Raw genomic sequence first — 144,179 nt, forward strand, 5'->3', positions numbered from 1 at the left:
GTTTTGTTCACAAGTGACAGGAAGAGGGATCGTGAGATCAGCCGCAGTGGGACAGGCAGCAGCAGTATCTGTTTACTGGTCAATCTACATCCCGACCCTCACCTATGGTCATGAGCTGTGGGTAATGACTGAAAGAACGAGATCGCGAATACAAGTGGCAGGAAATTAGCTTTCTTCGTTGGGTGGCCGGCTACACGTTATTTGATAGAGTGAGGAGCTCAGTCATCCAGGAGGAGCTCAGAGTAGAGCCGCTACTCCTCCGCATTGAGAGGAGCCAGCTGAGGTGGTTCGGGCATCTGATCTGGATGCCCCCAGGACGCCTCCCGGTGGGGGTGTTCCAGGCATGGCCTACCGGGACAAGACCCCAGGGTCGTCCTAGGACCCGCTGGAGGATTTATATATCCAAGTTGGAATGGGTTGGCTTGGGGTCCCCGGAAATGAGCTGGAGGATATTGTGGGGGACAGGGTCATCTGGGATTCTCTGCTCTCTCAACCGCCACCACGACCCTATCTGGACTAGCGGTCAACGATGATGATGATTTTATATGTATATATATAAAATCATCATCATCGTTGATGATGTATACAATGTTTATATATATATATATATATATATATAAACATTGTATACATTTTGTTTATTCAAATATTAACACTTTTCTCAGCAAATAAACACAAACTACACAAATAAATTGATTTTGAAAATGTGTCTTGGGTGCCTAAGACTTTCACACAGTACTGTATGTGACATCACAAAAAAAATTTCAACATTTTGCACACTTTACACTACACAATAAAAATTCTGATCCAAATTCAGATTCTGAGGCGTCAACATTTGGGGCAGGTGAATCGGTTCACAAAGGAAGGAGTGATTCAAAAGAACCGACTCTGAGCCGCTGAGACACTCGGAGCTCCGCTTTCCGTTTTCCGCTCGGCTCCCGCCCCGCTCCGCCATCACACCCACAAAAAATCGGACTGAATAGAGAGAGAGAAAAGAAATGGAGATGCTGGTGTTGGACAGAAGCGAGTCAAACGAATGACACCAACGTAATGAGCAGAAGTGCTGAGGATGGGAGCTGGAGCGGAGGGAAGCCGGGCGCTCTGAAGCGGTTCAGCCGTTTTTCATTGAGGATCAGCTGATGGTGTCTCCTTAGCTACGGCCAGCGCCGCTTTTAGTCCGAAAAAACACCCATATATCCAGCTGCCAGTCTCTATTCGGGCCAAGAACAGCATCAAATGACGAAAATCCATGGCTCTCCCTTCAAAAGTGGCTAGTTGGTGTTGAGAGAAGACGGAGAAAAGGAAGAAAGGACCGGATTTTTGCTCGCCAGGCCGAAGCGTTAGCTAGCACTAGCTAGCTACGGTGGAGCCTGTAAACCACGGTGAGAAAAAGACGCTAAAATACAAACGCACATCGCCTCTTAAACGATAAACCCAGCCAGATAACCATTTAAACATCTTAACGTCTTAACGCCACGGTTCATTTTCCTGGGGTCTGAGAAGCTGCGGTGTAAGTGTTCCGATTCAATGTCCAACGATTTTCCGAGGCTGAAGTTAGCTTCCTATTCTAATTTCCCGTTCCACCTTAAACGGTGCAGCAGTTCCATTCTGGCGCTTCAGGCGCCAGAATGGAACTGCTGCACCGTTTAAGGTGGAACGGGAAATTAGACTAGCAAGCTAACTCGTTTGTTGTGTTTTTGCGAGACGTCGGTTTAGCTATCTTAGTTGGAAATTTTCACATAATAATCTGACAGAAAGCCAGTTTATAGCCTCTTTGGTGACATATAACGATTTCTAGGTGAAATTTATCCGTCTTTAGTTGCAAATTTACCGTTAATATTGAGTGAAATTATGATAGCTTAGCAAGCAGCTGGCCTCGTTTTTATTATGCGAGTGAGACCGCTGACAGAAACCCAAACGATTGCTGCATATTATCTCGATTTAACACATGTTGTTGGCTAAACTGTGTGTAATACGAGATTTTGGTTGCATTTCGGGTTTAAAACCATTTTTATGTGCTGGCGTTGTGTTGTTTTTCGCTTCCCTTTTCTTTCTCAACACTGTCAGCATCCATCCACGCATCACTGGACTTCGTCGTTTTCTGTTGTTGTCTTGTTTTTAGTGATAGTCCAGTCCAAAAACCCTGCAATTATGCTTATTTATTAGATATAAGAACAGGGACTACATCTAAGATTAAATCACGTTCGCAGTTTTATAAATTTACCTCAGCATCTGGTAACGTGACTGCAACAGTCATAATTTTTATCCAGAGTTTTATTCTTTAAATTGCTTTGTTTGCACTCTTTCTTGTACAGTGCTTGGTTACAATGGGCAAAACCATCCAATGCAAGTTTAGCTTTCTTTAGCTTGTTCTTGATTTATATTTATTACAGGGGAATTCCACCAGATTTCCAAAATTTCTGAATAATTCAGTCCTGGAGATGTAAAGTCATCCACAGTGGTTCGGTGTGCTTTCTTTACAGTGGTGGTGATAGGAACCGGGAGGCATCGTTTCTGCAACACGAATATAGCTGTTTTATTTATCCAGAACCAGCAGTGAACCTACACGTGTCTTCTGAGGTTCATTTGGAGTGTTGATGAGTGGAAAATCTGAAGAAATATGTTTCTTTGGGTGCTGTTTTGCTTTATGAAGTCCAGTATGTGCCCCTTCCCAATGAATCGAGTAAAATAAATGGGTTATAATAAATTTTAAGCCACAACTTTGGCAAAAAAACAATGTTTTAGAGATGTCAGGCAGTGAATTCATAACCATGTCGTGTTAGTAGCTTTCTGTGAGGGAACTTTTAGAGGTTGACATCTGGTTCCTATCTGTGTATCTAGAACGGAGCATTTCACACCAAATCAAACCACCCTGAAAGACTGTTTTCATCTTGACCACTTCATTATGTTAAATGAAAACCTACAGTGGACTTGATATTCTGTTATGGTTAAATGTTTTGATGTGCAGTACATAGAGTTCTGGTCCAATGAGATCTATCGGACTTGTTTTGCCCCTTTTTTGAATCTGTTTAATGGACAGCCGCACTGTGAGGCCACCAGATCTCCCCAGCATCACTTCGATTGTGCAATCTCTCGTGCCGGACGCTGAGTTCGATGTGGGGCACGTGCCACCCTCCTCATGTGTATTTGGCAGTGTCTTGTTTGATGTGGATGACTGGAGTTTCTATTATTGGTTGTAGGAATCAATTATTCATAATTTGTTGTAGGAATATAGGTCCCTTTTTTCCCTATTAGCACGGCACATGTGAAAGCGGTGCTACATCCTAGATTCTCCAGCGGGCTAGAGGATCGCAAGCTAGTTCTCCAGGAAAATAATACATTTAAATGAGCACATGTGGCATTAAATTTTTCATACTGTCTGTCATTCCTTGACTAAGAATTGGAACAGTCGTTCAGGTTGGTTTGATGCGAGATGCTCTGTTTTAGGGAAACTGACAGACTCTACCACTGTGGTGGTGACAGGAGCCAGATGTCTGATGCATTTAAAGCCTCAGTTTTAGTGTATAATGCATTTTTCTAAAGCCATTAATTGTGGAGAGGTACATAGTCCCAAATAACCCCCAAAGGCTCAGAAGAGACGTGTAGATGCTGGATAGTAAATAAAATGTCTATATTTGCGTTGTGGTCATGTCAGTACCCTGGTTCCTATCACCACCATTGTGAAGACATCCCTACAATGGCCTGTAGTTCTGTAAAATAATTTCTACAAAGATCCCCTTCACACCAGAATGCTCTAAATGACTTTGTTTACATCGCTCCGACTGAATAGTGCAGATGTTTTGGGAAAATTGGTGGAATTCGCCTTTAAGGGAACAGTTTGTTCTCTCAACAAGTGTTACTGTAATTAGGCGTGAGAGAGGTTTTATATGGCTGTCGTCCTGAGCTGTCTACTTATGTGGTTATGCATGGCTGTCTAACAATAGTGCTTTGCTTTTAAGCGTTTTCATCATGCATCTCTCTCTCTCTCTCTCTCTCGCTCTCTCGCTCTCTTTCTTTGTGTGTGTGTGTGTGTGTGAGAAAAGGCGCTGGCCATGCCGTCGAGTGTGCGGGCAGGGAGTTTGAAGGACCCGGAGGTGGCTGAGCTCTTCTACAGGGAGGACCCGGAAAAACTCTTCACTGACCTGCGTGAGATCGGCCATGGCAGCTTCGGAGCCGTCTACTTTGTAAGTGCAGCTGATGGGGCAGCATAGGCCCCACCCACATGTATCATGGATGTTTGGATGTCGAAAAAAATTTTTTTAGTCATTTAGGTCACTAAAAATGCAGCTTTTGGAAAACTTTCTGCAGAAGAGCCCCACAATTATTACGTAATCACCTGATTGCAGTTATTTGACCTGACCAGTTATTCAACACAGTCGTAAGCTTTAATAATCATATTGCAGTTGTCGGAAGAAAACGCCTCTCCATTTTGGACGTTTTTGTCGTTTTTGACGTAATTATAAAATCTCTGTTGGCCTTTACGCTGTATGTGGTTTTAATGATGGATGGATTAAAGAAACGACCAAAAATTACTTGGAAAGACGTCTGGTTCCATTGACTTGCATTAACAGTAAGGTTAATGCAAGGTTTCCATTTTGGTGATGCGAGGTTTTCTTCCAACAACAGCGATATGTTTATGTTGCAGCAATCAGTCTGAATTGGGTGCATTTTCATTCTTTAGACAAATTCATTTAAATAAACACAGAAATGCGAGCCTTGGGTACTACTGAAACAACGAAGGTAGTAATTTGGGGATGGTGCAGTAGCGCTCCTAGAGGGCGAAAGATGAGTAATGTTTTTTGTGTTTGAGCATGAGCTATTTTTTCTCTTGTCGGCTGTCAACAGAAAATTTAGCTGATTTTGGCTTGTGCTCTACCAACTGCATACAAATGAAACAAATTGCAATTATTCATCAGCTCAAATTTCATCATCGTGACGGTCCTTCTGCAGAGTTGACCATTTAAAATCTCCATTTTAAAGTGTGTTTTCCTGAGGAAAAGACATATATTGTTTTTGGAATCACTGACCTCATGGCCACCGCTCTGTGCATGCATCACTTTGCACATCTCCGTAAATGATGACCGGACAGTTTCTGAGTGGACAGTAATCTCGAAATTTTTTTTTTTTTTTTTTTTTTTTTACAGAAATTTAGCTTTTTATTATACGATTATGTATGTGTGTAGGAGTATTCTTTTAAAGGGCCCATATTTTATTTTAATTTTATTTCCCATTTTGCAACCTCTCTGGTCTCTCACTCTTTTCTTATTGGCCTTGTTTTTTGCATCACTCAAAAGGCAGTCCAGCTTGAATCACAACTTCAGTGTGAGGCGGGTTCTGCTGATCGACTGCATGTAAACGGGTTGTATTCTCTGACGGTGCTGCAACTAACGATTATTGTCATTGTCGGTTAATCTGTCGGTTAATTCTTCGATTAACCAATTAGTCGTTTGTTCTGTAAACTGTCAGGAAAATGCTGATCAATGCCCAAGATGATTTTCTTTTCTTGTCCAAATCCCAAAGTTATTCAGTTTGGTGTCACAGAGGAGTAAAGAAACCAGACAATATTAAAGCGTAAGAAGCTAGAATAAGGGAATTTTATTTATTCATTTATTTATTTTTAAATTATTCGAACTGATTTATCAATTACCAAAATAGTTGGCAATTACTTTAATAGTCGACGACTAATCGATTAATTGTTGCAACTGTATTCTGTGACTTCTCAAACAGTGAATTCTGACCTGTTTTTCAGTTTAGGAGGGTGAGTGGTACATTTGGAAACATTTAAGACTTTTTATACATTGCATTAACTCTTACTTCCAAAAGGCATGTGCGCCCCTTAATAGTTTAAGACATGGTCATGGCATCGTGTCCAGTAGGGATCACAAACGTCTTTTTGTTTGACATATAATGGTAGTGCACTTCACGGGGAGTAGGGAGCCCTCTGGGATTTGGGATTGAGCCATTCTTCATAAAATGCTCCATGTGTTGCACAACAAATTCTCGTAGAACTATTCTTGAGACATTTGATGTCATATTTTATCGCCACCTACGGGGCTGGCATACTTGCAAGAGCTTTCTTAACCCTCTACTGCACACGTTATGAGAGCAATTTAAAAAATAGATCTGATTCACTGTTCTTGCATAAAATTGACCTGTTTATTCAAATAATTTTAAGTAGTAATTTGTGCAGGGGACCTTTTGGAGTATGTTGCCTTAAGGCGACACTGTGCGAAAATGGGGCGAAATAGATCCGTGTTCACTGAAGTGGTGGGATCTGGCTTGTGATTGGCTAAATCTATACCACTGTCGCATAGTGTTGCATCTAGGCAACAAACATATTTCTGCAAATTCACAAAACTGAAAAATGATACTGAATGTTAAAAGGAGGTTTGAAAGTGCCCACAAAGAGAGAGAATAACCAACTAGATGTGCATTTCCTGAAGGAACTGCAAGAGAGCTTGAAAAGAGCTGTGTGTTTCTGTGTAGGTGTGTACTGCAGTAACACTGACGTGGTGGTGTGTTAGTGTGTGTTGTGCTGGTGTGAATGGATCAGACACAGCATAGCTGCTGGAGTTTTTAAACACTGTGTCCACTCACTGTCCACTCTATTAGACGCAGCTTCGTTGTTGATCCACCCTGTAGATGTAAAGTCAGAGCTCATTGTCTTGCTGTTACAGTATGAGCTAATCATCCTATTCTCAGTCCAGCAGCAACACTGAGGTGTTTAAAAACTCCAGCAGCACTGCTGTGTCCGATCCACTCAGACCAGCACAACACACACTAACACACCACCACCACGTCAGTGTTACTGCAGTGCTGAGAATGACCCACCACCCAAATAGTACCTGCTCTGTGAGGGTCCATGGTGGTCCTGACCACTGAAGAACAGGGTAACAAAGTATCAGAGAAACAGATGGACTATGGATACAGTCTAACTGTAGAACTACAAAGTGCACCTATACAGTAAGTGGAGCTGATAAAATGGACAATGAGCATAGAAACAAGGAGGTGGTCATGATGTCGTGTCTGATTGGTGTATACAATATTATTGTAAAGTGAGGTGAATGTTTGTTGCCTTGAGGCAACGTCTTGCAGGAGAGGGTTAAATTATTTTCTGCCTTCTTGTGTGGAAGTAGAGTTCTCCAAAAACTCTGCTGTGCAGGCAAGAACATATTTTTGAAATCAAATGCAATTCAGAAATATCTGTGTATATGTGGGCGAGGCCTGAGAGAAGGAAAATACAGCGAATAGAAATAAAGCAAATAAAACTGTTCTCTTGTTCTCTTTGCAGGCCCATGACATCCGCACCAATGAGGTGGTGGCCATTAAGAAGATGTCCTACAGTGGCAAGCAATCTAACGAGGTGAAAAATTGAGAGGCGTTTAAATGCGCCGTGTCGGTGCAGTTAGGCGTGCTTGCAGAAAGAGCAAAGTAGTGAAGTGAATGCTGGGCCCTTCAGGCCCTTGAGCATGCCAAGAGCTTGGTGCTGGATAGACACGTGACTCGTTTGCATTGTTCTCTTATTCCTGCTGCAGAAGTGGCAGGATATTATCAAAGAGGTGAAGTTCCTCCAGAAGCTGCGGCACCCCAACACTGTGGAGTACAGAGGCTGCTACTTGAAAGAGCACACAGCATGGGTGAGTGAGTGAGTTTGTGTGGGAGAGGCAGAGATTGTGCTGTTCTGAGCGAAGAATGTACTGACCTGGTAGCACCGTTTCCTTTTTATTACAGTATCTCTTCTGCGCTGTCCTCCGCTTGTTGACACACACAAAGCATTTCTCCCCATTGTTCCTAAGGGTGTACTGATAGGAAAATTCTATTGGCTTAAGTTTACCATGACTGATACTGCTGTTTCATTTCTCACACTTAAGTACGATTGTGGATCGTTATGGAAATGAAAGAGCCTCACAGGCTCTTTGTCTCTTTTAACTCGAATCAGTTAACTTCAGCACATCTAAAGATCAGGGCTGGGCAATATGACAGTATTTTAGCTTTATCGTAGTAAATTATGTCACAGTATGCTTTTCTGAGCATATTGTGGTTATCGTCATCATCTGTGCTTATGGTACACTAACTACGTTTCGTTCTATCGTAAGCAAGTGTTTAATTGGATTTAGTGCAGTTTGTAAAACATTGAATAAATTTCACTTGTTACACTCTCACCTGATTATTAACATTATTAACAAACGTTACTCGCCGACGCCCTCTAAAGGCATTAACGTTGCTCACTGCCGCCCTCTAAAGGCAGCAACGTTGCTCGCCGCCGCCCTCTAAAGGCATTAATGTTACTCACGGCTGCCCTCTAAAGATGTTATTAAAGCATTAAATCAACAGATGTCTGCATCCCTAATTCTATTTAACCCCTGTCTTTTTCAGCTGGTGATGGAGTATTGTTTGGGTTCAGCCTCAGATCTGCTAGAAGGTGAGTGAATGAGCTTTTCAGAGCTTTTCTTGAAATAACAAAAAATATGTTGTGGTCATCTGTTCCACTGCCACTGTAGGAGTCAGCTATACTCCAAAACCAGCCAGCTTTCAGATTTCATTTCATTTTTGCAGTTTTTTGCAAATGAAAGATTCGCTTATTTATTTATTTATTTATTTATTTATTTATTTATTTATTTTTGGTAGTAGTGAATTAACTAGTCAGTTTTTCATCGTTGTTCCTGTGTGTGTATATCCACTAGTTTTTCTCCAACTTGCAAGTCTCTGATGAACATGTTAAGCTTCCCTCACCTTTTGAAATGCATGGATAATTGCAAAAATTTGCACTAAAAGATTTACTAGCTAATTTACAGCCATACGGTAACCTATTCTGGCGGATTACAAGATCGTCAGTGAAATGCTAAGCAGCATATTCCCGGTAGCTTTAAAAGGACAATTTTAAGCCTAATTTTAAACGTGTTAGTCTTTGTTAGTCATACAGTCATTTCATGTACATCTTACATCTCTTTACATCTTAACTATTGTGTTGTGCAGAAATTTGGAGAAATCAGAAGAATTTCTCTTTAACACAAGACAGAAGCTTAAAAAACAAATGTCAGTCGTGAGATTTGCAGTGATCTAGATGACGGATTTTGTTGTCCACCTTGTTAGGGATGCTCAGCGAGCGTGTGCAGTGACTTACAGTTGAAATCCTATGATAGTAATACTAGATTGTGTGTTCTTGCATTATACTGAATGTTATGCATTACAGCCGGATTCTATCTGTATGAGTTTCTCACATTGATGTAGGAATGCTGTTACTGTGAGAACCTTCTAAAAATGGGAACTTCTTTTTTTTTTTTTTTTTTTTTTCCCTCTCTTCCTCTTTTCCCTCAGTGCACAAGAAGCCACTGCAGGAAGTGGAAATTGCTGCGATCATCCATGGTGCACTGCAGGGCCTGGTGTACCTCCACTCTCACAACATGATTCACAGGTAGAGACTCAGTCCCTCCAGCTCGTGTTGGTGATGGAGACTAGATTTTTTTCTATTGTAATGTTAGAGGGTCTAATCACCCAGTATAATTTAACACATCATCTTTTTTATCATAACATCATCTTTATTTTTGTTCGGAGGTCCACTTATGATCTTTCATTTTTTATTTATCCCTTATAACTAAACAGGAACATTTTATGAATGTACTGTTAAGACTCATGTATGTAAAACTGATTGGTTGTCCTGTATTGTGCCTTTATTATGCTTGTGGGTATATTTGTTTTTCCATCTGAATTTACATGCAAGTCAAATTATTCAGTAACTGCATGAATTTTTTTTTTGCCCCTCAAATGAATAGAACATGAGTCTTATGATCTATACATATTACTATATGCTTACAATTTATTGCTGAAAGCCAAAAATCTCAGATGCTCTTTGTGTTATTTTATAAAAGTAATGTTACAGAGCAGATCACTGAATAGACGCCATCTGTTTATAGTTTATAGCCCAGATTTGGGGAAAAATGGATCGACTTTCAGTAGAAAAACAAACTGAGTTCAGCTTTTTTATTATAAGGGTTTAAAATGACATCACCATGAATCAGGGGCGGCGCTTCCCAGAATTTGTCAGTCCCTGTTAATTGGTCGTACTAATGACTGTTGTCTATAGTATAAAACAAGCCACTAAATCTTGGTGAGATTTTTGCCAGTACAGAGTTGAAAGGGGTGGTTATTTATCAGCTTACATGATCAACCCAAGAATACATTGTTTATAGTTTTGGCAATAAATAATGTATTTCTTTATTCACGCATCGTTTGTTCTTGAGAAAGATCCTAAGAAAAAGTCAACGTCAGATTCATGACGTGTTCTTAAAGCGCATAACTGTTCTCACCTTTGTGCTCTAGAGTGTGTGTAGATTCTTTTCTTCCCAAGAGCAAATCCCGAATAAGAAAACGCTGGTGAATGTCAGAATCTTCATGAAAATCGTGTGAGTGGGTTTTAGGAAGAAATTTCATTTTAAGAGGAGTTGAGTGAGAGCGAATGTTTTCTTAAACTGTATATGTCAGTTTGGAACCATCACTGATGGCGCTTTCTGTGTAACGTGTCCTCACAGGGACGTGAAGGCTGGAAATATCTTGCTGACGGAGCCGGGCCAGGTCAAACTGGGAGACTTTGGCTCTGCTTCCATCGTCGCCCCCGCCAACTCGTTTGTAGGCACACCCTACTGGTAAGGCACTCAAGATTGTGAGCCATAAACCGCAATAAGACACACATCTTAGTGAATTGTAATGAAGCTTTATAACAAATGCTGCACATCACAACAGCCAAGATGAATTGGCATTAAGAAGTGTACCCCCCAGTGTAACATTGAGAGCGGGTAATAAGTGGTTACATTTACTCAGTTCCATGTATTTTTGATAGATCTGTACTTTCATTCACTTCAAATAAGACTTTTGCTTCTACTCAGGTGCATTACTGAGTAAAGTATTCAGCATTGTATTCAGTTCCGTTTTAGATAACAGATAAGTTAACATTCAGTTCCTATTTCTGTTTTCTGTTTAATTTCATTCTGTTGCTTGTTCTGCTTCACTCATCTCACCTTGGAGCTTTAGCACTTTATTTTAGTACAAAAGGATCCAAAAATAGATTAGACCAGTAACACATCAGGTCCTCTACTGATAAATGCTGGATGTACTAAAGTTCCACTGCAATTCTATAAGTTATTCAGTACCAAAGTAGTTTTGAGCTTTTGTACTTCTACTCAATTTGTTTTTTTGTTTTTTTTTTTGCAAGATACTTGTAGTACGTTCATTATTTCCCTGAAGTAATAATACAGTTACTCGAGTATAGGCTTACTGCACTCTACACACCTATGGTTTGAGACTTTTGAGACTAAAGTAAATTACAGGGTTATGGCTGCAGTGATAAGGGACTACATACAAGACTTTAGCACAATCTCTTTTCTCATTTTTACCCCACCCCTTGTTCTTGAGTGTCACCTTGCCCCCTTTGAAACTGAGTTACAAGGAGTAGACGTTGAAATCTTCCTCTATGAAATGGGAGCCTCAAATAAAGAGCATCTCTTCATTAACAGCTACTAGCGCTGCTCTGTAGGGCGACCCAGCCTGTCTGCAGTGATGGGAGAGGAGGATAATGTTCAGCTCCTCACTGCTGGGCTTTAGTTACATTTAGGGATCATATGCCTTCAAAGAGGGGGGCAATTATTTATTATCACCCACCCCTAATTCTTCAGTGATATGAAGCTGAAGTCAGATGTTCACCAGATTCTTGTTCAAATTTTCTTGTTCCACCTTAAATGGTGCAGTAGTTCTGATGACGCCAGAATGTAACTGCTACACCATTTAAGGTGCAATGGGAAATGTAACTAGCTACGGAGACATTTGTGAACTATTAGGAATTTTTAATGCTTTTTATGAAGAAAAGGTCCATAATGCACTGAAATACCATTAAACTAAGACAATACGATGGTTATTGTAATTCTTCAACATAAAGTTTCTCTTTTTTTGTCATCTCTCTGTTTGGAGTCTCTGAGAAACCTCAGTTTGGAGGGTCATGTAGTCCCAACACTTCACCCCACCCCTCTAGCTCAACAACGAGACACCCCAACCACCCACTTGAACGTGCAAAATGGAGGGTTAAGGCTAAGTGGTAGGGGCGAGGGATGAAATGGGATTGGGCCTTACTTGGCTGAAACAACAGAACCAAGGGTTAACATGTTCTCCATTGTGGGTACAGTAAGACAAACATGAGGTTGTCCCTAATAACATCTTATGTATGTTGTATGTAAATTATATCACATCGTAAAGAATTGTTGACACACATGCTGTCTGAGATAATGTCAGAATGAGCACAGCTATGCATGTTCTTGGTAAACTGCAGACTAATGTAGCCAACAAATCACCCAGTCTGTACAGCGTGACACTGGCGACCTTATTCAGGCAGTCTGTTAACATAATTAATGTACCTGGTGTAGGATGGCTCCAGAGGTGATCTTGGCTATGGATGAGGGCCAATACGACGGGAAAGTGGACGTGTGGTCACTCGGCATCACCTGTATAGAGCTGGGTGAGTAACTAAGTATTTACCTAAGAGTAGACCCATATTGGTTATTATATTGGTTGAACCTTCTCCAGCAAAAAAATGAAGAAATTGTGAAAGTGATGAAGATTAAAATTGATTCATAATTGTTTTGTTTTTTATTTTCTCCACTTTGTTTTGCAATATGTGTTATTAACAGCATTACCATGAATATGTCAAGCCCTAACACTCCTGCTCTCTTGGCAAAAGGGGTTGTATATAGGACCAAAAAATGGTTCTTTGGTTTGTAACACAATGGAACCCTTTTGGTGCTTTATAGAACCCTTTTTAAAAAAGGTTTTCATAGGTTACTTCATGAGATGTTGAGGAAAAGTCCTTTTAGGACACGATCAGATTGATAGGAGACTCTGTAGGTAGAGAAAGCCTGGAGAAGAGCTCCAGCCAGACTGCGCTAAGGTTACTGTAAAGCACAGATGGAGAAATGCTGGTGTTTTTGACTGTCCTTCTTACAGTTGTTACTGTACTGTTGTTTTCAAACGGAAGAGACTGATCCCAGCTTTCTAGACGCTGTGTGGGCAGAACAGACCACATCAGTCTTGTGATTGGTGAGGGTACTGCTTATGTCCACACTACAGGAAATCAGGATCACCCAGTTTGCATCAAAAGATGAGAATTTCGGCAAAATTGGCCGTTTAGTGAGCATCATAAAGTTATTCACAGGACGTGTTTTGTTTGCCTACAAGAGCAACATTAACCTAATTAGAAAGAAAGCGTGGACTTGGGTTTATATATTGTACAGCTATCCAAATACCTTATGGGGGCACTTATAAGAAGACTGTGTAGGTTTTTGGTGTTATGTCCATATTTGTGCTGCCCCAGCAGAGACTGCTTTATGAATGACTGTGTACCCATTTCACCTTTTTTGTGCACATTTGAAGTAAATGAGTGAATCCCCGAAGGAGGATGAGAGCAAGTTGCTGACAAACAACTGTTCAAACGATGTGCAAGAATAAGGCAAAGTGAAAACAATGAGGTTAAGTTGATTCTGCACAAAAAATGTAATCTCTCTCTCTCTCTCTCTCTCTCTCTCTCTCTCTCTCTCTCTCTCTCTCTCTCTCTCTCTCTCTCTCTCTCTCTCTCTCTCTCTCTCTCTCTCTCTCTCTCTCTCTCTCTCTCTCAGCGGAAAGAAAGCCTCCCTTGTTTAACATGAATGCTATGAGTGCCTTATACCACATCGCCCAGAACGAAAGCCCAGTCCTGCAGTCTAATCACTGGTGAGACATCAGCTCCTCCAGCTATCACTTATTCATTATTCCCATATCTGTTCTAGTGCTGGGAGATACTGATAAAGCATACAATCGTGGTAATTCCAGTAACTGTCTCAGTATTAGAAATAACAGAGCTAATGAGCCGTGCTTCCTTAGTTGTGCTAGTTGAGTACTATGTTGTGCTAAAAGAACGTCTCACAAACCTGGCGGAGCTTGTTTTGATTATATAAATGAAGTTATAACTTGTTCTGCTTCTGTTCCATGTTTTTGTAAGTGACTCTGTATCAGGAATTGCCAGAAAACAAATGTGTTGTCTTATAAACAGTATGAAATAATGTACAACGCTTAATATGACCAAACACATGAAGTAATACATTTACTTTTTTTCTACTTTTGGTCCTAAAAAACTGTTCACATTATTGTGAATGTAAACTGGACAGATTTCCAGAAAGAAAACATAATGTTTATTTAAAGGACCCATAGAAAACCCTCTTATGTTCCAGTGCAAGTTAATGTAAAGACACTTTATTCCAAGTGATTTTAGAGCATTTCTATTGGTCCATTCATCATGAAATAACATCGTAAAGGACAGCTGGTGTGTTGAACTGATGTAGGAATAAAAAGAAATCATAGTTTTCATTGGACAGCCATGATATGAGTGTTTCAGCTCTGGATGGTTTTTGAATGAGGCACAATACAGGATAGCCAATCAGGACAGAGGTCATTTACATATCAGGCTTAAAGGCACAGTAACATAAATAGCGTGTTTAACAGATGGAGAGGTAGGAACATTGAGATGTAAAAATCAGTTATAACTGTTTTGGTACATAAAGCAGCACAAATGTAAGTTTACCTCAAGGGGAAAAAAGTTAAACACTATAGATGTGAATTAGGATCCATCGAATCTGTAGAAGCAAAGTTTTTTTTTGATGCCAAATGTGGGCCTTTTAATTTGCATGCATTTTGTTTTCCCTCTTTTCCCAGTTAGACCACTTTCTACCTGTTTCTCTCTCTCTCTGGTCCCTGTTCACACCTGATTACCTCACATACGGGCCCTCCAGGTTTTAGCACCTTCCTCTTGCTGTAATGCTCACCAGGCTGTCCTGTGTTTTTCAGGTCAGATTATTTCCGTAACTTTGTGGACTCCTGTCTGCAGAAGATTGCCCAGGACAGACCTACCTCTGACGTGCTGCTGAAGGTGAATTTCATAACTGCATCAAAGCTCTTGTTCCTCTGCGCTTCGCTTTATTGTTCGGCTTCATCAGAATTAGCTACGTTTGTACTTAGCTGTTGACTTCAAGTGAATAACTGAAATATTGCAGACAATTATTAGAATTAGGATCCATCAACTGTGGAAGAGCGAGTTTACAGAGAAATAGTAGGAGGACACAGAAACAGATATGCCTGATCAGTCATACCCACATCAGCCACTTCATTAAGTCAAACCTACGCAGGCTGTCCATTTAGTCAGCCCCACTCACCATATAGTGCCACTTTGTAGTTCTACAGTTACAGACTGTAGTCCATCTGTTTCTCTGATACTTTGTTACCCTGTTCTTCAGTGGTCAGGACCCCAGTGGACCCTCACAGAGCAGGTCCTATTTGGGTGGTGGATCATTCTCAGCACTGCAGTAACACTGACGTGGAGGTGCTAAGATTGTGTGTGTTGTGCTGGTCTGAGTGGATCAGACAATTCAGTGCTGCTAGAGATTTTAACCACCTCAGTATTGCTGCTGGACTGAGAATAGTCCACCAGCCAAAAATATCCAGCCAACAGCATCCTGTGGGCAGCGTCCTGTGACCACTGATGAAGGACTAGTGGATGACCAACACAAACTGTGCAGACTTTATTCTATTTGCACTTAACCTGCTGGACAAATAAATAAATTATCACATTTTTTTTCATACTAGCCTAAGCATATTTCGGTTATATAATCCAATATTTTCTGTTTCTTTTGAGAATTAACACATTCTCTACTTTAAAGCCTGTTAAATTACTTCTACGTTTCAGTTCTTCCTTTTTGTTTTTATGATTGTTGTCCCCTTTAGACGTGGCATCGGTAGCACTTCAGCTACGGTGCTGAAAATACACCATTCAGGATGCATTAAGGGCCAGTGGGTGCAGTGGGCAGTGTTTAAACGTTTCAGCTTTGAGATGTTTAAGAGGGAATTATAATGGGATTAGTTTAAAGATGATGGTCACGTAATTGATGTTGTTTGTAATATTATCAATAGTTTTTCATTTTCAGTTACAAAATCCCAGTGCTTTACACTGGAATATCAGTGAGATGTTAGAAAATAGTAAATAGATAGTAAACATGTGCTGAATGAAAATAGCAGCACAGTTATAAACCACAGTTGATAATGAACCTGAGCAAATATGAATTGAAAAAGCATCTGTTGAGTTTGAGTTTTAATATCAGACACAAAGCTATTGCAGATGCTGTATAAGAAAGTTAACTTCCACCAGCTGAACTGTAAGAGGTTGTAAGCATTTGCAATAAGCCTGAATCAGCCTCTTTGTTGTCTTAAATCAAGTGTCTGGCTATTAGTCTTGTCATTTTTTTTACCTTATAAACTTAATTTCTGTTTAAATTTCATTGTTCAGTAGTTTTCTTAAATGTTTTTTGTTATAACATGCTAATGCTGAAGGTGAAGTTTGATATCTATATAGCAGTTCAATTTGATATATTTTCCAAGTGACCTGAGCAGTCATACAGCCATACTATGAGCAGAACGGTACATCGACGGGTTCTAGGAGTAATCAGCTGTATGCTACAGATGCAGTGGAAAAAGTTCAGGTTTTAAGTAAAACTTTATCATTATATCTTTGTACCAAACGTTTTTGAAAGTACTTGATGAATAAATTTGGCATTCAGAGTAAATGGATTTCTTAGGGCGTTCTGTTCTGGCATTTAAGCAGATTTCTGTAGAGGTCCTGAGTAAAGTATCCTTTCTGCTGTTATTCTGAATCTCTTTCTCCCTCTCTCTGTATGTCTGTCTCTGTCGCCCTCTCTGTCTCTCTGTCTGTCTCTCACTCTCGCTCGGTCTCGCTCTCTCTCCCTCTCCGTCGCTCTCTCGCGCTCTCTCTCTCCCCCTCCGTGTCTATCTCCCTCCGTCTCTTTGTCTAGCATCATTTCCTGTGTCGGGAGCGTCCACTGACTGTGGTGATGGACCTGATCGCACGCACTAAAGACGCCGTGCGAGAGCTGGACAACCTTCAGTACCGCAAAATGAAGAAGATCCTCTTCCAGGAAACACACAATGGCCCTGCTGCCGAGGGCGTGGAGGAAGAGGAGGTAGGTGGGACTACTGAGAAGAACAACCTCCAATAACTAGCAGTTTTTGTCCACAGTTTTAAATGATTGTTGATGGTGCAGGTCTCACACGGAGGACTTGTTAATTAGTGGATTACTTGAGCAGGGGAGTCGGGAGCCACTGGTTTAGTTCAGCTTAGTTTTACAAAACTTAAACATTTTTTTGATACATTTTAAATATACATTAATATTTAATTTGGTTTAATATGATGGGACAGATAGAAAAACTGAGTACAATTCAGCTGCTCTGCACTAAATCCAATTAAATGGGGCAAGTTATGATTACTCTTTTTGGCACAATGAGTGTGTTTACACATTGCAGGTAATTTGATAACTGCGGAAAATCAGATTGTGTCAGTAATCCGATCAACACATTTACATGCACTGTGGTTAATCAGATAATGGGGAAACTCTGAATCTACATGAGTCAGTCAGTCATCGGGTTTCTGCTTTACATCCAGTCAGTAAACTCGCAGAAAGAGACTTGACAAACTCAGTGTAGAACTTGAACTTCATGCTGCCGCTTTTTTTTAAAGACATTGCTCCACTTTACCTGAAAATATGAACATGCATCATCAACTTAAATTCGAAAGAAATCAGAGTAAGAGTTCACAGCAAGGAGAAATCTGGTTACTGAGCTGAAATCTAGCCTCTTCGGATTGCTTAATTAGATTTCTAGGCCTTACTCTGATCTAAGAAATCGGAGTGTGCTGTTTACACTACAATTTGAATAATTAGATAAATGCAGAAATCTGATTATGATCGGATTATTGAGTGCATGTAAACACACTGTGCCGTATTGCCCATCTGTTTTGCTAAACAGCAGAGAAAATTATTTCAGTAGTTGAATTGGTTGAGCTTGCAAAGAAACTAGACCAAATTAGGACTGTGAAAATTGATAGATTGTCTCTTACAATACGAAATCACCTGATGAATGTGCTCTTTTATGTGTATCACAATGTGTATTTTCATTGTTTTCACAATTCATCTTTTTAAAACTCAATTAAAAGGCATAATAATTGGTAGACTGCTGATGTATTATGAGCATTACGGTACTCCAGAGTGTATGCCTTGACAATGATTTATGCATAGTGACTAATTTAAAGAGTTTGCCATTAATGTTCTTGTTGTTTGGTCGCAAGTAATTGTTCTAATTATGCGCTCAGCCATATGATGCTGAGCGTACTTATTACCCATTGTTGAGCTGAAGTTTATAAGATTTAGTACTTGACTCTCTCTTATTTTTCGCACCATCCTGCATTTGATTGGTTATTTGACATTCTTGTTAGTATATTTGACACTTTATGCTGCTACATTTGTTGAAATTGCAGTAAACTGTGTGCTTAAGCCTAAATGTAGCATCTCTCTGAGCTGCAGAAGTGATCACTTGTGAATGCATTGTTATTTCACACTATTATGGTCCACCTAGTTTGCTTAGTGGGTGATGTTGGGCTTTATTAATTCCCCTCTTTGTTTAACTCTTGACCCGCAGGACGTGGAGCAGTACATGCTGCGGACAGGGACAGTGAACAGCATGGAAAGCTCCCATTCTCTGCCCTCCATGTCCATCAGCGCCAGCTCCCAGAGCTCCTCTGTGAACAGCCTGGCCGACGGATCAGATGACAGCGGGGAGATGGCCATGATGCAGGAGGGCGAACACACGGTCACCTCCAACAGCTCCGTACTGCACAAACCCCTGGTCAGTACCCTAAGGTGTCAAAGAGAGAGAGAAAGGTTACTGGAAGTGTCATTGTAAACATGAACAAGTGCTGACCAGTCCAGTTGACCCTCTAGTCCATATAGTCGGGTCCAAAAGTCTGAGATCACTGGTGAAAATGCCTCTGTTAAATATTTCCTCTTTGTTTTACTTCTCATAACTCTTCTTTGTTTTAGATTTCTCAAAATCCAAAAACTTTTAAATTCCAGGGTTAAATGAAAAAGGAAGTCTCAGAATTTCACTGTGGTTTCAGACCTTTGGATCCCACTGTATATGCAAACTACACTGTGGTAACACCGCATTTTGGGTTCATCATGTGTGAATGAATCCAAAACAGGCTGTCTGGTCATTATTGATCAGAAGCTTTTATGAATCCCATTCTAAATCCATAGGCATTAATATGGAGTTGGTCCCCTTTGCAGCTCTTAACAGTTTTCACTCTTCTGGGAAGCTTCCTACAAATTTTTGGAGAGTGTTTGTGGGGAATTTCTGCTCATTCATCTAGAAGAGCATTTGTGAGGTCAGACACTGATGTTGGACGAGAGGGCCTGGCTCTCAATATCCGTTCTAGTTCATATCAAAGGTGTCTGATGGGGTTGAGGTCAGGGCCTCTGTGAGGGTCAGTCAAGCTCTTCCACACCACACTCACCCAGCCAGGCCTTTTTGGAGCTTCTTTGGTCACTGGGGCTCAGTCATGCTGGAACGTGAGAGGTTCTTCCCCAAACTGTTCCCACAAAGTTAGAAGTGTACAACTGCCCAAAATGTCTTGTTCTGCTGTGTCATTAAGATTTCCCTTTACTGGAACTAAGGGTTCTAGGCCAATCCCAGAAAAACAACCCCACATCTGGCTGATTCATCACTCACAGAATACATTTCCACTGAGTCCAGTGGCGCTGCTTTACACCCCTCCATCCGATGCTTGGCATTGTGCATTTTTACCCTAGGCTTGTGTGCAGCTGCTCAGCTGTGGAAACCCATTTTGTGACTCTCCTAACATGCAGTTCTTTTGCTGATGTTGCTTCCAGAGGCAGTTTGGAACTCTTTAGTCAGTAATTGAACAGATGATGGACACTGTGCTCTTCAGCGCTCTGTGGTCTGCTGCTTTGTGGCTGAGCTGTTGTTGCTGCTAGATGCTTCCATTTCATTATAATAGCACTTATGGTTGTCTAGGGCAGAAATTTCACAAACTGACTTGTGACACAGGCGTCCTATGACAGTGCCATGTTTAAAGTCACTGAGCTCTATAGTGTGACCCTCTACTGCCAATGTTTTGTCTATCGTGCCTGCAAGACTATGAGCTTAATTTTATCCACCTGTTGGCAGTGCATGTGGCTGAAAAGCCTGAATTCAATCATTAGGAGGGTTGTCCCAATATGTTTGTCCATATAGTGTATTAGACTTAATGCAGAAGGATTAAGAGAAGCTGGAAGATGTTAAAGAATCACTGCTGTTTATGCCGAACATACACTTTGAGAGGGATAAAGTAAATTTAGAAAGAAAACTGTTGACTATAAGCCCTTTAACTGTTCATGCTGTCAGTTCCATATGGGAGAAAAGGACTGCATGTTAGATTTCACAGCTTTGTGTGAAATACCCTCAGCATGCTGTATACAGTGCTCCAACACACACGACTCAGCTCTTCAAGAGTTGCGTAACTGCCAGACGAGTTGAATTAGGTGTGTTAGAGCAGAAACACGATTTTGTACATTGTGTACCAAAAAAAAACACATTCCTGTCGCTGGCATTGCCTTACTCTGCAGCTTTCACTTCTCTACTGTTCTAGGCTTGTGTGATTCTGTGCAGTTCACCTTTGTCTGAGTGTGCCCACTACCCATAGCCGATTGATAACAATATACAGGGGAACGTGGTTCGTGGTGGGAGGTGAGCGAGAGCCCTTTTACCAAAAAAAGAAGCTTGTCTGAGCTGGTTTCCAGCGCGGATGAGAGAAAGGTGGTAGAAATATTGTTGAGAGGCCACCGTTAAGATTTACAGCACTTTTTGTCCAGTAAACCGTATCAGCATGGCAAGTAATGTAACACTGCACACTCTCAAATGATGGTTCTTCAAGGGTTCTTTAGTAAAGAAAATGGGTCGGTCCATCATGAAGTGGTCCTTCAGATTGATGGAGAATGTGTTGTAGATGATTCTGAATAGGACCTTTTTGAAAAGGGTTCTATGTAGGACCAAAAAGGGTTCTTGTATTTTTACAAGCTTGACGTCATAATAAAAAACTATTTGGGTCCTATATAGAACCCTTTTCAGAAAAAAAGGCTCCATTTAGAACCTTTTTCAAAAACATTCTATATGGCACCAAAAAGGGTTATTCATGTTCACAGAGAATAAATGGCTCTATACAGAAAGTTTTTTTCCCAAGGGTTCCGCATAGCACCCAAAAGGGTTCTTTTATTGTTAGGATGTCAAGCTTGTAACAATAGAAGAACCCTTTTGGATGCAATGTAGAACCTTTAAAAAAGGTTCTGTGTAGAGCCATCTATAGCACATTCTCCATCAGCATAAAGAACCGTTTTGGTGCTATATAGAACCCTATCAAAAAGATTCTACTCAGGCTGGGATTTATTACATTTTCTTTTAGTTTTGCACAACTTTGAACCATACCGCCTATCAGTTTCATGCTTCACAAGGAAAGTTTTATCAGTTTAGCAAGCATGACTACAGCCCAAAACGAGGTGCTGGTTAGCCCAGCTGTAGAATGTGTGGAACAGTGTATCAGGACTGATGTAGGACATGGACCACACATTAAACGGAAAGATTACGAGATGTATACACCCTTCATTTGGGCACTAAAAGCTGCAGGTGTTTTGTTGTCTGACATTTAAATTGTCCATCTCAATAGCTGACAGCCGTTATGATTGGTACAGTCTGTCCTGATACTGCTATCGTTTGACTCAAGCCTGTCCTGCTTTTTTTTTCCGTTGTCCAGAGCCATGACAACATCTACGATGACCCCTACCAGCCGGAGGTGGACTCTCAGCAACAGGGCCCGTCCAGCGGAGGCGGTGGCCGCCGGCGCCGCGGCAGAGACCACTTTGCCACCATCCGGACAGCCTCGCTGGTGACGCGTCAGATCCAGGAGCATGAGCAGGGCTCAGCGCTGCGGGAGCAGATGTCTGGCTACAAGCGCATGAGGCGGCAGCACCAGAAGCAGTTGATGGCGCTGGAGAACAAGCTGAAGGCCGAGATGGATGAACACCAGCTGCGGTTGGACAAGGAGCTGGAGACGCAGAGGAACAACTTCGCCAGCGAGAGCGACAAGCTCGGAAAGAAGCACCAGGCTATACTGGAGAAAGAGGTGAGGAAGCAGAGGGGAAGGAGGGACAGAGGGAGAAGATTATCTAGGGTTCGGCAACATGCAGCTCCACAGCAAAACTAGATTTTTAGGTAAAAATAATAGTCCTATTTTGTGGTAAAATAAAGTTCTGCTGATCATTCAAAACAGTTTAACAGTAAATAACTCCAGTGTTTAAGACCAATGTAGAACTGCTGATTCACCCTTTAACCCTGAAGGTTGGCACGCAGACTGCTGGTCACCATAGCGACACAGACAAGTCATACCGAGCTAGCAGCTAATGACAAGGCAAAGAGAGAGATTTAAGACGTAAATAATAATTTGATACAAATGGACTAAATTGCTTTTATAATGACTCCAGCTGGCTTCCTGATTTGTTTAATCTGCAAAGAGAACCTGACAAACACTAAAAAGCCATGAAGCTGAAGTCTGTTTCTCATTCGCCAGTTTCTTGTTCAGATGGTCCCATTCCATCTCCATTTAAGGTGGAACGGGAAAATTCAAGCAAGAAGCTGGCGAATGAGAAACAAACTTTAGCCTCATAAAAAGTAGAATGTTGAGACATTTTACAAGAACTCTACTTTGGTGGGAAAGTTTCCTGCTGGAGATGCGAGAAAAGCAGTTAAAGATGAACCAAAGCTTAAAGCAGAGCAAAGTAAACTTGCGTTATCTTTTAGTTTAGATTTTTTTGGCCATTTATTTTATATTTTTTGAGACATATTTACAGTCGAGATGGTAAAATGGACATAAAATGTTAGGGCTCCCAAGGTGGATCGTTTTTTTTGTTCAAAGGACAAAATGGCTCATCTTATCTATTCGGTTGTTGACCACTGCCCTAAATAAAGTAGAATGATCACTGAATCATGTAACAGTATAATAGTATAACAATTGAAATGAATGAAGTGATTCTGTAAATGGTTTCGAAGCAGCCGATCAGTTGAACAACATGCAAATTCAGCCTTCAGTCTGACCGTCACAGCTGCCCAACAACACACCGAAAATAATCCCTCTGTGGTTTAACTCCTGCTTTGTGGTTACAGGGAATAAATACCGTTTGGTGAAGTTACTTCACATTATGCATTTATGATTAGACTATATCAGATACTGGATGTTGACCAAAAATTTACTTTTTATCTCAGCAAATTATCATAATACCTGTTTTCATCTGTCACTTAGACTTGTACGTGAACACAAAAGCTAGTTCCCCCATCTTGAGGTCTTTTTTGTTCTACGATCATTCAGTTTTTACTCTCTCGCCAACTCTAGACCAAGGGTGCTTCAACAGAGGAGAAGAAGTTTCAGCAGCACATCTTGGCCCAGCAGAAGAAGGAGCTTACGACCCTGCTAGACTCTCAGAAGCGTCAGTATAGGCAGCGCAAAGAGCAGCTGAAGGAGGTATTCATCTTACAAACCACTTACTGTGTGTATTGTACCGTAAGCTCTCTCTTAAATGTGTGAGCTTTTCACATCCTCTGTTGATGGTGTTGTACTTGTTAAGAGAACTGTCTGACATTAGTGAACCGATGTAAAGTGTGGTGCTCGTTGTTTTAGATTGACAGAAATTATAGAAATGTGATCTCTCTACATCAGGGGTGTCAAACTCAATTGCACAGGGGGCCAAAATTCAAAACACACTTTAGTTTGCGGGCCGAACAGAATAAACATTTATTGAACACACTAAAACTAAATGTTTTTTGAACCTAAATATGAATAAAAATAGACAGGAATGTTATTCTGGAATAAAAAAAATTAACTTTAAATAACAAATTTCTTGCTCTCCATAAAAATATATCCACTTAAAATTATACAAGTTAGAAATATGAACATGCTACAAAACAAAACCTGGAAATATAAATCAGTTTTGTGCTTTTTTTTTTGTGCTTGTTTTCTTTGCTCTTATGCCATTTTATCAGAGCTGGATGCTTGGCATCTTTTTTTGGCAACAAGTTCGTTTATGTTTGGCGTGAGGTCCAGTTTTGTGGAGACTCTCAGGATGGACTGCAGGTGTGCTCATCAGTGAGATGACTCCTGTGTGCCATTTTGTTTGTCTTCATCACTGAGAACAGCTTCTCACACAGATATGGGCTACCAAACATGCACAAGGTTCAAGCCGCATGGAGACAGAGCTGGGGCATTGCTGCGGGAATGGAGTGAATAAACTGTGGGCCCTGCAGTGTCGTACTTTGCCTTTAGTGTCTCATTACACTGCAGCTCAATCAGCTCCATCTGAATCTGCACAGGTGCAGTTTCCATGTCGACTGCAAATGGGTTGCAAAGCAACTCAAAATTCTTTTTTTGTTTTTCAAAGTCCCCAAAGTGCCGCGCGAACTCCGTGCGCTCAGTTTGTCAGCAAAGTGCGTATTTATGAACAAAGTTGTGCCGACTTGGTTTAGCATTACTTGGCAACAGGGAAAGTGAGGCAAGTTGCTCTGGTGCATTTGTTTCTCCCATAAAAGCAGCTTCCCTTGAAATGCATTTCACTGCGTCATACATGTCAGTGATCATGCGGTCACGTCCCTGGAGCTGGAGGTTTAACGCATTGAGATGAGCTGTTATGTCAGCCAGAAACGCCAACTCACATTTCCACTTTTCATCCCGCAAAACGGTGGAGTCTTTTTTCCTTTACTGTTCATGAACTGACAGATTTCGTTGCTGAGCTCAAAACTCTGTTGAGAACTTTTCCCCGACTTAGCCAACGCACCTCTGTATGATGAGGGATGTCGGCAAACTCTGAATCTATCTCCCACATAAAGGACTGAAATTGCCGGATAAAGTTTACGGTTTGCGTTACAGTGCTCATTACATGGTCCATCTTCAGGACTTTGCCACATAGTGCTTCCTGGTGTATGATGCAGTGATATGCTGTTAACTCACCAGTACAGTTCTCCTCCTGCATCTTCACTCGCATCCTTCCCACTAGTCCACTTCTTTGACTGCACATAGCCAGTGCTCCATCAGTTGTAAGTCCAATAAGTTTGTCCCAGGGCAGTTTCATGTCGGTTACACTTTGACATGGGTTTTCAAAAATGTCCTTTCCAGTCGTTGTCCCGTGCATCGATTTAATGTCCAATATTTCCTCTGTAACGCACAAATTGGAGTCCACCCCACAGATGAAGATGGCTAGCTGTGCAGTGTCAGTCATGTCAGTGCTTTTTATCCACAGCAAAAGAGTATGCAATAAAGTTTTTGCTTCTTTCACTCAACTGTGTTCTTAAATCAGTGGCCATCTCACAAACTCAATCAGCAACCATATTTCTACTTGGGCTTAAATTTGCCAGAATCTGTTTTTTGTCTGGACATACGACGTCGCACACCTTGATCATGCAGCTCTTCAGAAATTCTCCCTCGGTGGATGGCCGGGCTGCTTGAGCGATCTCCTTCGCCACGATAAAACTTGCTTTCACAGCAGCTTCACTTTGTGGTTTTGCAGGGGTGAAAAATGTCCTGCTGAAATGTCAGGTTCTTTTTTTTAACTCTTCTACTTTCTGTATCTTTTGCTCTGCATTCAGGTCTTTCAGGTTATCCTGATGTTTTGTCTCATAGTGCCGTCTTAGATTAAATTCTTTGAATACAGCCACAATAGCGCCACAAATGAGACAAACAGGTTTACCGGCAATGTCAGTAAACATATACTCAGCCTCCCATCAGTTTTGAAAGCCTCCGTTTTCAGAATCAAGTTTTCTCTTCGGCATCATGAGGGGCTACCTTCGCAATAACTTGTAGCAACAAACACTAGTTTGACACACATACTGTACATGCAGGTTATGAACCCAACTCTGACGGAACAAAAGAACTGTTAATATAATTGTGTGTGTGTGTGTGTATGTATGTATGTATATATATATGTATGTATGTATGTATGTATGTATGTGTATATATATATATATATATATATAAATATAAATATAAATATAAATATAAATATAAATATATATATATATATATATATATATATATATATATATATATATATATATATATGTATGTGTGTGTGTTAGTATAAAGTACTCAACATTACCAGTCTGTTTTGGATATGCCCTGTATAGTTTATTCCTCAAACAATAGTCCCATTTACATCCAGCCTAATGATCTCTTAATAATCCAGCCAATAGCTCAATTGGAATACAATATGTCTATGTAAACACCTTAATTGGAATAGACTAATCTGATCATGGCCATTTGGAATACAGTTTCTATCTGATTGATCGAGGTGGGTAATCCTGTAAATAATTCGTTAAATAGAAGAAAAATATCTGTGTAAACGCCTGTATCCGATTACATTCCCTATCGGAAAGTTTAAGCCCGTTCTGCATGTTCATCGCGTCATAGTGAGAGGTGTATACCGTTCAACACTGGTCTGCAGAGGAGACTAGAACACTAGAATGACTAAAGCTACGAAAACTTTCATAAGGGAAACCAGCCCCCATGTAGCCCACTCCCCTGCTGTGAAGTGATTAACTATTGTCTATTGTCCCCCACACACACTGAGTGTATATGTTACCGATCCTACAGCGCGACGGAAAATTTGTAGAACAGTGTTTCAAAAGTTATAGTTCAAGGGTGCATAGTAGCGATGCATAGAGTAATGGCGATTTCTCTGCAAGGGAAGCTCAGCTTCCCCTAAAATGTCAAACATTAAATAGTCAAATATGTACAGCTGTGTTAACATTTCATTGACTACAAATGCGTTAGAACACAATCTCAAAGAGTTCATTCAGAATCCGCTACTTATCACGTAGCGTCAGTGCATTTGCCTGTAGAAGCTGAGCATCTATTCACTTCAACAGGACTGCCTGGAGTGGGTTTGTTCATTGCTTCGAAACTCGCCGGTCATTGGATAAATGCCTTGATTTTGTCCCGCCCCCGGACGCTGAGCGTCTCTTGGGGTGAATGGAGCTGTGGGTGGGGGTCTGTACATGGAGTTTCTGCAAGATGATTGGAGGATCAGTCAAAAGGCTGAATCCGATTTTGATTGACAGCTATTTTGAGCTATTTACGTTGAAAGACAAACTGCAACCCATTTCTTGCCGTTTGCTTGGTGAAATTACTTGACCATTTCCATTGTTCATTGTGTAAATAAAACACACTCATAGTATTTCCTTGTTTTAGTTGAACATAATTTCAACATTTCCTTGTTCGAGTTTAATTTCGTTTCGTTAGTTCGTCAGTCAATCGTTCATACTGCTGCCTAGGTCAGAGTGAACTACCCAGCTAGCAAGGTTCACATGATGGCAGACAATGCTAATATTGTCGACCTGATTTTGGCAAATTTAGTAGTACTGTATAACTATCCAAAAGTGGCTTAAAAAAAAAAAAAATTATATATATATATATATATATATATATATATATATATATATATATAAAATTTATTTATTGATAAATACATGTGGTGCAAAACATTTTTTTTTTATTTACTGTAGAAAATCAAATATACAGTGTTCCCTCGCCACTTCGTGGTTCACCTTTCGCAGACTCGATGCATCGCGGGTTTTCAAAAAATATTAATGTAAAAAATATATTGCGGATTTTCACTACTTCGCAGGTTTTCTACGGAACTTGATCTGTGGAAAATATATATATTTGATGAATTTTTACAAAAAAAAATCCCAAAATGTATGAAAATATATTTAAAATATTAATTCTAACAATAAAGGAATGTTACAAATAATAAAATATTACGATTTACAGTAAATGGTGCATATTTACTCAGTGGATGAATACACACCGAAAACGAGAAGCAGCATCACCCGCTACTTGCCTACATGAGATTGTAAACGACACACAGTAAGTGTAAAGGTACAATACATGCACAGAACAGTGTGGGAATGGTTATTAAGGGAATGGGAAAGGTTTATGTAGCGTAAAAGCGTGGGGGAGGGTTTATAAAGCCTTAAAATAGTGTATAAATACTTAAATAAATATAGCGTCCCTACTTCACGGATTTTTGTTTATCGCGGGTGGTCCTGGAACGTAACACCCGCAATAAACAAGGGAATGCTGTACTGATGAGAATGATATGGAGATATTACACTAACAACAACAATCAGTATATTACATATTTTATATATTTACAGACATAGGGAGAGAAAGACAGATGTTACTAGTAGTTACTGGATGCACCACAGAGCTGCTGCCTCAGTGCTTCTCTGTAAATTAACGTAATAAAAGTTGACTTATGGTCCTGCTAATTGCTGGCAAGAAGGAGGGGTGATGTCCTGAGGATCCTGAAATCTTGGTCATGCTAGAGTTAAAAGACGGCGGTGGGACGGACATCCAGCTTATGTGTCTCGGAGCACGACGTCTTCCTCTCTGCCTTCTTTAATAAGGACGTGTGAAGCACGTTTTTCTGAGTCTGACATCAGTTTGAAGTAATTAAAAGTCGACATTTAAGTTGTTCATTGCGCATGTGCATAATTTTGGATCGGATTACATGTAGGGAGCGTGTGAACAGAGATTTTCCATCAGATTGTTGAGTAGAATGAGAATAAACACCTTAGTCTGAATCTGTATTTGGAATGTATTCCACAGATTCAAAAATCTTTGCATGCAAACACATTGAATACATTGAAATTCCACGTTCTTGCACACAGGAGCTGAATGAAAACCAGTCCACGCCAAAACGGGAGAAACAGGAGTGGCTGGTGCAGCAGAAGGAGTGTCTGCAGCAGATCCAGGCTGAGGAGGAGGCAGGGCTGCTGAGGCGCCAGAGGCAGTACTACGAGCTGCAATGCCGCCAGTACAAGAGAAAGATGCTGCTGGCCCGACACAACATGGAGCAGGACTTGCTCAGAGAGGTAAAACCTGGAAACACAGTGCAAACAGTCCCCTCAACCTTCCTGCAGGTTTCATCTCCATCCCAAATCTAACAAATCTGAATCCAGAGCTCTTGAAAGCAGTTATTAGCTGGACCCCGGTGCTTACATTTTTCAAGAAAATTAGGAAGCACAATTGGTCACGTTTTGAAATTTTGTTGCTCTCCCAGACTGTGAGTTAGGGATGCTGTTCTACACCATAATTCGCACTAGTGAACTGTTTATATTTCCATTAGGGATGTTTGTATCTGTGTTTCAGCTGTCTGACCTGGTATATCATTGCTCTAATGCTTCTTTCTGCTTTCTGCAAAAAGTGAGGAGCACGTCTTTCTATTTTTGAAGTTTGTGGCGTTTATTTTTTTCCAGAATTTTCAGTACTGCAATGTGTCTACAAACAAGTTTTAATTTAATGTATTTTTCCTTTTTTCTTTTAATTAGAAAAAAAATTGTTTCACTTTTAATTGTGGCATCTCTTTACAAGGAAAACATTAAGCAAACCTAAAAATGTTAACCAGAACAACAAAATATGGCACAAGTAAAATTAAATCTGAATTAATGTAAATATGTTGCTGTGCTAAGATAAAATTGCAAAAGCATTTGCAAAATAAATATATACATTTTTTAAAAATTGACTTTAAAATGCTTAGTTTGACAGGTTCAAAAATCTGATTGAAACACTGTTGTTTACAAATGTATCTTCAGATCTTTCTGTGTTGGCAGTAATGAGAATTTGGTCACTTAAATTTTCAAATTGTTGCTAAAAATCCATTGAATCAATTAAATCATTCAGCCTTGTTTTAATTATTCAACCAAGCATAATTCTTTCTATGTCTAATGAGAAGATTCGTTTTTATTTAATTTGTCCCAGTATTTGTCATGGGAATAACTTGTTACCTTTTCCTTTCCACCAGGACCTGAACAAGAAGCAGACACTGAAGGACCTGGAGTGTGCCATGCTGCTGCGGCACCACGAGTCTACGCAGGAGCTGGAGTTCCGGCAGCTGGGCCTTGTGCAGCGCACTCGCGCTGACCTGATCCGCACACAGCACCAGAGTGAGCTCACTAACCAGATGGAGTACAACAAGCGGCGAGAGCAGGAGCTCCGCCAGAAGCATGCCATGGAGGTCCGCCAGCAGCCTAAGAGCCTAAGAGTGAGTGAGACTGACGGTGCAGAGCGTACAGGGGAGGGACCTGATGATGTGGGGGCAGGGCCTCTACGGGAAGGGGAGGAGGAGGTGGTGTTGGACGGGAGTGGGTGGGATGCGGATGAAAGTGTGTATGGACAGTCTGCTTTGTCTGTGGGAGAGTCCATGGAGGAAGAGAGGGGTGATGAAGTTGATGGAACTCAGAAAAGCAACTTGAGTGAAGGGAGCGATGTTGTGAGTAGAGGAGATGAAGGAAGCCAAATGTTAACTGACCAGGGCAGGGAGAAAGAAGATGAGGGAGAGATGCTAGAAATCGCCAAAGAGGAAAATGTAGACGAGCTGAGCGAGAAGGTAAGCAGCAAAGAATGGCAGGATCACGAAAGTAAAGAAGATGAAGATGATCAGAGGCGTTTACAAGGGCTACGGTGGGACGATGAAGATGATTCGGGTAGCGAGACAGAGATGGAGACTGAGGAGGAGAGAGAAGAGGGCAGGGGCGTGGCAGACGGCTGTCCGTCAGAGCTGATCTCCGCCCCCTCTCTTGAGCACCGGCCTCACGTGCGTGAACGGGAAGTGGACGAACTGTCTGAATTTTACTTCCCTGACACTTTAGAGGAACTCGAGCCCCCTCCCATTCGCCCCGCGCCCTCGCCATCCTCTTCTCAGCCTTCCCTCCCTTCTCTCTTCTCCCATGCCATCTGCCTCGTCCTCTCGCTCTCTGCGGCAGCTCAGCCGTCCGTGCCCACTCTGCTCGCCCTTGCCGTTTTCCTCCTCTCCCTCCGCCGCTCCCCACCACTGCCTTCCCTCGCTTCAGTCCTCCTCTCAGCTGAGCTGGCCTTCTTGGCCCTCTTCTTCTCTTACCTATTCCTGCGTTCCCTCTGTTCCCTCTCTTTGACCACATACTTATCACTCACACTCTGGGCTTCGGGGGTGTTTAGCCTTGGCCTGTCGCTGAGCCTGGGTCTCTATTATGTCCCAGTGGCCCTGATCTCAGCCTTCTTCCTCAGTTCCCCTTCGCTGTTCCTCTCCCTCTACCTGGTAGTGGTGTTGGTGGTGCGGCCGGCCCGTGTCTTCCTCCAGGACGCCCCACGAAAGCTCCGTCGCCTGTGGGTGCGTCTACTTTTCCGCCTGCCCAAGCCCCTCTTCACCCTCTGCCAGTCACTGCTGGGCGGCCTGGCCGAGCGCAGCCTCTACGATATGTTCCCCAAAGCTGGGCGCAACTGGGGCGGTCGCCGCTCCAGGATTCCGATGCCTATCAAGAGCCTTCCGACAGAGTTTCAAGCCCAGAGCTTTGGTTCCGCCCTGCTGGCCCGGTGCTTGCTCTGGGCGAGGCGGTTCGTCCGTCGTCCCATAGGGGTCCTGGCTGATCTGGCTAACTCGGTGGTGCTTAGCCTAGCTAGCCAAGTGCTAAAAAAGCTTCCTCCACATTATCTGACTAAGCTGAGGGCTTTCGGGCTCTTGCGTGAGGAGAAGCCAAGCAAGCTGCCCCGGCTTCTACCTCGAGCGGTGAGGGAGCAGAGGCGGAGGATGCGGGAGAGGAGAGAGAGGGAGCGGCGGAGGAGGGAGGAGAGGGTGAGGGTTTACAGGGAGGAGGGGAGGTGGGAGAGTGGGCTGAGGAGGACTGCTTCAGGGAGAAGCTTGAGGGGGAAGATTGTGCCATGGAGATAGACAGAAACCATAGGATGTGGAGAGCGTGAAGCAGGTGGGTGATATGATATCGTCATCACAGTAAGCTTGTCTGACGATATGTTTGGTCCCTGGACAACCTTATGTTCCATTAAAAAGTTTTGATGAGGCTCCCAAACAGTGTAGTTGTCTAAAGCATTATTTGGGTGGGACTAGGACTGGATAAGAATAGAACTATGAACACTCAAACAAATGTTTCCCTGATTAAAGGGTTCTTTGCATCGTTCAGGACGTCATGTTGCTGGAGAATGTGCTGTAGATGGTTCTGTGTAGAACCTTTTTGACTTTTCTGCTGTTACACTCCCAAAAAAGATGGTTCTTCAAGCATTCTTTAGTAAAGAAAATGGTTCTATATACCATTCTATATAAGTGAGTTCACCCCTCACATTTCTGCAAATGTTTTATTATATAATTTTTGGGACGACACTATAGAAATGAAACTTGGATGTAGCTTAAAGTAGTCAGTGTGCAGCTTGTATAGCAGTACAGATTTACTGTCCTCTGAAAAGAACTCAACACACAGCCATTAATGTCTGAATAGTCTTGGCAGTCTTCTTATAGCCTAGGCCGTCTTTGTGGAGAGCAACAATTCTGTTTCTCACATCCTCAAAGTTCTTTACCATGAGGTGGCATGTTGAATATCCAGTGGCCAGTATGAGTGAATTGTACCCAAAACACCGAATTTAACAGCCCAGCTCTCCATTTACACCTGGAACCTTATAACTCTAACCTGTCACATGACACCAGGGAGGGACAACGACACAATTGAGCACAATTTGGACACGTTCACTGTGAGGTGGACTCACTTGTGTTGCCAGCTGTTTAGACATTAATGGCTGTGTGTTGTTCTTTTCAGAGGACAGTAAATCTGCACTGCTATACATGCTGCACACTGGCTACTAAGTTATATCCAAGTTTCATTTCTATAGTATTGTCTCATGAAAAGATGTGAAGGGTGTGCTCACTTGTGTGAGATGCTGTAGAACCATTAACACTCAAATAACCGTTTGCATGATTAAAAGATTCTTTGCATCATGAAAGGGTTCTTCAGAACGATGGACAATGTGTTGTAGATGGTTCTATATAGAATCTTTTTGAAAAGGGTCCTATATACATAGCACCAAAAAGTGTTGTTCTACTGTTACAGTGTCTATCTTGTTATAATAGAAGAACCCTTTTTGGTGCTATATAGATCCCTTTTCAAAAGGTTCTATATAGAACCCTCTATATCACATTCTTGATCAACATGAACGGTTTTTGGTGCCATGTAGATCCCTTTTTTTATATAGGTTCTGTATAGAACCATCTGTAGCATTCATGCACATTTTTATCAGACTGAAAAACATGATGCAAAGAACCTTTTATTCATTCAAATGGTCCATGAGTGTTCGTAGTTCTTCTTTGAATAATTTTCTTTACAAAAGAACCCTTTTTTAAGTGTGTAGGTTAAATCTCCTGGAGGCAAGAGGTCAAATTATGTAGTTCCTCACGTGACACATTCTGATGGAACTTAAATGACTGGGAACCGCTGGTAGAAACTGCTTTACCCCCATCATGGAAAGCCAGTCCTGTCCGATAGCGCTTATAGCTCTGCCCTGTTCTTAGCAGACTCTGTTTGCTTTTTTTGGTCTTTTTCACCTGATCAAACCTCAGAAAAGCTACTTATCGAGATGTACCTCATGTATTGTGATAGTCTCTCATATAGAAGGAGATTCAATCGAAAGAGTCCCTGAATATTCCATTGTAATTCCCTTTAGGACGAAGCAATCTGAACCAACAAAATACGATAAATTTACGGCATTTGGCAGACGCTTTCATCCAAAGCAACTTACAATTTGATCATTTTACACAGGTAGGTGAAGGTAGTGTTAGGAGTCTGGCCCAAGGGTGTTCACCCATGTGGCGATTGAACCCCAGTCTACAGTGCAGACGACATATACAGCTCCATATATTATGCAGCTTATTGCACGTAGTTTGGTTCAGATTGATTCGTTCTAGAGAGTTATTACAGAATATTCAGGGCCTCTTCCAAGCGAATCTCCCTGTATTTTTGCCATATTGCCACCTGTGTTGTGAAAAGTTGCCAGAGTGTGTGTTGTCTGTGTGGCTGTGCACTTTCATTTTTATGGGTTTTTTTTTCTCCATTCATCTTTTCCTGCATTCTTTTTTTTTTCTTCTGTTCTCCTCCCAAATTCACTCCTTGGGACCACTCCCTCTTACCATCCCAGTCCCAAAACGCAAAATGTGGCACACCCCCTTCTCCAATCTATTCACTTATTTTCTGTCCAAACTCGCATATTTGCTGTTTTCCCTCCAGTGAATATGAAATATTAGTCAAGATGTGCTTTTTGTAAAAGTTTATTTTTGCCATTGAATTATTGTTGTTTTTTTTTTTTCTTTGTTTGTTTTCTTAATAAGAGTTATGTCTTTTGGTTGTTGTTTTATGACCATGTTTGTGCAATCCTTTGTTCTGTTTTGTTTTTTTTTTTTCTCCATTTTGTGTTTGTGTGTGTTTTGAGGAAGTCTTACGATTTCAGAGAAGCAACTAGCATGCTAGCATTGCAGGGCTCATTTCAAAAAGGCTGTCTGAGAAGGTTGCCGAACGCCTGAAACGGAAGCAATCACTGCATTTGCTGGTTAACCGACCAGTTTTTTGCAGCACCCACTGTGAAAACTGTACTGTATTATCCAGCTGTTCACACTATGCAGCCCCTGAAACACTACAGATGTAGTTTGTATTGAAGTGCAATAGTTTCTACCTAGAAAAAGACTTGACCTAAAGACATCTGTGTGGCTCTTCTTTGGAAGTGGGAAATAAGCTGCAGTCATTTCAGAAAGAAACAAGCCATTATTGATTTGAAGGCAGTCGACGTTCAGACACTTTGCTAATAAAATGATCTGGTGTTGAGTGGCAAAATGTAAAATTAGCAGAAAACAGGAGCCAAAAATGAAATTTAATTACTTTTTATCCTGATCTTAAAGGGAACCCTGACAGTTAAGACACGTCTGTATGGCCTACATGTCCAGTGCTTTTAAAATATGTTGGATAAACTGAGCAAAACACTTTATAAATTTCTAAAAATGGTAATAAATGTCAACTAACTAGTAGAGATTTTGTTGTGGCAACAAACGAATGTGCTCCCTCATATATTCTGTATAAACAAGCTAAATATCTTATTTAAGACATATATCATTAAGCCTTTCCAACTTTAGCTGGAGTGCAACGATTTCCTGAAGAAGAATGGTAACAATTTAATTGATAATTATATAGTAATATGTAATGAAACGCTCATTTATATATGAACTACTCGTACAGGTTACTGATTAAGTACATAATACTTAGTAACTGAGTACACTGTTAACTGATAGTTTAGATTGTCCTGAGTTCACAGCTTACTCAACAACTGTACTAACTGCTGCTTAGTAAACTGTTAATGAACTAATACGTTTATTTACTCAAATAACATGAGAAATAACAAATGCTTTTGTGTTAAGGACTTAATAGACTAAGATATCTGGAAGGAGTTAAGCCTTAATTGTAGAGTTCAGTGTAGTAACGAGAATAATTACTTAACTGGGACGGAAACAAAGTGGCAATTAATTACATTAAATCAGCAGATTGATTAACAGATAATTAATGAGTAACACAAGTACTTGTTAGTTCTGATGTTATTTATGAGTAAACACTTTATTTCAGCTCATTAACAGTATTTAAGCTGAACTGAAGATAAACTAAACTGTTATTGGTACTCAATTTTATTGATTAATTATTTATTTGTATTTATCATTTAATTTATGTTTTAGTGTTTAAAGTGTTAACAAAAACTTTGGGCTGTCTTGTTTTTCTGTAAGACTAAGTCAGCTGCAACTGTGATGTCGTCAATGTCAATGGTGACCTAATAGTATTGAAATTTTACCTGTTTGTCATTTTCTTTTTTTATAATAAAACAAAAAATTCCCTTTTGGGTTATACATCCTATTTCAATAGGATTGGATGTGTGCACTATTTTAAGCATACAAGTCTTAACAGTCAGCTTTCCCTTTAAATCAGTGCTCTTGGTCCAGGGGCCATATTACAGAAACCTCCTGTCTTTTTGAGATTTTTCACAAATTCGTATTCCAGATCTTGTCATATAAGCAAATTTTAAGTTAGGAATCTTATCAAACGGCATCTTATTTCAAGCTAGTAAATCCTAAGCTACTTGATTGAAGTCGACAATCAATTGTCAGGTCTGTTCCCTAGCAACCAACTGTACGCACACAGCTGAAATGTAAACGTCATCAAAATAACGTTAAAAATGTTAGCTGGACAGCTGCCGTAATCTTTAAAACACAGAGTTAGAAAAGAAAACCTCTCCAAGTGAAAGCTGCGTTTTACAGTAGAAATAAATGGATTTCATTATGTTGGTAGTGAACTATGCTGCCTGAGTCAGCCGCCTAAAAACCATAGAAACGGGCCTTAAACAGAAGTCAGCTGATATTCTGGAATAGCTACTGTCCGGAATTCAGTCGTCATGGAGACTAAACAGATTTCAGAGTGTTTCTGTAATACGACGCCAGTTCTGCCTTTTTTGTTTTTTAGCATTCAGTCTTCCTTCTTCTCAAGAGACTTGGGACCTTACTAGGCAGTTATCACTGTATTATCTTTAGGAATGGGTGTTTTGGCTGGTTTTAACGCCTGATAATTGCAGGGTGGCGTAATAAAAATATGAAAGTAATGAGGGTGAAATAGTGAAGCAGATGACAATCTCATACATATATATATATATAATGTTATTGTGCTTTTTTTGGCAGTGACAAATATTTAACGATTTACCATGTAAACATATTTGAAGTCATGTACTTTTATATGAAGATGGAGTTTTAGCTAAGCACGTTTGCTACTGAAACAGCAGTAACAAATTTTTAGAAGATCTACATATATCAAATTTAAGTATTTAATGTGTTAAACTGTAAGTTTAGCAACATAGCCTTGATTCTTGCTAGAATAAAGGCTATCAGGGCCATTTTAAGACAATCCTCTGGAGGAATCGTAAGTTGCGGTGATGCGAAACCAAAGATTGCTGCAGCCAAAGAATGTGATGCCGCAAAGAAATGAAGAGCTTTATTACTGGATTTAAAACTAGCTTGCACTGTGAGAAGTTAGAAATATATAAACAGCGACTGAAGAAAGTTTCAAATGGCTTTTATTTACATGTAAAAGCTGCTTAAAGTATCACAATTGATTCAAAGTGTTCTATTTTAATGTTTATATATATTTTATTTCTTTTTAAGGGAATTTGACATTTGCAAAGTGACCTTTTTGTTTAATTTTCTTCATTTTACACAAACAGAATTTCTTAGACATTCTCTCACCTTTCGAGATCAGCTTCACCTTTAAAAAGCGGGTTCGGTCGGAGCAAAATGAGGCATTATTTTTGAACGCAGCATGACGGTTATTTACTGCTGAATGTAATTTGTTTTAAACGTCACCTTTGTTCAATATATGTGCATGTTTACACACATTCTGTTCTTTTTGTGTGTTTATGTGACCGTTCTGTGAATTATGTTTGAGAAATTGATTATATTTGTGGTATTTTTATGTTCAGTCCTGCACCCCCATGTTTCAATGGCATTTTTATGCACATTTCATCTTCACTGTGTGTGAATGAATGGATGTTTACTGTATGTAAGTATGAAGAATTTTATTCTTTTTGTCTTACATAATTTAAATAAATTTCTTTTTGTTGAAATCACCGTCTTTTGTTTGTTTGGATTTGAGTTTGTCTTTTTCCATAAGTTCTTAATCATCTTCTCTCTTTTATTTGTACCCATTCTGTAGTTTTATCCTGTTTTCTTTCGTTTTGTGTTTTTAAAACGAGCGTATGAAAAAGCCTTTAGCTTTAGAGCAGTATTTAATTTTGGGTTTGATGACTATACAGAAACACTTGTATGCTCAGAATGGATATTCCAGGGGTCAGCAACCCAAATGTTAAGAAGTACTTTTAGTACTTTTAAATAAAAATCAAACCCCTTTGGGAGCCACAATGTTTTATGTCCATTTCACCATCTTGGCTGTAAATATGTGTCTGTATGAGCTGAAGTACCAGAATAGGCTAAATATAATATAAATGAAAACTCAGACTTGCTTAGCTCTGCTTTAAGCTTCAGCTCAGCTACAGCTGCTTTTCTCGCATCTCCAGCAGGAAACTTTTCCTCAGAAGTAGAACAGTTTCTTGTAAAATGTCTCTCAGCATTTGACTTTTTACAAGGCTGAAGTTACTTAATTAGTGCCAACCTAAAAGCTGCCTGAGGTTCCAGAATATAACTACTGCACCATTTAAGGTGGAACAGAAAAATTCTAACAAAAAGCGAGAAACTGACTTCAGCCTTGTGACTTTTTAGTGTTTGATGGTTGAAGATTAACTGCATCTGGAAACCAGCTGGAGTGACTATAAACACAAATAAGTCCATTCGTCTCCGAATTATCAATGTTTGTTTTAAATCGTTCTCTTTGCCGTTTCGTGAGCTACTAGCTGGGTGAGATTGTTGTCTGCATTGCTATGGTGACCAGCAGTCTGCGCTGATCTTCAGGGTTAAAGGGTGAATCACTAGTTCTACATTAACTCCAGCGTTTAAGACCATTTACTGTTAAACTGTGTTGAATGATCAGCAGAGCTTTATTATACTGTTGATGAATCCAAACCCTAACTTAACCAAGGGAGCAGCCATATGTCTGGTGAAGTGAAGTTTATTCATTGAGTGCAGGTATCAGACACCCAGCCAGCCCGTAAGACACTGGGCTGATGGAGTTTTATAGCAGGACTGATGCCAAGATTAGGCCCAGCCTATACATGACAAGTGACAGGTGTGACCGACGTGACCATGTAGGGATGAACAAGAATAGACAAGAAGAATATTCTAAATAGTCACAGTCCAGGCAACACGCAGTACTGAATATAATGACATAACACAGCACTAAACACTTTACAGAGCAGGACATTTCTACATTGTAAAGGAGGATTGTTTTATTTTTAACTACAAATTTAATTCAGCTGTGGAGCCACAACAGGGCTGCAGAAGAGCCGCGTGTTGCCGACCCCTGGGCTAGTTGAGCCTTATGTTTGGTTCTCGCCATCAGTTTCCAGTCAGGATATGAAAGATGTCCATCTTGAAGAGGCCTCAGCTAGATTTAATCAGAGGTGCTTATGGTGCCCTTCAGAGCATTGAGTATTTGTCCAAGCCTGACTGGTAAAATGAAAGTGCAAAAGTTTGGGTGGCCTGGTCAAATTGCATAAGTGCACAGGTTGACACATTGTGGTACAGAGAACACAGTTGAATACGGAATTGTGCTGCAAGTTTTAGTGCAGAGTTTCTATTCATTCGTGATTTAAATTGTGCTGAACTGTGTTCTCTGTAGAGGATGTCTTATTTTCAACACCACATGGAATTCGACCAGGGATGCCCAAACTTTTACATATGACTGGCTTGTGTGCACAGTTCACCTCCCACTTTCAACAGTTTTTAACCTGCATTTAGTGCAACCAGAAGGACTGGATAATTATTTTTTTTGGCCAAAATGTCTATGTTCAGTATGTTGTATATAATGATTTAGAGGTTTAATATTAAACAGGTAAAGACTACCATCCTGCTCTGTCAGCATCACGCAATGAGATAAGCACTGTATTCATTAAAGCCATTGTAAATTTGGTCCGCGATCTAAAATTATCGGAAAATTTTTATTTATCCATGATCTAATGACGGCTGTTATTGTCACTATGCAGTAAGTCAACGATCGGCATCATTAGAAACATGAAGTTTTATTCGGCACTTGGGTGGTGGGCCAATTCAGGTCATTTTCGGACAGAATTTTATTAGACTCTGGTCAGTTTCAAGCCTGAAACTTCACGTGGTTTGGCTTTGGGCAGTTTCAGATCCAACGTCATGGTGAGATTTGGATATTTTGTCAGGCTCTGGTCAGATTTAATCTCAAAAGATGGTGCTGTGATGGGGTGGCAGGAGAGCAGCTAGAAAGTCAAGGGTTCAAATCCAGGCACTGCTCCAGGTGGCGCTGCTCTGCTGGCGACCCTGCTGTTCCCAAACTATTACGCAGCAATTTGACAGATTTTATCTGTAGGATCGAAAAAGTACATAACATAAAACTCTGTTCTAGCTTGGACAGAAGGGCTAAAACAAGCGTTTTGTGCCCGGTTTAAAGCTCTTGTGCCCTTGGCCATGTGGGCTGCCATCAGAACAAAACCTCTAAAAAATCTCTATTTTAGTCGTTTTTCCATTTTTGCCATATTTTGAAAATGTTTGTTGCTCTTTACGTTGTGTGTAAATTTCATGATAAATGAACCAAACAAATTTTCCAAAAATTACTTTGGAAAAGATTCTGGTTCCATTGACTTACATTAAAAGTAAAGTATGTTTTCTGCTTCTCCTGCTTACTGTGTCCACTCACTGTCCACTCTATTAGTCACTCCTACCTTGTCAGTCCTCCTTGTAGATGTAAAGTCAGAGGCAATAGCTCATTTGCTTCTGCACGGTTTGTAGTGGTCATCCTCTAGTCCTTCATCAGTGGTCACAGGACGCTTCCGACAGGACATTGTTAGCTGAATGTTTTTGGTTGGTGGACTATTCTCAGTCCGGCAGTGACACTGAGGTGTTTGGACACTGAGGTGTTTAAAAACTCCAGCAGCACTGCTGTGTCTGATCCACTCAATGCAGCACAACACACCACCACCACATCAGAGTTACTGCAGTGCTGAGATTGATCCACCACCCAAATAGTACCTGCTCTGTGAGGGTCTATGGGGGTCCTGACCAGTGAAGAATAGGGTAACAAAGTATCAGAGAAACAGATGGACTACAGTCTGTAACTGTAGAACTACAAAGTGGACAATGAGCATAGAAACAAGGAGGTGGTAATGATGTTATGGGTGATTGATGCATTTGACCAATTCAGTTTAATATTGTGGCTCCAAGAGTGTCTCTAAGGTAAGTGGCCCCCTGTCAGTGAAGGTTTTCGTCTATCGTTTATCTTCCTTCATATCGCAAACATTTAAATGTGTTTATTAGATGAAGATGTAGCTACCCTGTTACACAAGATGACCGACAAACATTTCTTTGCCTGCCGTCTTCCCTTGTTCTTGCAGTCCAAAGAGCTGCAGATCAAGCGGCAGTTCCAGGAGACGTGTAAGATCCAGACGAGGCAGTACAAGGCCCTGCGGAATCACCTGCTGGAGAACACGCCCAAGGCAGACCACAAGGCCGTGCTGAAGAGGCTGAAGGACGAGCAGACGCGTAAGCTGGCCATCTTGGCCGAGCAGTACGACCACTCCATCAACGACATGCTGTCCACACAGGCTGTGAGTAAGGCAAGGACATGTCAATCACAATTTCCACCCTCATCCACACCCCCCCTTCACCTGAGCCACGCCCCTCATTCTGCACCATTGAAGGCATGCCCTCATCGGCGGAGAGAGGACAGGTCGTCTGTCCCACGATGAGCCCCCTCGATGCTGCCCTTTGCATCCCTGGCATGACCCACCCTCCTTTTCAGTGCTGTTTTTAAACAAGCCCTCGCCGACTTCGGACACAAGTGACTGCTTGCAGGATAAGGGAAGGTGCAGCGGGAAGGAAAGTGCAGAACTGCGCCATCTGCTGGTTGCGTTCAATATATTTTGAAACACTTTTCATTTGTATAATACCAATAGCTTCCATTTATATTGTCAATTATTTAGCGCCTTTCTCGTGCTGGTGGACTTGGGAGTGTGAGAAGGTTTGTAGGGCTGTAGGAGCTTGAGAGTATGAGACAAGTGGGACAAGACCAATCAGCATTCAGTAGCAGTAATGCTAACCAGTCAGCGCTCAGTTGCAGTGATGATAGCGTCCTGCTTCCCCAAACCTGTGTGCGGTAGAAAAAAAGCAAATGCACAGGATACTTTTAAGTGATTAGAAACTATTTTAACTTTTCGATTTTTTAGGAGTTTAGCTCCATTCACTCCTCCCATCCATTGAGGACTTGCTTGCAGGTGCCTTTTGGCATTTTGCAGTCCTGTCTTTGATATAACAGGCCAGACTCCCCTTAAACTGGCTCTGGTTAGCTAAAAAAAACCTTGTAATGCCAGCTGCAGTCACATCAGCAGCCTTGTACAACACGGTGAAGTTGTATTGTAGCAAAACGATTGAAACCAGTGTTTTATTGCTCTGATTTGTAAGTGATCCTTATTAGTCCCATAATGGGGAAATTTCACCTCCCCATGTAACCCATCCGTGAAGTGAACCGGCGACCTTCCGGTCACAGGGCTGGTTCTCTAACCTCCAGCCCACGACTGCCCATAAACAGCTGTTTCTCCTGTTGTTTGGTTTGAAAAGGGATTTTTAGGTTTTCTGGGCAAGTTCTGCTAATGATGTCTACAATAAAGGTTCACTTGATCCCTCGCTCTTCCAAGGCCTCGTCTTGATGTAAAATGCTCCATTCGAAAGAAAAATGGTTCACATTAGTTGTGATAGGAACCAGACGTCCACCTCTAAATGCTCCCTCACAGAACGTTACTGCGTGGATATGCTGTCTGATCTGAAATGTTGTTTTATAGTCAACATTTATAAAAGAAGTTTTATAAAAAAAGAAATAAGATTATGTAGAAATAAATTTTCTTTTCCATCGTCAATGTTCCATATGAACTCGGAAGGCCTGTAGGTTCACTGGTGGTTCTGGATAGTAAGTAATATGGCTGTAGATATCGGGACCCTCGCCTCCTATCAAGGGGAAATGACGTGCAAGTCTTCAAGGGCATGTTAGAGACAGCATTGAAAATAGCAGGCCACATTGAGGTGGGTATCAGTGCCCACCTTGTCCTCAGAGGCCGTGCCTCACTGACCTTATGTGCTCTGTTTCTTCAGCTGCGACTGGATGAGACGCAGGAGGCGGAGTACCAGGCGCTGAGGATGCAGCTGCAGCAGGAGTTGGAGCTGCTGAATGCCTATCAGAGCAAGATCAAGATCCACACCGACACGCAGCACGAGAGGGAGGTCAAGGACCTGGAGCAGAGAGTGTCCATCCGCAGGGCTCTCCTGGAGCAGAGGGTAAAAGACTCAAGCCAGATCAGAGTCCGCTGTCATCTCTTTCGTAACCGCCCTCTTATGAGATTTTCAGTTCAGTCACATCACACCACAGTATGTACATGCAGGCCCATTGCTGTAGGTGGGCCTCGGGGGGGGGGGCACACCAGCCCAGTTCTATTGTTAGCTCCACCCAAAAAGTGGTTAGCATGTAAATTTTATACAGACAGAATTACTTTTATTAAACTTTCTCAAAGGCAAAAGCTCAGAGATGAACATTTCTAAAGAAGCCAGTATGTCTTGATTCTACCTAATAGCGATCAGGCAGGAGCAGTTCTGATGGGCGAATTCACCTGATTACTTGAATTTAGTCCACGATGACGCAGAGAAACTTTTAAGATCGTATTTGCCTAAATAAAGCTGTGTTCACGCTAATTCTTTCTCTTGGGCACCAACAGCTGAGAGAATCGGCCGCAAAGTGTTCAGAAAAATGATGACGGTATTTATTCCATGAGAGCAGAACACTTTTACAAGTTGGACGAATTTCACTTTTGCATAAAAGCACCATGTAATAATAACAACAATAAGAATAACTTTATTAACGTTAACCTCACATTTTATACCAGTGACAGCTCAGATGATGAAGTTGAATATTGATAGAAAAAATTTTAATTCATCATCATTGACTGCTAGTCCAGGTAGGGTCATGGTAGCAGTTGAGAGAGCAAAGAATCCCAGATGCCCCTGTCCCCCGCAACTTCCTCTAGCTCATTCCCAGGGACCCCAAGCCGCTCCCAGGCCGACTTGGAGATATAATCCCTCCAAAGGGTCATAGGATGACCCCGGGGTCTTGTCCAGGTAGGCCGTGCCTGGAACACCCCCACCGGGAGGCATCCAGGGGGCATCCAGATCAGATACCCGAACCACTTCAGCTGGCTCCTCTCAATGCGGAGGAGTAGCGGCTCTACACTGAGCTCCTCCCAGATGATCAAGCTCCTCACTCTATCAAATAGCAGTAAACAGACCTGTAAACAGAGAGCTTCGCCTTTTGGCTCAGCTCACTCTTCACCACTACAGTCTGGTACAGTGACTGCATTACTGCTGCCGTCTGTCCCAGCCTGTGGCCTATCTCACGATCCCTCTTCCCGTCACTCGTGAACAAAACCCCAAGATACTTAAACTCCTCCACCTGGGACAGGTCCTTTTCCCTTACCTGGAGTTGGCATGCCATCCTTTTCTGGGCTAAGACCATGGACTCAGACTTGGAGGTGCTGACCCGCATACCAACCGCTTCACACTCAGCTGCAGGAAGGGTAGACGCTCGCCGTGGAACACTACCCCCTGGAGCCAGGCCTGTTAGTAGTGTTCCACGGCGAGCGCCTACCCTTTCTGGATCGGGGCTTTGTTGTGGCGGAAGGGCTTGTGTGTTCTAGGGATCTCCAAATTTAAACTTAAATTAAAAAATGAAAAACTTTTGTTAGTTATGTACGAAAGGTATATTTCCACTGCTGTGGAAGAAAATCTTGTATCTCCATTTTTTTTGTAATTTTTCAGTTTTTAACATAATTTAAAAATGCCTGCTACCATTTATATTGTGTGTAACTTTCATGAAAAATGGACCAAAAGAAGAAGCCTAAAATTACTAGGACGATAATGTCTGGTTCCACTGATTTACAAAGAAAAGTATGTATTTCCTTCTCCTGTAAAGTTATCATTTTGGAGATACGAGGGTTTGCTTCAACAGCAGCAAAATAAACTGAGGAAATGAGTGTTGTTATGGCTGCAGTAAGCACATGAGTTGTTGTTTTTTTGTCCAAAAAGGAATAGACACAAAACGGTGAAACAGCTACAGTTGAAAAAGGCTACCCCACTCTATTAAATTCTGACTGGATAAATTGGGGAAAAAATACTTTGCATCATTGCGAGTTGGGGATTAAAAAACACCCACATTAATACTTGATTATTGGGTGTATAAAATGTAAACAATCAAGAGCGGTTAACATAATAATAAAAACGTGAAAACAACACTTGTATTGACAAACAAATTGTGCGCTGCAGTTTCGGATTAGTTTTAATGGAATTTTTCTCCGTGTTTTTAAATCTTGTCCAGCTGTGAAAGAACATACTGTTGCTGGTGGGACAAAACCTTGTATTTCAATTTCTGTCATTTTTCACTTTTTTTGCATAATTTGAAAAATTCCAGCTGTCCTTTTCATTGTGTTTCAGTTTTGTGAAGAGTAGACCAACATAAATGCTCCAGAATTATAAATGAAGATGTTTTCCCACATCAACTTGTATTAAAAGTTAAAGTTCTGTCTCCTCCTATAAATTTATCGTTTGGAGATACAGCGTTTTGAAAGTGACGATATGTTTGTGCAAAGCTCGGTCACTGCAGTAGGTGAATGTGTCCATGTCTTTTTGACCATGTCCTTGTGCCACCTTGCAGATCGAGGAGGAGATGCTGTCCCTGCAGAATGAGCGTTCAGAGAGGATCCGATCGCTGCTGGAGCGCCAAGCCAGCGAGATCGAGGCCTTCGACTCGGAGAGCCTGCGGCTGGGCTTCAGTAGCCTGGCTCTGACCGGCATCCCATCCGAGGCGTACCCCAAGCAGGGCTACCCGTCCAGCCAGACACCGCGCTCCTCCAGCCACTGGAGCCACGGAGGGGGTCCGCACCCCCACTCGCGCCGAGGCCCCAGCCGTGCCGAGTCGTCATCCTCATCCTCCTCCGCCCACGCCCTGGGCCTGGCCCGGGATGGCCCCGTCCACCACTCGTCCCGCTCCTCCTCTTCCTCCTCTTCCTCGTCGTCCTCCTCGCACCACCACCACCGCCACCACCTCCCCCAGCACTACCACCACCAGAGCACGCCCCAGCTGTACCGGGAGCGGGAGAGGGACCGAGAGAGGGAGCGGGAGAAAGAGAGGGAGTGGGCAGGAGTAGGAGGGAGCCGGGGGGACCTCGCTCACCCCCATGCCTTCCCTCACCACCTGCCCTCCCGTTCCTCCTCCCAGTCCCTGGCTCTCCTCCCTCCTCCTCCTCCAGCCCCGCCTTCCATTTCACTCTCCTCCTCCTCTTCCTCTGGCCAGGCCTCGTCCTCCTCCTCCTCCTCCTCGCAGGGAATGTATGGAGGAGGAGGCCTGGTGGTGCGCGGCCCCAGCCTGATGGCCCTGAGGAACAGCCCTCAGCCCCTGCGCAGGACGGCCTCTGGGGGTGGCCCGGGGGGCGCGGGTGGCGCAGACGGAGTCCTGAGCCGCAGCACCTCTGTCACCTCCCACATCTCCAATGGATCGCACCTCTCCTATTCCTAAGGCCTTTACGCACCGGACGCGATCTATTCCTGCGAGTTAATTCAATTCTGTAATCGTTATTCAAGCGTATTTCCTGCACGCCGGATGCAATTTGCCACATATTTTCGCACTTTTGCAGGAGGTGACATGCAACTAATCACTTTGGCGCTGGCACAGCGGCGACTTAGATGGCAGAACGGGGAAATCTTATATAACGAAATAATAAGTATATTCAAACTAGGTTGCGGACGTCTGAGAGTGCTCACTGAAAAGAGAGAAAGAGGCACTGACACAAATGTCAGTGAAGTGCGAAATGGTGTCTTTGGCGTTTTGTTCAAGTTTGAACCATTTTTATGATGATATGCCTAAAAAATCGTATCACATATATGGTTTGGTATGAAAAAACAGACTATTTCCAAATATTTTCACACTTTTTCCCTCCCATCGCGTTCGGTGTGCAAAGGCCTTTTGACCGTAAAAACAAGCTCGCCTTTTTAACCTCCTGTCCGACTTTTAGGAGGATCTTTGGAGGAGTTAAAAGAAAAATAAGCAGTAGGATGAAAGAGAGAGAGGCAGAAAAGAGAGAGCACATCTTAATCACATCCTTTTCATTTCGCTGTTAGTCGTCGTAGAGGTTTCTTTTTTAACCTTTTTGTAAGGGTGTTTAAAAGCAAAGGTAAAACATCGGAAATGACAAAAAAAATCAAATCAAATAAATAACTTGACCGGCTTGGAACATCACCACTGCCTTTAAGGAGTCTTAAAGGGACAATGACTTACGAACACGTACACGAACACAGAATGTTTCTAAGGCTAAACTTCGAAGTCCTTCAACACTTACGCATTAGAGTGTGCGTGTTTAAAACAAAAGAACAAAAAAAAAACCAGCTCTGTCGTCAGACTTTACAGTAACATTCGTGTCTGTGGGAGTTGCTCCAGTGCATGAGATTAATGTACAAAATACATTTGTATTCATATGTTATCCCAGTCACATTTGAAACGTAAGGCTACTGTAACTGTCTGAGAAAAATCATAGACATTTAGAGTCCCACCAATTGGAAATTTTATTGTATATAGTATCTGAAGTGTTGAAGCATTGTGTCCACAGTTTTCTATAGTAATGATTATCATAACTTTGATATAACAGAACAAAATATGAATGGAATATGCCTAACATTTAGTGGTAGGTGAGTACAGCTGGGGTTGCATCACTACAGCGCAACTCCTAGTACCTTATTTGTTGTTATGTGCGCATTTTTTTTCCCAAATACAAAAATAAGACAGTTTTGTTGTAAATGAAATGATTTTAACTGCAAAAAAGTGTTACTTTTGTCAGGTCTGGTGTGTGTTATGGGTATTAATGGTTATTAATACTTGATTATTAATAATTGTTAATAGTCAGGTTGCGTGCGTGTGCGCGTGTCGGCCAAATGCTACACAATCCAATAATATTGCCACAGTTTTCCTTTTTTACCGATTGCAAGTGAAGAGAACGACGAGTTCTCGTATTAATTATTTCACGTAAATGACAATAAATAACACAAGTGTTGTAGTTTTTGGATTGCAATCACTACGATTAAGAAAATCACACTGTCTTGAGTAGAGAGGTGTCATAACGATATTCAGGAGTTGGATGGTTTAAGGTGACATGAAGGACTGAAAGAGCTGTCCGAAATATCGGGGTTTACGTTGCGTTTGTCCAGACTGAGTGTTATGTTCTTTGGCGAAATGGGAACCTCAATGAAGGAACAGAATTGTCCAGGGAACTGTTGGAAGTAAAGTGACAGGGGCATTCACGAGGCCGCAAGGCATACTGCAAGATTTTTGTGTCGAAACATCAAGACTGCGTTTACTCCAAGATGCTCAGAGATCCAACAGAAATAACCCCCCAACCTGATGAACTCAAACAAAAAAGAAAAACAGCGTAACACCAGCTCTGACGACTCTGTATAACCCGCTCCTTTATGCTTGGTTTAAAGTAAAACAAACAGTGCATGCAGAACTCCTTATGTATCTTGAGTGTTGGGTCTAGTTGTCAGGAGGGCTGATGAGGTTGCGCCACAGAAATGGATTTTATTTATTTTCAAATCTTAATGCCCTGAGCGGTCGGTCTCGGAGCAGTTACCACCATCTCAGCTCGAAAACGGAAAAGGCAAGGGCTAAACACTGACCGAGCCGACCCTGGTGAGGGATGAGACCCGTGTGGATCCATGGACGGTGGTAAAGGAGGCTCTCCTTGTTCGTTTCAGGCCAGGGCGTCTCGATGGACGGTAAATCAGAATCCGTCCTGAACGCTCGTAGGCCGTCTGTGAATGTGACAGTCAGGTAGAAGTGGAGGTTTTGCTGAGAGGACGTTTTTAGTACTTTAAACTTACGAGCTACTTCCAGCTCAGCCGGAAGGGAGTCGTTCGAACATGTGTTAAACAAAAATGAAAAGTAATTTAAAAGGTAATAAATTGATATTAACAAGGAACGTCTTATGTGTGATTATTTCATTTAGGGGTGGGTGATGTGGCAAAATATAATATCACGATATACTATATATGTCAGAATATTTCCTTTTTTCTGAGGTTTGATACATTAGAACAAATTAAAAAACTATTAAAAAAATACTGGCAACATTGATGATGATGTACAGGGAGATCCACTTGAAAGATGCCCTGAATATTCTCCTGTAGCTCCCGTTAGGACAAAGTAATCTACCTCGTCGCTCTGACACAAGGGCACCCCAGCTTATTCTAAGCTCCATATCCTGAGGAGCTCATTGCACGTTGTTTGGTCAAGATTGATTTGTCCTAGAGACACTTAGTACAGAATATTCGGGGCCTCTTTCAAGTGAATCTCCCTGTATCTTTGATATGTCTTTACTCAATGTTTGCCAAGAAAACAGAACTGCCTATGATGTCTTTTTGTAATGAAAACATGAGGTTGGTCAGTGTTCTTTAAGTGCTGACCATATTCATGATATGCTCAGAAAAGCATATTGTGAGGAAGTTTATCACAATAACGACAAAATATCATCATATCGCCCACCACAAATCTCACTCAGCCGCAACGCATTGACAAAATTCACAACTTTACATTATTTTTGTTTTCGTTCACTACAATACCCAGCATGCACTACACTAATGCGTCATATAAGCATTGGGAATCCCTGTGGTGTCATCCAATCCAGACTGCTGGTCTAAATACAACCAAGCTATCGTTCGCATATTGGATCGTTACCAGTACTGGGTGTCATTGGGCCTCATAACTTACAAAAATATTTACCTTAGGTTTTCCATTAGATGTCTTTTGAAAGTTACATTAATAAGACTGTAGACTTACCACATAAAACCATTTGTCTCACTAAAACACATTTAGTAAGTGCAAGTGCAGTTTGAAAGGCAACCACAATACACATGTAAATGTTGTGTCCCTTTATTAATGATGTTTTTGAACATGTTAAAATCTTCTGGAAGTTTTTTGGCCAAAAAAGAACAAAGTCTGCCAGCAAAGACATTTCATTCAACTCATTGCTTATAGGAATCATTTATTTTGCTGATCAAGCAAACGGTACTGAAGTCACGCAGCGCTATCTCATCTCTCTTAGATCAGCTGCAGCTTCTAAATATTTTATTCAAATAAACCGATTATAGATTCGTACCATTTCAGTTTGTGCAATCAGAGAGATTTTGTTCTATAGTTGCACTGATGTTTAAAAGTCTAGGTCACGTGGTGACATATGACAGCACAAATACATATTGTATACATTAATATACTTAAACACTGTTAGAAATGAAGGTTCTATGCAGGTACATTTTTCATTCAAGGAAGTGTTCCCTCAAAGCTCCAGCAGTGGTTTTAAGGTCTGATTGTGAAGCTTAAATCAGTTTTTCCAGGTGAAAAGTTTGTATTTGTACCTTTTCATAACCGAATGTTTTAAAACAGAACAGTAGAATAAAAGCCTGGAGGCGAGGCGGGGTGTGTGGAGTCAGTACAGTTTAGAACATATCATTTAAGTGGATTATGGTTCAGTTATGTTCTCTGACTAAAGGGACTGAAATGGAGCCTTGAGGGTCCCATCCCAGTGACAGTTTAGTACCTTTATTTCTGAGAGTGTATAAATGTACTATATTTAATGTATAAGTATAATGTGTACTTAAATGTATGCATAAATAAGTAATTAAATAGATATAACTGTGATTTTAACTAACATTACATTTCAGAGTGGCTAATGGATGGATATCCATTCCTAGATGCCACCTTGTCTGTTCTTCTCTGTCTGAGGTGATATGTCTGCGTGTCCGCCATGTTGGAGAGGTCAAGATCCACTTGTGAACAGATTCACTTGTACTGAGAGACGAAGAGTCTCACGATTAAATCAGCCACAACTTCCTTATTACTCAACCCATTTACACCAAATCTGTTTAGTTATAATCCTCAGATTAATCCGGGCTGCACTGCTGCTCTCTGTAGCCTTTATTACTTTAATAACTGATCGTGATAATTAGCCATCCAGACCAGCAGGAAAGTCTGTACCTGAAGTTAAAAACCGAGTTTAGTGCGAGAAACATAATCTCATTTACTCTTATTTAAAAATAAAATAACCCTCCGAAACACAGTGAGCCGGACAAAGCTAAAGCCGGCTTCCTATTCGCCAGCTTCTTGTTCGAGTTTTCCCGTTCCACCTTAAATAATGCAGCCGTCACTTTCTGGTGCTTGAAGCTGCACCATTTAATGTGGAATGGGAAAATTCGAACAAGAAGATGGCGAATAATAAGCTAACTTCTTTGTGTAAGAAGATGTTAACGTTAATCTATTATATCTACACAAATTAATGCTATAACTCACCCAACTACAAAGCTTTAACCATCACTGTAAATAAATAATGACTACATAAAGGCATGACCCCCTGAATGGACCATTAAATGAAATAAGCTTAATATAAAACCAGAGGAGAAATTATCACATCAGCAGGTTCTCAGAGTCTCACTGAGCACACGGCCATATCTACACATGAACACCACACAGATATGAGCGTGAATTACTGCGTTCCCTCCGTTATATAATCATATCCCACTTTCTGAGAGTCAGTATTCCTGAAATAGTGGAATTTTGGACGGTATCTTTCTTAAACTGCTGCTCTGTAATGGTACTGAATGCAGTCCAGCAGCAGCGTTGACCGCCCCAATATGGCGGAGCTGTTGACGTGCCTGGCTGGATCCTACGCGGCATCTAGGTGTGTAGATCTATGGCCTAAAGCCCTCATAAAACTGTCCTAGTGACGCTGAAAACACTCCATCCTCAAAGCAGCTTCTGAAAATGATCCTCCCTCCTTCAAGCTACATCATCAGAGGAGGGTTTTCTCCGTGTTTAAGCCTGAAACTCTGACTTCAGGCGCTCCTGCAGCGCCGCCAGGAGGGCGGTCAGGCGTATCTACAGCGCATGTGGCGAGGGTGAAGTCTTTACTGTAGGCTGTAATGTGTCTGATCAGCGGTCAGTGATTCCGGAGGACCTGCTGTCCTGCGTTTGTGTCCTGTGGTGTTTTTGTTCCCCTCACATCTGTAAAAATGTCTTCAGTGAAAATCCTCTCTGCGTCATTCTGACCATCCCTTTAAGAGGACGATGCTAGCGCGCAGCTCTTCCTCCGTTTATGTGCTTTATTGTGTGCTGTGTCGCTGATCTGTCTCCCTGACGCCCTTATGAGCGGTTTATGAGCGCGTTGTGCTGCGTTATGAGCAGAAGGAGCGCAGAGCGAGGCCGACGCGGCTTTTCCGTTCCCGTTTCTGTCGGCAGACGTTAAGTGAGCTTAGGGCGCGCGAGAGAACGCGTGCGCGTGTGTGGGTCCACTTGTTTTTCGCGCTGTGTGAGGACCTGATGTGGGGGGGGGGGGGGGGGGGGCACTCAGACTTGACTGAATCCTCCAGAGGTTCTCTAGAGAAATACTTGAAAGGTTCCACAATTACAAAATAACGTTCAGCCGTTTTATACGAGTGTTTTGTCACGTCCCCAAATGTGAAGGTTATTCCAGTGCATCATAAATTTACATGTAACTTTATTTCAGAGGTCATGAAATGGGAAATTTGAAATACAGAAATCTGAGCCGAAAAAAAAAACACTAAAATGACGAAAAGATGTTTATAATTCACGCTGTGATATCAAGTCATTAAAAAGCCAAAGTACATTACAAAAAATACAAAATATTTACAAAACCATGCATCTTCATTTTTGTTGTTTTTCAGTTTTTGACATCATTTGAAAGTGCATGTTGCTCTTTACGTTGTGTGTAAAGTTCATGATGAATGGACCAAAAGAAACGTCCCAAAATTACTTGGACAAAACGTCTGGTTCCATTGACTTACACTATAAGTAAAGCAGGTTTTTTCCTTCTGCTGTAAAGTTACTATTTTGGAGATCCGAGGTTTTGTTCCAATAACAGCCCAAATATTCAAATATATATATATATATATATATATATATATATATATATATATAGAGAGAGAGAGAGAGAGAGAGAGAGAGAGAGAGAGAGATAGATAGATAGATAGATATAAAGTATAAGTTTTAAGCACATAGTTTATTTGCATGATGATTATGAGGCTCGTCTATTGATGTGATGCAGATGCGGCTTTCGCTCAGTCACAGCTGCGCGGAAGTCCTCACAAAGATAGCAACACCAGCCCGCCCGCCCGCGCGTGTTTGCGTTCTCTTCGGCCGAGTCGGACTCCGATCCCTTTAAGACCGACTGGGACGCCGCGGCGAGAGGAAAGCGGAGAGGAGGGGGAGAAGAAAGAGGAATTAAAAAAGAAAAGGAAGAAAGAGAGCCGGGGAGGGAGGGAGCGGGAGAGCGAGAGAGTAAGAGTCAGGGAGAAGAGAGAGAGCGAGCGAGCGAGCGAGAGAGAGAGAGCGATAAAAAAAGAAAGATGACATCGTGCGAGTGGAGGCGCCGAGGCGGCCGAGCTCGGGCTGTGTCTGCCTCGGCCACGGCGTGAACTCGACACCGAGGCTTCGACACAACACCCGGCGCGGCCTGTTGGTGTGATACAGACCCGCAGAGATTTATGAAGCGCGGTTTTTAGCTGTGCCAGGCGCCGGTTCAGTTACTGTCTCACAGGCAACATAAACTCATAAAGCCGTGTGGTTTTGGTGTGTAATGCATGATGTGAGTGTGTAGAAATGACATTATTGGTGTCGTGTGTCGAGAGACTGAAGCCTGTGAACCGCTGCGGGGAAGTTGCTCCGAGCTGAGAATAAAGCCCGTCATCCAGCTCCGCTGATCCGAGGCTGGCGAGCTCCGCGGCGGGTCGGTAAAGCGCCGTTTTCCGCCTGTTTATAGTCGATTCTATAGCCGGGCAGCCCGTGGGCTGCTGCCCCAGATGATGCTGAAGAGCAGAAGCTGAAATCCGCTCAGTTTGGGCTTTTAGTTCGGCTCGGTTTTCACTTCAGAACAAAATGGATGCTGCTTGGAGCAACTTTCTCTTCCAGGTGAGTGGGGTCCGGGATCCCGGGGGTCCTGGGTCCGGGGTCCCGGGGGTCCCAGCTCAGCTAATGGTCTGGGTGGGTGGGGGAGTGTGTCCTGAACTACACTCTCAAAAAAAGCTGGTTCTTTAAGTGTTCTTCAGGAAAATGAACGGTTCTGTTGGGATCTTGAGTTCTGGATAGAACCATTTCATGCTTAAATGGTTCTCTGCATGGTGAAATGGTTCTGTTGAGCACCAAAAAAGGTTCTGTTCTTGACATTTTAAGAATATATTCTTTAAAAAGTGGTTCTTCAAGGTTTTTTAGTAAAAGGAGTGGTTCTGTTTAGAACCACGAGTTCTGGATAGGACCTGTTCATGGTGAAGTGGTTCATCAGATATATGGAGAATATGTTTTCTGTGTGGTTCTGTGTAGAACCTGATTGAAAATGGTTCTGTTGAACACCAAGAAGGGTTCTGTTCTTGTTGCAATCTTGACATTGGATCAATACAGTCTTTAAAAAGTGGTTCTTTAAGGGTTCTTTAGGAAAAGGAGTGGTTCTATTTAGAACCATGAGTTCTGTATAGAACCATTTCATGCGTAAGTGGTTCTTTGCTTGGTGAAGTAGTTTTTCGGGTTGATGGAGAATGTGTTCTTCCTGTTCCTTTATAGACCCTTTTTTTGGAAATTCTGCTGTTGGTACAAGCTTGGTAACCATACACTCTTAAAAAGGTAGTTCTTCGAGGGTTCTTTTGTAAGAGGAATGGTTCTGTTTAGAACCATGAGAATCATTACATGCTTAATGGTGCTTTGCATGGTGAAATAGTTCTTGATGGAGAATATGTTGCATATGGTTCTGTTTAATCTGAACCTTTTTGAAAATTAAGAACCCTCAAAGAACCATCTTCTTTGAGGGTTCTTTAGCAAAGGCAATGGTTCTGCTGACGTCCATAAAAGTAAAGTATGTTCTTTCTCTTTTGGAAAGTTATGAGGTTTTGTTCAGACTGCAGCGATCTATGTATATGGTTCTATGTAGGACCATTTTGAAAATGGTTCTTTATGGCATTAGAAAGGGTTCTTTTGTTTGATTGACATCGTAACAACAGCAGAACCCATTTTCACAAAGGTGCTCTAGAGAACCATATACATTGAGTTCTCCATCGATCTTAAGAACCATTTCACCATGCGAAGAACTGTTTAGGATCGTAAGGGCTGCATAGAACCATTTCATGCTTAAATGTTTTTTTTCGCAGGGTGAAATCGTTCTTCAGATTGACAGAGAATTTGTTCTAAATGAACCAAAAAGGGTTCTTCTGTTGTTGCAAGCTTGAGCCCATAACCATAGCTTTTTGATAGCAAAACCTTTTTAGATGCTACGTAGAACCATTTAATCGCTCATGTTCTAAATAGAACAATTGCCTTTTCCTAAGAACCATTATTAAAAGACTGTATCCTGGTTCTTCATGACCAGCTGTTGTAAATGTGTGAAAACATAAGCATTTAAAATTTTCCAGCAGCAAATCCACTCGTTTGTATTTATGAAGGAATAAGTTCTGCGTGGTTTAATGACAGAGCTGTCCAGTTCTGGTTCTGGAGGGTCTCCTTCCAGGACAGCTTGGTGCTCAAAGATGTCTAATTCAACATCAGAGCTGGACACCCTGTCTCAGCCCTTTGAACTCCAGGCGTGTTGTTTAGTAACTAGTGTAATTGTAAGGGATGAACTTATGTGTGAGTTGTGGGCCAACAACACGCTGCAGATTCATACTGGATTAAAATCGTTCCACAATTATTACCGTCAGACTGTAAAACTACAATACACTGCAGATTCATACTGGATTAAAATCGTTCCACAATTATTGCCGTCAGACTGTAAAACTACAATACACTGCAGATTCATACTGGATTAAAATCGTTCCACAATTATTGCCGTCAGACTGTAAAACTACACACACTGCAGATTCATACTGGATTAAAATCGTTCCACAATTATTACTGTCAGACTGTAAAACTACAATACACTGCAGATTCATACTGGATTAAAATCGTTCCACAATTATTACTGTCAGACTGTAAAACTACAATACACTGCAGATTCATACTGGATTAAAATCGTTCCACAATTATTGCCGTCAGACTGTAAAACTACACACACTGCAGATTCATACTGGATTAAAATCCCTCCACAATTATTACTGTCAGACTGTAAAACTACACACGCTGCAGATTCATACTGGATTAAAATCCCTCAACAATTATTACCGTCAGACTGTAAAACTACACACACTGCAGATTCATACTGGATTAAAAAGTTTTAAGAGGTTTAGAAGTTTGTTTTTCTTTCTCAGACCACAGCCGGTCAGACCCAGGTGGACGGCAGCCTCCAGTCCGAGCTCCTGCCCCAGAGTCCGGCTACCGAGCACCTGGCGCCTCCATCCACTGTGGACACGGCCGCGCTCAGCGAGGACCCTGTACCTGGTGGGTGAGAAAAGAGGGATGGTTAAAGATCAGAGCGATTGTGCACCTTTCAGGGGAATTCCACCCACCCCCTCCTCCTTTGAATAGACCAGAACCTGCTCAAAACTATTGTAAAATGGAAGGAAGCGTATTCATAAGTGTTTTACATAGAAAATTATGAAAGGGAGCTTTTAGAGGCTTTAAACTATTTGGGTGTCTGGTTCCAATCACCAATACTTTGAAGAGCTTGGTGCAGCAATGGAAATTTTGAAAAATTGGTGGAATTCCCTTTGCCGAAAAAGCTTGATTCTTTCCAGAAACTGAAAAAGACTTGTCCGTAAATGTCATTTTTATTTAGCACAATCATATGTGTTTTATTTGGTCTCTACAAATACTGTATTAATCTTAAGTAAGCCATGTGTTTGGTACTAGGTACTAAATGAAAAGGGTTTCATGAAGTATCATAGTTTTAATGTAGCTTTTAGTTATAATTTGAGACACACACCTGTTTGTTAATGGGTGCAGCATCTGCCTTAAGTTTAACCTGGCTATTTGATTTGAGTGGTGAGTAAATTAGGTTTTTTTACCATTTGGCAAATTCAGATGCAGATTAATCAACTGATTCATGCTTTTGTGTTGCTAGTTGTCTGTTAAATTTGTTGTGCTATTAATCCCAGTTTAAACAGCTCCAGACCGTAAACCTTAAGCAGCAGAACGAAACGAGCACATATTGAATACAAACACAAGCGAGAGAGCTGAAGTAGGACGGGGTCACTTCTTTAATGTAAAGCGTAAATCATTTGTATTTATCCGTTTTTTTACTGTTTGAGATGTCCTCTGTCTCTGCAGTGAAGCCGCCGTCCCGTCCGGCCCGCGTGGCTCACATCTGCTCCATCTGTAGCAAGCAGTTCAAGAACAGCTACAATCTGCGGCGCCACCAGTCCGTCCACACCGGTGTCCGGATGAAGAGCGGTGCTGCACAGAACCAGGAAGGCGGCGCTAAAGAGGCGGTGGAGCATCCCACCGTCCCTCTGTCCCTCCTTCAGCTGAGCATGCCCGAGCAGCACGCTCCCACCTTGCCACCTCCGGCCGTGCTCCCCGACCCCCTCTCGCAGCCCCTGCTCACTCAGGACACCAACGACTCGGCCATGGTCAGCGTGGCGTCCACTGTCACGGCCCTGCCTCCTGCCGCGGTGGTCGTCATGGCAACAGCTGAGCCTGTTCAGGTGGGCTTCTTGGGCTGAGCCATGATTCTGGCCTTCCGTTCATAATTTGGGTTACACTTTAGCTCACAGAATAAATAAGGACACATTCATAACATGTGGATAATTTGCTTATAACAAGGCTTGAGAGACTTTTTCCTCCAATATCACGTTTTAGATATTTTTGATAAAATGATTGCACAGTTCGAACCATACACCAGGGGGTGCTCTGCACCTTTTACTCTCCTGCCTGGTCTATACCTTCAGTCATAAACGCACAAACCAGCAGGACACGTAAATCGGACCTGCGCTGTATGATTTTTAGCCTGATTTCAAACCACGATTTGCTCCTTCCGACCTTTTTCAGGTCAGGAGCTTGATCATCACACGGACAGCACGGATGATCGGGTAATGTGTGAGGAGAAATTATTCACTCTTCAGCTTTCAGTTCGAGCTCCGAATTGATCAGAGGCCCTCCAGTATTTTCAAGCAGGATTTTTACGACTCAGATGCTTCACGAATAGCGTAGTGGTACATAGTCAGCGATGAAACTGAATACTCATTCAAGTAACAGTCCATTAGAAGGCTGGAAGAGTTGGGAAGAAAGTTGAGATGTGTGCACTGCACATTGAGATATATGCAGATATATACATTGAGATATATAAATATATGCAGGCAAATATGAGATTTCATCATGCTTATAATGTTTTGATCCAGATGTCAAGGCACTTTCAAGTGAGCTGCCAGTTTGCAATGAAATATTCTCCAGTTCTCACTATGATATCTGACTTTCTCACATCATATTCATCCACAGTTTGTGTTTTAATAAGAACAGGTGAGGTCCAGTTAATTGTTGTTTCAATGGAGTGAACTGTCACCTTGCCACTTGGAACTGAGTGGTTAAAATTTTCCCCTGCAAAATAATATGACGATCCTTAAATAAAAAAAGAACATCTCTTCATTAACAGCTACTAGCGCTGCTCTGTAGGCAACCCTGCCCGTCAGCAGTGACAGCAGAGGAGGGTTCAGCTCCTCACTGCTGGGCTTTAGTTACATTTAGGGATGATACACCCCCCCTAATTCTTCAGTGAAAATGAAGCTGAGGTTAGATATTCTTCAGATTCTGGTTTGAATTTTCCCGTTCCACCTTAAATGGTGCAGCAGTTACATTCTGGCGTTTGAGGCTTTGGTACTACTGGACTGTTTAAGGTGGAACTGGAAAGTTAGCTAGCTACCAAGACAGCTCCTAATAGTGATTTTCTAAAAAAATGGGTTTTATGAAGAAAAAGACCAAAATACACTAAAAAGACATTTTTCTCAATTTTCTCACATTTGTGGGTTTCTTTGGTCTCTTGTTGGTTTTTCTGTTTGGAGTCTGAAAAACCTGTTTGGAGGGTCATGTAGCCCCAAAAGTTCACCCCACCCCTCTGTCTCAGCAAGAATCAGGACACCCTACACCAAAAAAAAACAACGGAGGACTAAGGACTAAAATGACATGGGACTGGGCCTTAACAGCGTTGTTCTGGTCTCCCTCTCTAAAGCACGTCATGGTTTTGTAGCTAAGAATAAAAGCGAATTATTGTGAAAGGAATGGTTCTCACAGTCATGCTCTGTGTCTCTCTGCGTTCAGCAGCGGCCGGTGAACCCGAACCCCGTGCGTAAAAACCACGCATGTGAGACGTGCGGAAAGGCCTTTAGGGACGTTTACCACCTGAATCGCCACCGCCTCTCTCACTCGGACGAGAAGCCCTTCTCCTGCCCCATCTGCCAGCAGCGCTTCAAGAGGAAAGACCGCATGAGCCACCACGTCCGCTCCCACCAGGGCGGCGTGGAGAAGCCCTACGTCTGCCCCCACTGCGCCAAGGCCTTCTCACGGTCAGACACACACACACACACACACACATTGTCTGCCTGAGGTTTAATACTTTTATACTTCTTAGTACAAACAAACATTTTTTGTTGATTTTCAATAACATAACAGGTCTGTTTAGAGGAAAACCGTGATAGACGTGTAAATATTTGTGACAATGTTAGTGATAGTTGGGATAATACTGAAGGCCACACCCTCTTTATCCCTTTGTTGTGGTGTCAGCACTCGTTAAACTACGTTCCAGCCAATGCTGATCGGCCAATACTAATCATATATTTTAGATAATACCGTGCAATTTGCTGTCTGTTTTATAACACAGTAAAATCCCCTTATAATGTGGCATAAAGAGACAGTCTGGATCATTTTCTTTAAAATGACCCTATTATAGTGTCTCTAAAATTGACTTATGATTCGATATTGTTGACCGCCCAAATATCTCTCACATGCATGGAGCAGCTGCTGCTTTCTCTCTGGTTTGAATGTGCTAACGTTAGGTTAAAACCGGAAGCGGTGCTGGTAAAGCAAAATGTTCATGCAATGTTTTTGAATGCAAATGTGGTGCGAGTGTGTTTTTGCTTCAGGCAAATGACGAAAGAGGGCTGCCTTACAAATGTGTTTTTACTAGTATCGTCAGTACTTAAGCAACTTTTTTTTTTTTGATTCTGTGGCACTATTCATGCTTTTCATCCATTTCTAGTTATCAAAACTCTGAAAAATTAAACACTGTGAACATATTGTGAACATACCCTGGCCCAGCCATACCTAGTACATTGGCACTTCATCGTCCACTTAATTCCACACAGCACAGAATTAGATCTGTCTGTTATCTTCACAGACGCAGGGTCAAGTAAACAGAGTGTAAGAAAGAAACAGAAGCTTGGAACTGGATCGAACTCATTTTAGCCAGTAACTGATTCATGAAAACATGCCTGTATTCAACTCCAATCCAGTGTGTCATATCAGGACATCCCTAGCTGTTATTTTTTTCTTGATTTTATTGAAATATATCAGTGAAAATGAAACACTCACAGTCAGAGACACACACACACACACACACACACGCTGCTACCGCAAGTTTAATACTTTGAAATACTTTTTAGTACAAAATACAACATTACCCACAAAAAGCAAAGTGTCCCCAAACTTTTGACTGAGCATAATGCTAAGTAATAGAAAGATGGAAAGAATTGAAATATTGTGACAGAACTGTGATATTCAGTGTAGCTGTGATGTGTTGATAATGAAAGCCTGAAGCTCATCATCCTTCACTCTTTCTTTTTTGTAGCCCTGACCATCTCAACAGCCACGTCAGACAGGTCCATTCTTCAGAGCGACCTTTTAAATGCCCGGTACTGTGCCGTTATTTCATTCTACGTCCACATAAGCTGTTACAGGTTTATTAAAAACGTGATTAGCTGTCTTTGACGAAAACGGACATTCAGGATTTCCGTAATTTGTACATAACCTCCGTAACGATTTCTGTACCTTCGTAATTCTCTGTAACTACATGTTGTGTTAGGTTTGATTTTGTTGTTCCTCTCAGACGTGCGAGTCGAGCTTTGCCACGAAAGACCGCCTGCGCGCTCACATGATCCGGCACGAGGAGAAGGTGCCGTGTCACATTTGTGGCAAACTGCTGTCTGCCGCTTACATCACCGATCACATGAGGGTGCACAACCAATCACAGCATCATGCCTGCCACCTGTGTAACCGCAGTCAGTGTCCTGCTCTTGTTTTTCTTTCTGATCTTTCACTTTATAAACCCCTTCCCTCTCTCTGATCAGGCATACAGCAGAGATCTTGCATTCTATCTCTATTATTTAGAGATATTGTTGTTGTTGTTGTTGTTGTTGTTGTTATTATTATTACTATTATTTTCTCTTTTAAGCATATGTCATGAACAAAATGTACCTCAAAATCACATTTTAGAATCCTACTGTCTGATATGTCATTGTTATATATGCTGTTTCTCTGTTCATGTTTTGACATGAAGAATACGTTTTAGCTGCTGTAATAGTAGTAGTAATAATAATAATGATAATAATAATAACAATAATGATGATGGCAGCAATAACAACAATAGTAGTACCAGTAGTATTTATAATAATTATTGTACTGCAGTGTTTTATTATTAGTAGTAGTCCTCTTAAATACTAAATAGTACAAAATCATGTAATGTAAAACGTTCATATCATAAACAAACTTAAACCTGGCATTTTCTGATCATTTTAGTGCCCACAAACTTTTGCACTGGCAACATTTGCGTTGGTTTTCCCCCAGTTTGTTGAATTCACCAAATAAACAGTAATTGCGCCTTAAAACGTGTAGAAGCTTGTTCCTGATAGAGAGTGTAAAAAACCCAGTTGCTGCCAAAACTTTTGCATACCGCTGAACTTTTTCCATGTATTTATTTTTAAATAAATGAATACATTTCCCAGTAAAGTGTTGCAGGAAGGCTGTTCGTAGTTTGGTTTTGCTCATTTAAGTCCATTTTGTTGTTTGGCCACTTTCTAAAGCTCTGATTATGCAAGTAATTGTCAAGTAAATTGGGAGATTATTTGATACTAAAATATTACTAATATGATTGATGACATTAGCTCCAAAACTTTAGCATTAACAGCCCAGATGTTACAGGATTTGACCAGTTTAACCAGTTGTCTCTGCTCAAGGACAAATAACTACATGGTATTGTCGGTGTCTTGTTGAGTATCTGTCTGCTGTTCCTGGTACAGAGTGTTGTGACTATAGATTCAGGGCCACGTTCTGTAGGAGATAACTGCACATAAGAAGACAGAACTAACATACAAACTGAATGACTACACATACAAATAAGACCTCTGTGGATAGAAGGATAGTTGTGCTTAAAAGTCTGAGATTTATTCAGAATAATTAACGGCATCTCGCTTGTTCTCGCAGGCTTCACCACGCTGACGTACCTGCGCATCCATGCCCAGAAGCACCACGGTCAGGAGTGGAAGGAGAGCGGCGGCGGATTCGGCTCAGCTGGCGCCGGAGGTGTTCTGGTCTGTCAGCTCTGCGGCGTCCACTGCAAAACCCCCACGCAGCTGCAAGGCCACATGGGCACCCACAACCCGGCGCTGAGCGAACCAGTGCCAGTCAGCAGCAGCGCGGATGGCGTATCAGCCGGCACCGTGACCCTGAGCAGCATGACCCCCGCTCCCACTGTGTTTGTCAGTGGCAACACAGTGGTGGACCTGCTGGTCACCGACTGCTCCTGCATCGCCCAGCAGCCACAGAGCTAGTAACTGCAGGCTTGTAATACAAACACACACATACACTGGCCGTCAAAAGTTTAGAGATATCTTAATGTCTTTTGCAGTTCTTCATTTTTCACTGTTACTTCGCAGTGAAGTAGGAAATAAGTACCTGCTACAAGGCTCACGTCATGTAAGATAGAACTAAAAAAAGGGGGGTGGGTGATAAATGGTGTATAAACATTTAAAAATGTACAATTTGTACACAGAAACAAAACTGTAATAACAGCCTATTTTTACTTTATCATGGTTGTGATGTCACAGACATTTAGCCCCACCCATTCCTCTTGAAGTAATGTGGAGTGTTCCCACAGACAGTCTGTAGCAGAGTTATTGCCGAGGACAATGCGGGAAAAAACGATTAACCATTAAGGATCCACACATCTGAGAAGAGAGGATTTCAATCTGAAGTGTTTGTTCAGTACATTTCACCATGGGCTGCTTATTGAACAGGGCGCAGTCCAGGGCAGCCAGAGCTTGATTGCATGCATTAGTCTTAAAGACACAGTAAGCGAAAATCTGATTAACTGAAAACTGTTAACAGAGGCTGTAAATGTTAATGGAGAAGTGAATTTATGACTGATCACAACTGCTAATCCTGTCAGATTCTGGTATGATGTCTTTCTTGGTATGAATAGCAGGTTTTGCAAAATATTTTTTTTTTCTTTTTTCAATCTTTATTTGAAAAGCTGGAAGTTCTTGGGCTTCTGACGGCCAGTGTGCAATCCCACACAGTCGCATGTGCACTAAGCTAGCGAAGTGTGCGTTAAGTGTGTACCCTGATGATACATAGGACATGTTTATAAGAATGCTATATGCTATAACCCTCGCTCCCACAGACAGAACCACACTACTAGAGCAAATACTGTGAACAGAGCCATCATACAGCTAGCTGAGCAGCTCTCACAACAACCTACACAGACTACGCAGCTACTGTAGCAAATAATTGTCGCCTCAGTACGACACGTTATGCGCATAAACGTTATGCTTGTCTGTCTCCGCAGCAGACAAGCAGCTTAGGGATGTTATTGTCTCAGAATTGCCAAGGCAACATCGCTGGAAGGCCAGCATGAGGAGAGTGGAGATACCCTGTGTCTCAAATCGAGTACTGCTGTACAGGACTAGTTAATGTAAGTGCAAGTAGTTTATTTACAATAACAGTTAGATGGCACATGGCATATGTTTCTACCTGGATAAGGTACTAGAACCACCAGAAAATGAGGTCTGGAACGCTGTATGCAATCGCTGCACCCCAAAAGCTAGGCTGTAGCCAAAGTAGGCTGCATTTCTAGACTGCTGCTTCACTGAAGGCTGTTTCAGTCAAAATTATCCTTCGTTTACAGCTCAGAGCGTTCATCATTGGTTCCACAGCACTGGATGATCTCCGAAATGGCACTGAAAGAGCCGTGAGTGCAGCAACACTCGACATGCCCAATCCAGTGTGGGATGAGTTTGACTGTGGTGTTGATGTTGTCCATACAGTTGGAGGAGGTTTAGACTGAGACCTTGTAAAATTACATAAACGATTTACAATTGAAATGAATCATTTTGAAATTGGATGAATCTTTTTGAATCACCCTGTGTGATTGGCCAGCATTAAAGGTAAATGTGATATCTAAAGGCCCAAAACATACTTTACGCAAGGATGTTAACGCAGACGCTTTGAGCAGCGCAGACAGGGTTTAGTGTGTAGTTGCGTTCAAAACCGTGTCACATCACATTTTATAACACGACACAAGTGTAAGCTGCATTCTGAGCATTACAACATTACAGGCGCTATACCGAAGGCCATGCCTGTCCAAGCGGTCTCATACCACCAGCGTGTTTTCTCAACTGCTGCAGCAGACAAGAAGTTGAGTCTCATGCAAAGATGGCTTACGTGAACTTAAAACACATCGCTGTTGTCGGAAGAAAACCCCTTATCTCCAAAATGGTAACTGTCCAGGAGAAGGAAAAAACCTACACTACTAAGTCAGTGGAACCAGACTTTTTTCCAAATTGTATTAGGTCGCTTCTTTTAGTCTATTCATCGTGACATTTGCATACATTGTAAGGGGTATCAGGTTTTTTCAAATTATGCCAAAAACTGAAAAATTCTGACAACAGCAATATGTTACGTTAGCGTATTTCCATTCCATTCCAGCTCACTCTCCTCTACTGTCCACGTTTAGCTGTTGAGGCTGTTGGAATAATAGTAGATCCTCTCTGATTTGTCCTCTTCAATACTGTTTTAACCACCACAGTGACATAAGACTGCAGTTTGCACAGAAGGTCTGAGTGTTTGCAGTTGACACGCTGACATTTGTGTTCGCTTACTTGCGTGAAGTATGTTTCGGGCCTAGTTGTGCTAATTTTGCAAAATTGGCAAAAAATTAGTAAAGCATGCCATACTCCATATCAGTATCTGTTTAAAAGGTTGCAGCTTGAATTCAGGGCGTGTTTTCAGTAAGTTAAACAGTTTTCATCTTGCAGGAGCAGCTTTTAGTTACAAATTAATGCTTTGCATCCGAGATTTCATTCGTTCTCTCGATCCTTCACATTAGCAGTGGTTTCCCCTTCATATTTTAATCGAACTTGTACAAAGCGGCCATGGTAGACTGTTCTGTTTTGAATTATTTAATACAAAAGAAGAGCCTTCATTGGACAGTTCTCGCTGCCACCTAACTTTTGGAATGCAGTTAGCGCGCACTAGTATGAAGCTGCAGTTTTAAACCTTGAAAGTTAAGAGTTTAAGATGTCTTTAATCTCCAAACTTTGAATTTCTGCAGAATCTCTTCTGCATTAGGCTGTTCGCAGGATTTCAGAATGTTATGACAGTAATTAGGCATGTTATAACCAAGTTTAGCATGCCAACCTGTCATACCCGTAGGCGTATTTAAATAACATGACACATTTTATCCTGTATCTATTTTCTCCCCACGAGGAGAAAATAGATACATACGAAAATATTTCAAAACCAATTTTGGACGAAACTGATCCAGGCTGTAGAGAACAAGGAACACGATTGTAGAGGCCGAATTGAGACACAGGGAGAACAAAAGGCTTTGAGATTGACTTCAGGGCAGTCAGAGACTTAATGATTTCAGTACCAAGTAGGAAAAAAATGCCACATTGCACTGTTGCACTGGCTGGTTCTCTCTCTCCGTATCTTTCTTTCTCACTTTGTTGCTCGAAATCTCACTCGCTTTTCTTGCTGCAGGACTCTTTAACGATACTGTGATTGTGACTCTCTACTGTAGTTTTTCTGCTCTCTGTCCCAGTGACGACGATGGCTGTCTGTTTGACCATATAGACCCTCCCGTCGCCTCCACCACCGTCCCCTCCTCCCGCCATCCTCAAGATGCGCTCAGATTTTCCCCTGTTCCCTTAGCCATGAAGAAGGAAAACGAAGGGGTGCATAGTACATTAGCGACTGATGTTATTCTCTGATAAAGAGGCAATGTTCGTTATTATTATCAGTCTGATTTTGTAATTACATCCGATAATTATAACCAATAACTTCACCACCCTGATTTTAGCTTGGGTCTCATTGTGCTGCTGCTACACCAGTAAGGAAAAACTGTTAGAATCACTAAGCATTGTAAGAGGCTTTGGATAAAAGCATCCAAGAAATGAAACAAAATATACAATAATAAAAAATCATAATCATTTACAGCTAAAGAACATTACTTTTGGCATTTTATCCTCTATGCCAGACTTAGTGGTAGCTACTGCATCCTGTGGTAATACATTTATCACGGTACATTTTCTCCTGAGTATCACTGGACTCTTTGAATTACGAAACCATTAGATGTGTCAAAGTTTTAGTATTGTAACATATGAGCTGCACACTGACCTGGTATCGTGAGACTGACCTCACCAAAATACCCTACACAAACAGGCAGGCTCTGTCCAGGGTGGTAGTTTAGAGGCTTGTGACAGGGTTAGGCTGCAGTTTGAGTAGCTGATGTTGGTAAATAAGTGTTGAAATTAATCTATTTCAACCCAAACGTTAAGAAAAGCCATTTAGTCCTTTCAACAAAATCAATTCATCCTGGGAGCCACAACAATTCATGTCCATTTTACTGTCTTGGCTGGACATATGTCTCTGTATGTGCTGATGTACTAGTATAGGATGATAAATATAAATGAAAATGCACACACTTTGCTCTGCTTTAAGCTTTAGTTCAGCTACAGCTGCTTTTTCTGTTCCGCTAGCCCCGCCTAGAGTTAATTTACATATATTTACATATGGTTTCCGTTTTTATTCTGACACGTAGAGCACGTCCACGCCGAAAACTGAATCGCAAACGGCCAATTTGCTGTTGATTTATTCATTTTGCATTTTCACCAAAAAGGGTTCTTTTATTGTTACAAACTGGATGCCATAGCAATAGAAGGACCCATTTGGGTGCGATAGGGAACCATTTTCAAAAAGGTTCTATATAGAACGATCTACAGCACGTTCACCATCAATCTGAACAAGCATTTCATGAAGCAAAGACCCCATTAATCAGGCAAAGGATTCTTTGGGTCCTCATGGTTCTTTGGGGCCTCATGTATAGAACCATTTTCTTTACTAAAGAACCCTTGAAGCACCTTCTTTTTTAAGAGTGTAGTTAATGTTTGCTTTTCACTGAACTACACATTCTGTCCAAAACCACAGCACATCAATATTTCGTTCTCTGCACTTCATGTGTGGATTATAGTGTGAAATACAAAGAAATGTAGGTATTAATTATTGGTTGTAATTATCGGCTCAGAGATTCTGTGCAGGTGCATCCCTAAAGAAGAGCAAGATGAAAAGGGTGGGGTAGAGTTGGTGAAAAAAGCGAAGGATGGATGAGGGGATGCGGCGGTGAAAGCGTGAGGGTCGTGTGTAATGAATCCCTTCATAAGTCATTTTCCTCCAGAAATGAACCCCCCACTCCCCCATCACACATGCATACAAACACATGCTGAAGTATGAGCACTGCTTTGGGAAAGAGAGTTTGTGGTAGTTTGTACTGTAGGCAGATTGGAAAACTGTATCTAGAACTTTAGACCAGAAACATGCCTAACTCAAGCACACGATTGCAAACGACAAGGCTCGGTCAACATGCTGCAAGCAGTTGAGTACAAACCAGAAAGCAGGTGTTAATTAATGCACCAATAAGTGTCGACGGTTCAAGAGCATCTGCTGCTTTATGGGACGCATAGATGAAAAAGAGATTTATGGTTATTATCATTAACCATATGAGCCCGACAAGCTCACTGCCTGACCAGAAACAATCATCTGAATTTACATGCACAAATCGTAAGGCAAAATATTCAGTAAATACATTAAATAAATGTAAATTTTGGGGTGTTTTTTTGTGTAAATCTCCACTCGAATGAACATAATGTGTTTTATGATTTCACATATTGCCATATGCTTACAATTTACTGCTGAAAGCCAAAAATCTCAGATGCTCTTTGTGTTATTTTATAAAAGTAATGTTTACAGAGCAGATCACTTAAGAGACGCCATCTGTTTATAGTTTATAGCCCAGATTTGGGGAAAAATGGCTTGACTTTCAGCAGAAAAACAAACTGAGTTCAGCTTCATTTATTATAAGGGTTTAAAATGACATCACCATCTATTAGACTGGAGAGAAGAGTTACAGCCTCATATGGCGCCCAGCTTCTGAATGTAGCTTCTGAAATATGAAAGCTATGAAGAATATGACACGTTTTGGAACCAACTGTGGTTCCACGGAGTTAAAGATTAAAACTGCCACTAGAGGATTTGCATCCCCTACACGCCATTTTTAGCAACAGTAAAGTCATTTTTATTAAGCCACTTCACGTGCAGCATGTTTTCTGTCACTGTGTAATACATGTAATACATACACGAGGCATCCTTTATTGTTGGATGCCCAAGTTTTTTTGTTTTTTTTTTGAGCAAGCGCATGGGCTCACTCAGTGCAGTTCAGATCTGAAAGTTTATTACTGATTCGTTTGATCAGTTTTGCTATTGATGTGTAACTTATTCCTATTTCTATATTTTCTTGTTCAAAAATAATTTGAAATTATTGTAAAGTCACGCTATTAATGTAAAAGGAGTTTGGAAAACGGCAGAAATACCCACCGTTTTGCATCGCCTTTAAACTGAAAACAAAAACTAGTAGAAATGTTACTCGTTAACTGTAATAGAAATAATGACGGCAGTTTTTAAAAGCGTAAATGCTGTAACTTGCACTGTAACAAGAATAAAAAATAAATAGCATGGCACTATACATTTCCAGAGGAGGGCGCTGTCCGAGCAGCCCAGCTCCTTAGCACTGTGAATATATATATATATTTACTATGATACTGAAACTAAAGCTGAAAAGGAGTATGTTGTCGCAGTAGTCTGCTCAAGGGAAATCATTATAGAATAATAGCTGTGGTCACATTTGTGACTTTGGATGGAACCAATCATGTGCAATAGCCTTTTTAACAGGAATGTTAACGTTTTTGAGCTAGCGCAAGGGTGAAGGACTTCTGTCAACGAGAATGTCCTGTAGGTCATGTAATGTAAATAACATGTTCCCAGAATTGACTGAAATCTCACTGCAGTCCCAAAACATACCCAGATGTTATCAGTGTCGCCCGTATTTTGTCTTAGATTTAGTAAGCTCTGTGTTTGCGTTTAAAACAAGTTAATTGATCGACTAGATTTATTAATCTAATAGAGCAGATACAATCCCACACAGGACGGAATCCAAGCCGGTTTACCTCCCACTCCCACTTAAATGGTGTTTCTAATGAAGAATAAGGTTTGTGTATAAAATCGTAGAACTGTGTTGTGTTCGAGAGTGAAATGTTATCGGAGAGGGTCTCTGAGCCAGCTGGGTTTTTTTTCCCTTTCATGAAAGGAAGGAGCATTGATGTTGGGCAGGGGGGACCATATGGTTAATATTTGGTTGACTTTAAACTGAAGCAAAATAAACATAAAAAATAGAAAAATAATAAAGAGACACTCTTACAAAAGCTGGTTCTTCAGTAAAGACAATGGTTCTATTTAGAACCTTTTAAAAAAAGGGTTCTATATAGCACCCAAAAGGGTTCTTTTATGGCTATGATGTGAAGCTTTACCCTTTATCAAGAAGGTTCTATGTGGAATGATATATGACATTCTTCATCAATCTGAAGAGGCATTTCACCGTGCAAAGCGTTCATTTGAGTGTTCATGGTTTAGAAACGCTGTCTTTATTAAAGAACCATTGAAAAAACGTCTTTATAAGAGTGTGCAGCAACTGAGCTTGAAGCGTTTGCGCTTGTGTGTGTGTGTTGAGTCTGTTTCTGGTCTCAGTGTTTGGGAACAGCGTGTGAAAAGAGCAGGAACCCTATTCAGGATCATCAGCACCTTAAAAACGTTCACCAGGATTCTATCCTCCTTTTTAGTTTAGTTTCATTTTAGTCTGTGAGTCTTGAACCACAGAGACTTTGGAGAAAAAAATGTAAAAATACTGTTGATCTGGTCCAGTAAGATGCAAATGAACCGACCGACCAACCGACCAGTCTGCGATTTTTATTTGTCTTCGAGCGAAAAAACCTCGAATGCAACTGTCGTTACTGCTTCCAGGAGGATGAAAGGAAAGCAACGTTTTGCCCGTGACTGTTTTTTAATCATCGTTTCTGTTGTGAATGTGTGAATCAAGTGTTTGAAAGAAGGGCTTAGTCATGTGAAATTGACCTTAATACCCAGAAATGAGTGTCCGACCCCTCCTCCCTCTCCACGGAGAAGGAAAGTGATATTAGGGGGGGGCAGAAAAAAAGAAAATCCTGGTTTTGTACTGGAGTGATTTGTTTGATCAGTTTAGTGTTGGTACTGTATATTATCTGGTTATACACTAACTTAATTTTTTCTAATTGGAATTTTTTTCTGTTCCTCCTCTTTAGAACCACAGTGAGATTTGAATCATCTTTAGGTTGTTAGAATAATTATTATTATAATTTTTTTTTTTCTTTTTTTTTTTTAAGCACTAAGCTGAAATAATACCTCTTCGATAGGAATCAGTACAGTTCTGGCACTGCATCTCAATGCCTTATTGTACCACTCTACCACATTTTAATTCGTAAAAACGCTAAAAAAAGGTATTTTAAATCTTAGTCTTGGATCCAGTAAAAGGAAAAAAAATATTAATGGGATGTATTTATATTTATATTTTTATATTTCTCAGCAGTATGCATGTCTGTTAGCAATTGTAGGTAAAAAAAAAAAAAAAGTTGATGCTTACCATGATCATGAATATTATGTTATTATTTTGTAGATTATGTAGATCATGTTATTATTTTGTAATTTTGACTATTAAAAAGAGGTAATTATATGGCTTTGGGTGAAGTGTGTGTGTGTGTGTGTGTGATTTTGGATTTTGAAATGTATAGTTATTGGCTATAAGAAGACTGCTAACACCCTGAAACTGAGCTATAGCATGGTGGCCGACGTCATACAGCGGTTTTCCAGGACAGGATCCACTCAGAACAGGCCTTGCCAGGGTCGACCAAAGAAGTTGAGTCCACACGTTCAGCGTCATATCGTGTTGTCAGCATTGCTGCAGAGGTTGAAGAAGTGGGAGGTCAGCCTGTCAGTGCTCAGACCATACACCATATAATGTATCAACTCAGTCTGCATGGCTGCCGTCCCAGAAAAAAGTCTCTTCTGAAGATGAAGCACAAAAAGCCCGCAAACAGTTTGCTGAAGACGAGCAGTCCAAGAACATGGATTAGTGGAACCATGTCCTGTGGTCTAACAAACCATAAACGTATTTGGCTCAGATGGTGTCCAGCATGTGTGGTTGCGCCCTGGTGAGGAGAACCAAGACAACTGTCTCTTGCCTACAGTCAAGCATGGTGGTGGTAGCATCATGGTCTGGAGCTGCATGAGTGCTGCCGGCACTGGGGAGCCACGGTTCATTGGGGGGAACATGAATTCCACCATGTACTGTGACATTCTGAAACAGAGCATGATCCCCTCCCTTCGGAAACTGTGCCACATGGCAGTTTTCCAACTCGATAATGATCCCAAACACACCTCCAAGAGGACAGCTGTCTTGCTGAAGGTAAAGGTGATGGACTGGCCAAGTATGTCTCCAGACCTAAACCCTATTGAGCACCTGTGGGGCATCCTCATGCAGAAGGAGGAGGAGCGCAGGGTGTCTAACATCCAGCAGCTCCATCATGTCATCATGGAGGAGTGGAAGAGGATTCCAGTAGCAACCTGTGCACTCTGGTGAATTCCATGCCCAAAAGGGTTCAGGCATTGCTAGATAATAATGGTGGTCACACAAAACATTGACATATGAGCACAATTTGGACATGTTTGCTGTGAGGTGAGTTGTGTTGCCAGCTATTTAGACATTAATGGCTGTGTGTTGAGTTCTTTTCAGAGGACAGTAAATCTGCACTGCTATACAAGCTGCACAATGAAAAGATATAATAAAATATCTGCAGAAATGTGAGGATTTGCATTCAGATACTGTATGTGTAAATTTCATGATGAATTCTTTTTCTAGAGGGTGATTCTGAGGAGATTAGATATAAGACCATCCTGATGCAGACCCCAAAACTGCCCCCATCAGATAAACAGCACTTAAAGCTTTGATTTCTGAGAGACGAGAAAATCAAGCTGCTTCAGATCTGAAAACATCCACAGGTGTTTCTATCCATCCTTCCACTGTGAGAAGACCACTCAGCGCTGTGGGTCTGAAAGGATGTGCAGCTGATCAAGAAGAACCTCACTGAGAAAAGGAGACGGACACACCAAACAAAGAAGCTGGACGGTGGACTGACCACCCCAGAGACCAGACCTAAACACCGCTGAATAGGTTTGATTACTTCAGAAAATCATCAACCAGCAAAAGACTGTCCAGATTGTCTAGATTTAGCTACTTTTCAGAGCCTCTAGCGACTTTATTTTTTTAAAAGCGACTAGCGACAAATCTGTCGACTTTTTGTGGTGTTATTGGAGACTTTTGGAGACTCTGAGATGAACCCTCATGCTCTTCCGTTTCTATCCCCGTCCCACAGCACTCACAGTGCAGTCTCACAGTCAGAGCAGACCCACGCCGCTCCACGTCCACACTGCGCATGCGCCGCCGCTGACTGACCCCGCCCCGTATTTACAGAGCGGGATGTACATAGAAATCGAATGTCCTTGGAGACCCTTAACTCAGTCCTGTATATCCGATATGGTGTCAGGTTGTCTGGTGATAAAACATATATTATGCAAATTAGGCGATGGCGTCATTTAGCGACTTCTAGCGACTTTTCGGACAGCCAATAGCGACTTTCCTTACTGAAGAGTTGGCAACACTGTCCTGGAAAGACTAGAGGCTGGAATGAAGGTGAAGACTCACTGAAACACTCAGACAGCTGAGAGTAGATTTAGCTGCTAGACCTAACAGAGATGTGTGCGTGTTTTAATGTGGATATGTGAGAGATTAATGTGCAGAGGTGACCTTTCCCTCCTGCGGCCTAATCATATTTATAGCAGGAGGCTGGTCCTGTGCAGGACAGTGGTTCTCCTCCTTTATCTGAGCAATCCAGGAGAACATCCAGTACTCAGATCTTCACACACAGACCTGCTTTACCATGCTCTGATCCCCTAGAGCCCCCAAATGGCGCAAGTGTCTTCATCTGTGCTGCCCTTTTTATGCGTTTTTGATTAAACAATGTCAGATTAAATGCCATAATCTCAGTAATCCTGGCTGTATTTTCATTCTTCTGTGAAGTTTGCAGCACAGCTTTGTTTGAGTCTGCATTTTAGCCCTAACCCTGCTGATAACATTCACATAAACTGTCGTGGTGTTTCTTTAGGTTCCTGGTGGTGTTGTAAAGATACTGTGAGTAACTGTAAGGAGGGCTGGGCAATATGACAATATTTTTATTGTGATAAATTATGCTACAATATGCTTTTCCGAACATATTGTGAATATCAGCAGTACTTAGAGTAATTACATGTTTCTTTACAAAGTAAGCATAATTAAGGCCTGTTTAATTGGATTTAGTGCAACAGTTTGTAAAACATTAAATAAAAATGAGTTATTATTATTGTATTGTTTACATAAGGCAGTACAGGTTCATATTTTTGTCTGGTCCAAGTTGTTAAATATCAGAAAAATTAAATATTGTGATATGATATCGTGAAAATGTCAAGAAGTATCGCAATATAATAGTTTTTGCCGTATCGCCCACCCCTTATGGTATGTAGCATTTTCCTGATTGGATTACTATCAAAATATAAAGCATCCTGGTGGTCTTAACAGGTGTTCACTTATTGTAGATGCATGTAGTTGTTTGCAGATTGTAATAAGAAAGGGAAACTACATAGATTTTTCAAAATTCCTGCATAGTTCACCATTTGAGATGTAAACAGATTCATATTGCTTTGGTGTGAAATGGTTCAGATGTCTTTACAGTGGAGGTGATGGGAACCAGACATCACCATGATTACAACACAGATATAGACATTTTATTTACCATCCAGAACCACCAGAGAACCTACACGAGTCTTCTGAGTTTATATGGAATGTTGATGATGGAAAATAGTGGAAAATCTGGAATTATAAGTTTTCTTTGGGGACTATTTTGCCGCACAGCACTCTGCATGTATCCCTCCACCATGAATGGAGTTTAAGTTCTCTAAACTATCATAAAACAGCGTCTCAGTCATCAGGCAGGGAATTCATAACCATTTCATGTAGGAACTTTCTGTGAGGAGCTTTTAGAGGTGGGTGTCTGGTTCCTATCACCACCACTATGAACAGTTCTGACTCGGTAAGTGTATCTTTAACAGAGCGTTTCACACCAAACCACTCTGAACCGCTGTTTACATCTCAACCAGTTAATTTTGCAGTAAATTTGAGAAATAGGTGGCATTCCCCTTTAAGTTAATCCCCTTTACGAGGCAAAACCACCACCAAAAAACAAAGAAGGCGGCAAGAAGCAGCTGTAGGCTGTGGTTTTGTTGTGCGTTGTCTTTTGATGCTTCTTTTCAGTAAAACAACGATCAATAAGAAGTGTGGGTCAGCTTTTCTAGGTTTGTGTAGTGAACAGTGACCGCTAAAATATCGCTGTTTGGCATCGCTGCACTGCCGCGCTAATCAATACCACAGCTAGGACTGCGAGTCGACACCACACAGAGTCGGTTCTCCTATTCTATTTGGGAATCGAGAGTCGGCTCCACATCTTTTGACTCGATTCCACACACAGTCAGTTATTGTGCAGCCTGACAGACGAATGAATCCTTCCACAACTCAGATATGAACAGAATACCTGTATTTTACTTTGTACAAAGTGGAAAACAAAAGTAAGTTTTAAAATTTGTAACAAAATGGAGGAGAAGGAGAATCAGAAAACATTACAGCTTTCCACCCTTTTTATTTATCTGTCACTCTTAAAAAAGATGTTTCTTCAAGGATTCTTTAATCAAGGGAGCGGTTCTCTTTAGAACTATGGGCTCTTTATAGAACCATGTCATGTTGTAATGGTTCTTCAGATGTGGTGTGTATGATTCTGTATAGAACCTTGGATAGAATTTTAATAAAATGGCTTTATTTGCATTGTGACCCCCGGGTTCTCCGGTTTCCTCCCACAGTCCAAAGACATGCAGTCAGGGCAACTGGACATGTTACATTGCCCCTAGGTGTGAGTGTGTGGGTGATTGTGTGTGTCTGTCTGTCTGCCCTGCGATGGACTGGCGACCTGTCCAGGGTCCTGCCTTCCGCCCGATGACAGCTGGGAGAGGCTCCGGCACCCCCGCTGTGACTCTGAGGGAGAAGCGGCTTAGAAAGTGTGTAAGTGTGTGTGTGTGTGTGTGTGTGCGCGCGCATTCTGACCAGTATCACTATAAAGAACTCTGAGTCTCTGCAATAACGCATTTCACATCAAACCACTAAGAATTACATCTTAAAAATGAAATGATATAGAAATTCTGAAATATCGGTGGAGTTCCCCTTTAAGTGTTCTGCTGGAGTACATTACATGCGTTAAATTAGATCACTGCATCGGTTTAATGCATTACACACACACACAGACACACACATATATATACATATATATATATATATATATATATATACACATATATACACACATACACATATATATAATGCATTAAACCGATGCAGTGATCTAATTGAACGCAGATCTATCTATCTATCTATCTATCTATCTATCTATCTATCTATATATATATATATATATATATATATATATATATATATATATATATATATATACATATATATCTCCGCAACTGAACTGCCCCAGCACCAGAGACCAGCTCATGTGAACTCCCCTCCAACCACCCTATCCAACTGGCAAGGAGAGAGAGGATTGAATGGCCTACAATGGCAGACAACAATGCTTGGATGCAGCTGGATGACGACCTCAAAGGCATCTTGGAAGCAACTGTATTCGGCTCAGCTCATAGGAAGATTGACGCACTAATAACCATAGTGTACAACCTTGCCAAGGAATGTTTTGGCACTATGGTGCAGAAAGGCCAACGTCAACTACAGCAGCAGCCAAATAGGAGGGAGAGAGAGATCCGTCGCCTAAGAAGTGAGATAAAAGCCCTCAACATGCGTTTCAAGACCAGCTCACCGACCGAGAAGGAAGGTATCAAAGACCTAACAAGTAAGCTTCGGGAAAAGCTATGCAGGGTCAGGAGAGCAGAGCACATCCGGAAGCAGCGTCGGAAGAAAGAAAGGAGAAGAGTTCAGTTTGTGAAGGATCCATACAGCTTCGCAAAGTCTCTTCTATGCCAACAAAAATCTGGCTCACTCTCCAGCTCAAAGATGGAGGTTGAAGAGTTCCTTGCGGAAGCTCACAGCGACCCTAACAGGAGTCAGGGTCTAGGGGCCAACTGCAATATCTCAAGGCCTGAGAAGCCAACAACTGAGTTGAATGCAAAGGAACCCACATGGCAAGAAGTTCTGGACGTTGTCCGCAAGGCCAAATCATCAGCTGCCCCTGGCCCAAGTGGTATACCATATAAGGTATAGAAGAAATGCCCCAAGCTTCTCAAGAGGCTGTGGAAAATCTTGAGGAAAATCTGGGCCAAGGGGACAATTCCATCAAGCTGGAAGTTGGCTGAGGGATGCTTTGTTCCGAAAGAGGAAGGGTCCTCCGCAATCTCCCAGTTCAGAACAATCTCTCTTCTGAGCATAGAGACTCAGGCTTACATCGGCACTCTTTACCACCAACTGGCTGGACCTCCAAAAGGGGATTCCAACAGGGTGCACCATCTCCCCCATCTTGTTTATTATGGGCATGAACATACTGTTATCCGCCGCAGAGGGCATAACCCGGGGCCCTAGATTGGAGACTGGCGTTGTGCAGCCAGTGCTGCGAGCGTTTATGGATGACATCACAGTAACCACTGTGATGCATGTCCAAGCAAGATGGGTGCTGGATACATTGGGCAGCGTTGCCTCATGGGCAGGGATGCTGTTCAAGGTCAGGAAGTCCAGGAGCATGGTCATCAAGAAGGGCAGAGTCACCAGCAGGTTTAGTCTCCAAGTCCAGGGTAAGGTCATCCCACCCATCGAGGGTAACCCAGTAAAATGCCTGGGAAAGTGGTTTAACGTGTCACTGACAGATGGTGCCAATGTTGCTGAGGCGGTGAAGCAGACAGGAGTGGCTGAAGAAGATTGACAAGTCTTTACTCCCGGGCAAGTTTAAGACCTGGCTGTATCAATACGGCCTCTTGCCCAGGCTCCTTTGGCTACTCACAGTCTACGAGTTTCCCATGACTACCATCAAGGTCATTGAGAGAAGGATCAACAAGCACCTGCGAAGGTGGCTGGGCATTCCCCCAAGCTTCTCATCAGTGGGCCTTTACATCAGGTATGGTCAACTGCAACTCCCCTTGTCTTCAGTAGTAGAGGAGTACAAGGTGGCGAAATGCAGAGTTGCCCTAAGTCTGGGGGACTCCAACAACGACCTCATCAGACAAGCTGGCATGATAACCAGGTCAGGACGCAAGTGGGCTGCCAGCGCAGCTGTGGAACAGGCGGTCAGCTCCCTGAAGTTGCGGGATATAGTTGGCAACCAGTGCATCCATCGACAAGGCCTCGGCTCTGCACAATTCCAAACCTGGGGAGGCACAAACACAAAACCAGGAGAGGCATGGTGCAAGCAGAAGTAAGGAGCAGAGAGGAGGAGAAGCGAGTAGCCAGAGCAGTGCAGCAAGGTTCCTAGGGGGCCTGGACAAAGTGGGACTTGCCCAGGCGTAAAGTCACATGGAGGGATCTGTGGCACCTGGAGCCCTATCGCATCTCCTTCCTCTTACGGTCGGTTTACGATTCCCTCCCCTCCTCAGTACATCTGCACACGTGGGGTCTAAGAGAGGATCCGCTTTGTAAGCTGTGCGACAAGAGGGGGACCTTGGCCCATATATTGTCTGGGTGCAAAACATCTTTAACCCACTTTAGCCCACAAAACCACCAAAAAGAAAAGAACTAGCATTCTCCACACTGCAAGTTCCTGGGAGATGAGGGTGGATCTTGGAAGGAGGTTGCAGTTTCCGGAAGTTGGTGCAAACATCCCTCCGCCCTGATATAGTGCTGTGGTCATCCAAGGACCAGAAGATAATCCTGGTTGAATTGACAGTACCATGGGAGGAGGGCTGTGAGGAGGCCCACGAAAGGAAGGCTGCAAAGTACCTACAGCTGGCCCAAGACTGCCGCGATAGAGGCTGGCAGACATGGGTCTTCCCGGTGGAGATAGGGTGTAGAGGCTTTCCAGCAAGGTCCGCATGGAGTTTCCTTTCTGCCATAGGAATATATATATGTGTGTGTGTGTGTGTGTGTGTGTGTGTGCGCGTTCTGACCAGTATCACTATAAAGAACTCTGAGTCTGTGCAATAACGCATTTCACATCAAACCACTAAGAATTACATCTTAAAAATGAAATGATATAGAAATTCTGAAATATCGGTGGAGTTCCCCTTTAAGTGTTCTGTGTTGCTGCGTTCAATTAGATCACTGCATTACACACACACACACACACACACACACACACATATATATATATATATATATATATATATATATATATGCGTGTGTGTAAACTGCATCGGTTTAATGCATTATATATATATATATATATATATATAATATGCATTAAACCGTTGCAGTAATCGAATTGAACGCAGATCTAGATATATATAGGGATCTATATATATATATATATATATATATATATATATATGTGTGTGTGTGTGTGTGTGTGTGTGTGTGTGTGTGTGTGTGTGTGTGAGACTCCGAGTCGACTCCAGAACGTTTAGATTTGAACAGCCCAACCGTAGCATCATAACAAACGACCGTTATCTCTCTCCCCACCCGTTTTCCGTATCATCTCCGCTACGATTGGCTATTTACAACAGAAGACCGCCCTCGAGGGTGAAAAAACATCCAATCCTAGCGTAGGAGGGGGCGGGCCTTTCCTGAATACGGGTGGAGGGAAAATAATAACGCGTGAGGGGCATCAGAATCTCCGTCTTTTTCAAACTGGTCCTCTGTCAGTTAGCTAACGGATTTAACGACACTACAGAAAAACTCCACAAAAATAAATGAGAGCGTGAGAAAACGTCGACGAGGTGACTTAAATGTCGACATTTGTGTGAGCCACACCGGAGAGGGAGAGAAGCGGCATCTTTAACGAGCCATAACGTCTCGGTCGCCTAACGTTAACGGACACGAGCGGGAAAAAACAGTAAGCCATGTCGGTTAGCCGGGTTGGTGGGAGCCGGACGTTGCTGCTCGCCTCCACCGGGACTCGAGTTTCTCCAGGCCGCTGACTGGACACCGCTACACCGCGTATGTTGGCTTTGTTCTGTTTCTCAGAATCAGACTACATAGGTTAAGCTAACCTCCACAGCCAGCAAAGCTCCACAGCTTCTTATTCGAATCACCCGTTCCACCTTAAATGGTGCAGCAGTTACATTACATACGGTACAGAATGTAACGTTAACCGCTGCACCGTTTAAGATGGAACGGGGCAATTCGAATAAGGTAACTTCATGACTAAATTTGCTCCAAAAGCGAGCCACACCGAGCATTAAGGTTAATGTCGGACGTTTAATTCCCTCGCAGGTGCTTTTTTGGGGCTGTTTTGCTCTTGTGTGCTTCTCCACACACACAGCCGAATAGCGCATTGCGCATTTCGGGCAGCTCCTCTGCCTCCTCTGGAGGCACCTTTGCTCTCGGTTTTGCACCTCAGGCTCAAATATCTGCTCCCTGAAGCCTTAATGAAACCACTCGGCTGGGTTTATGGGCCAGAAGGCTGCCTTTGAGTGGCATCTGCAGAGCTGCGCAGCTCTAAATGTCTTTATTTTGGGCCAGCCGTGGGGCCTGTGTCCCAACAAACTCCATTCATCCGTCCTCTGCTCAGCCAGCAGCTCATTCAGGAGCTTTAACCTCGCTCAGCTCCCGCTCGCTTGGTTTCCTCATACAGCACACACAGCCAGGGTTTGCAGGGAAATGCACCTGCTTCCATTCCAGCTTTTGCTTTTTTTTCGTGCCCTACTGGTTTTATTGGAAGGACTTAAAGAGGAGCTCTACCAAATATATCAAAGACTACAACTCAGATAAGACCATTTCATTTCCTATCCAAAATCACCAGGGAACCTACACGTGTCTTCTGAACGTTTATATTGATTGTTGATGATAGTTGGACTATAGTTAGACTATTTTGCATTTGAGCATCTTTCATGTATCCCTCCACCACATTTAGAGTATAACTTTCTGTGAGGGAGCTTTTAGAGGTGGACGTCTGGTTCCCATCTCCACCACTGTGAGCAGTTCTGACTCGGTAAGTTTCTCTAGAACAGAGCGTTTCACACCAGACCGCTCTGAACCGCTCTGAATATATCTGAATATAACCACTGAATGCAGAAATTCTGAAGACTCGGTGGAATTCCCCTTTAAGCAGCACTGAGCTGTTATACTTAAATGCCTCAACTTTATTTATTTTAGTGCATCTGCACCTCTGGAAATAAATGTTTCTCCATAGAGCAAAAGGTGGATCTAGTCTCAGTTCCTGTTGGCGTCTCAGCACTACTGTCTATGTTAATCGATCATGCACCATAGCTGCAGCACACAGGGGTACTCCACCACTTTTTCAAAAATTCTACATAATTGGATAAGACGTAAACAAAGTCACAAACTTACTGAGTCAGAACTGTTCACAGTGGTGGTGATAGGAACCAGACGTCCACCTCTAAAAGCTCCCTCACAGAAAGTCATACCACAAATATATTTTAGTTCATTTATTTTAATGCATTTATGGTTACATTATATGAAACTGGAATGAATACAGAGACATTGGTTTACTATAGTTTTGAGAAGAGAGTGTTGTGAGGCAAAACAGTCCCCCCAAAAAGCTTGCTTTTTCAGATTTCCCACTATTTCAATTTACATATAAATTCTCTGAAGACACATGAAAGCTCACTGGTGGTTTTGGATAGTAAATAAAGTGGCTATATTTGTGTTGTGACCTCATCACAACATCACATCAAACCGCTTTGAATGGCTTTGTTTATAACTCATTGATTGAATTATATAGAAATTCATAAAAATGTGTGGAGCTCCCCTTCTAGTGTATGATTCTGGCATATGCATTGAAGTTAATTAAATTATCAGTTCAAAATGATTCAAATGCCATCATATTTGTAACAGAAGCCTTTTGGCAGGTGCTTCACTGCAGAAAGGTGCTGAATGAGAAATTTAGACAGCAAGCAAAATCTGTTTTTATCAACTGTGGGTTTTTTAAAGAAAGCTACAGCAGAAGTATAAAGAAAGAGGGTAAAAATAGAGATAATATAATGTGATATTATGAGTGGAATAAAAACATTTTGCAGAAAAGCAGCATATGTTGCCGTCATCTTTATAAATAACAACAACAGAGAAACAAGGTCTGACAGGCCATGTGACCTGACTCACGTGTGGCAGTCTTATGCCGCTTGTGTGTGTCACATATGGGACCATTCATAATGGCTGGGTTTCTGCACAAAGTGCTGCACTTCACGTCAGATCAGTTCCAGCTGAGGAGCACAGTAATAAATCCTGGGCCAGAGAGGTTTTCACATTAATAATTAGGGTGATGATTTTAATGCACCCTCTTCTGAGTGTTTCCACTGTCAGTGACCATTTGATGGATCGGTTTACGTTTTAATTGTGCTTTTGTGACTCATTGATGTTTGCAATATAGTGGAGACATGCAGTATAACAGGGGTGTCAAACTCCACCAGTAAAAGGGCCGTATTAAAAAAATCTCAGCAATTCTGTGGGCCGGAGAAAAAAATGTTTTTATTTTTAATGAATGTTGTGCTGTAACCTCAGCCGACTACTGTTTATTCAAAATATCCAAAATGCAGACACTTGTAGACCTTTGCACTTGGAATATTCTAAATGGAAACATCCCCAGGTGCTCGGTCTTTTAAACCTACCTATTTGGCTGAACTGGACATCTAGCATCCTTACTTTGCTGCACGTTCATTAGTTTCTGAGCTGCTGTGGTGACGTTCAGTGTTTATATTAGCTGGACTGCAGCTGAAATGCATTTTGCTGACATGACTGGTGTAGAATTGTGTAGAATTGAGTAGGAACCACTGTCCCATAGACTGTTTTTGGGGTAGGAGAGTCAGAACACATTATGTTGCAGGGCATGCTGGGGACTGTAGTTCAACACATTGTAAAACAGGCTAATCTTAATAGAAAATTTAAATGCTTTTGCGGGTCAGATAGGATTGGTTGGCGGGCCTGATCTGGCCTACAGGCCTCAGGTTCGACATATGGGCAATATAGTGTGATTTGGGGGAAAAAAATCTTAATTGCAATTTTAGTTATATTGCATCTGAGATTTAAATTGCGATTATTTTATACACATTTCAGGCCTATTTTTGGCCAAGATGACCAGAATATCCCCCTTTTCTGGCTTGAGGCTTGACCCCTGAATATAGTATGTGAGACTGTAAGTAAGTTGTGGTTGTGATGTCACAACAACACGTGGAAGATATGGGTTTCTCTGATTGTTCTGACTCATCTACATCTAAAACCTTTGATGCTTTAATCATGTAGGCTATAATTTAAAAAATTGCAGGTGTGGTGATTTGAAAATTGCATTAAATTGTGATTTAGTCTTTCAGCCCTCATATTGTATTTTATTCAGGTTTTTGTATTTTGCACTTTTGCTAGCCCAGTCTGTGTGTTATATAATTAATTAAGTCTCTGTATTTCAGACATTTTTATCACTTAAAATAGAATAAAATCAGAAATTGAATCCCGAAATATGAATCAAGAATCGTGTTGAAGCTAAACGGATTTGTTTCCTTAAATCCCTAATTAATACTACCTTCTCTTGCAGAGGCAGAGAGGGCAGACCTTCTCGAACAGTCCGAGCTCTTTCCGAACGCAGCTTCGTCCGAGCTCGGCCACCTGGGACCATGCTGTCCATCCTGGCCGCGGGCTCTGTGTTTTTCCCAGGGCTTTTCCTCTTGTCTAAGCAGTGTCTCAAGCGGCTGCCTGGTCTGAGATGGAGCGAGGGAGATGCTGTTACAGTATCTGCCAGGTAAATAACTTTGACACCACATCAGACAGAATACATAAAACAAAAAATGACAAATGCATTCTGGAGAAAAGGGGTGGGCAGAGGGGTGAGGGGAGGGGAGAGAAGAGAAATACAAGGTAACTTTGATATAATAGATGATCAGTAATCAAGCTATTGTATCAACGCCCTCTTTCCATAGTCAATAATCGTTGCAAGAAGTTATATGTTTATAACCTATAGCTATTGCTGACACAGACATTCCAAAGAAAAGAACTGACCAATAAAATGGGACACTCTGGAGCAGCTGCACATGAACCTCAGGTCTCCATGCCCAGTGTCACGTGTGGGCTAGAGGGGTATAAAGCCCCCCAGCTTTGGGCTGTGGAGCAGTGGAACTGTGTTCTCTGGGGTGATGGAGCTCCATCCAATACTTTTGGGATGAGTTGGAGTGACCCAGAACTGACCATCCAACATCAGTACCAGACCTCACTAGTGCTTTTTAGGATGAATGCAGTCATTGCCGTTATTGAGCCTTTTACTTATTTTTGTATTTGTCCTTTATTAATTCTGCATTTTTTATTCTTTTTTAAAAACTTAAAAAGATTGGAGAGCTGAAGCGAATGTATTCCATTGGATAGTTATTTATCTTAAACTGAAGGTGACAGTTCAACCTCTTCAACTCCTTGGGACCACCGGTGGTTCCAAAACGCACTGTGTCATGTTCTTCATAACTTTCATATTTCATAAGTTACATTCAGAGGCTGGGCGTTGTATGAGGCTGTAACTCTTCTCTCCAGTCTAATAGATGGTGATGTCATTTTAAACCCTTATAATAAAAGAAGCTAAACTATAAACAGACGGCATCTCTTAAGTGATCTGCTCTGTAAACATTACTTTTATAAAATAACACAAAGAGCATCTGAGATTTTTGGCTTTCAGCAGTAAATTGTAAGCATATAGTGACATGTGTAGATCATAAAACACATGTCTTTTACTATATATATATATATATATTTACATTTATTTTATGCAGTTACTTAATAATTTGCCTTACAATTTGGGCAAATCAAAATATACCCTCGAGAATAAGAGGTTAAGCTTGAAGTGCAGGACAGTGCAGATCGGGATGAAACTCTACAGCCTCATAATGTCTAAAGACTTAGACATCTGAAACATGATAGCAAATATGACTCAGAATATGAGCTCAGTTGATAGAGTGTGGTTATTGACTTGTGCATCATATATCCACAAGGTTGGTGTCATCCATCCAAGCGGTTATGGCTTCCTCGGCTGGTTACATCATCTCGACTTCCTGTGATGACATCATCGAGGATCAGTAAGCATGCCTCTTTTTTATTCACACCAAATGAATCTTTATAAAATCGTAAGATTTGGCACAGGCCTAGGATTTATAAGCCAACAGTACTAGTGCTTAGGACATAGGACATAGTACATAGGAGAGTGGGATGATTAGGTTTTCTAGACAGCTCATGAATTTTTAATGCACCAGACTAGAGATGCCAGGGAGCAGTTGGATAAATGAAGGTCAAGTCAATGCCACCATCTTTCAATCTGTCCATCTCTCCCTGTGACTGTATTTTCACTGGTTTGGCTACAGAGCTTTACAGAACATAAGCACTGCTGTTTAGAACTTGCGCAGATGTGGTCAGACACTATTATGCCTTAATATTTCCAGAGTCACGCATGATATGATATTTTGCCATTACTGAGAAAAACAGCCCATAGCTCACAGCACATGAGGGTAACATGTTTCAGTGGACCAAAAGACATCAACAGTTGATGATGTGGTTAACGTGTAATTAACGAATGCCAGCTCTTTTGGCCAGTTTCAATGTTGTGACCATTTATTTATCTCATAAATCCTAAATAAGCAGTTTATTAAACATGATATGTAACATCTAATTCTGTGAACTTATGTAGTTCACATGTTTTATCAGAACACATCTTTTCTTTTCTTAAAAAGTTGGTATTTTACCAGATCTTTATTGATTCATTTCTTAAAAAACAAAATTGTATCTGTTCTTTTTTTCTGTTATTACTAAAGAATCTGCATTTATTGTTTTTTATTGTTTATTCTTTCTAAATAATCAATATTTTGTCTGTTCTTTATTCTGTTCTTTCTAAAAAACTTTTTTTAGTCTTTAATTTTGTCACTTCATTCTTTTCTAATAAAATAATCAGAACATTATCACTTCTTTCTTCCTTTCCATAAATGCAGTATTTTATCATGCAGGTTCTTTATTCTTGCCTTTCGGGAAAAAAAAGCGTTTTTAATCAGTTCTTTATTCTTGCTAGAGTCTGCATTTTATATATTATATATTCCTTTTTTACTTAAGAATCAACATTTTATTGGTTGTTTATCCTTTATTGTTCTTTCTAAATAATCAATGTTTTCTTTATTATTTATCTTACTTACTTATCTTACATTATCTGTTCTTTATTCTTTTCTTTATAAAAAAAGTAATTTTGTTTAATATTTCTAAAACTGTTTTTTATTCTCTGTAAAAATCTTTTATTTTTTTCTGTGTTTTGAAATTCTGTGTCCTTGGACAGATGTCAGTAGTCTGGTTGTAAAAAAACTGCATTAACCTGTAAATCTTTCTTTCCGTCCTTCTCTCCATCTCTCAGGCACTGGCTCACCAGCTCGTACATCCTGTTCGCTGTGCCCTACTTTGTGTACGACATCTATGCCATGTTCCTGTGCTACTGGCACAAGCTTCAAGTCAAAGGTCACGAGGTGGACAACGGCCCCAAGTCGAAGTCCGTGGTGCTGACCAGCTACCTCCGCCGAGAGTTCCTCATGGTCTTACACCACGTCGTCATGGTCACTGTGTGCTTCCCCATCTCTGTGGTAACTGTCACCATGGCGCACTGGCACACTTCTCGGTTCTGTAGCTGTGTGGAAAAGGAAAACGTCCGGCCAGATTTTTGACCTAGATTGAAGCTAGTCTTAGAACAGAAAGCAGTGCTGGGTTTGTCCTGCATAGTAACTTGACTTAAGATTGACATCAAGATCCATAAATACAGCCCTGCATGTTTACAGTGAGGGGAAAGTAGTATTCAGACACTTTTGGTTGTATTATTTAATAAACTTCCAGTTCACTTATACTGGCTTTTGACTCTGTACTTAGAATGATAAACCAAAAAATATGTATTTATAAATGTATTCAGTGTGTATTCATGAACATGAACAAAGATATCTATAAAATATATTCAGGCACCACAAATGCATAACACTGGTACTTTGTTGCAAAGCTTAAGATGAGATAAGATAATCTTTTATTAGTCCCACAACAGGGAAACTCACAGTGATACTGCAGTAAAGAGATAGCAAGACACTCAAGAAAAGAAGTAACAAGAAGAGAATAAACAACAAAGTAATTAACCTTATTAATTATTTAACCAGTTTTAAAGTTATATATGTAATACTAAAAGTAAAAAACTAAGATGAATATAAAAAATTTACTCTGTATAAAATATAAACTATCCACAAAAATTAACAATATAAACAACTATAAGTAAATAGAAGCAGAAATATTTACACTATAAGGATATTTTACCCAAGGTACTGATTTACGTTATACATGGGATGGTGAGGAGTTAACAGTATACACATTAAGAATAGAAAAGCAGCAAATCTTTACACTATAGAGATAATTTTCACATATTTCACATGGAGTATTGATTATATTGCACACAGGAAATGGTGATGTCAGTTTAAGTGAGGTGTGTTGTTGGCAGCTGTGCTTTAGACGTCTGCAGTAAGAAGTAGTTCATTTTTTCCAAATTGTGGTTTAATTTTGGGCCATTTTTCTCAGGAAACCATCTTCAATTCCTTAACTTTACAAGGTTGGATTTGCAATTTCAAAATCCTGTAATATCTTCTGATGCTGAGAGCAGAGAACAGCCCCATAACACGATGCTCCCACCATCATGCTTCACTGTTGGTTTTTGTAGGGATCATACATGCAGCCATCTTTCTCCACTGAATTATGCCCTAGGAGTTCTTTTTTCATTTCGTCAGACCGCTGAGGTTCATCATTCCAAAGAGTTCTGATTTCTCTAATGGCCGTGTGTAGATTTTAGATGCACACCTCTGAGCTTCTTTAGCAGAGGAGTTTTGTAGGGGTGTAGGAACAGAGATGATTGAGATGCAGCTCATTGCTTATTGTTACTCTACTTATCAGTAGAGAAATCTTACGTGGCTCACCTGTCCAGGGAAGAGTTGTTGTGGCTTCATAAACTTGTGTATTATTGAACAATACTGTACTGACTGGGACCATTCAAGTCTTTGCTAGGGCTCTGTAGCTTTTTCTGTTTAAATGTTGTTGTAGTTGTTTTTCTGTTTTAACCATTGTGTGGTGTTGGGGTCTGTGGTTTACCAAAAAAAAAAATGAAGTGATTTATTATTATTTCAACCTCAGATTCTTGGTCTTTGCTCATTTTCTGCGACGAACATATAAAATAGCCCATTTTCAGTGTCTTCACTCTGTTCACCCCCCACACATTTATACTACACATGTGGTGTTGGGCTGAACCCGAGGGGGAACCTGCTGTGTTCTTCACTCTGCTCTCCTCCTACATGGCCTGCTTATAGTGTGTGTCTGTTTGTATATGTGTGTGTGTGACGGTGGACAACATGAACAGGCTGCTGACTGGCTACAGCTGCTAAAGGAGAATCCTACGCTGGACACTTGTGATATTTTAAACATCTGGTATTTTTGCATACATTGTTATGACTGTATTGATTTAAAAAAACAATATCAATATTGGGTCCAGCAGACCACAGAGTAACAAACACATCAACACCACACAAGGGTTAATGTTGTCTCTGAGAACTTTAGGAGGCTCCTTCATCTTCACCATGATTGCTACTTGTTGTGAATGTGACTTCTTTTTTGTCAAAAAGACATCGTGTGTGTGGATATGTGTACTGGATATATATCAGATAAAACAAAGAAAAGTGTCTGAATGTTTTCCTGCCCTCACGTTACTTTGATCTTTCTCCATGTGGTTCTATCAGATCTTTATAATGCAGACCCATCTGGAAAAAATATGGACATGTATTTTTATACATTTCACATACATTGCAGTCTATGCTGAAATACATTACAAACTCTAAAATGTATTTCAGAAAATATCGCCATGTGAACCAAATATATTGTAAAATGCGTTTATTTTAAATGTATGGGGAAATATTACACAGAGAAATGTACGATGCAAAAATAAATGTATGTAAATGTGTTTATCAGATACATTTGAAAATGTATGAAAATTGTCAAAATCCTGTCTGATACCTTTAGAAATGAATTTGTATTCCAGTATCTTAATTTTAAATATGATCAAATGATCCTTTAACATGATACAAGCGAGTGTTGTAGGTCTTGATACTCAGTGAAAATGAAGTTATGATTTGATATTTTGTTTATTTGAAATACATTGTGTGAGTGTCTTGCTGCAGATGTACATGGTTAATGCAAAGTCAGCACCGTTCATTCAGTTCACGTATATTAATTATATCTGTAACTTTAGTTTTAAAAAAATACTAACAAATAAATGCATTTTATACGTATTATATACTAATACATTTTTGGCAGTTTTCATATATTGCAAAAATATATTTGATGAATAGAATTAGAATATAGCACACAGCCTTGATTCTGGTTGTTTTCCACTGTTAGACCTGACGTCACAAGTGCTCATTTAAATACTCAGAATCACAGTGTGGCTTCTGAAAATAAACTGTTCCAAAACGTATGAAGAGGCAGCATGAATATTAATGAGAACCCTGGCAGTCCTCTGTAGCCTGAGAGGAGTGTACTACTTTTCAGCTTTGAGACCTTTGCAATTTGAGGGGTGGGGGGGGGAGATAATTAAATAATTACATGCTACTGACTCTGGAGCACAAGAGTCACTTTGACCACTGGAACCTGAGCTTAAGTTTGATCTGGAGCCCTATGCTGATGCCGTGCACTAACCGTATGATGTCTGATCTCCCTCTCGCAGTTCTGGAGGCAGGGGAAGGGCGATTACTTCCAGGGCGTCATGTTCCTGGCTGAACTCAGCACTCCCTCCGTCTGCCTGGGCAAAATCCTCATTCAGGTACATCCATTATTGATCAGACAAGTGTTTTTCACTCCACCCCGTGGTATTTTTATACTGATTCATCACTCTCACCTCGTCTTAAACAATGGCGCATGCAATATTTAGAGTGCGGTGATTACATTGTACCTTAATGCGTCTTTTATGGCCTGGCCATGAGGGACAGGTTGCAATTAGCAGCTGCTGACTTGGCATGGAAATCTTAGGGAGTCCCTGTAGGCCGAGGCAAAGTGAAAATAGAATGCTTGTCAATATGCAAGTCCTGACTTGAAGTGTGCCGTGCTCTCTCAAGACTGAAGGCTAGATCTTTTATGTCTGAGATGCCCTGTGCATATTCAAAGAACGTAAGAGGCAGTTCATGCTGTTGTTTTAAGGCAGCTCCAGTATGGTTGGGCAAAAATTAGCAAAAATTGAGGTTTCCCCACTAAATGTAGTCGATCAATTAATTGGGGCAGTCATGGACTGGAGGTTAGGGATCCAGCCTCGTGACCGGAAGGTCGCCGGTTCGATCCCCAGAGCCGACAGCACATGACTGAGGTGTCCTTGAGCAAGACACCTAACCCCCAACTGCTCCCCGGGTGCTGCGGATTGGGCTGCCAAGTGTGCTCACTGCGCCCTAGTGTGTGTGTGCTCACTAGTGTGTATGTGTGTTTCACTTCACGGATGGGTTAAATGCGGAGGTGAAATTTCCCCATTGTGGGACTAATAAGGGTCACTTAATCTTAAGACATGTTGGGTGTTTAGAGTTTGCTTTTTTAGTTTTGCGCTGGAGCCACGGTGCTGATGTAGCTGACAAGTTAGCTTAGAATTATTGTTCAGCTTTGTGCAAATGTACCTCACGTATTTTAAAAACAGCTTTCAGAATTTTTTATGTAATTTTGACCATTTTTATAGATAACAATGTGCCATTTACATTTACAGCATGCTCCAGAGTGACTCACAAGAAGTGCTTTGTCTATCTAGAGAAAGTATCTTTGCTAGTTAACAGTAGATTAGAGAGAAAGACAGTCCTGAGCTCAGATACTGCTAGAAACAAAAAGTCACGGTTGATACCCAGAGAAAGGATCAGAGTTGAACAGAGAACAGTGCAATACAATAGAATACAATACACTACGCTACACTACACTACAATACAATACAATATTTAATTCAGTGCTAGTTTAAGTGCTGTATACAGAGTCTTCAGTCTGCGTTTGAAGACCGCGAGAGACTGCTGTACGGACAGCAAGTGGAGTTCGGTTCACCACCCAGGCTCCAGTACGGAGAACAGTCTCGATGCTTGTCTTTCACGCACCTTAAACGATGGCTGGTCAAGCCGAGCTGTACTTGAAGCTCGAAGGGCTCATGGTACAGCTCAAGATTTCACCATTGCCATCAAGTAGGTTGGGGCTGGTCCATTTTTGGCTTTGTAGGTAAGCAGTAGGGTTTTAAATCTGATGCGTGCAGCTACAGGAAGCCAGTGAAGGAGCGCCGCAGTGGGGGGACGTGGCTGAACTTGGGGAGATTGAAGATCCGGGAAGATTGTGTCAAACAATGTAATAAACCGTGATTGTGAGTTCGATCCCTGGTGATGCTACAGTCATCCTTGACCTCCCCCCAAACCTCAGGCACCAAATATATCTCGGCTGATTGGCAACATTTGGGGTAAAAGGATAATTGTATAAATTAGAAGTCTTTATGAATGTTCCTCCTGTCTATACAGTTTTCCCAGCCGCCCTCTCCAACTCCAAGCCTCTCACAGCTGAATATAGCCTCCTGAATTTAGAAGAGCTTTAACACTAGATGCAATATCCTCCTTTCTAGCACCCCCCCTCAACTTTGCAGGGCATTGAGCAGCATGGCACGTAGCCAATTACGTCGCCTGTACATAACATGGCTGAATGTGTGTCCTGGTTCTCAAGAGCATGCAGAGGACTCTGTTTAAGATAGGTGCGGTGTGTCAACTGCATGACAACTGATTCAGGCTTTGGGGTTATTTATAGGTTCATTCTGATATTAGGAAAATATTAAGCAAATGCCAACCAGCCTGAGAACTGTACCTCAACCTAAGAATAGTTTTTGTACAAGATAGCCTAGTTAATATTAGAGATGGTTACATTTACACAGTTACATATATTTAAGGACCCATATCATTCACTTAGCTTATATTTTAGAGGTCCACTTTTGACATGTATGTGGTTTTATATACCAAAAACAGTCCTAATTCATTTATGGTAACATGGCTATTTTCCAACCTCTCTGTGTCACTTAGAATTAAAAATCAGCTATTTTTGTTACTGTGCCTTTAAGACTGATATAAAACCAGTATTTTTGTCATTTTTACATCGCCCTTTACATTATATGTAAATTTTATGGTGAATGGACCAAAAGAAACATGTCAAAATTACATGGAAAAAATCTGGTTGACTTACATTAAAAGTAATGTATGTTTTTTCTTTCTCCTGTTAAGTTACCATTTTGGAGAAGGTTTTGTTCCAACAACTATATATATATATATATATATATATATATATATACACACACACACACATATACACACACACACATATACACACTCACTGGCCACTGTTCAATTGCTTGTTAACACAAATAGCCAATCAGCCAATCACATGGCTGCAACTCAATGCATTTAGGCATGTAGAGGTGGTCAAGACAACTTGCTGAAGTGCAGACCGAGCATCAGAATGGGGAAGAAAGGTGATTTAAGTGACTTTGAACGTGGCGTGGTTGTTGGTGCCAGACGGGCTGGTCTGAGTATTTCAGAAACTGCTGATCTACTGGGATTTTCACACATAACCATCTCTAGGGTTTACAGAGAACGGTCAGAAAAAGAGAAAATATCCAGTGAGCGGCAGTTGTGTGGACGAAAATGCCTTGTTGATGTGAGAGGTCAGAGGAGAATGGGCAGACTGGTTCGAGATGAAAGAAAGGCAACAGTAACTCAAATAAACAAAATCTCTGAGGAATGTTTCCAACACCTTGTTGAAAGTTTGCCATGAAGAATTAAGGCAGTTCTGAAGGCAAAAGGGGGTCCAACCTTCTACTAGCAAGGTGTACCTAATAAAGTGGCTGGTGAGTGTGTATGTATGTATGTGTGTGTGTGTGTGTGTGTGTGTGTGTGTGTGTGTGTGTGTGTGTGTGTGTGTATATATATATGTATATACGCACTTCAGTGTGAGTGGGCGGGGCTAAAGTGCTGTAGGCTGAACAAGCAGATATATGCAAATGCAGACATAACATTTTAAAAAATCATAAAAACAATGAATCCAGAACTGCCTTTTTTGCAGCCTATGCTCTCAATAAAGATGGTTCTTCATGGGTTCTTTAGTAAAGAAAATGGTTTTATATATACCCAAGAGTCAAAGAACCATTTGAAAGGGTTCTTCAGATTAAATAAATTTTTCCAGTCAGTTTTTTGCAAAAGGGTTCTATACAGCACCAATAAAGGTTTTTGTGTTGTAACAAGCCTGACATCACAACAGTATAAAGACCCATTTTGGTGCTATAGAGAACCATTTTCAAAAAGGGTCTATATAGAACCATATACATCACATTCCCCATCAATTTGAAGAGCGATTTTACCATGCAAAGAGCCATTAAATCATGAAATAGTTCTATATGGAACTGATTGTTCTAAGTAGCACCACTGCCCTTGATAAAGGACCCTTGAAGAACCATCCTTTTTAAGTGTCTATAAGTATTTTAAGCTGCCGCTTTTCTTCTACTTTTATTTTTGTGTTGGAAAGTTCATACAGTTGCACAGGAAATAGGCTTTACTACAAATCATCACTCATTTGTAGTTTTACTTTGTTTTTTTTATCTGTTGCCGACAGCACCGTCACTGCTTGGCTGACAATCACCTTTTTTTACTTTACGTTCACTTTTTCTTTAGTTGTTTTAGGGCTGCTTTTTCTTCTAACTGAAGCATTGTTTTTGCTGCTTATATACAGATCAGGCATAACATTCTGACCACCTCCTTGTTTCTACACTCATTGTCCATTTTATCAGCTCCACTTACTCTATAGGTGCACTTTGTAGTTCTACAGTTACAGACTGTAGTCCATCTGTTTCTCTGATACTTTGTTACCCTGTTCAGTGGTCAGGACCCCCATGGACCCTCACAGAGCAGGTACTATTTGGGTGGTGGATCATTCTCAGCACTGCAGTGACACTGACGTGGTGGTGGTTTGTTAGTGTGTGTTATGCTGGTGTGAGTGGATCAGACACAGCAGTGCTGCTGGACCTTTTTTATGTCCAGTCACTGTCAACTCTATTAGACACTCCTACCTTGTCCGTTCTCCTTGTAGATGTAAAGTCAGAGACGATAGCTCATTTGCTGCTGCACAGTTTGTGTTGCTCATCCTCTAGTCCTTCATCAGTGGTCACAGGGCGCTGCCCACAGGACGCTGTTGGCTGGATATTTTTGTTTGGTGGACTATTCTCAATCCAGCAATGACACTGATGTGTCTGATCCACTCAGACCAGCACAACACACACTAACACACCACCACCACATCAGTGTTACTGCAGTGCTGAGAATGATCCACCACCCAAATATTACCTGCTCTGTGGGAGTCCATGGGGGTCCTGACCACTGAAGAACAGTGACAAAGTATCAGAAAAACAGATGGACTACAGTAGAATTACAAAGTGCACCTATACAGTAAGTGGAGCTGATAAAATGGACAATGAGCGTAGAAACAAGGTGGTCAGAATGTTATGCCTGATCGGTATACATAAGTGTAGTCTTTGGTAACTGCCCTTTTCAGACGACACACCATAAATTCTTCTTTTGTCAGCCTCCCACGTTCATATTTCTTTCTCTCTGCCTCATTTCTTCAGTCTTCTTTCGAGTTGGATTGCTTGTTTGTGTTTACCCTTTCACTTGCACTCTCTCTCAGTACAAGCAGCAGCACACGCTACTTCACAAAGTGAATGGGGCGCTCATGCTGATCACTTTCTTCATCTGTCGAGTCCTTCTCTTCCCCTACCTCTACTATGTTTATGGCAGGTATGGCTCTTCACATCCCTTCCTCTGGCTTTCTTTCTCTCTTTTTCTCTGTCTCTCTCACTCTCACCTTCTCTCTCTCAGTTTTCAAAACAGGACAGCTGTGTGTGCAGCGACACGTAATAACGAACACTACCTCTCCAAAACTCAGCATTTTAAACAACGTAGAAGCGATCAAACAGATAGATGAAGATATGGTAATATGGTGCCGGTCCTGTGCAGCTTCACATGTTCTAGTTATCAGAAGGAAGCTGTCAAAACAGTAAAATAAATGTTCAGCGTGTCCAGAATTATGAACAGAGCTCTAGATGATTCTGAAATGACTGAGAAAGCTGTAGAACATCAAAAGTAAAGAGACAGAAAATCCAGGCAGACGTATTAGATCCATTTTCATTCAGAATAAAGTTCTAATAACTTTAAGAACAAAGGTGTTATAATATGACAGACAATATAGAAATAAACTCTACTTAAATTAATATCCAGAATGAAATATAATGACATTAATGTAAAAATGAATGAAGTTCTAATAGAATTGATATATAGAATTATGTTCCCGTCAAGTTTATATACAGGATTAAGTTCTACTGAAATTCTTATCCAAAGTAAAGTTTAATTAAAGTTTATTTCCAGAATGAAGTTATAATATTAACATCTAGAATAAAGGCAAAACAAAGATATCAAAAGAAAGAGGTTCTACTAAAATGAATATCTAGAATAAAATATAACAAAAGGAACATCCAAAATAAAATTCCAGTAGTTAATATTTAGTAGTTATATTCCAGTAGTTAATATTTAAAATTACATTCTAATTAAATTTATATGCAGAATGAAATGAATATCAAGAATTAAATAGAATATATTTTGTATCAAAATGAAGGTATAATAAAATCAATATCCAGAATGAACTTGTAATAGAATTAATTTGTAGAATTTGTAATAAAATAAATATCCAGAATAAACAAAAATATTTAAAAGGAAATTATAACAAAATTAATATCCAGGAAGAAGTTCTATATGATAAATGAATATCCAGAATGGAAGTTTTACAAAGCGGCTATCTAGAAAATAAGTTGTCTAAATAGGCACCCACAATTAATATCCACAAGAAAGGTTCAAATTAACATCCAGATTTAAGCTGTAATAAAATTAATATCCACAGAAATGTTCTATTTAACATCTAGAATTAAGCTGTAATAAAATTAATATCAACAAAAAAGATCTAATTAACATCTAGAATTAAGCTGTAATAAAATTAATATCAACAAAAAAGATCTAATTAACATCTAGAATTAAGCTGTAATAAAATTAATATCTAGAATGAACATGTAATAAATTCATATACAGAACAAAGTTCTAATAGAATAAATATCCAGAAAAACTCAAAATTCATATGCAAAATGAAATTAAAATAAAATGAATACATAGAGTGCTTTGTATTTAAAATGTAACAACAATTATGAGTGTGATAAGTGGTTCCAAGCTTTGGGCTGGTAGTCTGAGCACTTTTCTCTCCTTCCGTCTGCCACAACCTTTCTTTCTGTTTCTTGTCTCTGTTTGCAGATATGCCTCCATCCCTTTCTACCTGGTTCCGCTGGCGGTGCCCTGGCAGTGTAATGCGGGCGCGCTGTTCCTCATGGCTCCGCAGCTCTACTGGTTCTCCCTCATCTGCAGGGGGGCACTGCGCTTGTTCACTGGCCGCTCCTCATGCCCCCGACCACCTGCCTCTTCCTGCCCAGACGCACGCGGCCCCTTCCCGTCCCCTCGGCCGGCCAACGGCTACAGCAGTCAGGTGGCTGCTCTGACCACGCCCACCAACTTGGGGCATTGAGAGGAGGAGGAGAAGCTGGAGAGACTCTGGATGGACAAAATATTGTTGTATATGAACTGCATCACAAAATGAGCCTGAATCCAGAGCCGAGCTGGACCTGAGTGGGAACTGTGGAGCATTTGCAGTGTAACACTATGATACTGCACTGCGTTTAGCTCTGAGACCCTTAAACTGCATCTAGGGGCGCTTTAGTAGACCAACGAGAGCCGCACTGGAAAACAGACTCGACCGTAATAAACTCCTGGTAGTGTTTGCACAACGGCCAAGCCTGTGTCAGCCGCATATGTTTGAGCCAACAGAGGAAATATGCATCATAATTGTGCATCTTACGGCACTAAAGGGGTCGTCATGACGACTGTATAGACTCGTATGCAAAAGTCAAGTGACAAGTTTTGTCAATTTTCATATCCAAAGTCCATATCATCTACAGTAGGGCTGTCAAATCTGACCACTGAAATAGCTGTTTAAAAAAATCTCAACAAATCCGAGGGACAGAGAGCGATTATGTTTTAATACACCAAAACACACACACACACACATCTTCTAAGCCACTTATCCTTCTGGAACGCGGGGGGGAGCTGGAGCCTATCCCAGCAGTCACTGGAAAGGCAGGATACACCTTGGACAGGTCAGTAGTCCATCACAGGGCAGACAGACAGACAGACTTATACACTCACACCTAGGGGCAGTTTAGCGTATCCAGTCGGCCTGACTGCATATCTATGGGAGGAAACCAGAGAACTCCACACAGAAAGGACCCTGGTCACCCACCTGGGGAATTGAACCCAGGCCCTTCTTGCTGTGAACGCAGGCTCACTGTGTTGCCCCTATATAAAAATATATCCACTCATAGCGAACCTTCAAATATTACATGTAAATGCTTGATGTATTTAGGCTACATTCGCTACAAGATAACTTAAATCTCTTTAAATGTCCCCAGAATGCAGGTCTGTTAAACCTACCTGTGTTTCTGGTCTTGACACCTGACAGTTCATTAACTTTTGGAATCCGTTTCTGAGCTGCTGACTGTTTATAGTGTTTATGTTGGTTGAACTGCAGCTGAAACGCAGCTGGTGTGTTTGGTGATATGATGTGTACAACTGGGTAAAAAAAATTGCTGTCCCACAGACTTTTGTTCAGAGTGGCGTGTCAGTGCAAAATATGTTGTTGTGCTGCTGATTGTGAACTAGGCTAATATTAAGAGAAAATCTAAATAACTTCAAGGTCCAGTTTGGATTGTGCCACGGGCCTGATCTGGCCCACGGGCCTTGTGTTGGATCTACATTGAACACGCTTCTGCACATTTTAATGCATAGTTAATGTTTGTTTGCTGAATTTAAGATACTGGGGAAAACATAAAATGGCAGAAGTCACGACAGATTTGATGTTTTTAGCTTATTTCCAATATGTTAAATTCAGCAAATAAACAGAAATGGTGAATTAAAATGTGTAGAATTGTGATCTCCGTAGACGATGTGGACTTAGAAACTCAACAAAACATGTCACCTGACTTTTGCATACAACTCTAGGCATGTCAGTGTTGCCTGCAAGACATAATAAGCTTGATGGAAATCAGCTTGTGATGGAAAAATCTGTGTCTGAATCTGCATCTTATTTAAAGGTTACGCTTTCATCTGTAGACCCTCCGTCAAAAAATAAACAACCGGCAATAAATGCAGAGATTTTATAAGCAAGATCTCACAGATTTTCAAAAGAGGACGACACCGTTGAGCTTTACAACCTTCAAGAAAACTTCACAAGACCCGTCTCATTTAAAAATAAGTACATAAATCAATAAAACCAAGCTGAGGTCGATACTAGATCTGTCGTTTCAATAAAACAAAGCCCCTAAAATGTACCTGAGCCCTGTCTGAGAGAAGAGGCAGCTCAGGGATTTGGAATGTATTCTTTAGTGGACGACAGTGCATTGTTAGATGGCCTGGCTAAAGCTTAAAAAAACCAAGCATAAAGTTAAAGTAAATGGAAGGATTTGGCTCGAAAGTCCTGCTCTGAGGCCAAACATGCGACTTTAAGGCAGCATTTTCGGGTTTATCTTTACCAGCACTATCTACCGTATGTATCTATACATGAATATATGTAATATTGTGTAAACTAAAACATAACCCCTGACTTTTTAGGTGAAAAAAAAAGAACTGAACACACACACCGGTCAGGCATGACATTCTGACCACCTCCTTGTTTCTACGCTCACTGTCCATTTTATCAGCTCCACTTACTGTACAGGTGCAGTTTCTTCAGTGGTCAGGACCCCCATGGACCCTCACAGAGCAGGTACTATTTGGGTGGTGTGTTAGTGTGTGTTGTGCTGGTCTGAGTGGACCAGACACAGCAGTACTGCTGGAGTTTTTAAACACCTCAGTGTCGCTGCTGGACTGAGAATAGTCCACCAACCAAAAACATCCAGCCAACAGCGTCCTGTGGGCAGCGTCCTGTGACCTGTGATGAAGGACTAGAGAATGGCCAACACAAACTGTGCAGCAGCAGATGAGCTATCGTCTCTGACTACATCTACAAGGTGGACTGACAAGGTAGGAGTGTCTAATAGAGTGGACAGTGAGTGGACACAGCGTTTAAAAACTCTGGCAGCACAGCTGTGTCTGATCCACTCGCACCAGCACAACTTCAGTGTTACTGCAGTGCTGAGAATGACCCACCACCCAAATATTACCTGCTCTGTGGGGGTCCATGGGGGTCCTGACCACTGAAGAACAGGGTAACAAAGTATCAGAGAAACAGATGGACTACAGTCTGTAACTGTAGAACTACAAAGTGCACCTACACAGTTAGTGGAGCTGATAAAATGGACAATGAGCATAGAAACAAGGAGGTGGTCATGATGTTATGCCTGATCTGTGTATATATTAAGCTGCCTTATCCCTTCTTTGGAAATGTGTATAATTTTAGTTTCGCTTTTTGGGCTAGAGACGAGTATTTGCAAAAAAAATATAGACAATTTATCAGCGTAAGAGGAAAATATGAGGAAAAAAAAGATTTATACAGTTTTCTTATTTATTGTCTGTTTTTTTGTTTGTTTTTTGAGGACTCTCGACCATTATTTATTATTATTATTTGTTGTTCATTTAATTGTTTTCTTGCGTCCATCCATTCTGTCCGAGATTTTGTTTGTGGCATAGAAGAGTGCTGTTCTCATACTGGTTATGAAACGGTATTTTTATGTTGAACTGTGTAATCCATATGACGCATACGATGCCCAGATTAATACTGATATCAGTGACCTGCTTGCAGCTCTTTTCAGTGTTTTACAGTTAGGAATGGCAGTAATGGACTAAACAATGTATAGTAGCAAAAATACTCTATTTACTTTCAAATCTGAATCCAGTTCTGGTTTCATTCATGTGCAGATCGCATGCTGTTGGCAAACTCACAAATATCTCATTAAATCAATCGACTAAGATCATTTAGAACAAAAAAAAGGAACAATAAGATCTCCCTGCATAAACCACAAACTCGGACACTTATACCAGAGTAAAAATAGCGAAAAATCAAAGTGTTCTATTTACCGCTGCATATTCGAGGGGCTTCTTCTGCTTGACTGTTTTATGTTCTGAATGTGTGTAATGTGTATCTGTTAAAGCTCCCAGAGTTTGAGACGAACGCACTGCTGTATTTCAGTCTCACGTTGCAAATATACAATATATATAATATATACTATATACTCTCGTCCCCGATTGATGGGTCCAATGTCGCTTTATTGATACATGTGCACAGTGTAACAGCAAACTGGGGTCCACTGTTCAAAATGACCTCTTCAGCAGTTCTTTGCTAAAAAAAATGGCTCTGTATAGAACCATGAATACGAAAAGAACCCTTGGCATGATTAAGGGGTTCTTTGCTTGGTGAAATGATTCTTTGGATTGATGGAGAGTGTGTTGTACATGGTTCTATAAAGCATCAGATTTCTTCTGTTGTTACAATGTCAAGTTTGTTACAATAGAAGAACCCTTCTGGTTTCTCCATCAATCTGAAGAACCATAGCACCGTTTGAGAACCATGATTTAATGCCTAAACAGTTCTTTAAATTGATGGAGAATGTGTTGTATATGGTTCTGTACAACGTCAGAGTTCTTCTGTTGTTACAATAGAACCCTTCTGGTTTCTCCTTCAATCTGAAGAACGATAGCACCATTTGACAACCATGATTTAATGCCTAAACAGTTCTTGAAATTGATGGAGAATGTGTTGTATATGGTTCTGTTCACGACCAAAAAGGGTTTTTGTATTACCACAAGTTTGACCATGTTTAGAAAGCTCCTACACTCTAAAAAATGTTTTTTTCAAGGGTTCTTTAGTAAAGAAAGTGGTGCTATATAAAACCATGAACACTCAAAGAGCCTTGGGCATGATTGAAGGGTACTTTGCTTGGTGAAATGGTTCTTCAGTTTGATGGAGAGTGTGTTGTACATGGTTCTATAAAGCATCAAAGAGTTCTTCTGTTGTTACAATGTCAAGCGTGTTACAATAGAAGAACCCTTCTGATTTCTCCATCAATCTGAAAAAACATTTCACCATTTGAGAACCATGTAAATCTTTTTATGCCTAAATGGTTCTTGAAATTGATGGAGAATGTTGTATGTGGTTCTGTTCAGCACCAAAAAGGGTTTTTGTATTGTTACAAATTTGACAGTGTAACACAGAACCCTTTACGGTGCTATATAGAACCCTGTTCAGAAAGCTCCTACACTCTTAAGATGTTTTTCTTTAGTAAAGAAAGTGGTTCTATATAGAACCATAAGCACTCAAAGAGCCTTGGGCATGATTAAACTGTTCTTTGCATCATAAATGGTTCTTCAGATTGTTAGAGTGTGTTACATATGGTTCTACATAGCATCAAAGAGTTCTTCTGTTGTTACAATATCAAGCTTGTTACAAATAGAAGAACCCCTTTTGGTGCTACATACAACATATATTCCATCATTCCTAAGAACCATTTGAGCCCTTTGAGAACCGTATAGCTCCATATACAACCATTTCATGCTTAAATGTTTCTCTGCATGGTGAAATGGTTCTTCAGATTGATTGAGCATGTGTTGTACATGGTTCTGTTTAGCACCAAATTTACAAACCTAATATTTGTATTGTTAGACGTTGAAACACAGAACCCTTTCTAGATCCCTTTTCAGGAAGCTTATACACTCAAAAATGATTCTTCAAAGATTCTTTAACAAAGAAAACAGTTCTATATAGAACCTTTTGCAAGATTACAGGGTTCTTTGCATCATTAATGTGTTCTTCGGGTTGCTGGAAAACATGCTACAGATGGTTTCTTTATAGAACCTTTTTGAAAAGGGTTCTATATAGCACCCAAAAGGTTGACAAGCTTGACATCGGAACCATAGAACCGCTTCAAAAAGGTTTTTAAGATTTAAGAACCATGAGTTCTAAATACAGCCATTTCATGCTGAAAGGGTTCTCTGCATGGTGAAATGGCTTTTCAGATTGATGGAGAATGTGTTGTATACGGTTCTGTTTAGCACCAAAAAGGGTTTTTGTATTGTTACTATGTAGAACCATAAGCACTCAAAGAAGATGCACACTTCAAGATGCATGATGAACATGTTCTCCAGATTGATGGAAAGTTACAGTATATATGGTTCTTTATAGACACTTCTAGGTAGCCCCCCCAAGGTGCTCAAGGCTATTGTTACGAGACATTGTGACAATAGAACCCCTTCAAAAAGGTTCTGTATAGAAGTGTCTACAGCACATTCTTCAGAACACTCAAAGAACCTTTTAGACCTCACAGTTGTAAACAGAACCATTTCCTTCACTAAAGAACCCTTGAAGAACCATCAGTCATTTAGTCTGTGTTTAAATGCCATAAATGATGAGTCAGAATCTGTTCGTAGGCAGTTCTGTATGTTCTGCTTAGGGGCCAGTGTTCTGCACTCGGACTGTACAACCCAGAAGGCTCATCTGGACAGAACTTTTATTCTAGTGAGAACCTTCTCTCTTTCACACATTAACACAGACACATTTACACTTGGTAGTTATTATATATAAAAAAACAAACAAACAAAAAAAACACACCAGGAACACCAAATTTCCGTTGTTAAAATTAAATTAAGTCACAGGCAAAAGACCCCCACAGAAAACGGGGGTCTGCCCTCAAATGTCTGTATGGCTCCTCAGTATCGCCTCTGCCTGGGGCTGAAGACGGTGCTGGGGTCGCTGTCTCTCTCTCTCTCCTTCTCTCTCTCCCTCTGGCTGGTGGGTGATAAGCGCTCCTGCGGGGGCAGCCTGGCAGGTGGCTTGTCGCTCTTGAAGAGGTCACGCCCCGTCCGCAGGATCTGCTCCTCGATCTTCCGGTGCCGCTTCATATCGGAGAGAACCTTGTCCAGCCGTGCCTCACGCTTCACTGTAGAGCGGGCGGACGAGCCTGAGAAGAGTAGAGAGAGCAAGACAGAGGGGCGAAAGAGAGAGAGAGAGAGAGAGAGAGAGAGAGAGAGAGAGAGAGAGAGAGAGAGAGAGAGAGAGAGAGAGATAGAGAGATAGAGAGATAGAGAGAGAGAGAGCGCAGAGAGAGACCGAATGAGAGAAAGTCGGAAATCTGCTCCTGTAGTTTAGCACCTGAGCTAAAATGCTAACATAGCTAACAAGCAGATGCAGCTTTTACCCATTAATCAGTTAGTCTGATGCTAACTGTATGTCTAAATCATCACACTCGCTTCTACCTGACACTGTATGACTCAGTAGCCACGTTTACATGCAGCCTAACAATCCGTTAATAATCCGACTAATAGATCAATCAGAGTAGAATACGTCCATGTAAAAACCTCAATCGGAATAGTCTAGTCTATTCGGAATACAGTTTCTATCAGATTGATCGAGGTGGGTAATCCTGTAAATAATCCGTTAAATAGAAGAATAATATCCGTGTAAACCCCTGTATCCGATTATATTCCCTTTCGGAAAGTTTAAGTCGATTCTGCATGTGTGTCACTTCACAGTGAGAGGTTATACCATCCAGCATAGTGGAGCAGAAACTGGTCTGCAGAGGAGGCGAAGTTTATGCTCTGATCATTAAAAGACAGTGGTGGGACGGACGTCCAGCTTGTGTCTCAGAGCATGACATCTTCCTCTATGCCTTCTTTAATTAGGACATGTGGAGGAGGTTTTCCTGAGTCTGATGTCATTTTAAAGCAGTTAAAAACACAATCACTGCTCACTGCTGCTCATCTCACTCTGACTGGACTCACAGGATGCTGACTGTCATGGTAACGTTTACTCCACACATGCACATCATTTTGATCTGATTACTGTAGTGAGCATGTAAACGAAGACTTCTATCAGACTGTTGAGTAGAGCGGGAATAAACATCTCGGTTCTTCATCTGTACTTCGAATGTGTTTATTCAAATTGGAAGAAATCTTTGCATGCAGACAGACACTTATCGATGAACATGGATCAAAGTTTGTTTGCATAGCTAAGAAAACAGTAGCAGCTGCTAATTCTGTCCATGCTTATCAATTTATATGCTGTGATTTAATAACACCAGGGTCTCATGAAGCATGCTTGGTGTTTTTGGGTTTCCATGACTAAAAACATACGAAACATAAAATATTCCCACATTGTTTCCTTATTTTTTGTCACTTTTTTGTTGAGGACTCTCTATCCACTACATATACTGACAATTATGTGCTGGTGTCATTTGTTGTTCATTTACTTCAATTGTTGTTATGTGCAAGAACTGTTTTTTCTCGCCCTCTCTCTCACCTGAGAAAGTGATCTACCATTGTGAGACAGTAAATCCAGCATCTGAACAACTGGATAAGCGTCTTCATGCAACCCAAAAGCTGGCCCAAGAAAACAAATGTTCGTGAGTGTTTTTAACGTCTTTAAACTGCTGTACCTGGCGTCCTGCGTCGGCTGAGGAAGGCGTTCTTCGGAGTCGCCATGGTTTGCTCTTCGTCAAAGTCGAACTCGGTCGGTGAGGGAGCCCTACGAACGAAATAGAATGCAGAGAGGAACCTGTCAGTGTCCATGTCCTCAAATCAGCTCATCTGAGTGACTGAGACCTTTTAGTTTAACAGATGAACCCAAATCAACAAAACCAGATACACTTACAAGCCAGTGAGCAAATAGTAAAGCTTCTACCAGCTTTGACTACAAGTATGTTTTGAGTTGTGTTTTCTGTTATATATGTATAGATGTATGGATGTATAAATGTGTGGATGTATCGATGGACGGACGTATAGATGTATGGATGGACGGATGTATTTTTGTATGCATGTATGTATGGCTGGAGGGATGTACAGATGGACGGATAGATGTAAGTATAGACGTAGGTATGTATGGATGGATGGATGGATGGATAACTTTATTAATCCCAGAGGGAAATTATTCTATTGCAGCAGTACAAAGCACTGTAATTAACAAACAGCAGCAAAATTAACATAAGCAAAATACTGCCATACACCATTAACAGTTATGTTAGTAAAGAAAGTAGAAAGAAATAATAAAATAAAATATACTAAACAATATACAATAAGAGTAACGTCTGGACGCATAAAGAACGTGACAGTGCAGCATTAGATTTGGGAATTTAGGGAAATTACTGTCTTTAGAACCTGAGTGTAGAAAGCAGAGTGAGACTAGACTGAAAAACAGTGGAGTATCAGTGGAGTATCCCTTCACGTAAACAGATCAGGTAAACAATAAGAGATGTACGTCACTCACTTGCGCTGGTTCTCCTCCTGTTTGGCCTCCTGGGAGTCCTCTCCGTCTCTCTCTGGCGAAGGAGTGCGTGGGGGAGTGGGTGGTCTTCGAGGGAGAGGAATCCACTTCAGCTCCAGGATTTCTCCTTTAGCCAGAAGCTCATACAGCCGCTTGATCTCCTCTGGCGAAGGCATCCAGTTCTTAGGGTCCTCCATCTCCTCGTCGCTGTAAGGGATCTCCCAGTCCTCCTCTTCTTTCTGTGCCTGCACGCCTCCGTTCATCTCTTCATCCTCCTTCTCTCCCTCCTTCTTCTCTTCATTTTCTTTCTCCTCGCCTTCAGAGAAGTAAGTTGGCATGTGTAAACAAGAAATGAAATATATCCTTTGAGAGCAGGAGTGATATGATAGTTAGCAGTTGTTACCGATACAATATTTGTTTGCTGATATTTTTCACAAACAAATCTGCAGAAACCTAATTAATTATGTAGCTATTGGCAACTGTAGAAACTGAGTTTGGTTGATTTTGCAAGAAAAAAAGTTTTTTGAGTAGATTCATACAGTAAAATGAAATTTCAGGTATTTTAATACAGTAAATAAGCGTAAATACAATGCAGAGAAATCAACCAATCAACTGATCAACGTTTATCTTTCCCCGGAGGTACAATAAGGGTAATCCTCGTTCACGATGCTGCAGAAGCCGTTAAACAAGGGTTAGAAAATTGTAAATTAAACTCAATCCAATACAGCAAATGCTTAAAAAGACTAAATTAACAAAGAATATTTGAATAAATAAATCAATCAATTAATCAATGAAAGCAAACTAAAAACAAATAAAAAAAACAAATGCAACTAAAAACATCTAATAACTCAACTGCAGGGTGAGTGGACTTCTACATGGAACCATCTACAACACATTCCGCAGTAAGACTGTAGTTGAAGCCCAGGCATCATTTTTACCTGAACCTTCTCCATCGTCACTGAAACAGAGTGTGCTAAATGTGCCAAAAACCCGGCGCAGCTCATTAACGCAGCTCACTTGAATACCTTTTCCATCATCGCCCATGGTATCCACAGCACTCTCAGCTGCTCCTTCACCTCCTCCTTTCTCCTTCTCTCCCTCTGCTTTGTCCTCCTCCCCCCTCACAGCCATCAGCTCTACTCTGTCAGAGAGGGAGGACTCGGTTTCCTCCAGCGCCTGCATCAGGACAACTGGGTGAGGAGGGAGGGAGGGAGAAAGAGGGGGGGGGGGAGAGAGAGAGATAGAGAGAGATAGAGAGAGAGAGAGAGAGAGAGGACAGAAAAATAGAGAGAATGAGAGAGAGGGAGGGAGAGACCCAGTTTAATCTGAATCAGCTGCTGTTATCACAGACTTATGTAAGCATTTTCACTTTGAGCCTGAATGGTAAGAGATGTAGTGCCCATGAACCGATCATATTAAAGGGGAACTCCACCGTTTTTTTCAAAGTTTCTGCGTGATTGGAGTGTTTGAGATGTAAACAGAGAGATTCAGAGGGGTTCGGAGTAATGGTTCAGATGTCTTTATAGTGGTGGTGAAAAGAACCAGCCGTCGCCATGACTACAACACTAATATAGACATTTTATTTACCATCCAGAATCACCAGAGAACCTAAACAAGTCTTCTGAGTTTATATGGAATGTTCATTATGGAAAATAGTGGAAAATCTGGAATAATACGTTGTCTTTTGCCGCACAGCGCCCTGCATGTATCCCTCCACCATGAATGGAGTTTAAGTTCTCTAAACTATCACAAAACAGCGTCTCAGTCATCAGGCAGTAAATTCATAACCATTTCATGTAGGAACTTTCTGTGAGGGAGCTTTTAGAGGGGGACGTCTGGTTCCTATCACCACCACTGTGAACAGTTCTGACTCGGTTTTCGTAGAACGAAGGGTCTCACACCAACTGATTGAAAAATCAGTGGTGCTCCCCTTTAAGTGAACTACTAGGCTACTGGACGAAATACTTTATACCATCAAAAGTCACAGTTTACAGTAATAAATCTGTTTTTCCTCTAAACTGGGGACCCTATGGTGGAGCTGGTGGAGCTTCATTCTCTTTGGGGGTCTCAGAGTAACGTTAGGTGTGTCCATGCACCAACTTACTGAATAATATAATACGTCTCAGTAGACAGCATCGAACTAAACATGTGGATCTGAACAAAATCTAGACCACAGGAATATTCACTGAATTCATTGAATTTTCCGTTCCACCTTAAATGAATGTAACTGCTGTACCACTTAAGGTGGAGCGGAAAATTCGAAGACAACTTCAGCCTCGTGTATTAACACAGACGATCCGTAGAATATACAAGAACATAATGAACCCAGCATAAGTTCCACTATTTAATACTTAATACATTTATTAAAACGTCAATGAGCAGTTTAGCTTACAGGCCCAGCGAATGCACCAATAAAAGTCCATAATAAAAGAAGGTACTTACATTACCGAGTTTACATGAAGGACCTCTTAACTGTTTAACCACGTCTCCGTTTACTGTAACACGCGGAATTAATGTATATTCGGCTTTATAGTAAGTTTAACTCGACGTTAATACAAATCAACATTGTTGATGTTTATCTCACGACTAATGTTAGACTCCCGCCGTTCAGTGGAGTCGGCTCACTCAGACACAGCGCCACTCCGTGACCGGAGGACCCACGTACACTCAGTCTGGGGACCTTAAAAGGGGAACTCTACCTATTTCAAAAGGTTCAAAAATTTCTACACAATTAAACTGTTAAGACGTAAACAGGGTCATTCAGAGCGGTTTGGTGTGAAACGCTCCGTTGTAGGAAAACTGACCGAGTCAGAACTGTTCACATTGGTTGTGATAGGAACCAGACGTCCACCTCTAAAAGCTCCCCTACAGAAAGTTATTCAGTTAAATGTATATGAATACATCGCCTGGTCCCATGTTCACTGACAGTTTTAAGATAAGGCTTTGGCTTGAAATGTATTTATTTATTTATTTGTACATATTTGTGGTGGAAGGATACATGCTGGGCGTTGTAAGGCAAAATAGTTCTTAAAGAAAAACTATCACTATTTTGCCATTATACATATTATGTAAAAACCTAGATGTGTGTAAGCGCATTAGTGGTTATGGATAGTAAATAAAATAGCTATATTTGCACTGTAGACACCATGGTTCCTATCACCACCATTGTAAAGAATTCCGACTACAATGAACCATTGAGTGTCTGACAATTCTGAACGATTTTTTTCACACCTCAGCAACTGAATCATGAAGTCGTGGGTGTAGTGTCATGGGGTAACACCTCTGCCTTCCACACTGTAGAAGGGTAAACACCCTATACTGGACCAATAGAGTCCTTGGGCAAGACTCCCAACACCACCTTTACACCATGTGTAAAAATAATCAAATTGTAAGTCGCTCTTTATAAGAGCGTCAGCCAAATGCAGAGCTGGACAAAGTACACAAACCATGTACTTGAGTTAAAGTAGAGACACCCAAGGTAAAATATTACTCCAGTAAAAGTAGAAGTTCCTCCCTTTAGACCTCCACTTGAGTAAAAGTACTAAAGTATTTACTTTAATTTTTCAATTTATTTTTCAAATGTACTTAAGTATCAAAGTAAAAGTACTAAAAGAGTAATTATGGCTCAAATGTCCTGTTATCATTTTTATAACAAGACTCGCTTCACGAACTCATTTTAGGTGAAAATCCTCCAGTGTCTCTCTTGGTAAACCAGTCTTTTAATAGAACGTCATTAATTAGTGACGCTGACGTCTATTAAAATGATCATAAGCACAAAACACTGAAGGTAAACAGCTTCTATCAGGGAGAACCGAGTGACTCTGAAATCACTTTTTACACACAAGCAAAGTTTCAGTTTAAGATTTATTTACAACTTAGTTCCAAGTTTAAGTTTAATAAAAACTGGCTTTAAACTCAGGATCACAAATGAGCTTCCTTTACTATATTGGTCTGTAGGCCTCTGTTCATAAAAATAAACCAGCCCAAACTAATTTATTATAAAATGAAATGGTGTTTGTATAAATTCAGAAAAAAGCCGTGTCGGTCACGACTGCATATGTGGACATATTTCTATATTGTGCTCTATTTACACAAAGTTAGGTTAGTTCATCATTTATGTTGAACAGACTCTCCCAAAATTTTATGCCGCTGCGCTGACGTTGAACTGTGTGCTGCACTGGGTCGGTATGACCAACAGGTCAAAACAAGCTCTGAACAAAGTGACCGCTGGGCCCTGATTGGTGCTCTTGCTTTGCGCTTCTTTCATTTTGACATGTTACGTTTTTATACACACAGAAACCAAAAGGAACGACAGATTCCGAAAAAATACTTAAGTACAGAATCTAATTACATTTACTTAGTTACTGTCCGGCACGCTGTCGCCTCACAGCGAGGAAGGCCTGGGTTCGATTCCAAGGCCGGGTAACCAGCGTCCTCTCTGTGTGGAGTTTACATGTTCTCCCCGTGTCTGCGTGGGTGTCTCCGGTTTCCTCCCACAGTCCAAAGACATGCAGTCAGGCCAATTGATCATGCTAAATTGCCCTTAGGTGTGATTGTCTGTCTGTCTGCCCTGCGATGGCGACCTGTCCAGGGTGTATCCTGCCTTCCGCCCGATGACCAGCATCCCCCCGCGGTGAAGCGGCTTTTCCAGTGGATGGCTGGATAGTTACTGTCCACCACTGGCCAAATGGATCATGGCAATTAAAAAAAAAAATCAGTGGAATTCCCTGAGACTTTTAATTTGACAGGCGTTCCTCCGCTCCTCCATACCTCTCTGGCGGCTGACAGCGGTTGTGGTGGAGATGAGCTTTGAGTGGCCCTGGCAGTACAATTTCCCTCCCTTTTTCACGTAAGTACAGGTATTTCGGCGACACAGAGAAGGCATAAAGAAGGACAACACCTTGGGGAACATCTCCGGTTGTTTAAGTTGGTGTTTTTGGTCTCGGGGTTGAGGATTTTGTGGCTTTGAGAGCGACTGGAGAAACTAGCTAGCGCCCCTCTGACTGGCCGCTAAGGAAGTGCTCAGCTAACAGCCAACAGCCCCAGAAAACCAGCCACTGCGAGAAAGTTAGGAAAATATCATTATTAGTACGTTTTCTGTGTAATTGTTGAGTTTTCATTTCATTTTGAGAGCTGGATAAACCAGAACTGGTAACCTTTGCTATATACAACTGCTATATAACCTGGCTACACTAATCAGACATTACATCATGACCACCTCCTTGTTTCTGCGCTCACTGTCCATTTTATCAGCTCCACTTACTGTATAGGTGCACTTTGTAGTTCTACAGTGGTCAGGACCCCCATGGACCCTCACAGAGCAATAGCACTGACGTGGTGGTTGTGTGTTAGTGTGTGTTGCGCTGGTGTGCGTGGATCAGACACATCAGTGTCGCTGTTGGACTGAGAAGCAAAAAACGTCCAGCCAGCAGCGTCCTGTGGGCACTGATGAAGGACTAGATGACCAACACAAACTGTGCAGCAGCAGATGAGCCATCATCTCTGATTCTACATCTACAAGATGGACTGACAAGATAGGAGTGTCTAATAGAGTGGATAGTGAGTGGACACAGTGTTTAAAACCTCCAGCAGAACTGCTGTGTCTGATCCACTCAGACCAGCGCAACACTCACTAACACACCACCACCATGTTAGTATTATGAATGACCCACCACCCAAATAGTACCTGCTCTATGAGAGTCCATGGGGGTCCTGACCACTGAAGAACAGGGTAACAAAGTATCAGAGAAACAGATGGACTACAGTCTGTAACTGTAGAACTACAAAGTGCACCAATATAGTAAGTGGAGCTGATAATGTTATGGCTGTTTAGTGTATATGTATGTCCAGATAGATGTATGCATGTATGTTGGTCCTAAAGTAACCAGACAGTCCTGCTAATGAGAGAATTTAGCCACGTTGTGGTCGCCCATTGCCGAAACAGGTGTTCATACAGCTTATATAACCTAAGTAGAAAAACATTCATCAGTAGGATGGGACGCTCTGGAGCAGCTGCACCTGAGCCTCAATTCACCATGCTCAGTGCCAAGTGTTGACTAGAGGGGTGTAAAGCCCCCCAGCATTGGGCTGTGGAGCAGTGGGGCTGTGTTCTCTGAAGTGATGGAACTCCATCCAATACCTTTGGGATGAGTTGGAGTGATCCAGAACTGACCATCCAACATTAGTACCTGACCTCACTAATGCTCAATCAAACCCTCACAGCAATGTTCAACATCTAGAAGTCTTTCCACAAGAGTAGAGGCTGTTACTGTAGCACAAATTCACTAGTAACACCTTCTTTTCTGAAGAAATGTGAGCATTTGGACATGTAGAATTACCCTCTTTGTGCATTTTCAGGACATTTTGGTGGCGGCAGAGCTGTCAAAGTGACGTCTGGCCGTATTGTCCGTCTCTAATAACTAATTTTAAGGTTTTAACCCAAACGTTTCTCTCTTTTCTTTTTCAGATTACAGCCAAATGTTGATACGAGACAGAAGCAGCTGGCGGCGTGGTGCTCACTCGTCCTGTCTTACTGCCGCCACAGGAAGCTTTACACAGTGGATGTGCTGGAGGTTCAAGAAAGCCCAGTTTTCAACAACAAGAAGATTGAGAGTATCCTTCAGAGCAACAGCAGTGATGTTGGACAAACAAGGGAAAAAAACCTGGTCCTATGCTGTCATGTTGTGATCACATGTTTTATTTGATGTTTGCAAAGCTATTTTAGTGTGTTATTGTTCTGACAACCTTCACAGCTCGTGGTACAGAACTTAGTGCTTGTCTTTTATACTGAGTGTGTTGACTGGAGTACCAAGGGTCCACCAACCGGTCTGGGTGGGTCGGGTAGTATTAGACCTAAAGACCGAGACCATTCACTGCAAAAAATGGTGTCTTGTCAAGTGAAGTGATCTTAAATCTAGTCGATGTATCTAATATTTCTTATTGTGGGATGGTCACACTATACCGGCAGATAGTTTTGCTGGTTTCAAGCTCATTTCTTAAAACAAGCAAAATTATCTGGCAAGATAGTGAGATAATTTAACTTCATAAAAGTGCTTAAAACTAGTAAAAAAAAAGTCTAAAAATAAGTGAAATAATCCTGTATTAAGCTTACAACAACTTCAGCAGGAGACATATTAGATTTATTGACCATATGTAAGATAATCCGTGACAAGATATTTTCTTGCAGTGTTTAGAACCGATTCCCAAAATTAATGAAGACTTTTTTTAAGAAAAATACAGAAATCCTCAAATCTGTAACTATCACTACATGTGTAAATATAGTAGGGATGCACTGAGATCTGATATTTTTCATGTACACATCTGCCAACAATGAGTGCACTCAGTAATTAAATCATAATCGGATTTCGGCAGTGGTCATGTAAACAGCACACTCCGATCTAGAAATCTGATGAAGAGGCTGGATTTTAGCTCAGTAATCTGATTTCTCAGTGCTGTGAACTCTTACTCGGATTTCTCAGGCTGCGCATGCACAAGATCAGGCGGTGGATGTTGCGAGATGCAGCAAAACACTGTTGGAGTGACACACAAAATAAAAAAAAAGGATTTAAATATTCTTCGTCTTCTAGATGATGTCTGTTCATGTTTTCAGGTAAAGCAGCACAATGTTTTAGAAAAAGCCACGTTAATGTCACGTTTTCTACAAACACTGTAGTGGTTAGACCAACAAACAAGCTATCTGTGAGAACAACCTTAATCTTCCACTGCGACTTGTCCTGTGTCATTATACACCAGTCAGGCAGAACATTCTGACCACCTCCTTGTTTCTGCACTCATTGTCCATTTTATCAGCTCCACTTACTGTATAGGTGCAATTTGTAGTTGTATAAAAAGGTCCAGCAGCGTTGCTGTGTCAGATCCACTTGTACCACCGCAACACACACTGTGTGTTACTGCAGTGCTGAGAATGACCCACCACCCAAATAGAACCTGCTCTGTGAGGGTCCATGGGGGTCCTGACCACTAAAGAGCAGGGTAACAAAGTAACAGAGAAACGGATGGACTACAGTCTGTAACTGTAGAACTACAAAGTGCACCATCTAGTATGTGGAGCTGATAAAATGGACAATGAGTGTAGAAACAAGGAGGTGGTCAGAATGTTATGCTTGATCGGTGTATTTAGTCGTAACCTTCTCTTTAAAAGGCTTTTCTCTTAAAACAGTGTCCCTGTTCTGCTTGTTTGCCCTGACCTCTGTCCCTCAGGAAAGCTCTCTGTTGAGGCCATACAGGTCGTCTTTGAGGAACTGAGAAAAAAAGGTAATTGGATAAGATCATTGAATTAGTGCATTAGTTTTAAGCACAGTGGTCTGCTTGTGACGTACAGTAGTTATAACGATTGTGCTTTCTGTTGGTCTTGGTCACAGGGAACCTGGAATGGATGGACAAAAACAAAACACGCTGTTTAATCATGTGGCGAAGACCCGAGGAGTGGGGCAAGCTGATTTATCAGTGGGTGAGTCTTCCGTCTGTCTATGTAGTTTTGGTTTCGGTTAACATTAGCTAAGTTTGCCCTAGTTCTGTTAGTGTAGACTGTTGAGCATCTCTTATAAAATAGATAAAATTTCACAGAGAAGTATTTGTCACTCTTCACCATTATGCCCACACATCATCGCCTGGCGGCTGAGCAGCGCGCTGATAATGTATAAGGACAGCCGTGAGCGAGCACCACTTAATTACAGGTTATTAATACAGATATAACTATTCGATATGGATATATTCTTATTTTGTATTTGGAAACATGATCTATAAGAACAGCTCACATCCAGAACTGAAGATTTATCAGAAAAGCTGATTGGAGTTCTCTTTTACTCCTATAGTGACAAAGCATAAAATGTGTTCATTGTTCATTTAACCTGCAAAGTCCATACATACTTTTTTTTCTGACCCTCATTTCTGTCTCCAGCACTTTTCAAATGGAAGTTACGTCCCTGTGATAATACATATCTACTAAAAGGCCTAATTTCTTTACTTTATCTTCACTATAGCATTCAGCCAGTAAAGGAGCATGTTTCTCAAACATTGGTACTTTAAAGCTTAACCTCAGAAATAGCTGTCACATAACCGTGGAAACGGGGGCAGAGTAACCATGGAAATAGACGTTGGATATTCGTGCAGATGGGTGTATAGTAAACGTGGAAACGGTTGCCGTGCTGCTTCTGGTATAAAACAGGCTAGAATTATACTAATTTGTGTAATTTTTACATGATGCATGATGCACAGCACACCGTAAGCTAATGTTAGCCTAAGGCAAATTACAGGCCTGTTCACTTAGTAATGTTTAAGTATTTAACACGAATTCAAAGCTATGCACACGTTTATTTCTGTATAGATAGTTAACGGAAAAAGATCTGAGTGGTCCATAGATGAGCAGTGACTTGACAGAATAATGTGAGGTGTAATTTCTTTCTCTTGTTTTTATTTTCTTCCTAGGTCTCAAAAAATGGCATGGTCAACTCAGTGTTTACACTTTATGAACTTTCTAATGGTGAAGACACAGAAAACGAAGGTATCTCTGATTTCCACGTCAGTTTATTGAGTGCTGTGCTGTCAGAAATGTGTTGCTCAGTACACTAAATGCTATGTAATCTATCACAAATGCTGTCTAAAATGTAAATAAATGTCAATAAAAACAGAATGCAATGATTTGCAAATCTCATATACCCATATTTTATTCACAGTAGAACATAGAACACATATTAGATCTTGAAAGTGAGACACTAACACGCTACCACCACGTCAGTGTTACTGCAGTGCTGAGAATGACCTACCACCCAAATAGTACCTGCTCTGTGAGGGTCCATTGTGAATAAAATATGGGTCTATGAGATTTGCATTTATTTACATTTTTATTTCTTTACTGTCGGTATTAGTACTTCATTTTATTAGACTTAAGTACCAAGTGTTGCTGCTGTAACTACAATGGTTTAATACCCTGTAAGTGCATTATTTTGATAAAGGGATCAATATGTAGGGAAAAATGCAGCAGCTCCTTAAAGAGCCCATGTTACAGATGGACAGACATGCATGTGCCTGTTTCTTAGTCAATGTTAAAATGAATGATGCTGCAAAGAGGAAACCTTAGTGTTAATTTCCACAGCACAAAGTGTAGATTACTTTCAAGAATCTGTCATTTTTTTGCCATTACCATTGTTTCACTCAAGCCGTAGATATTTAGGTTAAATTTTTTAGAGGTACACGACAGTGTTTTTCAACATGCTGCATCTGTGAAGTAAAATCAGTTACTATAGACAATAATTAAGAAGATAATTCATATAAAGACCAGAAAACCGATGAACTTGAATCACGGATATAACAGAAGTCAGTGGGCAGGTTCTTTAACACACAGTTTGGCTTCTGTACTCTTACAGGGTTCTTTAGTAAAGGAAATGGTTCTGGGAAGAGCCATGAAGACTCAAAGAACGCTTTGGGTTCTTTAAATTGATTGAAAATGTGTTGTATGTGGTTCTATGTAGAACTTTTTGACAATGGTTCTCTGTAGCACCAAAATGGTCCTTCTATCGTAGCAAGCTTGACATCGTAACATCAGCAGAATTCTTTCTGGGTCTGTATAGAACCATTTGCAGCATTGTGCTGTAGATGGTTCTATATAGAACTTTTTAAAAATGGTTCTATATAGCATCAAAAAGGGGTCCTTCCATTTTAACAAGCAGAACTCTCTTTGGTGCTATATAGAATTATTTTCAAACAGGTTCTATATGGAACCATTTGCAGCACATTCCCCATCAATCAGAAGAACCATTTCACAGTGCAAAGAATTCATTTATCATGCAAAGGGTTTTTTGAGTGTTCATGGTTCTATACAGAACCATTTTTTTGACTACTTTGCATGAAGTCAAGGTTCTTTGCATCATGGAAGGCATTCTTCCGATTGATGGAGAACATGCTGTAGATGGTTCTTTATAGAACCTTTTTGAAATGCGCTCTACACAGTACCCACAAGGGTTGTTCTATTGTTACAATCTTAAGCTTGTAACAATAAAAGAACCCTTTTGGGTGTTACTTAGAACCATTTTCAAAAAAGGCTCTCTATTGAACCCTCTACAGCACGTTCTCCATCGATCTGAAGAATACTTTCCATGATGCAAAGAACACTTTAATCATGTACAGGGTTCTTTGAGTGTTCATGGTTCTTTACAGAACTATTTTCTTTACTAAAGAAGCCTTGAAGAACCCTTTTTTTTAAGAGTGTATAGTGGGTGTGCTTTGAGTGAGCAGGCTTTCATTGCTTTTCTAATTACTGATCATGTGTTATAGCAGAAAACGATTCGGCTTTTGTTCCTTTAAATGTCAAGAGCCAGTTAAATTCTTTACAACAACTTCATTTCCCAGAGTTCCATGGGCTTGAGGACTGGATGTTGCTGCGGTCGCTGCAGGCCCTGCATGCCGAAGGGAAAGCGGAGGTCATCACGCTAGACGATGGAAAAGGAGTCAAGTTCTTCTGAATTGCGCTTTTTCAGTTTCAGACTTTGGGAAGCGGGTTATGGAGCTCCTTTATGCCCAGCCTGATCATTTCTTTCCTTTATGGTCTCCTGGTTTCAGATGGGCTCCTGGCTGGTTTTAGAGCCGGTTTTCCTGACATAGATTAAGCCTTTTTGGGCTGTGGCTTGAAAACCATATCTCTAACCATAGCACTCCATTACTTAGAGGAACAGTTTGGTAAAAAAAATCTGATGTACGTGATTTTTCCTCTTGCCACAAATGCAGTCATTGAGCCAAAACATGTCTGGTGTCAAAATGTTACTTCTTTATTTTACAACCAGAGCTAAGGGGCTAATGTTGCTAACAAGCACTGGACATCAATAGTCACCAAAAACCTTTCTGAAAATACATTCCCAGAAATTCACCCATTTGAGCCACATCTAGGTATAAATTCAGGTCGTACAAATAAGTCGGTGTGGTTTAGAACACAGAATAACTCCGTATGAACTATACAAGCATTGAAGAAACGTCTCCGTGTTGCCAAAAGAAGCAGAAACACTTCTTTTCTCAGGTATCGTTTCACACAAGATGGACAACAATGGGGCTTCAGAACACAGAAGCACAGCAGAACAACATTAGTAAAGAACTCAAATGCACACACTTAAAAAGGACGGTACTTCAAAGGTTCTTTAGTAAAGACAGTGGTTCTACATAGAACCATAAACACTCAAAGAAACCATTGCATAATTAAAGGGTTCTTTGTATCATGAAAAGGTTTTTGATTGATGGATAGTGTGCTGTAGATGGTTCTATATTGAAAAATGGTTCTGCATGTATGTATGTGTGTGTGTGTGTGTGTGTGTGTGTGTGTGTATAGCTCTGGTTAGGACACGGTTAGATGCTGGACCCACCACTGACTCTGCGGACCACCTCTTAGCCATATATAGCAAGTGAGCACACCGAAGATGAAAAGTAAGTTTGAAGTGGAATAGAGCAGGAAAGCAAGACGTTATGTGTTTAATAACGTGGTTCTGATTTGAGCTTAAATGTATAATTAAGGTCCATCTGTGTCATTTTACTCAGTTGTTTTTTAAAAACGAGCTTACATAATTAAATAGACAATTTAAAGCAAGAAAATTATTATCTCATGTATTTGTGGGAGCAGTTTTGGTGACTATTTACTTCAGTGTTTGCTAGCACAGCGCTAGAACCAACTCCAAAAATCTAGAGAACCTCAAATCTAGAGCTATAAAATCATACTGTAAAGAGCTATATGAACAGCTCCCATCCAGAGCTGAACAATGCAACTCTGAGCCTCTAGAATAACAGTTCGCATCAAGAGCTGTCTAATCCAGTATTAAAGATCCATAAGAACAGCTCCTATCCAGAGCTGTACAATGCAACTCCGAGGATCTAGAATAACGGCTCACATCAAGAGCTGTTTAATCCAATATTAAAGATCTGTAAGAACAGCTCACATCCAGAGCTGTGCAATGCAACTCTGAGGATCTAGAGTAACGGCTCACATCAAGAGCTGTCTAATCCAAATCTAAAGATCTATAAGAACAGCTCACATCCAGAACTGCACAATTCTATAAAGATTTATCAGAAAAGCTCACAACCAGAGCTGTACATTCCAATTTTGAAGATCTTGAACAGCTCACATCCAGAGAGCTGAACAATCCAACTGTAAAAATGTATAAGAACAGCTTACATGCAGAGCTATACAGTCCAACTCTGAAGATCTAGAACTCACATCCAGAGCTCTACTCCTACTATATAGATCTATAAAAACAGCTCACAACCAGAGCTGAACAGTCCAACTCTGAAGATCTAGAGTAACTTGCATCCTGAGCTATAAGAACCTACTATCTACTACTACTATAATCCTAATACTATTATCCTACTAAAGATCTATAAGAACAGCTCTTAAAACGTATAATTAAGGTCTATTTGTGTCATTTTACTCCGTTGTTTTTTAAAAATGAGTTTACATAATTAAATAGACAATATAAAGCAAGAAAAAGATCATGGCATGTTTTTGTTCGAGCTGTTTTGGTGACTAGTTCAGTGTTTGCCAGCACAGTTAGTCTAGCAGTTCTAGATCTAAACTAAAGCAAACGTGGACACAAAACATGCAGTGGTTTATCAGCTGCGTTTGTTGTAAGTGAAAAGTCACGTAAATGTTATTTTAAGCTGAACTATTCCTATAAAAGAATACTGCAGTGAGTAACATGATTCCTTGTACCTGGGAAAGAACAGAAAACATGTGGATGTTTATAATAGAAGCCAATGGGCTGATGCTGAAACACCTGCCCAGTTGACCTCTTTTATAATTGTGCATTGAGTTAACAGATTTTCTGTTTTTTTGAAGTACGTCATTCATGGTAATCAGTTTAATATATAGATGCATCCAGTATCAATTAGGTTGAATAATCTTGGAGTATTTCTTTGATTATTCCATTTAAAGTCATTGTTGTGTGTATAAGACCAAAATCCATGAATCCTTTCCTCGTTGGAACCGTTCTGAATTGGTGGTTTTACACCTGACTAACTGACGTAAGATGACTCGAGTCTGTTCAGTGAACTTGGCAAAACATGACACAGAATTTCACAATTAAGACGTCGTGCAAATGACTGAAAAGTGAGTATCACATATCAGAATAAAATCTGGGAAAATTCTCCTTTTCAAATCCATGTAAATTTGGATTTTGTTGGTTTTAGTGCTGTAAATCCCAGCAGACTCTACTTGAAAATCTCCTCCGTGTGCTACCATGTAAACCCAAAAGACTTTCTGTTTTGGGTGGAATCTTCTAATGCTTCCTGACAAAGACACCTGAAGAGACAAACCTAGTGGTCTTGCGTAAAATGTGCTGGTGCTGGCGGCGATGTGGTTCATAGCGACAGTTTGCTGAAACTTCTTAGTAGCATTAAGTTAAACTTCTTGTCTCTGTCTGTCTCCCACCTCCTTTTATACCAGTGAATACTGTACAAATAAATGAGAGAGGTTTTCATTTCTCTCTGTTCCAATCCTTGAAAACATTTGTGATTTTCTAGAGCTGAGAGAAAAAACATGCCACATTTGTTTGGGCTACCATGCTAAGATGAACAGTACCACTAAGCAAGCATTCTAAGACCAATATCAACGTAAATTCCCCAAAACCTGTGAGTGAGGATCTGTGATCTGTTTTTGTCTTTTCTATTATAATTGATAGAAATGCATGGATGGGAGAGCTAATCTTAGATTAGTTACATTCATATGCAGAACTGTACAATCCAACACTAAAGATCTAGAAGAACAGCTCACATCCAGAACTGAACAGTCCAGCTCTGTAGATCTGTAAGATAAGCTCACAACCAGAACTACACAATCCTAATATAAAGATTTAGAAGAACAGATCACATCCAGAGCTGAACAGTCTACCTCTGTAGATCTATAAGAACAGCTCAAAACCAGAACAGTACAATCCTATTATAAAAATGTATAAGAGTAGCTCACGGAGATGAATAGTCTAATTTTGAAGATCCAAAAGAACAGCTCACATCAATATCTAGGATCTAGAATGACAGCTCACATTCAGAGATAAAGGTCTAGAACAACTCGCATCCAGAGCTATAAAATATTACTTTAAAGATCTATAAGAACAGCTCACAACCAGAGCTTAACAATCCAATTCTGAAGATCTGTTTAGAACAGCATACATTTAGCCCCATACAACCCAACTTCTATCTAGCAGAACACCTCGCGTCCAGAGCCATACAGTCCAACTCTGAAGATCTAGAAGAACAGCTCACATTCAGAACTGTGCAATCCAACTCTAAAGACCTTTATAGAAGGAGTTAGAGCTCTGGATGTGAGTAGTTCTAGATCTTCAGAGTTGGACTGTTCAGCTCTGGTTGTGAGCTATTCTGATAAATCTTTATGGTAAAATTGTACAGTTCTGGATCTGAGCTGTTATTCTAGATCCTCAGAGTTGCATTGTACTGCTCTGGATGTGAGCTGTTTGTGTAGATTTTTATAGTATGATTTTATAGATCTGGATTTGAGGCTATTTAGACCTTCAGAGTTGGATTGTACAGCTCTGGATATGAGCCGTTCTAGATCTTCAGAGCTGAGATTGTACAGCCTTGGATGTGAGCTCTTCTTATAGATCTTTATAGTATGATTTTCTAGCTCTGGATTTGAGGTTCTCTAGGTCTATAAAAACAGCTCACAACCAGAGCTGTACAGTCCAACTCTGAAGATCTGGAGAAATTCACATCCAGAGCTATAAAATCCTACTATAAAGATTTATAAGAACATCTCACATCTAGAGAGCTGAACAATTAAACCTTAAAGATTTCTAAGAACAGCTCACATCCAGAGCCATACAATCCAGCTCTGAAGGTCTGTAAGAACAGCTCACATCCAGAAAACATCATTCTTGGCTCACAAACAAGCCTAGAATAAACAATATCAATGATTCAATGCAATGAATAAACAGTATCAAAGCATTTTTTTTCCTAGATGCTCTAGTGAATGTGTCCAGGATGTGAAACGCTTGACAAATTTGGACCCAGGTGTTGTTTGATGAAGGATAAAATACCTGAATGAATGCAGCCAGAATAACTTCCCAGGATGTGAAAGAGAAGCTGTCAGCAGGCCGTGACTGATGATCTTGGTTTGTTTTTACAGACTGGATCTTTTGTATACAGCGGTCACGTTTTTAAGAGCTAAAAACCACGCACTGACATGTTGATATAAAGGGTATATCAGCAGGGCCTGTCTGTCAGCAGAACTTCTGCTGAGCTTCCACTGAGCTGTAGCTTCTGAAATAAGATGTGTTTGTTCGCTGGCATTGAAAGTCGAGCCTCAGGCAGCACCTGTATGTCCACATTTTTCATCCCTGCCTCTGAAATGTTGCGTTTTCTGATAAACTTAGGCTTTGTGTGGATGACAGAGAGTGGCAAGAGTGCACTTCTGTGCACACGGAGTGCTAAAATGTCATGTGGTGGCGCCCACTGCTGTCCGTGAAGGTGCACTACCACACAGGAAGACTGGTGACTGGTGTCACTGTTCAGTTAACCGCCTTCTGTTTAACCACCACATCATTTGTCATTCAGCTGCTCACTCCCATTTGAGGTTACCCAACTTTAACCGGAGACTTGAGTGTAATGAGGTGTGTTTCCATATTTGGGCTCCTGCGATGTGTGGGAAAAGAAGCAGAAGAGAGAAAAATGCAGCACACATCCTTATATAACCTTATTTATATTAAACTTATTTCTATTTTCATTGGAATCATTTTCTCTTGGAGCACAGACATTGCGCTTGTGGCACTTCCCTCTTTAAATTCATTGTATCCTGAGTCCTACATGAGAAACGGCCTAAGTAGTTTTACCCAGGCTCTGTGGGGATGCGACTAATTGCTCCAGTGTTTATGCTTTTGGAATCTGTATCTATTAATGTACTGATGATTTGGCGGAAAAAATCAAGCTCAACCAGTTTCCACTTTCTACCCCAAATGTAGTCGATCAGCCAAGACATCGTTAGCATCTGAAGTTTGCTTCCAGGCTGATGCTCAGTGCAAAGAGGTGAAAAACATATTTGATTTCTTTTATTTTTGCATATTTGTCCCATTTAATTGTTTCAGATCGTCAAACAAAATGCGTCATAGCACAAAGTCCTGTCATACTTTCTGAGAGCAATATTCCTGAAATATGGAATTTTGGACAGTATCTCTGTAATGGTATTGAATGCAGTCCAGCTACGGTGTTGACCACCCCAGAATGGCAGAGCCATTGACGTGCCTGCTGGGCCCAAAGTGGCATCTAGGTATTTATATCTATGGTGTAAATATTCTGCTAAATTGCTAGTTAGCAAGCTGTCAACACAACTAGCAACAACAAAAAAGACCAGTGCTTTCAAGCCAAACCAGACAAAGCAACTATTCAGAAAGTTTTACATTCTGTCTCTTAGAAAAATGGTTTGATTTACAGTTAGCTGCTAGCATTTGGGGTGGCATGGTGGTGTGGTGGTTAGTGCTGTTGCCTTAACAAGAGGGGTCTGGGTTCGATTCCCTGGCCGGGTAACCAGAGTCCTCTCTGTGTGAAGTTTGCATGTTCTCCCTGTGTCTGTGTGGGTTTCCTCCCTCAGTCCAAAGACATGCAGTCAGGCCAGTTGGATGTGCTAATTTGCTCCTATGTGTGAGTGAATGTGTCTGTCTGTCCTGCGATGGACTGATGACCCGTCCAGGGTTTATCCTGCCTTATACTCTATGACAGCTGGAATAGGCTCCAGCACCCCCACCCTACCCCGTGACCCTGAGGGAGAAGTGGCTTAGAAGGTGTGTGTGTGTGTGTGTGTGTGTGTACTAGCATTTGGTCATACACATATTGGTGCAGATTTGCTTCATAGCGTAGCATATAGCATTCAACTGTAGATCTCACGTTAGCATCAGTACGCTTCCATTTCAGCCTAACATGAGCTGTTAGTGCCTTTTAGACCTAGCTTGTCCCATCTGAGCCAATTTTACTGCTTCAGAATGGGGAAAAACGAAGCTGTTCTCAGTACGGCCACTGTTTTCTCCGTAATTCTGTTTCACACACTGAGCATAACCCTGCTAACCTCACAGTTTCCTAATCCCATTTCACACTTCTTAAGACTTAGCAGCACCTTCAAGCACTGCTTAAGTCACTCCTGTGTTGACAGAATAAACTAGGCTCCAGAGATCATATGTGAGGGTTTAAGGGGTGAATTTAAAGTGGAAAAAAGGAATGCATGGATGTGTCTGTGCATGTCAGCCTATTCTCCTCTATAGCTAACATTATCTCTGGTGTGTGTCAGTAGTAAATGGCCTAATAGTGTTTGTCGTCAGAGATCCTGTAATTCATCTCTTATGTGAAACCGAACGGGGGGTCACGTGAAAACAGTACTGCCAGTTTCAGAAAGCAATATCAGAACCTTGTAACTACAGTTTTTTTCTATTTGCACAAATTGAAAGCACTGTTTTTTACACCGTGTGAACATTTTGTGTTAAACGGAACAACAGAAGTTGTGTGTGAGCCATTTTACTCTATGGGAAAAAGGAATGGTTTTCAACAGGTTCCAAAGTTGTCCTATATCTTGCATATACACACACACACACACACATATATATATATATATATACACACACACATAGCTTTTGTCAGATCACACACACACATTTTCTAAGCCACTTCTCCCTTAGGGCCACTGCTGGAGCCTATTCCAGCTGTCATAGAGTTTAAGGCAGGATACACCCTGGACCGGTCATCAGTCCATCACAGGACAGACAGACACATTCACTCACACATAGGGGCAATTTAGCACATCCAATTGGCCTGACTGCATGTCTTTGGACTGTGGGAGGAAACCGGAGAACCCAGAGGAAACCCACGCAGACACGGGGAGAACATGCAAACTCCACACAGAGAGGACCCCAGTCGCCCGGCCAGGGAATCGAACCCAGGTCCTCCTCGCTGTGAGGCGACAGCGCTACCCACCACGCCACCGTGCCACCAGACTTTTTCCAAGCAAATCTGGGTAATTTCTGTTGGTCCTTTCATCATGAAATTTACACATATATATCAATATATAGCGCCACACACATTTTCAATTATCTCAAAGACTGAAAAATGACTAAAATGCAGATATGAGGTTTTGTTTCGACAGCTGCTGTATATATATGCTAACACACCACCACCACATCAGTGTTACTGCAGTGCTGAGAATAACCCACCACCCAAATAGTACCTGCTCTGTGAGGGTCCATGGGGGTCCTGACCACTGAAGAACAGGATAACAAAGTATCAGAGAAACAGATGGACTACAGTCTGTAACTGTAGAACTACAAAGTGCACTTATACAGTAAGTGGAGCTGATCAAATGGACAATGAGCGTAGAAACAAGGAGGTGGTCATGATGTTATGCCTGATCGGTGTACATGTGACAGTAGTCATGTTTTAACTGATTACTGTGTAATTGGTGGGGGAGGTGGACAGCCGATGCGACAGGGGTGGTAGATTCCCCCTATAGAGAAAAACAGCTCAGGCCTACAGCCTGTATTTGGGCATGTTGGTGACTGTTGAGTGACGCACAACCTTAGATGTCTTTTTTCCCTTGAAAACTCACATCTAAACAAAAGAAACCCCAATACTGCTCTTGAGAAAAGTGATTCTCACTGCCAGACGAGTTACACTTCACAGGCTGCCACCTCACACCGGAGGCCGGATATATGAGGTGTGATTGTTTGGATTGCAGGAGGCAGCGCTGCCATTGCGTCACCTGACAGTTAATTTAGGACTGGAAACCAGACAGCTAGCTAGCAGACACATTAATCATTTCAAGTCAAAACACGTCATTATTAGTGCTTGATAATGTTCTAGATATGACAGACAATTCAGTTTAGCCTCCTGTGTGAAACAGACAAGGTTGAGAACTTATATAGATCCACTGCTATTTCACTATTTACAGTTTTACAACTGTGATCCGTAAAGCAGGTGTTTCTTGGCCATTTTTAAATATGCAACATATATTTCAACCATATATCAACATATACAATCATGCACGTATGTATTTAACAATATATGAAATAAAAATTATTCCTATACGGATTACTTGTGTATGCTAACTGCATATTGTATAATATGATTTTGTTTTGATTGATGTTTGTATCAGACAGACAGTATGTATATGATCCCATATGTCAGATACAGATATAAACCATACATTATGCATATGTGTCCAATATTTGATACTTTTATATATATTTGGGTGTACATGTACATATACACTGCATTTCCAGAAGTATTCACTTGTCTGGCTTCACACACATATGAACTTGAGTGACATCCCATTCTTAATCCATAGGGTTTAATATGATGTTGCGGCTTTGCGGCTATAGTAGCTTCAACTCCTCTGGGAAGGCTTTCCACAAGGGTTAGGAGTGTGTTTATGGGAATTTTTGACCATTCTTCCAGAAGCGCATTTGTGAGGTCAGACACTGATGTTGGACGAGAAGGTCTGGCTTTCAGTCTCTGGTCTAATTCATCCTGAAGGTCAGGACTCTGTGCAGGCCAGTCAAGTTTTTCCACACCTAACTGGCTCATCCATGTCTTTATGGACCTTGGTTTGTGCACTGGTGTGCAGTCATATTGGAACAGGAAGGGAGCATCCCCAAACTGTTCCCACAAAGTTGTGAGTATGAAGTTGTCCAAAATCTCTTGGTGCTGAAGCATTAAGAGTTCCTTTCACTGGAACTAAGGGGCTGAGCCCAACTCCACGCTTTGTATTGCGTGATGTGTGATGTGCTGTTCTGATCTGAAGGCCACTTGAAGTTTGGAGGTCTGTAGCGATTGACTCTGCAGAAAGTTGGCGACCTCTGCACACTATGAGCCTCAGCATCCGCTGACCCCGCTCTGTCATTTTACGTGGCCGACCACTTCATGGCTGAGTTGCTGTCGTTCCCAATCGCTTCCACTTTGTTATAATCCCACTGACAGTTGACTGTGGAATATTTAGTAGTGAGGAAATTTCACGACTGGACTTGTTGCACAGGTGGCGTCCGATCACGCTGGAATTCACTGAGCTCCTGAGAGTGAACCATTCTTTCACTAATGTTTGTAGAAACAGTCTGCAGGCCTTGGGGCTTGGCTTTATACACATGTGGCCATGGAAGTGACTCGAACACCTGAATTCAGTGATTTTAAATGGGTGACATATAAATTTAAATGGGCAATATAGTGTATTTTGAAATATGTGCCTGACAGTTTATATGTGCATATATGGCCATATATTGAATTTCTATATGGGGCATGCTTCAGTAAAAACATAAAATGGCCTCTACAAGCTTCAAATGTCCGTGATTAATCTAGAACAGGCAAAAAATGTTAATGTGAATCACTGGTAGCTAACTACTACTTTTTTGCAAACAAGAAATTCTTTATATATTCTGTATTAATGTATGTTTGCAATGTGATATGGTGATTTCTTTGCACATTTGAATTCAATCTTTCCTTTATATCAGAAAACGAAGCTTCGAAGGTCAATCAGTATTAACCGTCCGCTGACTTGTGCATGATTCGTTCTTTTGAATCGGTTCTTTTAAAAATGAATTTTCCGAACCGATTCAATTGAATCTTTTGTTGTTGTTCACCCACTCACACACACACACACACACACACGCACACAGTTATTTTAGATTGTTTTGCTGTAGTGTTGTAGTGATGTGTTATAAATGTAACGATTCATGCAAATCAACTCATTTTTAATCTATGCGACGTGATTTGGGGATTCAAATACAATATCAATAACATTTTTCAAACCTCCTAAATTCCCAAGATACCGCGTTTTGTATATACTGACATTTTCTGACTACAGTTTTTCCTGTCATGTGTTTGTTCTTCTTTCTACTCACTCGCTGAACTGAGAGCCGTTCAATAGTAAATACCACACTGTTAAAGTGGAATTTTTTCAGAATTCCTGCACGAAGTTCATTCAGAGCGGTTTGGTGTGAAACGCTCTGTTCTAGATAAACTTAAGAGTCAGAACTGTTCACAGTGGTGGTGATAGGAACCAGACGTCCCCTCTAAAAGCTCCTCACAGAAAGTTATTACAGGAAATGGTTATGAATTCACTGCCTGCTGTCCGAGACGCTGTTTTAGGATAGTGTTGTGGTTTAAAATGTATTTAAATCTATTCATGGCGGAGGCTTACATGCAGGGTGTCGTGAGGCAAAATAGTCCCTGAAGAAAATTCACCATTTTACCATCATCAACGTGTAAAAGTTCAGAAGACACGAGTAGGTTCACTAGTGGTTCTGGATAGTAAATAAAATATCTATATTTGTGTTGTAGTCATGGCGACCCCTGGTTTCCATCACCACCACTGTCTGAACAATTAACCAGTGCAGGAATTTTGCAACATTGGTGGAGTTTCCCTTTAAGAACGTTTAGCTTCTCCGAGACGGAGTCGATTGGTTTGAATGAGTCGGTGAGCCGAATCGATCTCGTCCTGAGCTCTTCAGGTGGGGGAGGAGTCTTGAGCTCCTCGCGTGCTGCGTGTGCTCGAGGCAGCAGAAGGACGATCCTCATCACAGCAGCACACTGAGAGAAACCCAAGTGCGGATAATAGTGCGGAAAAAACGCTTTTCTGGCCTCCTGCTAGTCGGATAGACAAGGTAAAAGGTTTTGTATATGATGCTTAAAACGAGACTAAAGTTAGTTTTCTGTTTTGCCAGCTTAGTTTTTCGAATTTTCCGTTCCACCTTAAATGGTGCAGCAGTTACATTCTGGCGCTTCAGCCACCGGAGTGTAACTGTTGCACCATTTAAGGTGAAACGGAAAATTCCCCTTAAGACTCTATTTTTCCTTCAAATTTCGTCTTTGAAGACATTCCTGAAGGTCAAAACTCAGTCTTCTTGTTCATGTTGTATTTTTTTCTCCTCAGTCTTGGTCTCCAGACCTTTGAAGGCAAAGTTAGAAGAAGATGTTCCACACGAGAACATCTCCATCTCAAGCACCTGAGCCAACAGTCAACGACCTGTATGACCTGTAGCAGAACACTAGGTTTACATTCACCTGCAATTTAACTCCTCGACCTTCTTCACAGCATGTCCCATGCTCAGGTGGAGCTGCCTGGACTCGGCTTCCAGAGTCTACCTGTTGATATAGACCCTGAATGTGTGGAAAGAAGGTCCATCAGGAGAAACTCCTATGTGCTCCACAAGCTCAGTGTGGACGTTGAGCCTCAGTTTTACAGTGGCACGCTGTCCAAGGCGCTGTCATGGTCTGCTGAGAACATCTTGTCCGAGGGAAGGTCAGGTGAAGGGAAGGTGGACTCTCCTCCGGTCTCCAGTCCGGAGATTCCTACCCCGCAGACCTGTTCTTCCCCTTCAGAAACCTCAGAGACATGGAGGGTCTCGGGCCAGGACCCCAGCTCCGACTCGGACCCCGAAGTGGTCAAGCCAGGGAAGGCCGTCCCCCGGCTGGAGAGCAGGTGGGAGCAGGACGAGAAGGAGGATGTGGAGACCAAAGCTGTGGCCACTTCGCCTGATGGACGGTACCTCAAGTTCAACGTGGAAATAGGGAGAGGGTCCTTCAAGACGGTCTACAAAGGGCTGGACACGGAGACCACCGTGGAGGTGGCATGGTGTGAATTGCAGGTGAGGTTTTGGGTTTCTTGGAGGGGGAGGTGAACGTAGAGGTGGGCGATACATCAAAAATATGTTACTGTGATACTTTTTCATGATACACGATATTTTTTTTTGAGTTCTACATTTTGAAAAATCTACCAATAATTTTTATTCAATATTTGGCACTAAATTGTGTTAATTTTGCACCATTTGTAGTAGGATATTTAGGATATATAGTGGGATATATAGTGGATATTCTGGTCTTATTGGCCAAAAAAAACAGGCCAGACCTTAAATTATAGAAAATAATTGCAGCTGAAATCGCACTCGCAATATTCATCAGAAAAATTGCAATTCGATATTTTTCTCAAATTGTTCAGCTCTAATTTTTTTCAGTATTTGGCACTAAATCCAGTTAAATGGGTCTCATTCAGCACTCTTTACAGTAGGCGATTTTTCTGAAATTGAAATTTCTCAAATTGCGATTTAAAAATCAGGCCTGTTTTTTTTTTTGGGCCATGAAGATCAAAATATCCACCTTTTCTGGCATTAAGCTTGACCCCTTAATGTAGTGTGCCAAACTGCCAGTAAGTTGTGGTTGTGAGGTCACAACACGTAAAGGTTTGGTAGCCTCTGATTGGTCTAACTCATCTACAAGCACTTTTCAAGTGTTATTAAATTAGGTTAAAACTTAACACACTGGTTTTGATCGTTTTGGCTCTTGCGATTTGAAAATTGCACATTCTATAATTGCGATTTAGATACAAAAATATGAATTTTTCATCCTTACTTTATAGTAAAACATGCAGCTTGTTAGTTTCTAAAAGTTCAGAAAAGCATATTATATTATAACAGCAATTATCTTGATATCGATATTATCGTGGTATTGCCCAGCCCTAGTTGAAAGCTTTTAAAGCAATAGTTTGGTGACATTTATATATAGTCCGTCAGGTTTTTGCTTCTTTAGTTTTGTGCTGGAGCTACGAGGCTAATGGAGATAACAAGTAATGGAAGCTTATAGCCCCCCAGTTATCACTGTGCATGCCTGAATCAGCACACACTGTGCTACAGCGTTTTTGATAGGAACCAGGGGTCATCATGACTACAGTACCAATATAGCCATTTTATTTACCATCCAGAACCACCAGAGAACCTACACGAGACTTCTGAGCTTATGTGGGATATTGATGATGCGAAAATATGGAAAAATATGCTTTGTTTGTGGACTATTTTGTCTTGTATATATCCCTTCACCATGAATAGATTAAAAAAACATACATTTAAAGCCAAAACCTTCTCAAAACTATTTTAAGACAAGACATTGGACAGCATGTTCATAACCATTTCATGTAGGAACTTTCTGTGGGGGAGGTTTTAGAGGTGGACGTCTGGTTCCTATCACCACCACTGTGAACAATTCTAAGTTTCTCTAAAAATGGAGCGTTTCACACCAAACCACTCTGAAAAACTCATAACCATTGAGTTATGCAGAAACTGTTCTGCCTTATATCTGATCAGAAAGGTCACATTACAAATGCAATGATTGGTTAGAGAGCTCATTTGCATATCAAAGCCTTCCGTGATATCAGTTTGCAAAAGCCAGTGTTGCAGTAAAGAATAAACAAGCTTATATTGTCCTCTATAAACAACTCTGTGGTGCTCTGCTAATGTGACCGGGGTTAAGAGGCAGTCATGCTGTGTGGCCGGTCAATCCTGAGACTGATATCAATAATAAAGGGACCACAGTGGAGGTGTTGTGGTCTGAGTCACAGGCAGGACCTCTTCTTAGGTTTCTTGTTGAGCTGAATAGCTATAATGACATGGTGGGTAGAAGTTTCATGCCCTCAGTACTGAGTTTTCTGGATTTGTACTCTCCTGAACATTAATATCCTAAATAAATGATATTAGTTTTACCTCTACATCATATTTTTGCAGACTTTCTCTTGTTGTACATTGCAGTTTTTGGGTTTTGTTTCAATCTGTTGTGTTGGTACAGCTCCTTACTGCCTTACTGTGGGTTGCTTCGCTCACTTTGGAGCTTTAGCATTTTATTTTAGACCGAAACGATCAAAAAAGCAAAGAATAGAGTCTAACCTACTTTTATTAAAGTAACAAAGCGTTTACTTGATGATTCAGACCTGCCTCTGAATAGATGAAACCAGCTTGCTTTAGTTGGTGTAGCTTACAAATGAGACAAGGGCAGCGTGTGCAGCTTTAGACCGTTTATCTTGGGCTTTCATAAGCATCTACAACTAAAGCAGCGCTGCGGTGCCTTCAGACTGTGTTTAACAACCAGCTGTGCCATGCGCAGCCTGTGGCAGCTCATCTAATTGAGTCATGTGACAGAAGAACACAGCATTCTGGCTTCAGAGTTTCAGCGGTGTACCTTAAATAGTTGGGACTTACTACAAGCTATAAGGAATTAAGGGCAACATTCTGCGTCTTCTTGAAAACAGATTAAAGTTACCTTTAAAGCTGCAGTGTGTATGTTTGTGGGAGACCCCTCTGTTGGGAATGTGTAATTGCATGCAAAGTGCATTTTAACCCATCCGTGCAGTGAAACACCACATACACACTAGTGAACACACATACACTATGGGGCAGTGAGCATACTTGTCCAGAGCAGTGGGCAGCCCTATCCGCAGCGCCTGGGGAGCAGTTGGGGTCAGATGTCTTGCTCAAGGGCACTTCAGTCACTTGCTGTTGGCTTAGGGAATCGAACTGGCGACCTTCCGGTCACAGGGCTGGTTCCTTAACCATCCGCCCATGACTGGGTTGTGATTTCGGTCAGATATATTCTTTGCGGTGAATACGGCAAGATGGCAGAATGTGAACTTAATTTGGTTTAAAAACACGCACTGAATTGTAGCCAGCCAGGCTTACAAAGTGCAATAAAAATGTTCTTGATAATATATACAGCGGAATGAAAGCATGTGAAGTTGTACAGCCCAAAGTTTCCTGATATTATGTTCTTTATTCCTTTTTTTATTTAAATCTTTTACCCGATTTTCTCCCCAATTTAGTCGTCTCCAATTCCACCTGCTACTTATGACTCCTCCAGTCACACAATACTATCAACGCTAGAAGGGTGAAGGCAGCACAGGGTTCCTCCGAGACCTATGTAACCAGCCAACGCTTCTTTTCAAACTGCCACTCAAGCAACATCACGGGACAGCCGAACGTGCTCGGAGGAAAGCACCAACCCCAGATCTGTTACGTCAGCTAACAGACTCCTGCGCTGACTAGTATTGCGTTGAGTGATGGGGGGGAGGGGGCCCATCCTACCCACCCAGAGAGAGCGAGGCCAATTGTGCTCTCTTTGACTCCTGACTACGGATGGCTGTAGCATCACCAGAGATCGAACTCACAATCTCCTGATAATAGGGCCTACGCTTAGATGGTTGCACCACTCAGGAGCCCATTTATTCATTATTTATTAACTTTGGATAGTCATTAATGGCGCTTTAGTGGAAAATCAGAAACCTTGACCTTGAGCTGCACCTGCACCCTGCAGTTGCCTCCACTGAATAGCCCTCACTCATATATGGCTTGCCAGTCTTGCAGATTGTTATTATAAGAAGCACATATTGCTAATGTAACAGCTCAGATAGTAGACAGTTCTGGGCCGATTCTGGCTTTCATATGCGAGTGTTGGTTGACTACCAGGCAGATGTTTGGTGTTCCGGCCAGAATACAGCCATATCCTAGCCATTTTCCTGTGGTTTTGCCTCGTATCTGTGTTCCTGGACCAATTCTGGCATGAATGCTGTGGGCTGACAGTGTATGCAGCTTTATAGCTACTTGCTTTATAGCGTGTCAGCCAGATCTGGGCTGATGACCCAGCTGTATTCTGGGTCAGAACAAACACAAGTATGTGACAGATTTTGTTGTCTGCTGCCTTTGCCTGGCTTCTTTTTCCAGTGTAGAGATCTTCATTTTATTATACAGGACATAAAGGTGGGCACTTAGCAGCATCATTTATTATTTAGTGGTTACATGGAAAACAATGCAGACTTGCTTTCCATGTTATTTTTAATGTGTTGGAGTGAGGAACGGAATTGTAGACCTGTCAACAGGCAGGTCAAGAGGTTAAACGTGCTCAAATCTGCTTTGTTTGGTCAGAATTTGGATTTACATTGAGAATCAAGACAGTGCTAAACTTTGGCATTAATTAAGTCATTACTAGTTCTCATCCATTAGCTAGGTTTCCCAATTTTGTCCAGAGCAAACTGGGAGGATGAGGGCTAATATGGTTTTTCTGATGCTTCTTTGGACGTTGTGCTTGTAGGAGAGTCCTAACCAGTTTTGTATTTATGAGCTAATAGATAACTGCTGGAATTATCTAGCATTGTTGCTGGTTCGATCCCCTGAGCTGACAGTACATGACTGAGGTGCCCTTGAGCAAGACACCTAACTCCCAACTGCTCCCCGGGCGCTGTGGATAGGGTTGCCCACCGCTCTGGGCAAGTGTGCTCACTGCCCCCTAGTGTGTATGTGGTGTTTTACTGCACTGATGGCTTAAATAAGGAGGTTTAATTCCACAGTGTGCAAAAACACAGTTGGCTAATGGTTCTGAATTCTACGATACTTCAAGAAGATTTCACAATACATGATATGCCACAGTATTTTTCTCTAACATCTGGCAAATAGGAAAAGATGAAGTAGTACCACATTTAAAAATAATGATTTAGTTTTAATATTTCACATCCTGTGCTGCACTACATACCATACCATTTCATACTTAAACAGTGTGCTGCCTGGTGAAATGGCTGAATGCTTTGAATATGGTTCTATATAGAACCAATAAAGGGCTCAGCCATGGTTACGATGTCAATGTTATAACGACAGAAGAGCTATTTTTATAGATTTTCAGTAATATATATCATTTTGTTTTCTGACATAACAGAGATAAAAACCAACGAGTGGTGTCACAATTAAAAAATAGTATCAGAAACTATGCATGCTAATAACACTTTATTCTAATTTTAATTTTGCTGCACAAAATCATTAAACAGGACTATTTATATTCTCTTGGCAATGAAACATGCAGTTGTTCAGTGTTCTAGAAGTGCTGATATCCACGATATGTTCAGAAAAGCATATCGTGGTGTAATATATCTCAGTAGTGATAAATATCACCAGCCCTACTTCACACCAGCCTCTAATTATGAGTGTTGCTCTGAGCTTATTTCTCTTTGGTGCTCTACAGAACCCTGTTTCTTTGTAACGCTTATGGTTCTAAATAGAACCTTTGAACCCTTGGAGAACCATATTGTATGTGTAGTGTAGTATAGCTCAGTTATTTGACAATTCTAAGGTAGCGGGTTAGAAGATAGCCGAGGTCATCTCAAACTCACGTGTGTTGTAAAGCAGAGTAAACACAAGAGTTAAGCTTGTTTACTGAAGCAAACGCCCCGTGTTTTAAAGGCTATTACCTGACAGATTGCAGAACGGCCGTTAGTTACTGCTGCTGGACGATAGCCTGGACATTATTTAGGCAGCTTCAGAGTCAGCAAACGTAACATGACGAAGCAGGTGGTTAGACAAATGGGCTCATATTGAGTTCCTCTTACAGCGGATGGATTACAGTGATTATTGCGCTTCTGTGTGACGAAGTGTTTTAGATGGAAACTTTATGCAAATGCATTTTATTCATTTTATCCTTATTTTTGTCTTGAGTCTGACTAGTAGTCTGTCTTTTCAGCTGGGAGATGAATGCGTAAACATGATGAAGCTGAATATCGATCAGATTTTGATGTTAATAAATGAAGCAGTTATTCGCTGATGTCAACGTTCATCGGGTTTCTCTCAATCTGTTATATTTACGTTCGTGTGAGATGGACAGTGGCACTTTTTCTTCTCTGTTACAGATGCTAAAGCGATATATTTTTATTGAAGTCGTTTTAAATAAGCTTTAAAATTAGGTGTTCTTTATGAAAACTTTTCATTTAGGCTGTGGTCAAACTGCTCAGTCTCAAAGCCAACAGCTTTATTTGTAAATTGAGCTTGTTCGCAAAAAGAAGTGAAGAAATTTCACATACAGTACACAATTAGACAAGCGAAAAGGTATTATAGTACAGTATCTAGAGTGATACGACACACTGTTCTTATGTGAGCGTTCATATATTTGGCTACATGTTGATACAGAATTATGTTTTTTGATGGATTGGTGCACACTGCTGTGCTAAATCCAGTTAAACCAGACCAGTTATGCAGTATACATAATTTATCATAATAATGTTAAATATCACTGAAAACTCTCCAAAATGGTAACTTTACAGGAGAAGGAGAAAACTTGCTTTACTTTTAACGTAAGTCAATGGAACCAGAAGTTTTTCCAAGCTATTTTGGGACGTTTCTTTTAGTCCATTCACTATGAAATTTACCTACAATGTAGAAGTCAGTGACAACCCAGTGACATGGCCGCTGAGCAGATGCAAAGCAGGGATAACCTTCTCTGATTCCATTAAACTTAGCCTCAGGCTGCTCTGACAGGTGTGGGGCACTGCGGCCTGCAAGAGCCAGCTGGCCTTTTTTTCTCAGCCAACCAGAACACATGAATCATGTGACTTCCTGTTAGGATGAAACGAGGGCCCGAATGCCCGTTCTCAAAATCACTCCTAAAATGATAAAATAGAGGTGGGTATGGTAATGTTTCATCGCTATGGTGATAAACTGTTTCTGGTGCTCAGTGTGCTTGTTCAGTGCATATTTAGAGCATATATAGGTCTGCTTATGGTTTTAGTGCAGTGCAAGCTTAAACATCACTGTGTCTAGAGTTTTAAACATGGCACTGCTAGTGTATTGTGACTGTGTCAAAATATCATAATATTGTCTATCGTGACGATGCCTTTAATGACCCACCCCTGTAATAAGGTTTACATTTCATATTGAACCATGATTTTGAGTTTGGCATCAGTAGCCACGTTTACATGCAGCCTAATAATCCTACTAATAGCTCAATCGGAATAGAACACATCCATGTAAACACCTCAATAGGAATAGTCTAGTCTGATTGAGGCCAATTTCTGTGGGTAATCCTGTGAGGTGGGTAATCCTGTAAATAATCTGTTAAATAGAAGAATAATATCCGTGTAAATGCCTGTATGCGATTACATTCCCTGTCGGAAAGTTTAAGTCTGTTCTGCATGTGTGTCACGTCATAGTGAGAGTTTATACCGTTCAACACGGTGGAGCAGAAACTGGTCTGCAGAGGAGATGAAGTTTATGCTCTGATCTTTAAAAGACCGTGGTGGGACGGATGTCCAGCTTGTGTGCCTCAGAACACGATGTCTTCCTCTCGGCCTTCTTTAATAAGGACATGTGAAGGACGTTTTCCTGAGTCTGACGTCATTTTGAAGCAATTAAAAACACAATCACTGCTCGCTGCTGCTCATCTCACTCTGCTAATATTTTGCTGTAGAAGCCTCAATCATAGCCTCTTGTTCAAGCACAGCTTTTATGAGCCTTATAAGGGTGTACTGGATTACGATTAGAATTTTACGTTTTGTTTATTTTAGTTAGCTGCTTTTATCAAGTTTATTTTTATGTATTTATTTATATTTTATTTATATGTTTTCTTCTTAATTTAGTCATATCCAATTCCACCCACTAGTCAGGACTCCCCCAGTCACACAACACCACAAGGAGGGCGAAAGCAAACAGGCTTCCTCAGAGTCATGTGAAGCTCCACCGCATCTTTTTGAACTGCCGCTGATTTAACAGGCTTGAAGGAGAACGCTAACCGACAGTTCTGTTAGATCAGCAAACAAACGCCTGTGCTGGCTAGCATCATGCTGAGTGATGGGGGGGAGAAGGGGGGCCGTCCTACCCACCCAGAGAGAGCAAGGCCAGCTGTGCTGTCTTGGACTTCTGGCCACGGATGGCTGTAGCATCACCAGGGATCCAACTCGCGATCTCCCACTCTCGCCGCTCGGGACATACTCACCTTAGAGTTTATTTTATTTGGCCAGTTCGCTGTTTATCGTTATGGTATGCAGCGGTCAGGTCAACATGCAGGCCGAGCTGAGCTCCGTCACTGCCTGAGCTACAGAGAACAGAGCGGAGAGTTAAGGAGCTCTTAGAGCTACAGGACTGTCTGAAGATGAACACCGACCAAAAATGACGGAATAGTGGCCGTGTTTTCCTCCTCGCACACTGCTGGACCCGGACCACCTGGAGGCTCGCCCCTCCTGGTCCTGCCCCCTTGTTTCCAGACCCTGCCCCTGATTGTTACCACCTGTTATCCACCTGTCCCTCATTATCCCTGTTGTATTTAAGCTCAGTGTTTGTCCTGGTTTGTTGCTGGTCTTTGTTTGAGGTGTTAGTATTGTTTGAATTGTTTAGTCTTTGTCTTGGATCGTTTGTTTATTCTGTGTTGTTTATCATGTCTGTACCCCAATCTCTCCGTGTTGGCTACCCGACCCTAGACCGTTTTGACCCTGAGTATGGATTTGCCCATAATAAATCTTGCTTGTCTTCGCACATGCGTCCGCCTCTTCATCGCTCCACAACGTTACATCTGCAATGGTCATTTGTAATTCTTTAAATTAAACTATAGTTCTTTTTTTTCACCAAGAAGCAGTTTTTAAAATTTAAAACCTGTTAAAACAGCTGTGAATAGTGTCTGATACAATTGCACTTTTTCTACTTGTGATTTCAGTATAAAAACTATCCTTCAGCCCTGTTGTTGTGCCTCTATAATGGAGGAGAGTGATATGGTAAATGCACAATGTTTCTTTTTTATGACATAGAAGACATAAAAAGACCACGTTTAAAAAAAATAAGTGCAATTAATTTTTCTTAAACAGGACTATTTTATACTCTCTTTCTGATGAAACATGCAGTTGTTCAGTGATTTGGAAGACGTGACAATATCCACAATATACTCAGGAAATTTATCTCAGTAGTGATAAATATCATCATATCGCCCAGCCCTACTCCACACCAGCCTCTGACTGTGAGCTTTTTTCTTATCTTCTGCTCTTTCTTAGGCATCTCTGCCCTTTTTAGCTTCAGTATGAAAAGCAATGAATAAAAAACAGCAAGGATTTAATTATTTTCATAAAATTTTCCATACAGTAACAATCACTGTCCTTTTCACAGGTGTTTAAACCCCTTGAAACGTGTTTTTGTGGCTTGAAAACAAGACTTAGATACTAAACAGAGTAAAAGACAACCAGTCTAACGAATGCAAACTCATGTTCAGATTATTCGGATCAGCCCTAGACAAATCTGGAATGTTGGATGGTCACTGAACGGTCAGTTTGTGTCTGACCCAGCTGGACGCAGCCTTTTCCTCTGTGTTCTTCTTCGGCAAAGGAGGCTAAATGGTTAAATCATTTGCTCTCTGTCCAAAAGAGGCTTGAGTGCCACTAAAAGTCTTAATCAGCTCTAATGGGATTAAAGACGGCGGCGGCTGCTGCTGCTGCTGCTGTTGAGGCTTCGGCCTGTCCTTGATGACATCACCGCAAGAGCCACTCGAATGTGAGCAGCCGTCAGAGTGGCCTTATCTCTCCTGACCCTTGCACACAGACTCACGCCCTCTCGAACGCAATGTACAGAGGCTGAAGACTCTCCATGTCACTCTGCTTGATCATGTGAAATTTGAGGGGGAGCTGTAGAGCAGCGGTTATAACAGCGCCAGTGGTCATCCCAGTTATCCTGATCTAACATACAGAGGAAGAAGGCTGACCTCAGCATGACCAGATTCACTGAAAATCACCAAATCTGCAGAGGTTTTACTGTATATGATGGCAGTGCTCAGAAATAATACAGTAATTCTCACTGTCCTCCTATTCTGCACTGGATTTTAGTACAAATCTAATTTTTTGGCCGGATTCAGGTCCAGAACTGGTTAATTGAACCAAATTCAACAACAATAATAATAATAACAACTAATATATCATTGCAGTTGGAGCAGAACTTCAAATAAAAAAAACCACAACATTACAAAATATTCTTGGAGTATGTTAATGATGTTATTAGTAGTTTTTATCATCATTCTGGGCAGTTTCTGTAATAAAATGCAAAATGTAAACAGCACTTGGCATTTCCAGCTTATATGAAAAGAGAAATGCAGATAGAAGGATTTTTTTTAAGGTAAATCAAATTTTATTCAAAATGTATTATTTTTAAATAAAAAAGTTTGATATAACATGTAAACATATAAGGAATATAAGGAATGTTTCAGCCTGAATGGCCTTTTGAACCAGGCACAACACAGGGCGGCCAATCAGAACAGAGCTCATTTACATATATCTGTCTTTACGTAATGAAAACAGTTTTTTAGTAAGGGATAAAGAAAAACGGGAAAACAGTCATGCAAACAATGTATTGTGACACATAAATATTAGAAATGTTCCTATTCTGAACAAAGAATATGGGCCCTTTTAATAAAAAAGAAAATATAATTAACCACGCAATACATAAATTAAAAGTGTATTAGATATGAATTATTATTCACATTTACAAAAGAAATAAATATATTAAAATGACAAAATAGAAATGTGCAAACTTAAAAAAATACAACTTCAATAAAATGTAATGTGTACATTAATTAATATATATATATATATATATATATATATATATATATATATATATATTAATTTATTAAATATAAATGGGTGCTCAGATTCATTAAATAGAATAAAATGACAACATAAAAATGTAAATAACTACAAAAAACAAGAAATTTTAAAAATGCATCAATAAAAGTACTAAGTACATGAATTAATATATCTTAATGTAGTAGATATTAATTAATATTCAGATATATATGTATAATAATGTGACAGCATAAAAGTGTAAAATTACTAAAAGCACAATAAGAAATAATATAACATATAGTAATATATTAATAACATATAGTAATGTAGAATGTATTAATGATATATAATAAAAAAATATAACAATAAATTATGATAATATATTAATAACTTTAATTGAAGACAAATAAGTTAAAAAACCTAAAATATGCAAAATGGTGTTAAAATCCTGTAGAAAAATAACAGCAGAGTGATCAGCGGTGATTAAATGCTGAAGTAAAACCCTGGATATGGACCTGTAAGGAGCTCAAGGCTGCGTGAAGGTGCTCATTAAGAGCTTTCAAAACCAATAAAAGGATTTCGAATCCACTCCGGCAGCCGGTGTAGCGACGCTAATACAGGTGCACCATGCTTCCTCGGTCTGGTGGATGTGTTGGTGCTCTGCTGGTGATGCTTTGTGCGAGCTGTAGCATGTCTATTACATTTCCAGGTGCGCCAGAAAACAAAGGCCTTTCAGACAGTTACTTGGAAACTGTTGCAGGTGGTTTGTCACCTGCTGTCTGAAAAGCGCCTAAAGTGAGAAAAGATGAAAGCGTCTTGCTGTGAGGTGGAGCCTAAATAATTAATGTGGGTTTAAATGTCATGTCAATCAAGATTTACACCAAGATTTGTAAACACTTGATCTGTGGGACCAGATTTCCTACTCCTCGTGTATTTTGTTCACTGTCAAGGAAAATTTCCATCTTTCCATCATTTTGTTAAGAAAATGACTGTTTAATCAATTAATAATACTAGAAAGACAAATTACCTGCTGCGTTTAAGGATTGGTATCATTAGGAAATACAAATGTGTAACTGCTTGTCGTCTTCATGACAATGATAGACTCACAGAGTAAGAATCAGTATGGCCCAAGAGCAGAGCCCTGAGGTACACCCTGTTGCATGGGGTACACCCTGTTGTATCATGTCTTCCAGAGAAATACCATATAGGTGCACTTTGTAGTTCTGCAGTTACAGACTGTTGTCCATCTGTTTCTCTGATACTTTGTGACCCTGTTGTTCAATGGTCAGGACCCTCAAAGGACTCCCACAGAGCAGGTACTATTTGGGTGGTGGGTCATTCTCAGCACTGCAGTGACACAGACGTGGTGGTGGTGTGTTAGTGTGTGTTGCGCTGGTCTGAGTGGATCAGACATATCAGTGCTGCTGGAGTTTTTAAACATCTCAGTGTCGCTACTGGACTGAGAACCAAAAGCATCCAGCCAACATCGTCCTGTGACCACTGATGACTAGAGGACGACCAACACAAACTGTGCAGCAGCAGATGAGCTATTGTCTCTGACTTTACATCTGCAAGGTCGACCAACAAGGTAGGAGTGTCTAATAGAGTGGACAGTGAGTGGACAGTGTTTTAGAACTCCAGCAGCGCTGCTGTGTCTGATCCACTCACACCAGCACAACACACACAAACACACCACCACCAGATGGACTACAGCCTGTAACTGTAGAACTACAAAGTGCACTTATATGGTCAATGGAGCTGATAAAGTGTACAAAGAGTGTAGATCCATACATTCTGGGGGCTACTTGTTCTGTAACTGATCAAATAATTATTTATTTAATACTGTAATCCATAAATAAATCCTCTATAACCGCTTTAACGCAACATGTAGTGTTTCATTTGAAGACTTATTCCAAAATGTTGTCTGTCCCTTGGTAACAACTCTGAATATAATGTGGTTTGAAAGAGGAATAACAGCTGACGCGTATTTGACGCTTTGTCTAATAAAGGTGGTCTTAATCATAATGCAGCCCACTCCCAGGAACATAAATTGTGGCAAACACAAAGCCCTTCATTCATAACTAGAAAACTAGCTGGTGCCTATTTGTCATGCTTATATTCACATGTTCATAAGCGTCTGTGTGGAATGTTTGTGCTGTTTGCTCTGCCTCTGTAATGTACATGAACACTGTGGGAGTCCCGAGTGAAAACAGCTCATCAGTGTTGTGGCTTTCAGACAGATAGTTACTCAGCAACAGCTGTCCGTTTGGGCTGAGTCAGAAATGGCAGTGTGCCGATGGGCCTCGAGTGCTTGTCCCCTTCTCACCTCAGCAGTTTGACTTTGCTAGAGAAGTACATGGAAGATAAATCATTGTACAGGTTACGTGCTCTGCGACAGACCTCTGTCTGTTTGGCATTAAAGGGAAGGTCCATCCTTTTTTCTAAATTTCTGAATAATGCAGTCAGAGATGCTAGCACAGTGATTCAGAGCGGTTTGGTGTGAAATGATTCAGATGTCTTTACAGTGGTGGTGATCAGGGGTCGCCATGACTACAACACAGCTATAGATATTTTATTTATTTAGATATTTTATATAGCTCTCTCTCTCTCGCTCTCTCTCAATGTTGATCGTAAGAAAACCTCGTATCATTTTTCAGTTTTTGACATCATTCCAAAATGCCTGTTCCTCTTTACATTGTATGTCAATTTCAGGATGAATGGACCAAAAGAAAAGACCCAAAATTAATTGGAAAAAAGTCCTTTTCATCCAACATGTGTGTGTGTGTGTATATATATCCAGTGACTTACACTGAAAATAATGTATGTTTTTTCCCTCTCCTGTAATGTTACCATTTTTTAGATAAGCGGTTTTGTTCCGACAGCAGCGATTATATTTTATATATATATATATATATATATATATATATATATATATATATATATATATATATAAAGGGAACACTTAAACAACACAATATAACAAGTAAATCAAACTTCTGTGAAATCAAATGTCCACTTAGGAAGCAACACTGATTGACAATCAGTTTCACAGCTGTTGTGCAAATGGAATAGACAACAGGTGGAAATTATTGGCAATTAGAACAAATCAGAACAAAGTATTCAATGAGAATATTTCATTCATTCAGATCTAGGATGTGTTATTTGAGTGTTCCCTTTGTTTTTTTGAGCAGTGTGTGTAATATATATATATATATATGAATATGTACGTGTGTGTGTGTGTGTGTGTATAAACATATCGCTGCAGTCGGAACAAAACCGCTTATCTCCAAAATGGTAACGTTACAGGAGAGGGAAAAAGCATACATTATTTTCAGTGTAAGTCAATGGAAAGAGAATTTTTTCCAAGTCATGTTGGATCGTTTCTTTTGGTCCATCCTTCATGAAACTTACACACAATATAAAGGCCAACATGCATTTTCAAATTTATAATATATATATATATATATATATATATATATATATATATATATATATATATATATGTATATATATAATATATATACATATATGTATATGTATATTATCTACATGGTTTTCCATGAAATAAGTCATGTAATAAATTTCATCTTAACCCTCTATTGCGTGCATTATAAAAGCAATATTATAAATATTCAGTCCACTTTTCTTGTATAAAATGGACCTGATTTGTGAATATTATTATTTTTTTGATAATATGTGCATATTGGGGCATGTTGCCTTGAGGCAACGTTGAGTGACAATGGGAAGAAATGACATAGTGTTCCCTGAAGTTGTGAGACCTGGCTTAATCCATCCCACTGTCTCGCAGTGTTACTTCTAGTCAACAAACATTTCTGCAAATCTTCATAACAAAAATTATGCAAAAAAAATTAGGTCTAAAAGTGCCCACTGAGAGAGAGTATGACCAAGAGCATGCTTTTTATTAAAAGTTCCCTTTATTGTTAACTCTCATTGTCTTAAAATATGGATAATGTTACTGTAAAGTGGGGAAAATGGATTTGTTGCCCTGAGGCAACATTACACATAAAAGGGTTAAAAATTTGAATTTAAGTCACATCACTGATGATGTGTCCAGGTAGCATCAAGTTGATATATGTTACAAGTTTCTGTCTGGAACAACCAGTGACGATCAGGAATAGACTGATTGACAACCGAGAATAGAGTGGTGGCAGCCTGAGAGACAGCGGACAGCCGGGAGAGATGGCAGTGGGGTAGGGATTGTTAGCAGCCCGACCTACATCTTCTGAGAGAACCCACTTACAAGCTACAGATCAACCTATGGAGTCATACCCCCAGGGATCCCCGAGAGGGAGGGAGAATGAGGATCCGTCTCGGACAGACCAAAGGACACTGACACACAGCAATGGAAACACGGTGACGAGTGTGCAGTGCTTTTGTGGCAAAGTGTGCAAAAACCCAGGGGGCCTGAAAATTCATCAGGCGAAGATGAGACACGTTACCACGGTACCTGTTGCACAGTGCTCAGGGAACACTTCTGGTGAGACGCAGGAAGAGCTAGTCCCGGAGCCAAACCACAGCGCCCAGAACCTCCGAGTGACACAAGCTCCGAACTCACATAGAACATGAGAACATCGTCGGGTAAAATGGCCCCAAGCTAACACAGAGAAAGAGTGGCTCCAGTGTGACGAATACGCCGACACCATCTTGGAAGCAATAGCCAAGGGTGACGCTGATCAACGCCACCAGAATATGACCACCATCATCATCGGCTTAGCAGCTGAGAGATTTGGACTGGAGGAGAAGAGTGCAGGGAATCTCCCCTACACCATTGATCAACAACAGGGCAAACAAGATCCACCAGCTTAGGCAAGAGCTGAAGAGCCTGAGGAGGAGGTTCAAGGAGGGAAGGGAGGAGGAAAGAGGACTAGCAGAGCTGCGCAACATCCTCCGCAAGACGCTGATGACACTGAGGAGAGCAGAGTGGCACTGGAGGAGGAAGGAGAGGGCCAGGAAATGGGCTGCCTTCATAGCGAATCCCTTTGGGTTCACAAAGCAGCTGCTGGGGAAGAAGCAGAATGGCCAGCTGACCTGCTCCAATGGATGATCTGACGGTGACAACAACACACATCCCAGGTAGCAGGTGGATCCTGAAGGGACTGGAAGAGATGATCACCTGGGCTCGCATGTGCTTCAAGCATGTGCTTCAAGCCAGCAAAGTCCAGAGCTCTGGTGTTGAAGAAAGGAAAGGTAACCAACAAGCTTCGCTTCACATTTGGCACTGCCCAGATCCCATCTATCACTGAGAAACCAGTGAAGAGCCTGGGGAACGTGTTCAATTGTAGTCTGAAAAACACAGCAGCCATATGTGCAACCAGCCAGACCTCCAAGCAAATCATTATACTGGAACTCACCGTACCCTGGGAAGACCGCATAGAGGAGGCCAATGAAAGGAAGAGGGCAAAGTACACTGAGCTAGTGGAGGAGCCCATCGAAGTGGGATGCAGAGGGTTCGCTGGCCAGTCTCTCTGCAGGGCCTACAGTATCCTGTAAAGGGCCAGTAAGCGA

At 41.1% G+C, this 144,179-nt stretch overlaps 6 protein-coding genes across 7 annotated transcripts in view; 5 read left to right on the forward strand and 1 right to left on the reverse strand.

Annotated features, from left to right (window-relative positions):
• Window positions 1-886: 886 nt before the first annotated feature.
• taok2b (TAO kinase 2b) lies at window positions 887-48,532 on the forward strand. Of its 2 annotated transcripts, none has more exons than XM_037544056.1 (19): window positions 887-1,382; window positions 4,044-4,184; window positions 7,292-7,363; window positions 7,536-7,637; window positions 8,377-8,422; window positions 9,319-9,415; window positions 10,530-10,643; window positions 12,411-12,502; window positions 13,656-13,749; window positions 14,860-14,941; window positions 16,875-17,042; window positions 18,553-18,759; window positions 21,719-22,087; window positions 23,351-23,479; window positions 28,678-28,881; window positions 29,811-30,050; window positions 40,868-41,089; window positions 42,618-42,800; window positions 45,223-48,532. In XM_037544056.1, exons 2-19 carry the CDS (start codon window positions 4,053-4,055, stop codon window positions 46,081-46,083), a joined length of 3,414 nt encoding a protein of 1,137 aa, XP_037399953.1. In that variant the 5' UTR covers window positions 887-1,382; window positions 4,044-4,052; the 3' UTR covers window positions 46,084-48,532. The 2 variants fall into 2 exon arrangements, with proteins under 2 accessions (XP_037399953.1, XP_037399954.1); XM_037544057.1 differs by having other exon boundaries at window positions 40,868-41,080.
• Window positions 48,533-52,894: 4,362 nt separating this feature from the next.
• On the forward strand, window positions 52,895-65,957 carry maz (MYC associated zinc finger protein). Its single transcript, XM_017695124.2, has 7 exons — window positions 52,895-53,529; window positions 55,848-55,977; window positions 56,806-57,182; window positions 58,789-59,033; window positions 60,314-60,377; window positions 60,572-60,743; window positions 61,945-65,957. The coding sequence occupies exons 1-7, from the start codon at window positions 53,497-53,499 to the stop codon at window positions 62,289-62,291; spliced, it is 1,368 nt and encodes a 455-aa protein (XP_017550613.1). The 5' UTR covers window positions 52,895-53,496; the 3' UTR covers window positions 62,292-65,957.
• Window positions 65,958-78,754: 12,797 nt separating this feature from the next.
• tlcd3bb (TLC domain containing 3Bb) lies at window positions 78,755-96,441 on the forward strand. Its single transcript, XM_017695023.2, has 7 exons — window positions 78,755-79,111; window positions 82,659-82,862; window positions 84,094-84,177; window positions 85,491-85,713; window positions 88,869-88,964; window positions 93,866-93,975; window positions 95,533-96,441. The coding sequence occupies exons 2-7, from the start codon at window positions 82,738-82,740 to the stop codon at window positions 95,798-95,800; spliced, it is 906 nt and encodes a 301-aa protein (XP_017550512.1). The 5' UTR covers window positions 78,755-79,111; window positions 82,659-82,737; the 3' UTR covers window positions 95,801-96,441.
• A 5,244-nt stretch (window positions 96,442-101,685) lies between these two features.
• pagr1 (PAXIP1 associated glutamate-rich protein 1) lies at window positions 101,686-107,148 on the reverse strand. The gene is made up of 5 exons (XM_017695123.2): window positions 106,958-107,148; window positions 105,541-105,705; window positions 104,519-104,831; window positions 103,692-103,780; window positions 101,686-102,218 (listed from the first exon to the last, which is right to left on the reverse strand). The coding sequence occupies exons 2-5, from the start codon at window positions 105,695-105,697 to the stop codon at window positions 101,968-101,970; spliced, it is 810 nt and encodes a 269-aa protein (XP_017550612.1). The 5' UTR covers window positions 105,698-105,705; window positions 106,958-107,148; the 3' UTR covers window positions 101,686-101,967.
• A 2,117-nt stretch (window positions 107,149-109,265) lies between these two features.
• Window positions 109,266-119,003, forward strand: vps25 (vacuolar protein sorting 25 homolog). The gene is made up of 6 exons (XM_017695122.2): window positions 109,266-109,364; window positions 110,982-111,127; window positions 112,736-112,789; window positions 112,897-112,985; window positions 113,963-114,038; window positions 115,883-119,003. Exons 1-6 carry the CDS (start codon window positions 109,318-109,320, stop codon window positions 115,993-115,995), a joined length of 525 nt encoding a protein of 174 aa, XP_017550611.1. The 5' UTR covers window positions 109,266-109,317; the 3' UTR covers window positions 115,996-119,003.
• An 8,054-nt stretch (window positions 119,004-127,057) lies between these two features.
• Window positions 127,058-144,179, forward strand: part of wnk4a (WNK lysine deficient protein kinase 4a) — a 91,871-nt gene continuing 74,749 nt past the window's right edge. Inside the window, exons 1-2 of the mRNA XM_017695121.2 lie at window positions 127,058-127,149; window positions 127,419-128,133. Coding sequence (XP_017550610.2) covers window positions 127,582-128,133 — 552 coding nt within the window. The 5' untranslated portion in view covers window positions 127,058-127,149; window positions 127,419-127,581. The remainder of the gene's footprint in view (window positions 127,150-127,418; window positions 128,134-144,179) is intronic.

The sequence above is a fragment of the Pygocentrus nattereri genome, chromosome 13 (assembly GCF_015220715.1).
Source record: "Pygocentrus nattereri isolate fPygNat1 chromosome 13, fPygNat1.pri, whole genome shotgun sequence".
Taxonomy (NCBI): Eukaryota; Metazoa; Chordata; class Actinopteri; order Characiformes; family Serrasalmidae; genus Pygocentrus; species Pygocentrus nattereri.

Coding starts and splice junctions, on each gene's coding strand:
- taok2b (XM_037544056.1), top strand. CDS start 4,053: ATGCCGTCGAGTGTGCGGGCAGGGAGTTTGAAGGACCCGGAGGTGGCT. Junction 13,750..14,859: donor GTCCTGCAGTCTAATCACTG/GTGAGACATCAG, acceptor TGTGTTTTTCAG/GTCAGATTATTTCCGTAACT. Junction 18,760..21,718: donor CCGTACTGCACAAACCCCTG/GTCAGTACCCTA, acceptor TCCGTTGTCCAG/AGCCATGACAACATCTACGA.
- maz (XM_017695124.2), top strand. CDS start 53,497: ATGGATGCTGCTTGGAGCAACTTTCTCTTCCAG. Junction 55,978..56,805: donor CAGCGAGGACCCTGTACCTG/GTGGGTGAGAAA, acceptor CTGTCTCTGCAG/TGAAGCCGCCGTCCCGTCCG. Junction 60,744..61,944: donor CTGCCACCTGTGTAACCGCA/GTCAGTGTCCTG, acceptor TTGTTCTCGCAG/GCTTCACCACGCTGACGTAC.
- tlcd3bb (XM_017695023.2), top strand. CDS start 82,738: ATGCTGTCCATCCTGGCCGCGGGCTCTGTGTTTTTCCCAGGGCTTTTC. Junction 84,178..85,490: donor GATGACATCATCGAGGATCA/GTAAGCATGCCT, acceptor TCCATCTCTCAG/GCACTGGCTCACCAGCTCGT. Junction 85,714..88,868: donor TGTGCTTCCCCATCTCTGTG/GTAACTGTCACC, acceptor TCCCTCTCGCAG/TTCTGGAGGCAGGGGAAGGG.
- pagr1 (XM_017695123.2), bottom strand. CDS start 105,697: ATGCAGGCGCTGGAGGAAACCGAGTCCTCCCTCTCTGACAGAGTAGAG. Junction 104,832..105,540: donor CATGGGCGATGATGGAAAAG/GTATTCAAGTGA, acceptor ACTTCTCTGAAG/GCGAGGAGAAAGAAAATGAA. Junction 102,219..103,691: donor CAGCCGACGCAGGACGCCAG/GTACAGCAGTTT, acceptor TACTCTTCTCAG/GCTCGTCCGCCCGCTCTACA.
- vps25 (XM_017695122.2), top strand. CDS start 109,318: ATGAGCTTTGAGTGGCCCTGGCAGTACAATTTCCCTCCCTTTTTCAC. Junction 109,365..110,981: donor AATTTCCCTCCCTTTTTCAC/GTAAGTACAGGT, acceptor TTTCTTTTTCAG/ATTACAGCCAAATGTTGATA. Junction 112,986..113,962: donor GCAAGCTGATTTATCAGTGG/GTGAGTCTTCCG, acceptor TTTTCTTCCTAG/GTCTCAAAAAATGGCATGGT.